The following is a 144,179-nucleotide window of genomic DNA, read 5'->3' on the forward strand; positions in this document are numbered from 1 at the left end:
ATTTTGGAACTTTTGATCTCCCTCCATTTCTTTTTTTTCCTTCTGGGGTCCCTAATACACACACTTTGACACTTACCTGATTCTCCACGTTTCTTTTCTATTTTCCATTCTTTATCCTTACCCTTTCCTTGCCTCCTGGGGAAACTACTCAACCTAACCTTCCAGCTCATATTTACTAGGTACCTTCATTATTTAAGCAATCCATTGAATTATTTATTCAATAATTACAGGATATTTTTGAAAAACTAACTTTTTTTCAGTTTTATTGAGGTATAATTGACAAATAAAATTGTAAGATACTTAAAAGTATACAACGTGATGACTTGATATATGTAAACATTGTGAAAGGACTTTCCCCGTTAAGTTAACACATCTATCATCTCACATATTTACTTTTGGTCAGGGTGAGAACATGTAAATTCTACCCCTCTCAGCAAATTTCAGTTATACAATACAGTGTTATCAACTCTAGTCACCAGTTACACATTAGATTCTCAGACATTATTCATCTTTTAAATGAAAGTTTGTACCCTTTTACTAACCTCTCCCTATTTCCCCCACCCTCGAGCCCCTGGCTACCATGATTCTACTTTCTGCTTCTATGAGTTTGACTTTTTTTTTTTTTAGATTCCACATGTAAGTGATACCATCAGTACTGTCTTTCTCTGTCAGGATTCATTCTAATTCTTTTACTTTTCTAGTAAGAACTGCTTATTCTCACTTCATGTTTCCAGTATCTTCTCTCAACTCTTCAAGCATATTTATTATTCTGGTTTTAAATTCTTTTCCTGTTTTCCATGAGTTCTGTTTTCTCTGGTATAGGTTGTTCAGTTTCTTGTTCCTCAAACTCACAGTTCTCAGTATTTGCCCTCTGAGCTCATCCTTGTTCCTTTGGGGTCATTAGCTGCCTTGATTAGCAAAACGCATCTGTGGAGGGGGCAGATGTCTATAACAACTTGTGCTGCTCTAGATGAATTGGTGTGTATGTTTGTTATGTGCATTCGTGGGAGAGGCACGGTACTGTGCTCAGTTGGTCTCCAAAGAACTTCTGAATAATCTTTTCTCGGAGGCAGTCACTCTGTATTATAAGTGGGTGCCCACAGGAGGATAAGAGCCGGGAGATGTATGTGTGGAGGGGGCCTCCTCAGGGACTGGTCAGACCAGATACACTCATTGCCATCTGCTCATAGCCATACCCCATCCAAGCTCTGCCTTGTAGTTACCCCACTGCTTATGAACTGTGTGCTGAAATCCTGCCTCTACAGCACCCAAAGGAGGGGCACATCTACCTAGGGCAGCACAAGGATGAGGAAAAGACAGAACTAAAACATTTTCCCCCAAACTGAGTCCCTACTTGTGACCCCAGGCCCTACCCACCTCTGGCCAGTTTCCCTGCCAGGAGATCAAGTCAATTTCTATCCACTCCAAGAATTTCTTTCCACAGCTAATTGCTGAGCGCAGCTCCAAAGTTCATCATCTCCTGTGGCATCTCTCCAGGGGAGAACGCTCAATTTGTGTTGCTTTGCTATCTTGCCCTGAACCAGAAGCCCTGTAGGCCTCCCAAGATCACCAAGTAAGTGATGGAGCTGGGATTCAAACCTTGATCTCTTTGACTCCAACACTTGTGATTTTAACCCCTATACTATGCTCAGGGTTTGCTGAAAGGTGATTGGGTCAAATTATCCATCCAACTAAAAAATTATTTCATTCCAAATCTTTCCCACTAAACAGAACCTGGGCTCCTTAGAGAAATGGCAAACTCCAAGTCTGAAGAAAGAAATGTACAAGAAAGGTATCAAAAGAACACTAGGGTTGTAACCAAAGGACTCAGAAACCACCTAGAAGAGACTCTCAGTGGCTACAGATGGACCAATTTTAGCATCAATAAGGATGATAAAAGCAATTAGTTATACATTTTCAACTTCATTGAAATCCATAAGTTCATAATGGTACAAAGGAAAAAAACTAATTAGTCATCATTGGAACCAAGTCATTTTTTTGAAAAATGATAAATGAAGGCATTGAAATAAATCGTTCATCTTGCCTTTCCTAAGAAATTACACCACTGGTAACCAAGCAGTAGATGAGGAGGGATTTTACATTATGGAAATATCCTAGATAACAAGTAAAAGGGATGATAAAATTAGAATATCACCATTTTGCAACCTCTGATAAAGTCATGGATCTAGGCAAGACCTTCAATGGTTGCTAACATCACAAAAAAAGAGATAATCAGACATCAGACTGTCACTATTTTGTTTTGAGAAAGACAACCTGTACCTGATCAGGCCTCTAGATAGATTCAGCTACCAATTTACAAAAAAAAAATACAAGTCAGAGGAATATGTTCAAACAGACCTCAGAGATCAGCATATGAACAATCGGCAAAATGCATGCTGTGGGAAAGTCTAGAAGGAAACATTTTTTTAAAAACAAATACATTTCAATGGCGGGGGGGGAAAAATAGGGGTAATCTATAGATTAAAAGAGACTTAAAAGACATATCAACTCTCACAACATGTGGCCTTATCTGTATCCAGAATCAAATAAACAAAATCTAAAACAAAAAAGCTATGCCATTTATGAGGACTTTTGAACACTGATTAGATATTAAGGAATTACTATGAAATACTTTAGATGTGATAACTGATATTGTTTTTATGTTAAAAATCCTTTTCTTTTAAATATATATATTTTTTATACTTGAAATGTTTTATCTGGGTTTTGCTTCCAAATAGGACAGGAGCCAGGAAATGGATGGGAGTACACATAAAGCAAGGATGGCAAGGAGTTTATGACAGCTGAAGCTGGCTGATGGATACATGGGAGTTCATTATTCTAATTGGTTAATTTTGTATAAGTGTGAAATAATAAAGTTAAAAGCCTAATAATAATAAAAAGTTTAAAAGGAAAAATATATTTTAAGAACAATATGTCCTCATTTCAAATAATATTGAAGTACATAATGAAAAGATGGGTTGCCTGTTCTCACTTCCCATTTTCATATTAACATTCTCTGGAGGTAATCACTTTAATTCTATACGGATACAGACAAAGGCTTTATGCTTTATTTTATAGATATATATGTTAAGTGCAAGAAAAAGCTGAAGTGAGGCATTAGCCACTACAAAATGCTGTCAGCCATCCTACATTTTGGGTGGGACATACACAAGTCTATTTTAAAGTCTGGAATTATATATACCAAACAATATAGAGGAGAAAACTACATTTTCATTTCTAGTAAATTTGAGATTTGAAGGTATCAGAATAAATTCAAAGGTACCTCCCTTTGGAGAAAACACAATACAAAAATTCCAAACTTAGGAAAAAAATTTGTTTTAGATTGGATAAGAAGGAATCTTCACTTAAAACAAGTAAACATAAGTATAGCTTAGGGCTTCTTTAGATTGTGAACTCCACTACTGATTTTGATTTTTAAATTTTATTAAATGTATACATAACTTCTCAAAGGCACACACATACACACACCCCATGATCCATGATCTGGATTTGAAGTCAGGAGAACTGAGTCTATAGGTAACCTGTGTGTAGGACACCAAAATAACTGGTCAATCCTGTCAATTCAGTTTTTAAAACTGTCTGTTTCAGCTAGAAATATTCTATTAAAATAGCTGACAAATTAATCACGGTAGACCTGTCCAGGAAAGAGGAGAAAAGAAAGGTTAGCAAGCATAAGAATATAAATAGAGACCAAGTATCATAACTACATGGACCTTATTTAAAAACAAAGAGAGAAACACTTAGCGTGTGCATTGGTCTTATTATCTCTTTTCTGACAAGAAGCAGAAAGATGGACTTGTAGGGCCCTTCTGCATGCCAGGTACCACCTACTCCCATCCATCTGCCAAGCCAGCTCCATATGTTCTCTAAAACCAGTGTAATCTCTTTGTGAGACTTTTTTTTCCAATTAAGGAGACCATCTTTTCTACCCAATTTTTCTGCAAACTCCTTATAAACACTTATATATTGTATTTGTGTAAAATTTAATCTATTTACTATAGATGGTATATAGATTAATATTGACTAATGTTAATTACTCTTTTCTGTGTACATAGTTCATATTAACATTAATTCAAAAGTGTTTAATAAGCCCTTACTGTTTGCTAAGTGTTCATAATACACAGTTGAATAAGACATGTTTTGGGGGGAACTTTTTAAACAATCTTCTATATTTAGACTAAAGCAGGTCTTTGTTGTCATCTTTTGATAACTTCCTATACTTAATACAGAATTATGAATGAATACAAGCTTTTTGATAAAGAGGAAAGGAGTTTTTTTTTTAAGGAATAGAACTTGAGAAAAATATTCAATAGCTACTTTCCTTGAAAGAACATTATTGCCACATTTTTCTGTATTCTTTAATTTTAAAAGGAATCATTCAAATTAAATGATCCTTGACATGAAACTTCAAAAAATGTTATGACATCATCAAATCATGAAAACAGCATGAAGATTTAGGAAAATAGTCCTTAGTAGGAGCACAAAAACACCCTTTCTGGCTAAACTAGCACTTAGCTGTAAGAACTGTAAATGAAGGATATAAAAGGAGTCTGACTTCAAAATTCCTAATGTTTGAAAATCATACAACGGAAGAAAACAATGTTAAAATAAGGAACGAAAAATTTTAGTCTAAATAATAGCTGTTCTGCAAAGTGAGTTACATCTTTATGTGTGTTTTATATCTGACTGAATACACGTTTTTATTGATTTGCAACCAGCAAAGCCATTGGTACCCATTTTAGTGTAGAAAGCAAGTACTCTAGAAGAAACATTTGAGAAAACTCCCGATATTTGTGGAGGAGTAGTCATTTCTTAACCAAATTCTGTAACCAAGAAAGTAAATATTAATACATGGTCATACAAAACTATCAATTTCCTCAAAAATGCACAGAAATAAGTGAGTTATAAAAAGTTGGCAGGACAGGGATGTGATTCATGTATGAGATCCTCCACTAGAGCTATTGATGGCCATGCCTGGGCCACTGGGCACAGGGTGCTGGCCTCACTCGATGACCCCTGCTGAGCTCACCGACGTCTTTGCAAGAGTTTGCAAGGGGAGAAAGTGACATTTTCACCCCTACTAAAATTGAGATCTCATCAGAGTAGTTCAGCAGTGCCTCACTTGGGAGAAAACCTAATATAAAAATTCCAAACTTACGAAATAAATATTTTGGGGGATTGTTTCTCATTCAAGGTAAATAGCCAAGGCTCTAACCATAGGCTCATTTATATTATGTGCACCAGTATTGATTATACGTCAGAATTCAATATTTACACAAATTAAACACACACACACGATGTAGTATTTGGACTTGAGGTCAGACAGGATATTATTACAAGTTGTAACAACTGGCCATGTGACTCTACAATTCACTTACAGGCCCTTGTTTCCCAAACTATACAGTAAGGAAAACTGGCCTAAAACCTCCTTTAACTCTAAAATTGCATTCTCTGATTTCTCTGAGATTTCTCTGATTCTCTGATTTCTCTAAGATAAATCTTCTACTACATCAGTGGCATAAGTTCATAGTTCCCTTATATGCCTCTTCCCCAAATTTCTTATTTTGAAAAGTGGTGGTTTTGGCTAATGCTCTAGGAACTACACAAGTAGTGGACTTCCTGTGGTTCCTATGGCTACTGTACATCTGGGTTTTTCTGGACATGTCAATAAAATATAAGTTTTTAATTCCCAAATACCAGTACAGAATTCTCCATAAGTACTGAGATTTTCTACAGGTAAAATAAAATAACGGTTGTCTTTTCTAAAAATCTCTGGAAAAGTAAGTTAATATGTAAAATTTTCTCAGTTTGTTGTGTTTCTCCAAATAGTCTCTTAAATTTCCAGGGGCTGCCCCGACTTGGGTATTAGTGGTGGAGAACAGTATAAAAAGGTATCAAATTAATGTATATGGAGAAATAGAAGACTACTGATTTTTAGTTCACAAATTTATTTATGCCTATAAACTTATGGCTTTAATTTTCTATTCCTACATAAACTATCATCATTTATTAACTCAACAACTATATCTTGAACTCTTACTACGTGCCAGGCTTTGTGCTGGACACTAGATACAAGTAGATAGAACCAGACAGGCTTTGGCCTCGTGAAAGTTACAGCTAGGGCAGGTATAAACGTTAAATAAATTGTTATACCAAATATATTCGTAATTACAAATTGTGCTAAATGTAATGAAGGGGGAAGAAAACAATATTCAGAGAGAGAGAGAATGACTCTCCTAACTTAGAATTTGGGATACCTGAATCTTCAAAACAACTTATCTTTTATGTAAGGTGTCTCCTATAGATCAGATGTGATCTCTGAGGCCAGGCTGAGTGTATTAGTCAGGGGTCTCCAGAGAAGCAAAACCAATAGAAGCTATATATATTATATATATGGAGAGAGAGAGAGAGAGATTTATCCTAGGATTGATTCACATGATTATGGAGGCCAGGAAGTCTCATGCTCTGCCAGTTGCAAGCTGGAGAACCAAGAAAGCTGGGGGTGTAGTTCAGTCCAAGTCCAAGGGCCCAGTAGTAGGGGAGCCAATGGCGTAAGTCCAGGTCAGATCTGAAGGCCTGAGAATCAGGAGTGCAGACATCCAAGGGCAGAGAAAATGGATGTCCCAGCTCAGGCAGAAGGAGCAAATCCCCCCTTCCTCTGCCCTTTTGTTCTTTTCATGCTCTCAGTGGTTTGGAAAATGCCCCCCCTCCCCGCCCCCCAATGGTGAGAGTGGAGTAACTTCTTTACTCAGTTTATTCATTTAAATGCTAATCTCTTCCAGAAACACCCTCACAGACACAGTCAGAAATAATGTTTTACCAGCTATCCAGGCATCCCTTAGCCCAGTCAAGTCAACATATAAAATTAACCTTCAAATACTATGAAGAAAAAGTGAAAAACAATATTAAGGGAGAGAGTAACCTAGAACTTGGGATATTTGAATCTTCAAAATAATTCATCTTTTTAAAAAAACTTTTATTTCATTTTATTTTTTATTTTTTGGCCACGTTGCACGGCTTGAGGGATCTTAGTTCCTGACCAGGGATCGAACCCCAGACGCACAGCAGTGAAAGTGCTGAGTCCTAACCATTGGACCATCAGGGAATTCCCTAAAACAATTCACCTTATATAAAAAGCAGATGTTATCTCTAAGGTCAGGTTGGGGGATGCAGAACATCCTTCCTTTCTTTACCCCTCTCTCTTCTCTTCCTTCTTCATCCCCAGGTTCCCAGAAACCAACTTCTTTCCTTCCTTCTCCTTCAGAAACAAACAAACAAAAATTTAGGCCCCCATGTACATTCAATTATGAAAACCAATACCTAGGAGATCCAGTAATCACCTGGGCTTAGCCATGATAGTGGTCACTATGATAAATGGTGAATGGTAAATGAGAATGCATTAATAAGCAAGCACACCAGACATCAGAACTCACAGAGCAAGGCCATGGTATCAAGCCCTATGTTCATTTTTCTGTCCTAGTTGTGCTTGGCTTCCTGGCAGTATTTCACTGAGTTGACTACTACCTCTTTCCTAAAACACAACACCTCTGGGCACACTCTTACTCTCCCCACCCGCACCCCCTTCGAAACTCTCTAGCCACTCTTTCTCTACCCTGTCTCATCTCCTTCTCTCCTTGATTAATCATGTTTATTCATGTGATTTCAAATGCCATTTGTAAGAGACGCCTCCCAAATTTATATCTAATGCTGAAATCTTTCTTCTGAACTCCAGTATCAAAACTAAACTCTTAATTCACATTCTTTAATCCTGTTCCTCTAGCAGTCTACCCCATTGGATATAGTAACATCACCATCCACCCAATTGTATGAGGCAGAAACATAGGAGCATCTGTGATGCCCTCACCTCCTACCTTCTTCATTGATTCCATCATATAACCTTGAATCAGCCCACATTTTCCCATCTCCTCTCCCAGCATACCGGGCCAGGCTATTACCATTACCCACCTGGACCACTATAGTAACCTTCTAAGTGTTTGTTGGTCTCCATTCTCTTCTCCACAGGCAGCCATCTTTATCCAGGTTAAAAACCTCCAATGACCTCCTACAATAGTTTGAAAAATAAGTTCAAGTATTTTACTAAGAGTCTTGTATGATCTGACCTCTGCAAACCTCTCCAACCTTATCTTGGGCCATGTCTCTTTTGCTCACTGTGGCTAAAACATCCTGATTTCTTTTTCACACCCTTATTTATCCCAAGCTATTTCCTATCTCGGGGCCTTTGGGTATGCTCTTCCCTCTGAAAGGAACATAATTAAACTCTACTTTTCATATAGTTGGTTTATTCATTAAGGGTCAGTTTACTATCACCTCCTGAGTTCTTTCCTGGTGACTCTCTGTATCAAGGTCCTCCAGAGAAACAGAACCAGTGAGAAAGATAGATAGATGGACAGACAGACAGATAGGTGGAGCTAGGTAAATAGACAGATATTTTATGGGGAGTGGGGCATGGGGTGGCAAATCTGAAATCTGTAGGTCAGCCCAGCAGGCTGGAAACTCCCAAGCAGAGGCTGGTACTGCAGTCATGGGGCAGAATTTCTTATCTTCCTCAGGGAAATCTCAGTTTTGCTCTTAAGGCCTTTCAACTGATTGGATGAGGCCCAGCCTCATTATGTAGGCTTATCTCCTTTATTTAAAGTCAACTGAAAAAATAAAAAATGAAGTCAACTTAATTGTAGATGTTAACCCCATCTGCAGAATACCTCTATAGCAACATCTAGATTAGTATTTGATTGAAAAACTTGATACTATAGCCTAGCCACGTTGACACATAAAGCTAACCAGCACACCCTGCTAGAAGTATTGGACTCTTTTTCATCTTTATTTTTATGCGGTTGGCATACACATTTTATTTCCTCACACCAGGTACCTTGATCAGAGCCTAGAATTTTTTCCTCGTTACTGTTCAAGCCTGGACTAAGGCACTCTTGATATGCAATAGAATTTCTGGGCTAGGGAATCTCTTCCACAAATTTCCCTTCATCCATATTTTTCCAGTCTAAAATTTTGCGGGTTAGAGATAATTTGTGTCATACACTGTCAAAATGTTAACTCTACAAGTGGTAGTAATAATTATCCTGTTATTGGAAATTCTAAGCCGGTCTTGGTAAAGAAAAGGAAAGGGGAAAGTTAAGTTTGTCTACAGCACAGTTTTGAGTAGGACTCACTCTGACTCTCACAGGAAACAACGTTCTCTGACCCTTTTTCCATCTAGCCCCTGTTGTTTACACCTGCTTGAATTTCCTCCTCTCTCTTTACAATGGTTTCCTACGACTCTGAACATTCTTTTTTGTACTTAAACCTGATTATTCTAGAATACTTAATGTCTGATGTTCCCCAGATTATCATCCAGATGTGTTATCTAGTATTTGTAAATCCTGAAATTTTCCTTGCAAGAAGATAGGGTTTTTTTTTCTTATAATGATTTATAACAGTGTATATACAATACATATTCTTATACAATAATAGGATGAGTACACATTGTAAAATGACAGAGGAAAATATTAGGGAGAGGCAGCGCCTCAATCACTTTCCAGTATAGGCAATAATTAATAATCATGTCCTATTGAAAACAATGCAAAATTCCCCCCTTCCTAAAGAATGGGAGAGAGAGTAAAAACACAGAAGTTCACTAACTGTAGTCAAATGACTTTAGCCATAATTATGCTAAGGTTCCCAAACTTGGCAAACTCTAGGGTATTGACAAATTGGAAACAGATCAGGACCAGAAATAATTTTCATATTAAAAAATCTCATCAATATTAAAGTGATACTCACCTGTAATCTTTGCACAATTAAGTGATGAAGAGGAGGCTGGCTGGGTTGTGAATCATGTAGGCCACTTACTTTGCCTTTTTCTCCTGATAATGATCTTCCACCCAACTGACAGCACCTTGGGGGAGGGGGAAGGCAGGAGTGGGGACAGGATATTATCTTCAACTTAGTCTACCTTGTAGAAGTACCAGTAGAAGGGAACAGAGGTTGAAATTAATGAGGTGGAAATGAGATGCTGAATTATCAGTGCATTTCAATGATCTCTGCTCACCCTTGCAGGTTGACTGCACTCAATTTCCTTTAGGTTTCCCTAGGTAGGGAAGTCTAAACTCATGAGAAAGAATTATTTCTCTCTCATGGAATCTCTATTCCCTGTATCCACCTTTATTACTTTTAAGGGAGATTTAAAAACTTGGGGAGACCTAAGTAGAAAAATATTTCTACTTTTTGTTTCATCTAAAAAGTCTTTTTATTTTATTTTTATTTTTAATTTTTGGCTGCGTTGGGTCTTCATTGCTGCATGCGGGCTTCTCATTGTGGTGGCTTCTCTTGTTGTGGAGCACTGGTTCTAGGCGCACAGGCTTCAGTAGTTGTGGCTCGCGGGCTCTAGAGCGTAGGCTCAGTAGTTGTGGCGCACAGGCTTAGTTGCTCCGCGGCATGTGGGATCTTCCTGGACCAGGGCTCGAACCCGTGTCCCCTGCATTGGCAGGCGGATTCTTAACCACTGCACCACCAGGGAAGTCCCTAAAAAGTCTTTAAGGGACTTCCCTGGCGGTCCAATGGTTAGGACACCGTGCTTCCACTGCAGGGGGCACGGGTTCGATCCCTGATGAGGAAAAAATGTCCAGCATGCTGTGCGGCATGGCCAAAAAAAAAAAAGTCTTTAAGACATTTTTGTAAATAGAGAGAGGGTTTTCTGTAGTATCTTTGGACCATATCTCTGAAAAGTCCCTCTAGGTTACTTCTCTGCATATGTTCCCAGAGTAGAGTAGAGGAATGTAAGTAGCATAATATACCCTCCACGTACTCACTTTTTCTTCAGTTCCTCTCCTCTTTGCTGGAGAAATAGCTTCCATTCTTTCAGAATGCTTTTAAATTCTAATGTCAGAGAACTTTTGCAAAAACCAAATATGGACTTGGGTTGATTGCAGTGGATTAAGCCGAAATAATATCATGCCTGGATGCAACAGCAGTGAAAAGTCAGTCATGTTCCACCTCCGTGGATATAGTAAACAATGATAAAAGTCAGGCAGGGAGATCATAAAGTTATTTCTTTTTTTAAGAAAAGAAAGAAAAGTGCAGCCAGGAAAGAAAGAGAAGGGCTTTTGTCCCTAGTTGACTAGCTAGCTCAAAGAATCTACCAGAAATAGTGAAAACTGCAGCAGCTTCATGAGGGCTTAGAGGAACGAGAGCACTCGTGGGTCGAAGTTCTTTATAGGTAAGGCTGTTCTGAGATGGACCTGGAAGGAGGTGAAAGATTGGGTTAAAGAGGTGGGGAGAGAGAATTCCAAGCAGAGTTTGAAAGGGGGCACAAAGGTCGGAATGAGCACAGTGGTAGCGGTTGGGGGGTGTTGAGGAAGGTTGTTTGTTTTACCCAAGGGAGGCGCTGCCTCAGAGCAATAGGACACCAGCCTCTTCTTCTCTGAAGGAGGGTCGGGGACACGCCTGAGCATGACTGCCTAGTGGCCTGCACTGCTTCTGTCTGGCAGAAAGCCTTCATTAAGAGCTTTTGAACTGCCAAGGAAATTAGTCCCCAATTCAGCTGAGTTAAAAATTCAGCTCTCCTCCACCCCACCACCAACCCTTCAAGATCCTGTCCTTTGGCCATAAGACCTTTAAAATTGCTGCAATAATGGGGCAGAGAAGAAAAGGTTAACGGTTTTCCCTAAGTAATTAATTTGGGCATGCTATTTGAATAATGAGTGTTCTAGTATACTCTTTATGTTTCACTAAAAATTCAAAGCAGACTCATAACTATTCCATACAAGGACAAGTTCTGGAATTCTCTCTCCCTCTGTATCTCTCTCTCCTTTTCTCTTTGTTACACACACACACACACACACACACACACACACACACTCACTGCCAGAGTTACAATCTCTCTCCCTCACTCAAAGTTTCCATAGGTTCTGACCTGGGGCCCACTTGCTAGCACTGCACTTGTTGGTGAAGGCAGTAGAGGAAATCTTGACGTTTGACTTTCAGCTCATAGTAAACATTGGACTGTGTATACATGTTGCATAGGAAAGCACAGAATTATACCATTTGAAAAAAAATCTGCCATTTCCCCCAGAAGAAAAAAAATCATGTTGCCCCAAGAATCTTGTATTGTTCTTCTCTTCTTTTTTTTCCCCTCTTAATTCCTGAAACCTACCAAGAAGATCCCAGAGAATGATTACAGTTTTCCAAGTTTGGTTCTTAGTTATTCTGAAACACTCCTCTTTGGGATCTACATGGGTGTGTGGATCTTTATTAGATGTGGCCTTTGCCCAGATGCCTAACTCAGTCTGTCCTCCTCCTGTTATCTTCAGGTGAAATCCAAGTCTCCAGGAGGAACTTAAAAACAACAACAACAACAAAAAAAAACACCTGGTCTGGCACCCAGAACCCTAAGGGCTGAAAGCCAGAGCGGATTCTCCTATAAGAATCAAACCATTCACCTTCTGGCCTTCAGGTTGGGTCTGCCAGCCAAGAGGGAGGGAACAGGAAGCTTGTCTCTGAGTCCAGGATTATGGAATGCAAACCCCCAAGCAGTTATTTGCTGTGGTTTTAAGCTTTGTCCTGGAAGGTAAGAACAATGTGAACTCTCTTCTAAGTAGCATTCTAGTCAATAAATACCAAACTAGCACCTGAAGTCTTTGAACCAACTCCAGTATGCACCCTTTACACACTATTTTAACACCATATTAGTTTTTAAAGCCAATCTAATATGGGTACTAGTGTACAGAGGGCCCAGATCGCCTGGCTCATTAGGTTGCTATTTAAGACTGAGGGAGATCAAATACCCTCCCTAAAAATCCTTAGTAGGCATTTCAATGCTTTATGTAAACCTCAGCCAGCTACTGGACATTTCTCATGGGTCACACTTGATTTATAGTTTACAGTTTTGTCTAGGGGTAGGGGGCAGTTTGAGAGAAAGGATCTGAGTTTATTGCAGCTATTACGCATGTGCATTTAGACCAAACACTTGCTGGCAATCCAATGTAATAGCTCATTTCCAAATCCTTTCTTGGAAAAAGAATTCAGATTACATAATCATGAAAAACAAACCTGTTGCCACTCAGCATGAACTAACATGTTACAGTATTTTATGGCTGAGGGTTATTAAGCCAGCACCCAGTTTCGTGCACCAAGGAGAACACTGGGAAAATGAAAATCTGCCAGTTTTGTTAAAGTTATGTCACTTAGTGGTAATGACATAGGCAGTTCACCTTTCTTGTTAGATCACATTACCTTGGGCCTTTGGATTGATTAAGTAGGTGCTCCTTTACTGCTGATTAGGGCCGTTTGATTGTTAGCAACCTAGAAGCCTATTAGAGCAATTCGTTAGATCAGCTCTTCTCAGTAGGAAGACCACCTTGGGTGTCCCTAGGCATCCTCAAGTTTCCCATCACATAAATTCTCCCCTGTGTAGCCTTCCCTGATGCTGCACCCAGGGTAACAGAACTAATGAGCTCTGATCTGGTGTAGCTGTTCACAAGGATACATTGCCTATTAAATTCAACCAAAGAATTCTGGTGTTCTGAGTTTTTAAATGTTTCAGTTCAGATGGGCTTGGAGATAAAAGACTCTAAACTAGATTTTAATCTATGCTTCCTAGCTTAAGAGCCATATACAGGCTCTGTCCTAACACTCCTGCTTGTGGTTCCCAAAGGAAATCTATTAATATCAGCTGTGGGGCTGGGTTGGTGGCCAGACATTAAAACGGGTTACCTTCTCATTTCAGACAAATAACTGAATAAAAAGGCTTTTCTGCCTCAAGCAAAAATTTGACCTAAATTTCTATTTTCAACAAAGAAGTGAAAAAAGAAAACAATCTGACTCGTCAAATTAGGCAACCACCAACTCATGGTATAACCTTTCCTATGATTAATATAACTTATAAATTTACTATGAGGTGTAAAAATCACCTTAGTTCCTCCAGCAGAAATCACAGGTGATTAGACGACACAGCCTATCCAGAACAGTAAGTACCAACAGTACCTTTTGAGTACTTACCATGTGGTCCAGTGCTAAGAGCTTCACACAGGTTATCTCACTTAATCCGCATAACAACACTATTAGGTGGATAATTTGCCCAACGTCTCACAGCTGGTAGGTGGTGCCCTGGGCGGTGATCTTCAGTTTGATACCTACAGCCCTGCACTGGGCTGCCTCCTGGTTACCAGGCGGGATAGGAATCTAGAAGGCAAGGAAAACACTCTTCAGTTGCTGTGGTCAACAGGTCACCTTTATATATTCTGAACACATATTCTGTCATCTTTGACTTTTCATGAAATAATACCTTTTCTCTTGGTAATTAAGAGTCACATGCAAATCTAAAAAGGGTTGGTTACCTGTTTTTAAATAATCAGGTATTCCTATTTTCTGGTTCTAGGACCCCAGAAGCAAAATCTCCTCAAAAGGAAAATATAAGGGGTACTTTTATACCTTTTATCTCTCAGGTATCTGGCTAGCTGATACCAGCCAAGAGAAGATAGCTAGGTTCCTTCGGTTGCTCTTCCTCCTTTAATTTCCAAGAGGCAAGGGAGACAGGAATAAAGGGTTGTCCTCAATGCATTTGTGGTTTGTTTGCACTTCAACTCATCCACTGAGCTCTTGGGCAGGGCAAAAAGGAAAATGGTTATTCCCCAACTTTTTCTCTCCCCTCCCCTCCTGAGGACTTTCTTTCACCACATAGCTGGGTGAGTACATCTGGATGAGTTTCCACCTTTCAGGGGCGCTTTGATCTATCATTCACAAGTTCTACATATATTCATTGAAACTTACTATGTGCCCACCATTGAACTAGGCATTAGGATTCAATGCTCAGCTTTTTTGGTGGATATGTGAGGAAATGGATTCCTGTAAAGTCAGGCAGTCCCCAGATGCTGTTCAAATATTGCATCTGCTCTCATAGGTGGGAGTAGTTTTAAGGTTGAGGGTGTGAAGAAGCAGAAGTCAGGGCTCCCCTGGGGAGAAAGGAGAAGGAAGTGAATCATCATACGATATCTGTCTTGGGTTTTTCTGGTTTGAGAAGTGAGAACTGGAATATAAGGGAGCCATAAAACTTGATGTCTACTTATTTTGGGATATAGCAAAGGTAAAGAGTACCTTTTCTGAAGTCATGGCTCAGGCCCAGTATTCATGATTTCCTTTCTTCACATGCGATCCCGGCCTCACCTAAACACACTGGAGTCTGAATTCACTTAATAGATGTAGGGAGACCATCAATTTTGGCTTGTCTGAGACTGTCACGGTTTTAGCATTGAAAGTCCCACGTCCCAGGAAACCGTTCTTCACTCCTGGGCATTTGTCACGTTGGTCATTCAACGGCTCCTTGAAATTTAACAAGCTAAGCCTACCACCTCAATATGTAGGATTATGTTTTGCTGAGAATCAAATGAGACAGTTTTAAAATGTTACATTCTCTGGTATTTTTTTCAATGTCCTATACCCTAAAATAAGAATAAAAGAAACTCCATCCAAATCCATTTAAAAATATTCTAGAACCAATATAGGGCATGAATGATTTAACTGCTTCTTAAATTTGGGCTTAAAATAGAGTGAGTATACAGTTTAGCTGACAAATATTTTTGAGAATAAAAGGGGTGACTAAAATTTTTTAGCATATTCATTTATTGACCAATAAATTGGTTTTTTATATTGTTGGATCTATAAAATAGTTTCATTAAAAACCATTTTCAAAAAAAATTCTCTCTTAAAAACGTATATAGGGGCTTCCCTGGTGGTGCAGTGGTTGAGAATCCGCCTGCCAATGCAGGGGACACGGGTTCGATCCCTGGTCCGGGAAGATCCCACATGACGCGGAGCAACTAAGCCCATGCACCACAACTACTGAGCCTGTACTCTAGAGCCCATGAGCCACAACTACTGAGCCTGTGTGTTGCAACTACTGAGCCCGTGTGCTGCAACTACTGAAGCCCCTGCGCCTAGAGTCCATGCTCCGCAACAAGAGAAGCCACCGCGACGAGAAGCCCACGCACTGCAACGAAGAGTATCCCCCACCCCCGCTCGCTGCAACTAGAGAAAGCCCGCGTGCAGCAACGAAGACCCAACACAGCCAAAAATAAATAAATAAAATAAATAAATTTTTAAGAAGAAAAAAGTATATAACAGGGACTTCTCTGGCAGTCCAGTGGTTAAAACGCCATGCTTCCGCTGCAGGGGACACGGGTTCGATCCCTGATCAGTTACTAACATCCCGCAGGCCACGCGGCGCGTCGAAAATACAAAACAAAACATATATACCATGAATATTAAAGCAAACTTTTGGAAACATTTATATTGTTTATCTGAATATTAAAAATAATATGAGCAGAATAGTTGTTGTTGGTTTATACTTATATACTTTCTTCATTTTCTTAGCTGTATCATTTGCTAATACTCTGTTACTGACATATTTCTGAAGAATATATTGTTTTCAATATGATCTTTTTTTTTTCATTAAATTGCCACAATCTTTTCCAATTGACTCTTCTCTGGAGCCCACAATATTTTCAACTGAGAAATTATTCTTCAGGTGGTGAGACTCATGGTAAGCTCAGAATAAATTCTGCTAAACGGAGGGATTCTCAATTCTATTTTTTTAAATTTTGAAATGCATAAATTTTTCAGCCAAGGTTTTTTTCACAGGTGCCTTATGTTTGCCTCCAGACAAAACTTGTCAGTAACTTGTCTCTATTTATACTTCTTTAAAATATTCTATGTAATTTAGATGCTTCAAAATTGTTAGCTTTTGCAGTTTCATTCGCTCTGAGACAAAGTATACATTTATGAAATGAAAACAGGGGCTCTGTCAAAAGATTATTCCACAAGTCTGAGTATTTCAAGGCACAATGGTTGAATTCAAAGATAAAACTTGTAAATTGATTATGCTCTCATTGTTTAATTTGTTCAATATTTTCCTTGCTTTTATAAGAAAAATTTCAATATCTCCTGCTTTCCACATTTTGTTTTTAAGAACTGCAATTCTCTAAAAGCTTCAAAGAACATTTCTGCTCTGTTTCTTATTTAGCAAGAAATTTATTGATAAGAGATAGACTGTATGTAGAACTTGTACTCATATGATCCTCACAAAACAAATAACTTTATCTTTAAAATTAAACTTCTTGGGATTTCCCTGGTGGCGCAGTGGTTAAGACTCCATGCCCCCAATGCTGGGGGGCCGGGTTCTATCCCTGGCCAGGGAAATAGATCCCACATGCATGTCGCAACTAAGAGTGCACATGCCACAACTAAGGAGGTGGCGAGTCACAACGAAGAAGCCCACCTACTGCAACTAAGACCTGGTGCAACCCAATAAATAAATAAATAAATATTTAAAATTAAACTTTTTAACGGAATTTACAATAGTATTCACCATAAGATCTGAAGAACTTTTTTTTACTTTGATTCCATGAATTTCATGAACAAATGAACAATTATTGGAATTAATTTTTTAATTTGAAATAATTGGTGACACAAAAAATGAGCCATTTAACTGTCTGCAGAGTTCTTCTATTAGTTAAACCAAACACATTAATACCTATTTCTTCATCATTCATACTTATCCAAGATAATCTTAAAATAACGTCTAAGATTTAAAGCAAATTCTGGGGTCTTTTTAATTTTTTTGTCTGCGTTGGGTCTCCGTTGCTGTGCGCGGGTTTTCTCTAGTGGCGGCGAGCGGGGGCTATTCTTCATTGTGGTGCGAGGGCTTCTCATTGCAGTGGCTTCTCTTGTCGCGGAGCACAGGCTCTAAGCACGCGGGCTTCAGTAGTTGTCGCACGCGGGCTCAGTAGTTGTGGCTCACCGGCTCTAGAGCGCAGGCTCAGTAGGTGTGGCGCACGGGCTTAGTTGCTCCGCGGCAGGTGGGATCTTCCCGGACCAGGGCTCGAACCCGTGTCCCCTGCATTGGCAGGCGGATTCTTAACCACTGCCCCACCAGGGAAGTCCCTGGGGTCTTTATAGCATATTTATGCCTTCTAGTTTTAGTTACTACAGGTCCCATGGTAGATGGTAAATGTTGGCAAACATTTTATGTATGTTGTACATTTATCATCAACTTTACTGAAAAATAAAAATTCTGTACTTAATTTTCACTAAACATGTGTTCTTGTTTTGTTTAGCTTTGTTTCTTGAGCTCATTGCTGCTGAGAGGGTTCATTGTAAAAGCTTTAAAAATTGTTACAGCAATAAAGTAAATACAGGTTTCCCCTGCTTTACAAAAGTAGAGTGTTCCTACGAAATCTTTCGTAGGAAGATAAACCCAGCTAAAGCACAGACGCTCACAGACACAGTTCAAAGCTATGGCGGCTTCATGCTGAGATGCTGAGTGTGGTCCCTGTGGAAGGAGCTTGGTGGTGCCTCACTCAACGCCCCAGCTATGCGCTGCCTCTCTATGGGCTTCTGCAAAACAAACACAAAATGCTATTTTTGCTTCTTGCCCCTTTTTTGTGAAAGCGAAAATCCTCTTCAGATTTGTTTCAGTTAGCGAAGAAAGGTACTAGAAGTGGCGTAAACCGAACTTTCGAAAAGCGGAGGATAGCTATAAATTGTTGTAGATTTACAACAATCTGGCTAGTATAAGCCAAAACCATTTCAGCAGGATGGCTCACACCTCTCTGTACAAGCTCCACTGCAGGCATGCTTCACTCCCACTTCCCACGTTTATTTCTCATGCACCGAATTTCTGATTTCCCACGTTTCCAAGTGATACCACCCACTGGGAGACTGGCAGCCTGCTTGGCTTCCTCATCTCGCAGGCCTCCCTCTGGACTAAGGCACAACGACTCATCCACCAGATGGCCACCAGGGGCAGAAGCAAACACTTCTCCCACATCACTGGGGACCAGACGTTAGTTGTCCCAAGCCACCTGTCCTTATGCAACCACACTTTATCAGCCAGCATCCTGTATGCTATCCTTAAAGTGGTGGAGTCAGTTACCAGTGTCAAGACGGGTTTTGAAAAAGTGAGGGGGCGGGTTATCACTCATGGTTCAGATATAACCCCTTGTTAAATGCTGGACTCTGCTTACTGCACATGCAGCTCACATGCTACTAAATAAGGCCATGGTAGAATATGGAAGTACAAAGTGATCTACCAAACCCAGCCTGGCTTATTTTAATACAATTATTTTTAATCATGTTTTCTTAAAAACAACGACAATTCTGGGACACATGTTAAACCAGAGGCCAGGACAATTGAAGTAAATCAGAAAGTATATTCATCTTATCTATTGACCACAGGGGTGCTTCATAAAATGGATTTCTGTACTCCACTCTAAACCTGTTAAATCAGAACAAGGTATAGCCTCAAATTTGCATTAAAAAAAGCTCTCCATGATATTCTTGTTTGTTTATTTTTAAATTTATTTATTTAATCTTTTATTTATTTTATTTTATTTTTTAATTGAAGTATAGTTGATTTACAACACTGTGTTAGTTTCAGGTGTACAGCGAAGTGATTCAGTTATACATACATATTATCTATTTTTTTTCAGATTCTTTCATAGGAATATTGAGTATAGTTCCCTGCATGATATTCTTAGGGACACTAAAGTTTTACTCCTGGTTTAGGGAATTCCTTCACCTTTTATTCCAAGGTGTCAAGCCCCCTTGTCAGAGAGGGCTGGAGAATCAAGCGCTTTACGCCATGGCTAATCTAACATCTGGATCAAAGCTATTATTGAAAATGAGCTAGAGACAAATTGAACTTAAATTCAGTCACGTGATAAAAATATTATGTCCTTGAGCAAACTTGTCTTGCAAGTTGAAAGATTTATTTTTGGCTATATCATCTCCTTTTTGGGAACTTTGACCTATACCAGCCACTTTCTTTTTTTGAGGTTCCGGTTTACAGCTAAGGAATAGAAAATATAATGAACATTGATTTTAATACTTTGGAAGAAATAAGCACTAGGTGAGCCTTTTTCCCCATAACAAATGCTACTAAAATTTTTAAAACATATAAATTATTTCATTTCATTCATAAAAATTACTATTGTAAGGGTTGTAAGAATGTGTTTTGAGTTTCTGTAAGGTGGCTGATACCAGAATGATGATGTTTTATCTGTTTACACTATTTTCTTAATTTGCATTTGGCGGGGGTGGGGTGTTGAGTCAGTAACTAGTTGTGTGAATTTTTAGAAATATCTTGATCTCACTGACTTCAACTACAAAATGATTTTAGTCTGGTGGATGGTCAATGCTCATTCTAGTTTCCTGAATTCGTCTTTTACACTTTTTTGAATGTTTGGAATTTCTTATCAGGTGCATGTGTTATTGTTTTATTATTTTGTTAATAAGAAAGATTTTATAAGCAGTAGGATTATGAACTATTATTTTTTCCTTTTATTTTCCTCTCCTTTAAACAAGCAAGTGTTATTTTAAAAAGAGAGTAAACAAGAACATTAGATACACTAAGGGAAGGTGGAGTGGGAGGTAGAAGGATAATGTAGTAAACCAGGATGTATGAGACAGCAGTAATGGTTAAAGACTTTCTAAGGCATAGTATAGGGGATCACCTAGTGGTGCGAACAGAAAAAGCTTTTCAAAAGCTTAAGATCCTTTTCCTTGTGCTTCAGTACATGTTACTGAGCAAGTGTCCATATGATTTGCAATCAATTTATTTAAAACATATGAAGATTTTGAACACATATTTTTTGTGATCAACTTTATTTAAATCATGCTAATATGTTGAATATTTAAATATTTACCCCGAAGCCTCTCTTTCCTAGAGGGATCAAAAATCCCCTAATATTAAGCTTTGAAAATTAATTCTTGTCCCAAAGAATGTGTTAATTCATGGTTCCATCGTCAAACAAAGTTTAGATATGCACAAACCAAGCATGAAAGCATGCCCCTTACCTATCAGAAACCCCTGGTCTAAAACCATCAACCCCAGGCAAATGCATTATGATTGCACTTCTAATTTCACAGATGAGGTAGCTGAGGTACTATCTACATAATAGAAGCTTTAAAACATTTGGGACCACGATGGAGTTTTCACTTGTTGAAAATAATAAATCATATACGTGTATGGCAACTTCTGTTTCGGTTGAGTTCTGCCAAAAGCAGAGACGATGATAAAGATTTGAATGGAAGTAGTTTATTTGGGTGATGATTCCAGGAAGGGAAGCAGGGAGAGTGAGACAGGGGAAGCGGAGAAGCCAAGAGAAGGGTGACAAATTGCAGTTGTATTACTGTAGATGCCAGTGGCTTGATTCTCCCAGCATCTACCAGGATTGCCCATGGGGAAGATGGAACCCTTGGATGTTTATCTGCTGCCTCCTGACCCCATTCATTGAGGATTGCTCCTGGATACAATGACTGTCCCCATGTTTCCAAGCTGTGCTGTGACCTGGCTGAGAAGCCTCCCTCAGCTTCAGAGAAAGCCCTAGAGCAGAGAAGTGGAGTGACCTATGGCTTGTTGAGGTAGAAAGAGTCTGAGCCCACAGAGAACTGTCTACCACAACTGTGGCTGAAATCAGAGCTGGGCCAAGGGGATGTCGTAAAGTACTTGCTATAGACCACGCCTTACACTAGTCAGATCCCTTTGTCCCCCTATTAAATTCGCTTTGTCATTGTGCCTTCAAAGCGGTGGCCACAATTTCTAGAAAGGACTTTGTGCAGGAGAAACAGTGGAAGAAGCTAATAGTGCCTGCTGGTCCCAAGGCCATGACTGAGATTCATCAACTTTCTCCTCTACCGCTTGTTCTAGATTACCTCATCCTTGGCCAGCATTGGCTGGTCTAATTTATTTGGCTGGTAGGGGATCCCAGAACTTCATCTGAGTGGTCAGGCCTTAGATTGCCTTGCCCTTGTCAGGCTGCGGTGGCTGCAATTGCTTGTTCACTATTATTATCAAATACACAAACACATAAGGGTACCCCAGTGAATCCCCTGAGTTCCAGACATATTCTTCCCTGTCCCCTTAACATAGTAACAATTCTAGCTTCTCATGATAATTAAGGTTGGGTAACCTCACCAGTATTGTGACTCCTTTCTTTGCCTGCTGTTCCACCCACATAAGGAAAACAAAGAGACCAGTTGTAGCTTCAGATTTTGTGGAACCCTTTTGTGTCACTGGGAGTAGTGTTTCCCACTCCCCACTTTACCCAGTAGAGCCCACACTAGAATGGGAAACACAAATGGGTTATTATGAGTGATAATGAGAAGGGCTAATCCTTGTTCCACTTTCTGGCATCTGGATCTGGATATTCGAGCTATGAGGGACACAGCTTGATATATTGGTTCAGTACAGATAGTGCGTTATGGAGGATAGTTCCCCAGTTCTATAGGATGTTGCCTTAGTTGAGCCGTTAATAGGCTATTCCAATATGGTATTTTTTTTTTAAAGATTTTTTTTGATGTGGACAATTTTAAAGTCTTTATTGAATTTGTTACAATATTGCCTCTGTTTTTATGTTTTGCTTTTTTGGCCACGAGGTGTGTGGGATTTTAGCTCCCCGACCAGGGATCGAACCTGTACCCCCTGCATTGGAAGGCGATGTCTTAACCACTGGACCGCCAGGGAAGTCCCTCCAATATGGTATTTGTATTAATTTCCTGAAGCTGATATAACAAAGTACCAACAACTGGGTGGCTTAGAACAACAGAAATTTATTGTTTCACGTTTCCAGATTCTAGAAGTTTGAGATGCTGTTGGCAGGACTGGTTCCTTCTGATGGCTGTGAGGGAGACTCTGTTCCATGCCTCTCTCCTAGTTTTTGGTCATTTAGCAGCCATCTTTGGTGTCCCTTGGCTCGTGGCAGCGTAACTCTATTCTTTACAGGGTGTTCTCTCTGTGTCTCTGTCTCTGTGTCCAAATATCTCCTTTTGATAAGGACATAGTCATATTGGATTAGGGCCCATCCTAATGACCTCAACTAACTTAACTGATTATATTTGAAACGACCCTGTTTCCGATTAAAGTCACATTCTGATGTACTGGGAGTTAAGACTTCAACATATGAATTTATTGGGGACACAATTCAACTCAAACAGTATTAGACCAGCGACTTCCAGAAAAAAGTAGGATATGGTAGAACCAGCAAATCCCATGGTCATGTACACATTTCTCAATAAAATAGGTCCCTTGGCGCAAGGCAATATTATGCAGGATTCTATGACTGTTATCAGGTATTCTATAAGCCCTTCATAGAGTATTTCTGGCAGAGGCACTGCAGAAAAAGAAGATAAACCCATATCAGGAGTAGGTATCAATTCCTTCAGACAGGAAGGGCTCCAATACAATTGACTTGCCATCAAGAAGCTGGTTGGTTGTTTTTACTTGGGATACTGAGGACACAGTGTCAGTCTGATGATGACAGGTTGATTACTCAGCAGAAATAGTGGCTAGACCAGCTTTTTTGAGAGGGAGCCCATGCTGTTGGGCCCATCTATAGCCACATCCTTGACACCATGGCTATTCTGATGATGGGACCATTGTGCACTCGGGCGACTGAGGGCATCCATTGGGCAATCCACCAGACCAATCATCCTGTCCATCTGGTTGTGTCTCCTCTGTGGTGGTTGCTCTCTAGAGGGCATTGACATAAGACCCAAAGACTCAAACTCTTTGTTCTCTTTTCTGTAAGGTCTACCCAAAACCCTCTTCTCTAAAACTCTATGTCTCTAATAATTTAATCCTGCTCCTTCAAGGCCCCTGACCTGTCAGCCAAATCATTTGCCCAGAGGTATATCCTGAACTTGGGCTACTTTTCTTCCACGTGAAGCAGACAATCAACTGTTCTGCTCACAGCTCTGCGCACTGGAATCCTCCCCTGTGGTGCTGTAGGGAGCAGCAATTTATTTTAAGGACACCCCAACATATTAAGCCAACCCATCTGTGAATGAGGATCAGGCATTTTCTCCTCTGTTGGCTTGTTTGGGGGAACCCACAATGAGACCATAGATGTGCATTGAGACAAAGCATTGGTGAAACAGAACAGGTGACTTGTGGCCACTTATTTATGTAAGTTATTTGTGGCTTGGGCTCCATCATAGAATGGCTTGCTGCTGCACCCACTAGAACCCCTGACTTAGTGGATCTGACAATACTCAGCTAGTGATGGACATACCTGATATTCCAAGGTCAGGTGCTCAGTCTTTTATAAAGCCAGTAGAACATCAGGAGCCTTTTTTCAAATGGTGAGTCATTCTCTACTGGAGGAAACATGGCTTTGCTCCAGGATGTTAGGGAGTCTGTGCAATGAATTTCTCCTTGAGGCTTGCCAGAGGCTTGGCCTTATTGGCCACAGTTATCTCTAGTATTATTAGGCTTGCAGATGATATGGCCAAATGCAGGGCCCTGCCTTGATTTTGCACTGTGGTGGCTCTCAGCTTTCTGCTGGGCCAATGCTTGAATATTTCTGGTAATATAAATCAAGTGAAACCCAAGTGTGTTGGCCATTTATCTGTCACCTAGGAATACAATCTCAATCAAAATTCCAGAAGGCTTTTAGAAAAATTAATATCCTTATTCTAAATGTTTTTGAAAGATAAAGGCCCTAGAATAGATGACACAATTTTAAAAAGATCATAATGTAAATCGAGGATTTACATTACCTGATTTCATGACTTACTATAAGGCCTACAGTAATCAAGACAGTGTAATACAGGTGTAAAGGTAGACATATAGATCAGTAGAACAGAATAGAGAGGTAGAAATATATCCATATTTGTATATTCAGCTAATTTTCAACAAAGTTGGTTTCAATAAAGAAAGGATAATCTTTTCAACAAACTGTGGTAGAATAACTGGATCTCTATATGGGAAAATGTAAATGTTAACCCTAACTTCACACCATACACAAAAATAAACTCAAAATGGATCATGAACTTAAATGTAAAAGCTCAAATTATATAATTTCCAGAAGAAAACAGAAGAGACAGTCTTTGCAAATTTGAGATAAGATATTTATCAAAAAAAAGCATGATGTATAAAGGAGAAAACTGAATAGGCTCCATCAAAATCAAATGTTTCTGCTTTTCGAAAGACATCATCAAGAAATTGAAAAGACAAGCAATGGACATATATCTGACAAAGGCTTTGTATCCAGAATATATGGGAAATCATACGAAGAAGACCAACTTAATTAAAAACATAGGCAAAATATTTTAATAGGTACTTCACAAGATATACAACTAGATAATAAGCATGTCAAAAGATGCTCAATGTCATTAGTCATCAGAGAAATGCAAATTAAATCCAGTGTGAAATACATGCACCAATTAGAATGACATAAAGACTGACTACCACATGTTGGTGAAGATGTGGATCAGAGATAGAACACTCATGCATTGTGGCAATGTGAAATATACAACCACTTTGGAAAAGACTGATAATGTTTCTTAAAAAGTTAAACATCCATGGTAACTAGACTTATTGTGGTGATCATTTTGAAATGTGTTGAAATATCGAATCACTACGTTGTGTAACAGGAACTGCTTCACAAAGATAGGATGTTGGAAATTGAAGCAGGCTTTTCAGTGCTTTTGTGGCAATCTCAGGATATTCCGCCTTGACTTTAATCCAGAATGTATGGAGATTTGAAGTTGTCTCAAACATATATTTTTTAAAATTTATTTATTTTATTTATTTTTATATTTGGCTGTGTTGGGTCTTCGTGCTGTACGCGGGCTTTCTTTAGTTGTGGTGAGTGGGGACTACACTTTGTTGTGGTGCACGGGCTTCACATTGCGGTGGCTTCTCTTGTTATGGAGCACGGGCTCTAGGCACACGGGCTTCAGTAGTTGTGGCTCGCGGGCTCTAGAGCACAGGCTCAGTAGTTGTGGTGCACAGGCTTAGTTGCTCCGAGGCATGTGGGATCTTCCCAGACCAGGGATTGAACCCGTGTCCCCTGCGTTGGCAGGCGGATTCTTAACCACCACGCCACCAGGGAAGCCCAGTCTCAAACATATTTTTAAGGCCACCGTCATTTGCGATCTCAAGCAGTTGATCCTCTTCTAGGCCGGACAAAGTCGATTCACCTGGCTTATTCACAAATGGGTCACGGATCCATTCCTTCCCAGTTCGGGGGTCTTTTGTGGTTGGGAAGTAATGCTCAAACTCTTTTGAAAGCTGAGATAGCTGATCATGCACCAGCTGGGAGAAAGAAGGCCCTGGCTCAGTCTCTTTCAAAATCTCTGCTAATGTTTGAAACATGTCAAAAATCCCAGTGTGCACTCATCGCCCCCAGAATTCCAGTTTGGCTTTGAATGCAGCCACTTTATCTGCCAACTTGAACACAGGTGTCGTTCTCCCCTGAAGTGACAGATTGAATTCTTTGAGCAGGAATATGTCACACAAGTAAGCAAGTTTTGCGACCCATTCTGTGCCACTGAAATGTGTTGCCAGTGGTGACTGTTTTTCTAAAAGAAATCTCTGGAGCGGCTCTCATAACTCAAAAACTCTGGCCAGTGATCTACCTTTAGAAAGCCATCTCACTTCTGTGTGTAAGAGAAGACGTGTGTGCTCTGCGTCCATCTCCTCACAGAGCTGCACGAACAGATGTGAGTTAAGGGCATGTACCTTAATACGTGATAATATTAATTGATAATAATATTAATAATTGTTAATTATCAACTTAATCACATCCTGCAAACGTTGTTAAGTTCAGGTGACATTTTTCGGCTAGCCAGCATTTCTCTATGGATGACACAGTCTGTAGACTCACATTCAGAAGCGACCTCTTCGACCCGAGTAGTGAAACCAGAAAGCTGTCCAGTCATGGCTGCTGCTCCGTCCATGCATATATTGACACAAAATGACCAATTCAGTTTTCCTGATATGTAATCATTCAAGGACTTGAATAGTTCTGCAGCTGTGGTGTTGGTTGGCAACAAAAGTGCGCATAACATATCCTCATGCACATCCTCCTGAAAAATATATCGTACAAAAACAAGCACTGTTGCCTTGTTGTCAACATCGGTAGACTTGTCAACCTGGATTGCGTACCACGGTGACTCATTAATCATCTCTAACAACTGTGCCTCAGTATCCTCTGCTATTTCATCAATTCCTCTAGTTATGGTGCTAGCCAAAAGAGGAACACGTACCGCCTTTTGAACTGCAGCCTCTCCTAAAAGTTCACAACAAATGTCCTTAGCAGCAGGCAGGATCAACTCTTCACCAATAGTAAAGGGCTTCTTAGCTTTAGCAATGCAGTTAGCCACTAAGAATGATGCTCTCAGTGCAGACACATTTGATGAAGTGGTGGCCTTCAATAATTGCTTCTGTTCTTCGTGTTCACATTTTTTTCTTTTGGAAAACTCCAAAGGCTTGTCTTTTAATGCAGGATGCTTGGTCTCCATGTGGCGAAGCAGTTTGGAAGGTTTCATGGCTTCATTGGATAGCCAGTCGCCACATATTATTCAAACTGGGCTTGGAGAATGCGAATCACCTGTTGCAATGAACCCGTAATTCAAGTAGGACTCTTGGTATTTTCATTTAAATGCAGCTTTCTTTTTGTTGGCAGTCTTAGAGTCTTCTGCTGTCTCCTCATTGGGTCTTTTCCCCTTTTCAAAGAAGCTCTCCAGTGATGTTCGTTTTTTACTCATTTTGGCTAGGGTTAGCTTGTGGGCTTACCAAAACTGTGACTGAGACAAGCGTGCAGTGCAAGAAAGAGGCGCAGATGGAAATGGTAAGTAAAATAATGGGCAGGCCATGCGTGGACTAAACTAAGTGTCGGATTCTGACTTAAAGCCTGCCAGCACGGTACCAGTCCGTGGCCCGCGGGTTGGGGACCCTGAGGTCTAGTGACAGAAAACAAATCAGTGGTTGCCTGTGTCAGGGAGGTTTTGGTGTAGATAACTGGGAAGGGGCACAAAGATACCTTTGGGCATGAAGAAATGTTTTTTTAATTTTGGTGTTGCTTAGAGAGGTGTATATAGTTTTCAAAATTCATCCCATTATACACCTAAAATAAGTGTACTTTATGTAGTGTATACCTCAATAAAGATTTTTTTTATAAGATCTAGATTTTCAGAATGGATAAAAACAAAATAAATTCCTATGTTGCTTACAAGAAAAGCATCTAAACTGTATAGGCATATAAGTGTTGCAAATAAGAAGATGGAAAAATATATTCCATCTAATACTAAAAACAATTGGTTCCAAATCAAACCGACCACCATCATCACCACCACCACCACCCAAACAGGGTTCTTTCCTCATGGAACTAACATTGTAGTGGGAGACACAATCTCACAGTTAGATAGATACATGGATAATTGTAAAGTGTTTTTTGTCTTCACATAGCTGAAACATTAATATGAAATAATGAAAAATAAACTGCTGCTTAAAATAATAGGTTATACTGTCTTCATTATTTAGAGATAGAGACAACTTTCACTAATAGAAAGTACTTTTATGGATTTTTTTATTTTGAGAAAAAATAATGGATCAAAAGGAGTATCACAAATTTAGTCAAGTCTAAAAAGGAAATGAAATGTGATAAGAGTTACGATGATCACTGGAGGGGAATGTAGATTGAGAAAGCATTTCTTTTTTTTAAATGTATTTATTTATTTTTGGCTGTGTTGGGTCTTCGTTTCTGTGCGAGGGCTTTCTCTAGTTGCTGCAAGCGGGGGCCACTCCCCATCGCGGTGCACGGGCCTCTCACTGTCGCGGCCTCTCTTGTTGCGGAGCACAGGCTCCAGACGCGCAGGCTCAGTAGTTGTGGCTCACGGGCCTAGTTGCTCCGCGGCATGTGGGATCTTTCCAGACCACGGCTCGAACACGTGTCCCCTGCATTGGCAGGCAGATTCTCAACCACTGTGCCACCAGGGAAGCCCGAGAAAGCATTTCTTTTTAAAGGGAAAGATTTGAGTAGTTTAAGTACTATGAGGAAGACCCAGGAAAGTAGGAGTAGTTAAAAATTCTTGTTTGCAAGTGCATAATTGAGAGTGAAGTTCCCGAGAAACAAGGGGCTCCAGAACACAGATTGTTTAGCCTTAGAAGGAGTCAGAAATATATTTCCTATGATTGTAAAAGAAAAATGGAGGGAAGAATGGGTTTAGGTCTTGGCAAATTTGTAGATTTGGGTGGCAGGAAGTAGAAGATGTTCCTGTCAGATGTCTTACATTTTCTGTATACTAGGAGATGAGGTCATTTTCTGAGAGCCTGAGAGGAGAAGGTGGCTAGAGGAGATAAGAGAAATTCTGAAATTGGAAGAAAGGGCTGGGGAGCAGCATTGAGGCCCCAGTTAGAACTTATACATTTAAAGGCTTCTATCTGCACAGTCCTGGGATTTTTCTCCCGCCTCATTTTACAGCAACAGTGCTCTTAGTTGGGGTATGGAGAGTTGCTTGCACACAGGTTTGGGGAGATTGAGAGAACGGGGGTAAGAGAGTTGAGGACACTAGCAAAAGAATATTCATGGATCGGAAGAATTAATATTGTTAAAATGACCATATTTCTCAAGGCAATTCACAGATTCAGTGCAATCCTATCAAAATACCAAGGGCTTTTTTCACAGAACTGGAACAAAGAATTTTAAAATTTGTATGGACACACAAAAGACACCAAATAGCCAAAATGATCTCGAGGAAGAAGAACAGAGCTGGAGGTATCATACTCCCTGACTTCAGATTATACTACAGTAATCAAACAGTATGGTACTCACACAAAAACAGACACATAGATCAATGGAACAGGATAGAAAGCCCAGAAATAAACCCACCCACTTATGGTCAATTAATCTATGACAAAGGAGGCAAGAATGTACAATAGAGAAAAGACAGTCTCTTCAATAGGTGGTGCCAGGAAAACTGGACAGCTACATGTAAAAGAATGAAACTAGAACATTCTCTAACACCATATACAAAAAATAAACTCAAAATGGATTAAAGACTTAAATGTAAGACCAGAAACATGAAACTCCTAGAAGAAAACAGGCAGAACACTCTTTGACGTGAATTGTAGCAATATATTTTTTTTGATCTGTCTCCTAAGACAAAGGAAACAGAAGCAAAAATAAACAAATGAGACCTAATTAAACTTAAAAGCTTTTACACAGCAAAGGAAACCAAAAACAAACAAACAAAACAACAACCTATGAATGGGAAATATTTGCAAATGATATGACCAAGAAGGGTAAATATCCAAAATACATAACTCAACATCAAAAAACAAACAACCCAATTAAAAATGGGCAGAAGACCTGAGTAGACATTTTTCCAAAGGAGACATACAGATGGGTAACAGGTACATGAAAAGATACTCAACATAGTTCATCATCAGAGCAATGCAAATCAAAACCACGATGAGATATTACTGCACATCTGCCAGAATGACTATCATCAAAAAGACCACAAATAACAAATGCTGGTGAGGATGTAGAGAAAAGGGAACCCTTGTACACTGTTGGTGGGAATGTAAATTGGTGCAGCCACTGTAGAAAAAACTAAAAATAGAAATACCATCTGATCCAACAATTCCACTCCTGGGTATATATCCAAAGAAAACAAAAACACCAGTTTGAAAAGATGCATAGAATAGATAAATAACAGATAGAGAACAGAGATAGAGAACAGAGATGGACAACAAGGTCCTACTGTTTAGCACAGGGAACTATATTCAATATCCTGTGATAAACCATAATGGAAAAGAATATGAAAAAGAATGTATATGTATAACTGAATCACTTTGCTGTACAGCAGAAATTAACACAACATTGTAAATCAACTATACTTCAATAATAAAAAAGAAAAAAAAGATACATGCATCCCGATGTTCATAGCAGCATTATTTACAATAGCCAAGATATAGAAGCAACCTAAGTGTCCATCCACAGATGAATGGATATAGAAGATATGAGACATATACCTATATATGTATACACACATACACACAATGGAATACTACTCAGCTATAAAAGAGAATGAAATTTTGCCATTTGTAACAACATGGATGGATTTTGGAGGGTACTATACTTAGTGAAATAAGTCAGACAGAGAAAGACAAATACTGTATGATATCACTTATATGTGGAAGCTAAAAAATAAAATAAAATAGTGAATATAACCAAAAAGGAAACAGACCCAGAGAAAAATTAGTGGTTACCAGTGGGAGAGGGAAGCGGGGAGGGATAAGATAGAGGTAGGGGATTTAGATGTACAAACCACTATGTATAATATAAATAAGCTACAAGGATATATAGTACAACACAGGGAATATAGCCAATACTTTATAATAACTATAAATGGAGTATAACCTTTAAAAATTGTGATGGGCCCTGCATCTTAGCTGGAGAGGAAAAGTTAGAAAGGCTCAAGAGTTCTGATTCATAGGTAGAAAGCAGAGATGGAGGATGAACGGTCCAGAGTGAGTGGACTGGCCCAGTGAGGGAGACGATTTTAAAAAAGAAGGGCAGGGAGCTGAAAATGGACTCTCCAAAAACATGTACATTGGGTTGGTTAGGTTTTACCCCCTTCTTCCCCTAAAAAAACAAAGCTGGGGAAAAATAGAGGCAGGAGAAGGGAATCATAAAATTGAAGTCACAGAAATATCACCGAAGTTGCTACAATAGTCTCCATCACATAATTCCCTTGTCCAAGAAGTGAATGTATTTCTTTATTATTTATTATAGAATAGTGTAGCACAAAGCTTGGCTATACAGGGGTCGCTAAGAGACATCTGCTTAGTAATGAATGAAAGAATATAACTGCAAGTTTCTCATTCAAACCTTGAGAATCCTCTATTACATGTCTTTCTAGTTCTGTTTTCCTTAGGCAGCTAATACATAGTTGAATAATTACCCTGGGAAGCAACATAGTTGGAATTGTTGTTGGCGTCAGAATTTGGTTCAAATCCCCAAACAGCCAGATACTAGACTGATAAGGAAGAGTGGATCATAAAATTCTCTTCCCTTACCTGCTCCCTCCTCTCTCCTTGGGGCTTCAAGGAGGCTGGAGAACAAGGCCTTTCTCCAGCTGGCAGTTTTACCTCCCAAGATAATTTTATTTTTAAGTTCTATGTGTAAAATTACTAGGGAGTTACTAAGGATGCAAAGATGAATTTAAAAAGATTTTACTCTACAGGAATTTCTGAGTCTGAAGGGGAGCCAGACATAAACATAGATATCTATATGTATAACTATATTTATCTACCCATCTATTATAAGACACGGCAAAAATCCTAAAAGTGAAGTATAAACCAAGCTCTAGGAAAGGCCTAGGAAATTATTATTTCTAAGGGGTGGGTGGGAATAGTGAAATTTTAAGAAGAAAGTGGCATTTGAATGGTGTACTGAAGGATGAGCAGAATTTCAGTGAAAGGTAAGGGGCTGCAGAACAGTCTAATGAAAGGTAAAGAGAGGGAGACAGAAAGATTGGAATCTATTGAGGAAGACAACAGCATCAGAGATACATTAACTTAACAATTCATTGTTTTGCTCCTGCCTTTAGAAGCTTATTTTTAGTTGAGAGAGATAAAACGGGTACATAAATACCCACAATACTAGTGAGCTTCATAGAAAAGGAGAGGTTGCATCCTGTTTCGACGATTCTTCTGGCTACAGTGTTCTCCCCTGGAATCCCAGCTAACACATGTTCAGAATCACCTCTTTAGAATATGATCAATAGAGAACAGCAGTTAAGAGTGAGATCCTGCATGCTCTAGATTCAATTTCAAATGACTTAGCTTCTGTGTGCTTCAGTTAACTTTTAAATAAAAATAAGAATATTTTCCTCAAAGAATTGTTAAGAATGACACGGGATGAAGAACACATGGCAGCACAGTACTTAGTATTTATGTCCTAAGTTATATATTTAATAAATAAGTAGATATGTGTGTGCAGTATTGAGTTTTCACCAGACAGCGCACTCCCGCGGGCTGTAGCCGATAGGCCTCACCCTCCTAATCAGTCGGCCCATTCCCTGGCTTTTGCGGAAAGAGCGGTTCATAACGCCTCCCAGCCTCAGCTACAGCACGTGGGCTCCGCCTCCCCACAACAACAAAAAACACTGCAGCACCAGCACCGGCCGCTCTGCTCTTGTGGCTTGATTTTTAAATCCATCCGAAAGGACCAATCAAAGGCGGCAGTCCGAGTGCGCGGAAGCGGATTGGCTGACAGCTGCTGACAATGACCAATAGGCTTTGAGATGAGTTTGGTCTGGGCCGGAAGCGAGCGAATCGAAAACGGGTGGCGGTAGCGGGCAGTTTGAATTGGAATCTGTGCTCCAGCCCGCGGCGGCTGTACTAGGACCCGACTCTCTGAAGGGTTGTTTTCCCTTCTCTGCCAGCAAGGTGAGCGTTCTGCTTGGGTCCCGGCTCTGGCGGTGGGAGTGAGGGAGCTGTTGGCCTTCTGCAGGGGGTTACTGGGCGGGGATGCCTGTGGGATCGCGCTCCTAGGCACTGAAGGTGCAGCGGGCCGCCGCCTCCTCCCTCCTGACGGAACTGGGGAATCGGCCCCGGGCCAAGTTCTTTGTGGTGTCGGCCCCCCTCTGCTCCTGGTAAAAGTGGGCTCGCACTAGTGTCCGGAGGCCCTGCTCGGTCACGGGCTCGCCCTTTGGAGGATCAATGTCCTCCTTTGTAAGGTAAAAGACTTGGGAGATCAGCAGGTATTTACTAGCAGCCTTCCGCGCCTATTTGAAATTTGGACATCGGTCCTTTGTTGCGTGGAGGAAATGCAAACTTTAGTTTTGAGGGATTTGATCCGGGCAGCGGGTTGGTGTGCCTATTGTTAGTTGCGAGAGCATTTCTCTCTCGCCTTCCACGTTTATTTGGCTGCGCCTGTGTTCCTGGCTCCGCTATGGGATGAGGACTCAGAAATAAATGACTTTGAGCCTGGTCTAGAGGAGCAGGCAGTTTTCATTCACAGGCTTCGCGGTGGCACTTTAGGCGGGAACTTGGGTTTCTTGGTGGAGATGGGGAATTCTGATAAAGGGAAAGCTCAAAACGGGCCTGCCGTGCCGGGGGTGGGCGGGTCACACGGTCACAAAAGAGCTTCCTCGGGCACTTTCTGGGGTTGAGTGATTCGGGCATGGAGAGTGTCCTCCCCACGGTTAAGACAGAAAGAGCATTTTCTGGAAAGAGCATAGTCCTTCAGATCCTTTTTGCAGGAACCTAGATATCCAGGGCTTTTCTTCATCACCCACCCCCGCCCCCCACTCCCATCACTTTGCCCCTCACATCTTTGAGGATTGCATTTTTTGTCCTTTTCTCCCAGTGGCTCCATAGAGATTGTTGAATTGTTGATGCCTTAATCTGTCAAAGTCCCCTCTAATGAAAATTAGCTTCGGTCTGGTGATTGCTTTAACCATTTATTTGTTGCTGTATCTTAGACTTTGGAAGTGGAAAAGCATTTAACTTGCCAGTCTTCCTTCTGTTCATTTCCATCATCTCTATCATCTTTTTAAATTGCTCCTTTTAATATTTTGTTCGCTATGGCGTATGGATGTCATGATTTCAGTGGCTGGCAGAATTGTTTAGGAGTTGTAGTTGTGTGCCTCTGAGGTATGATAAACCCACCCGTGAACCCCTGAATAAGCAAGCTAGTTTGGAATAGAAGGAGTAGCCTATTGGGGCAGTGTAAATTGTCCTTTGTTGGTGGAGCGGCATGAGACTCCTTTAAGTAGTTTTTGGGTAAATGGGAATGGAATTTAAGATGTTGTGTTCAAAGAACTAAAAGGGTGGGGTGGGAGGTGGGAATGGCAGAGAAAACAGCTCTCCAAGGCTTGATACTAAATTATGTGTTTTCCGAGACCCTTCCTTCTCTTTTAATATTTGGAAAAAAGTTTTATTATACTTAGTACTTTCATCAACTATTTATTAATTGTTCTGATAAAAAATTTCATTGATAAAGTCGACTGAAACAAAACGCTAAAATGATTGTGGACTTCATTTAGTAAAAAACGGATTCTCATCCTGTTGCTAAAATAACTGGAAAATGAATGCTTTTTCTTTAAGTTCTAAAAGCTAATCAATAAAGAATAATTGCCATACTTTTCTCCCAGCTGATTTAAATTTTCTAAGATATGTCTGAGAAAGAGGTAGGCCATTTCTGTCTTGGTGCCATAGGCATCAGTATACAAATGAAAAAGCATTTTCAGTGACTAATATAATAGCTAATATGTATGGAAAGCTTATCAGGAGATACTGTTCTAAAGCTTTAGGGAACCACCACCATTATTATTCCCATTTTACAAATGAGGAAACCAAGGCGCAGAGGTGTTAAATAACATGCCCAAGGTCACACATCTTGCAGGTTGCTGAGCAGGGATTTGAATCACTAAGGCTATATACCTGATTCCTGGTCAGGGTCTGTCTGGAGAATGACTTTACTGCATTTTGCAGTGACTCTAGTGCTAGTATGGCATTCACCCTTTGTTCATGCATGCATTGACTCAACAAATGATAACCACTTGGGAGGAAAAGGAGGTACCTGTGCCATAAGAGATTCTGATGGGGAGATATGACCAGATTATGATGGTTGTCCTCAGGGAAGGCTTCCTGGAGGAAGAGGGACAGAGTATGAGTGGGAATTAATGACATGAGAGAGGAAAGAAGAGCATTTGCAAAGTAACTTATCATGCATTTTATTTGTCCTGTAAGACCTATTTCACCAGAAACCTTATAGCAAAATATTCATGTCTTGTACAATGAAAACAAACTGAGTGGTAGAAAGCAGGTAGCCATATAAGAAGTCAAAAATGAGATATAAGAAAACCAGAAAGCAAGGGGAAGCCAAACAAGCATATTGTGTACTATTGACACTTCACAGTCAGTTATTGGTAGTCACCTTGCAGAGGGTGGAGAAGATGGATGTTATACTTTGTTATCTTTTGAAACATGAAGTTTTGAAACTTGATTCTTAGAGGTGGTTATGTAGATTAGTTAGTCTCTGAGACTGTAAGTTTCTTTTTACTATAGTAAGACCAACAGTCTGTTTATTCTTTTCAGTTTATTTATAAATGTTTGAATAATAAAGGAGAGCAAAATGAGCTGGGCTTTGGAAGAATGGAAGGAAGGCCTGCCTACAAGAGCTCTTCAGAAAATTCAAGAGCTTGAAGGACAGCTCGACAAACTGAAGAAAGAAAGGCAGCAAAGGCAGTTTCAACTTGAAACCCTGGAGGCTGCGTTGCAGAAGCAAAAACAGAAGGTATCACTGATATGCTGGTATTTAAAACTGTTCTCTCATTATTTGGATGAATGGTTTTGTCTTGGTCTTTTCAATTTAGAGAAAAATGATTTTGCTATCTTCAGGTGGTAATCCCCCCTCCTCTCCTTTATTGAGTCTTTTTTTTTTTTTTTTTTTTTTTTTTTTTGGCCACACCACGTGGCATGTGGGATCTTAGTTCATCCACCAGGGATGGGACCCCACCCCCTGCAGTGGAAGCTCAAGGGCTGAGTCTTAACGCTGGACCGCAGGGGAAGTCCCCTCCCCTACTGAGTCATTTTTATTTTAATTATCTCATTTTCTCCATTCTTTGTTTTCATTTCTGCTAACCTGCTAATGTGTAGGGCTGCTGAGTTCCATTTTCACTTCTGTTTAGGACCAAGAATTGGGCATTGCTTTTGCATTCTGCACCAACATGGCCGAAAGTCTCTGGCTCTGAATCTGGGATCAATATTAGAGCACTTTGCAGTCCAAATAGATATCGCTTTCTGAGAGTGAGCTTTTCACCTTGGTATTCCCACCTCTCTCCAGGACTAATAAATGGAAACTTAAATAGTACTTCTTTCATACCTTTGCATTAACCAACCCATAGTAATACAATTACAGCTCCTAAAATGTTTTTGCTAGTGGGAGAATTTTTCAGTTTCTTACAGTAACTGGTTTTAGCAGCTGAACTTGAAAATGAATAGCTAAGAGAGGGTTTATAAGATTTATTTTTGATTTTTTAATTCTCGAAAGCATATTAAAGCCTCTCTTTCTAGGATGGGTTTGTGTAGCCCTAACCAAAGACTGTAATACATGACTTTGCAAAACTTTTCTATCAATAGGCTTCAAAGTGAGATCATCTAAAATTTCGGTGTACATCGAGCACTGACTTCTGGATTTTTACAACCGTATCTCAGAAAATTAGTCATCAGTGTTAGATTAACAGATAATATTTGGTAAATTCATGAGTAAGAGACCTAGTTCCTTTTGAATAATCCGCATTAGGTTGAGAATGAAAAAACTGAGGGTGCAAACCTGAAAAGGGAGAACCAAAGCTTGATGGAAATATGTGAAAATCTGGAGAAGACGAAGCAGAAGATTTCTCATGAACTTCAAGTCAAGGAGTCACAAGTGAATTTCCAAGAAGGACAACTGAACTCAAGCAAAAAGCAAATAGAAAAACTGGAACAGGAACTTAAAAGGTAACTTTTTTGGGAATGGTATTTATTATAGATGTCTTTGTATATATTCATCAGATGCAGCTATCTTTTCCTTTTATGGTGTAATTATTACACATTGCAATTTTTTCTTTCCAGTGGAATGAACAATGATTTGAGGAAGATTAATTCTTTTCTTATATGCTTCAGTCCTATTGTTGCATGGCTCAGTACTATATAAATTCATTAAATGGTTGCTAGCTTATTCATTTACTTATTCAGTATATGTTTATTAAGCTGCTTCATGTGCCAGGCACTGTGTTTGTTACTAGGGTATGCAGTAATAAATATTCCAAAACTATCAACAGTGGTTACTGAAAAGATGGAGGGAAGTTAAAGCATGGCTTATATTGATGGCTTCTGTTTCCTCTGCGTGGAAAAGCTGTTGTAGAGAATGAGAGAACTAGGGAACTTCAAAAGGACTGAGGAGTGCTGAGGGCTCAGTTGAGATTGGAGGCCAGGAATTTATAGTGGGACCAATCTATAGCGTTTAATGAGGTTTGTTTTTTTTTTCCTTTCTTTAGCATATAAATGCTGAGAAGGTATACAGGAGGATCGATTTAGGGTTTTTGGGCAAGGGTGATGGGATAGAAGACTGGAATAATTGAGGATATTGGAAGAGAGTGATTGAAGTTGGGGGCCATGGAATCTCAGCTGGAGAGGAGGGAAGTGAAGTCTAGAAGACTTTCCTACTGAGATCCCCATCCGAGAGACCCATCTTCCATCTTAAGCATTACATAATCATTTCACCAATATCAATTCCATATTTAGGCAATAAAAAAATTGTTTATTACTACTTTTCCATTAAAAAAAATATCCCCCAAACAACTAGAGGCATTAATCAAAATAAATTTAATGGGACATGAGCACTGCTAGCTTATAAATGGAATCTTCTTGTTCTAGTAGTGGAATTTTGTCAAAATAACAAGGAGTGATAAACACGAAAAGCAAAAAAGACTTTAGCAAATTGCCCTATTGTTAATTCCATGAATATACACCCAGAAATTTTAAGAAAAAATTTTATTTTGGAATAACTTTAGACTTCCAGAAACAATTGTTAACATCTTACATAACCAGAGTACAATGACCAAATCAGAAATAAACATTAATTCAATACTATTAACTAAACTACAGACTTTATTGGAATTTCACTCATTTTTCCAGTAATGGCCTTTTTCTGTTCCAGGATCTGATCCAGGATTCCACATTGCATTTACTTGATGTTTTCTTACTTTTTTTTTTTTTTTAAATATTTATTTATTTATTTGGCTGTGCCGGGTCTTAGTTACTTTTTTTTCTAAGCTCTGATGGTTTCTTGTCTTTTGTGACCTTGATATTTTTAAAGAGCACTAGTCTCCTTTGTTGTAGAATAGTCCTCAATTTGGGTTCGACTGCTGTTTTTCAACAATGGCAGAATTGACATTTTGGACTGGATTATTCTTTGTTATGGAAGGCTGCCCTGTGCATTGCAGGGTACTTAGAATTCCTGGCCTCTACCCACTAGATGCCAGTAGCACCTACACCGTCTCCAAATTTTGACAGTCAAAAATGTTGCCAGGCATTGCCAAATGTCCTTTGGGAGGGCAAATTCATCCTGGATGGAGAATCACTGGGTCAGATTGAGGTTATGAATTTTTGGTAAGAATACCACGGAAGTAGTGACACACCTTTATAGTGACGTGTATAGTAGTGACATGCATCATATCAGAGTGTACATGATTTAATTTGACTTTTAAACCGATGGCTTGTTAGGGTGTTTATCTGGGTTTCTGCATTATAAAGTTACTATTTTTCCATTTGTAATTAATAAATATTTTGATGCCAGGAATTTTTTTTCCTGGCATAGCTGCAATAATCTTAATTCTACCTACAAAGGAAACATACTTTTGAAAGTTAAAACGTTTAAAAATTACAGTTTGCTCTCCATATCCATGAGTTCTGCATCCACAGATTCAACCAACCAAGGGTCAAAAATATTTGAAAAAAAATTCCAGAGAGTTCCAAAAGCAAAACTTAAGTTTGCTGTGTGCAGGCAACTATTTACATAGCATATACATTGTATTAGGTATTATAAGTAACCTAGAGATGATTTAAAGTATACAGGAGTATGTGCATAGGTTATATGTAAATACTACCTATGTGATTTTATATGAGAGTTGAGCATTTGCACAGTTTAGTATTCAAGGGGGTCCTAGAACCAATCTTCTGCAGGTACCAGGGACAACTATATGCTTGTCTTTTGGTGAAGCTGATAATTTAAGTGCACAGAAATCTTTTTCTAATTTTGTTTCCTATCCATGTGGGAAGGTGGCTATCTATAATTTGCAATGTTAGAATGATAAATAAATTTCTGTCTTGTTGAGTTCTTTGTTTTCCTAAACTCTATCCTGGTCTGTGTTGTTCATCACTGTATCCTAGCACCTGGCAATTGTAGGTCCTCAAATATTTGTTGAATGAATGAATGAAAGAGAGGCATTTGTTTTGGAAAGCAGGTGCTCGGGAAGTAGGAAGCTCACTTCAGTATGCTAGAATAATTATTTCTTTGAAAAGAACATTTTGGCTGCCAATGTTAGAAATATTGGTTTTAATAATTTAATTTAATTTAGACAGAAATGTTTGTATTTTTAACATTTGAGGAAAAGATGCTTTTGTATACATTTCCCTATTTCATTGAAAAGTGCCATTTGGTAGCAATGCCTGCAGATATAAAGTGTTCACGGTTGTACCTGACATGTAGCAACGGTTAAATGTTGGCATTAATATTATCATTATTATCAGTTGTTAGTTATTATCATCATCATCATGGGATTAGGATACCCTCACAGCACATTTAGTTTAAAAATATTTTTATTATCTATGATGTTGATAGATATAGATGTTTATAAAAGTTTACAAACTGTATAAACTTTAGACTATAAAAACTATTGAGTAAACTCTTCTATAGTATAAAAATTGTTAAGGGTATAAGACCTATAGATTACAATAACTATTGAGTATAGTTTTAATTAATTAATTTATTTAATTTTGGGGGCAATGTTGGGTCTTTGTTGCAGTGCACAGGCTTCTCATTGTTGTGGCTTCTCTTTTTGCAGAGCACGAGCTCTAGGCGCGCAGGCTTCAGTAGTTGTGGCACGCAGCTCAGTAGTTGTGGCTCGCAGGCTCTAGAGCGCAGGCTCAGTAGTTGTGGCGTACGGGCTTAGTTGCTCTGCAGCGTGTGTTATCTTCCCCGGCCAGGGCTCGAACCCGTGTACCCTGCATTGGCAGGAGGATTCTTAACCACTGTGCCACCAGTGAAGCCCTGAGTATACTTTTAAAATTTTCACTGGTAACCTTCAGGTACAGGGCAGGAACTTATTTTTTCCACCAATGGCCGCCGATTTCAGGTACATCTTGAACGAGTTAGGTTGAACATTTGAAATGTTGGTCAAAAACTGGTGAGTAATAGACACAGAACACAGACTGGTTGTTGTCAGAGACTGGGGGAAGATGGCACTGGGGAGAAATTCCTTAATGGTTAAAGAGCTTTACTGTGGAATGATAGAAATGGCTTGTAAGTAGACAGAGATGGTGGTTGTACAACACTGTGAGTGTAATTAATGCCACTGCATTGTTCACTTAATCTGGTTAATTTTATGTTACGTGAATGTCACCTCAACAAATTATTTTTTAAAACAAAACAAAAATGAACAAACAAAAACAAACAAAAACTGGTGAATATTAGCAATCTCATATAGTTAAATTAAACCTAGGAGAAAACAGCTTAATTTAGTGCTTTTTTTTTTTGTTTTGGTGGTGGTCGTTTGTGTTTTTTCTCTCCCTAGGAGACAGGAGATACAAAGGTTTATAAAAATAATAGGGTATACTTTCATTTAATATTTAAAATTAATAAATTTTTTTTTTTACTGAAAAGATGTGAATTTGAGAGGGCAAAGAAACATCAGTTTTGCAAAGTTCTTCAAAATTCGTCTCTGGAGTTACCAACCTTTTTACACCTTTGGAAGTCTATAGACCTGCAGTGTCCAATATGGTAGCCACTAGTTACTTGCGGCTGTTGAACACTTAAAATGTGGCTAGTGTCAATTGAGGTGTGCTGGAAGGACACAACGCAGTCCAAATTCTGAAGATTTAGTACAAAAACATGCAAAATATCTTACTAATGATTTTTGCAATGATTATAAGTTAAAATTACAATATGGAAAATATTGAGTTAAATATTAAGATTAAATTCATTTATTTCTTGTTACTTTTTTCATGCTAATAGAACATTTCTGTTGGAGGGCTCTTACCTGTTGTAAATTCGAACGTGACAGTTTGATCTGCTGAGTAGCCATTTTCAGCTCACACATTGCTTCTTCCTTCCTGGATTGAATTTGGAGCAGGCGGAGCTAGGGCACTGAGGCACTTTCTTCACTACTTTCTTCACTCCCTGCTTTGAGTAATGTGTCCTTGGCAAAGAGAATAGTGCACATCATTAGCCATTCTACTAGGACGTTCATTTTATTTCTGGTGTTCAGTTAAAGCCAGAGACATTGGAGACTTGCAAGAATTGAGTCCTCTCTTAGGTTTGTTTCTGAAGGGTGTTACAACGGAAATGGGAGGGATACTCTGTACACATATACAATACAGTCGGCCCTCGTATCCACAGGTTCTGCACCCACAGATATGGAGGGCTGAGTGTACGACTGCTGTTTCATATAAGGGACTTGAGCATCCCTGGATTTTGTTATCTGCAGGTGTCCTGGGACCAAAAACCCACAGATCCCAAGGATGACTGTATATAGCTCACTTTCTCCAGTTCTTTGGATCTGTTTCCTGCCAGTATCTTTTCTAGATGCATTACGTTAACTTGATTTTTAATATGTGTTTTAAAAATATCACAAAAGACATGATATATTATCAAATCTCTGTTTTTATAATGGCAATATTATAAGTAATGCCATCCGGTTTTATGATTTGAGCCCATGCTCCAATTTCCTCCTGTGTTTCTGAAATTCTGGGTTTTTTGTAGCACTGTGTCTTTCTTTGGCCTAGAATACAAAATAGATTGGAATGTGTCCTAACCCTCCCAACTCTTCTTTGCTCCTATGGTGGTTATTACAGAGCTTCATTATTGTCTTATCACATTGTAATTACTGGTTTATATTTCTGTTTTCCTAACTAGACTGAGTTCCTTTGAAGACAAAGGACTGTCTCATAAATTAGTTCTTATTAAATGTCTGTTGGATAAATGAAGTGGTAAGAATTCTTAGAGGGTTGGTTTTTTTGTAAGTTTATCGCTTTCTGAGAATGTATGGTGTTGGTATTCTACAGCTGTTGCTCTGATTTGCCATCCTCTCGGGTCCTTTTCTCACAGGTGTAAATCTGAACTTGAAAGAAGCCAACAAGCTGCACAGTCTGCAGATGTCTCTATGAGTCCATGCATTACACCACAAAAAATTTTTGCAACTCCACTCACACCAAGCCAGTATTATAGCGGTAAGGATTTTTTCCCTTCGTATAAATAGCTCTTTTATTGAGATTTTAATTCTGCCAAAGAAATGAATTCATTCAACTTTGAATTCAACTTCTAATTTTAGCATTAAAAAAAAAAAGCAGCCATTAGTTACATATACATTTGTGTATCTGTTGAACTATGTTGAGCCATCAGTAAGCCTTTAAACTTTTCACTTTATCCTTCTATGGTATTTTAAAACATAATTCAGTTTTGGAATATTTAAAATGCCTATGTTTCCATGTATTTTGATATTTGAGTAATTTGATCAGTATCGGTTGCCTTAACCGAAACGTTCTTTCTATCTGATGTACTAAGATACTCATTTCTGGACGATCTATCATAATGATTCTTTGCAAAATCAGTGATCAAAGTAAAACTGTATCTCAATGTCTGTGTTTAGGTTCCAAATATGAAGATCTAAAAGAAAAATATAATAAAGAAGTTGAAGAACGAAAAAGATTAGAGGCAGAGGTGAAAGCCTTGCAGGCAAAGGTAAATTAATTATGGGCCTTTTAATAGAGTATGCAGTTGAAGAAGTACTTTGATATAGGATACAACAAGGATAGAGAAAAATTTGCTTTACATAGGGCTGACACATTTTTCTTACACTGAGAAAATAAAGTTCCTGGCTCATTGGTTATGGTATTTTTAAATTTAAAAATAAGAGTAAGAGTAAGAGTAAGAGTGGAGTAAAATAGATTGGGGAGATGACTTTATCCCTAAATATTAAATGTTCACTGAATTCCATGGAAACTGTGGTAATGTAATTATTTCTCTGTTAAGATCTAATGATAAAGAACAAGTTTGAAGAGGGTGAGGCCAGAGTCATAACTGACACTCACTAGCTTTGGAACCTGGAGGCGATTGCTTCCTGTTCAGGCCTTCTGATGGAATGTGGTGATTGCTACCAGGGACGTGAGGTTTGGGGGTCATTATTAATGAACTGTTTATTTCAGGTGAGAATGTTATGAACGTAATCTCCCCAGTTCTTTTAAATAAGTTGCTGACAAGTGTTTTAAATTACATTTTGATAGGGGTAAAAAAAGCAGAAAGAGGTGGGTGAAAAGATTTGTTTAACATCAATAAAATAAACAAATGCACATTTTGGAAACCCCAGCTTTTAGTTTCAGGACTGACCCTGAAAATACCTGGTGTCTATAGAATATACCTTTCCCATTTCTGCACACATGATGTTATTTATTTTTTAAAAAATTCCAGTTTGGCACTAAATGGCACAATTCCACTAAACATATGAACTTGGTGAGATGGCACAACTTAGCAAACAGTTTAAGGCTGAATTTAGACGTAGATGCCTTAAATACTGAGGATCAAAAAAGTACCTATTAGAGTTTTAACAATTTTAATTCTTTTTACGCCTTTAACCCTTGTTTTGAGATCACCAGGGTTTTGATATGTACCAAAGGCGTTGCTTACAAGATGAATAAAATTAAACAATAATCCTCTGGTCTGACTTGGAAATATGTGCTTTGTTATCCAGTTCAGCCATTGGTATCAATTCTGGCCCGGACCTCTGTTCCCAGAGTTATTTTGTGGAGGACTATGGGTCTCCAGAAGCATTAAACCTTTCCCTGTGGCAAGAAAAGCCCTTGCTATAAAAAATTTAACTCAGCTTCTATAGCCACACCTTGATAGTTGTCAGAATGCAGGCAGAGAGAAGAACAAAAAGAAGAATTCAAAACAGCAGAAAATCCACAAATGTGTATTATATAATACAAAATACCTCATATGACATTTCTGGGGGGAGAGTGTTATGGTGGAACGTGAGATTCTTGAAAGAATTCTTTAGGTTAGTATTGAATTTTGAGTCTCTGTGTGCAAAGCTACAGGGGGAGGTGACCAAGGATGGGCAAAGGAAAATCAAATTTCAGAATTCAAAATGGCAGTGAGTACTCACATGTGTTTTTATGAAGTATATGAGGGATGCAGAATAAATACCAAAACTGAGCCCATTTAAAATAGATCGGGCCTCAGATGGTACTGGTTTCACCCTTCAGTGCTAAGTCTGACCGTTAGAACAGTTCCTCACTGGTTATTGGGGCTCAGTGGTTCCCTTGACTTGATGAATGTTCTTTCTTGGTACACAGTGGAAGTGTTACCTTCTTGGCATGGCTTTATGTTCTATTTGAAAATAAGTACATAGTCTTTTTTATTTTAATTGCAGTATCGCTGATTTACAATGTTGTATTAGTTTCAGGTGTATATAGCAAGGTGATTCAGTTACATATATATTATATATACATATATACTTTTTCATATTCTTTTCCATTATAATTTATTACAAGACATTGAATATAGTCCCCTGTGTGTAAGACCTTGTTGTTTATCTATATTATATGTAGTAGTTTGTATCTGCTAATCCCAAACTCCTCATTTACCTGCCCTCCCACCCCCACTGCTTTCCACTTTGGTAACCATAAGTTTGCTTTTTTATGTCTGCGAGTCTAGTACATAGTCTTAAATATTTTGACTTCTAAAGGGCTCTAAAGAGTTTCTGTTTTCACAGAAAGCGAGCCAGGCTATTCCCCAAAGCACCATGAATCACCGGGACATTGCCCGACATCAGGCTTCATCATCTGTGTTCTCATGGCAACAAGAAAAGACCCCAAGTCGTCTTTCATCCAATGCTCTAAAAACTCCAATTAGGAGAGATTTCTCTGCATCTAATTTTTCTGGGGAACAAGAAGTGACTCCGAGTAGATCAACTTTGCAAATAGGCAATAGAGATGCTAATAGCAGTTTCTGTGATAATTCTAGCAATTCTCATCTTTTGGATCAATTAAAAGCCCAGAATCAAGGTAACTTCTTGAGCTAAATTAAATTTTCCTGAGATAATTTCAGAAGTCCAGAAATTTCTAGACATTTTTAGCCCTAGAAAGTGCTAATGTGTTTTGTTAGACCCATCAGTGATCAACATCCCAGCCTGGTGATGTGAAATACTGTCTTTGGGATAATGAGAAAAGATATCACCATTTGGAAAGGTACCTTTATTTGTACTATAAAGCTGGTGCCATGAAGACTTGAAAAGTAGGGTGAGTGGCTTTGACTTTCCAGAGCGGGGCAAGTAGGTGAGTTACAGCTGACACTACCCACGGCTCTCCCCTGGCTCCTTTTGTGGCCCATGAAACAAGCCAGTTTTGGCCAGAGGTGTGGCATGTGTCTGTAGGACAGCTTTGCTGTGTGCTGCCAGGTTGTGTGTATGGGAGAAACCTGTAACCTTGGCTGCTGCACCACGCTGCTGCTGACAGCCAAGGGTGCCAGGTGGTGTTTTGGAATCTAGTCTGCAGACTATGATAATTTCCAGTGCTATGATAGATTGAAAATCACCATCTGTGTGCACTGGTGAGACCTGTCACATGGCCAGTGCCATTGGAACCAATATTGTGTATATGTGGGGGAAAAAAATGAAAAAAAAATTGTTGTTAATTTTGGCAATACTGGAGGTTCACACTGTCTTGCTGTTTACTGGAGGACAAGCTACTAGAGAATATGGGAGGGTGAATTTTTCACTGCTTAGCACTCATTTGCATTGATATGGTCACAAAAAAAATATTAGTTTGTGGGTGTATAAAACCAAGTGGTAATTTTAGTGCAGGGTGTTATATGTGGTACACTTTTTGCAGTCTCGATAAGATACAATTCACGATTTTAGAAAAACATTCCCCCCCCCAAGTTTCTCTGTGAAAACTTAAGAAAATTTGTTTCTCCTGCTTTCTGTAGGATTTTTGAATACAAATAACAATAAAGACTAAACATTGAAATTAAATCCAATTAAAGTAGCTTCTTTGTTTAATGTGAATTGATTTATGTTTGACTGACCAAAGATTTCAGAGCAGAGTAACGTTGGTACATTCTGAGTTTAGTTTGTAAATGTCCTCGTGAAAAATATATATTAATTGAAGTGTGGGTTTTGTTTGTTATTTAAGAGCTAAGGAGCAAGATGAGTGAGTTGGAACTACGTCTGCAAGGACATGAAAAAGAAATGAAAGGCCAAGTGAATAAACTTCAAGAACTCCAACTCCAAGTGGAGAAAGCAAAAGCGGAATTAAACGAAAAAGAGAAAGTTTTGAACAAAAGCAGGGATGAACTGGTGAGAACAACTGCACAGTATGACCAGGCATCAACCAAGGTACTCGACTTTTCATGAGTTATTGATAAATCTCCATTTTTTTCATATAATTCTTTGGAAAGAGTACTCTGCACTTAGACTTGTGAAATAAATATTAGTAGTGGACATTATTATATACTAGGCAGTATTGATGCAGTTGAACAGTAAGTTCTTTTAGAGTTGGGTAGATCTGGGGTCAAATCTGGACTGCACATTTTCCCAGCCAAGGGACCTGGGCAAGTCACTGATCTCTTTTATATCTCAGAGGGTGGTGAAGAATAAAGATTATTGTATGTACAGCGCCTGGCAGGTGCCTACTATATAAAAGAGGCACTTAAAGTCATGGAGCTTTAAAAGAGGTTTAGAACATACGATAGAATTGAATAGACCTACTCCTGGGATCCAGTGTATACACTCCTACCATTTAATCTAAGGCTCTAATTAAGGCCAAGCTTCGTAGCCTGTTATTTGGGGGTTGTTTTTGTTGTTGTTGTTGCTTTGCCCCCAACCTGCCTCTCTAGTCTTTTCTTCTCTTTTTTCTATGATTCATTCATTCACTGACTCATTTGACAAATATTTATTGACCGCCTACTGTATGTCAGCCACTGTTCTAGACCTGGGGCTGCAGCAGTGAGTAAATAGACAAAAAGAACGGCCCTTGTGGAGCTTCATCATAATGGGGCACGTAATGTAGATGTACCAGTCACGTAGATAGTGTGCTATATGGAGAAAAGTGTAGAGCAAAACGACTTATCTTCTAGGACCAACTGCAGTTATTTGGTGTTTCTTGAACCTAATCTTTGTCTGGGTCAGTGTTCTGCTCACATTTGCCTTTCTGCTTGGCATACCCGCCTCTTGGAATACTCTTGACATGCTCTGCATCCCGTGAGCTCCTTCTCTCATCTCTTAGTGCGGTGAGGTCTTTTCTCCTGGCTTCCATCCGCATTATGACCCTTTTATTGTCGTTATTTATGTTCTAGCTCTTGTAGTTCCCACACTTGGCTAATTGTCAGAATCACTGAGAACCTTGCAGAATTAATCTTCTTAGACTCACGTCTGAAGTGGGCCTATGGAATTTACCTTTAACAAAATCTCTAGATAAAAACCACTGTAGTAGGTAGACCTGTATCTTCTATTTGCTTCCTGGGAACAGGCTCTTTCTGTCTTTTTTTTTTTTTTTCCAAATTAATCTTTTTTATTTTAAGATAATTATAGATTCATGTAGTTGTATAAAATAACAGCTTGTTAATAGGATGGGTTACAACGATTGCTTCTCAGATATTTGAATGTCTTTCATCCTTGGAATAGACCATACTTGGTCACGGTGTATAATTCATTTTATATATTTCTGAATTTTATTTGCTAATAATTTGTTAAGGATTCTCGTGTCTATATTTGTGAGGGATGTTGGTCAGCTGTTTTCTCTTTTTGTACTGTCTTTGTCTGGTATTTGTATCAGAGGTAATACTAGCTTCATAAAATGCATTGGGAAGGATTCCCTTCTCTTCTCGGAAGAGATTGTGCAGAATTGGTGTTATTTCATCTTTATACATTTGGTAGAATTCTCTGTGAAACTATCTGGGCCTGGAGATTTCTTTTTTGGGAGATTTAAAATTATAAATTCAATTTTTAAAATAGTTACACAGCTATTAAAATTATTTATTTCACATTGGATGAGTTGGGTTAGTTTGTGATTTTAGAGGAAATTTGATCTAAATTGTCAAATTTGTGTATGTGGAGTTCATAGTATTTCCTTATTATTTTGATGTCTGTAGGTCAGGTTTATTCCCTGTTCATTTCTGATATTTGTGTCTTCTCTATTTTTCTCTTTGTCAGTGTTGCTAGGAATTTGTCAGTTTTGTTGCTTTTTTATTGATCTTACCAAAGAGTCAGCTCTTTAATTCATTGATTTTTCTCTATTTCCTGTTTTCAATTTCATTGATTTTTTTTTTTGTTTTTTCCTCTCTGTTATTTCCTTCTGCTTGCTTTGGGTTTATTTTGCTCTTCTTTTTCTAGGTTGTTGAGGTGGGGAGCTTAGCCTACTGACTTGAGACTTCTTCTTTTCTAATGCAGACATTTAATGCTACAAACTTCCCTCTCAGTACTGCTTTAACTGTGCTCTGCAAATTTTGATATATTGTATTTTTTTAAATAATTTTTTAAAAAATGTATTTATTTATTTTTGGCTGTGTTGGGTCTTTGTTGCTGTGCACGGGCTTTCTCTAGTTGCGGGGAGCGGGGGCTACTCTTCGTTGTGGTGCATGGGCTCCTCATTGTGGTGGCTTCTCTTGTTGCGGAGCACAGGCTCTAGGTGCATGGGCTTCAGTAGTTGTGGCATGCGGGCTCAGTAGTTGTGGCTCGTGGGTTCTAGAGCACAAGCTCAGTAGTTGTGGTGCATGGGCTTAGTTGCTCCATGGCATGTGGGATCTTCCCAGACCAGGGCTTGAACCCGTGTTTCCTGCATTGGCAGGAGGATTCTTAACCACTGCACCACCAGGGAAGTCCCTGATATATTGTATTTTAATTTTTATTCTTTAATGTACTAAAAAAAAATTTTTTTTTCTTGAAACTTCCTCTTTGGCTCATGGATTATTCAGAAATCCCTTGTTTAGTTTCCAAGGGTTTGGAGACTTTTCTCTTTTTGTTATTGATTTCTAGTTTGATTCCACTGTGTTCAGAGAATATACTTTATGATTTCAGGTCTTTTAAATTTGTGGGGGTTTGTTTTATGGCTTAGTATGTGGTCTATCTTGGTACATGTTTCACAGGCACTTGGTAAAAAATGTATATTCTGTTGTTGGATGGAATGTTCTAAAAGTGTCATTAGCTTCTGTTGGTTAATGTTCTTTGTTGAATTCCTCTGTATCTTTCCTGATTTCTTGTCTAGTTGCTCTAGCAGTTGTTGAGAGAGGGATATTGAAGTCTCCCATAATTGTTGATTTGTCTATTTCTCCTTTCAGTTCTATCAGTTTTTGCTTCACTTACTTTGCAGTTCTATAGTTTGGTCCATACACATTTAGTATTGCCATGTCTTCTTGGTGGATTGACCCTTATCATTATGCAATATCCCTCAGTGTCTCTGGTAATTTTTTTAATTCTGAAGTCTACTTTATCTGGTAGTAATATAGCCACTCTAGCTTTCCTTTGGTTTATGTTTCATGATGTATTTCTTTCTGTCTTTTTACTTTCAGCATATCTATGCTATTAAATTAAAAAGTATGACCTAACTGTAATTTACAAAATAGGCCTAATGTGAGTTTTGTGTGGACAGCATATAGTTGGGTCATATTTTTTAATCCACTCTTTTAAAACACTATTCCCTTTTAGAAACACTGTGTCTTTTAATTAGTGTATTTAGATCACTGATATTCAATGTAATTATTGATATGTCATGGCTTAAGTCTTCCATCTTATTTTTTGTTTTTTATTTCTTTCATTTTTCATTTCTCTGTTTCATTTTTCCTGCCTTCCTGTAGTTTACTTGAACATTTTTTAGAATTCCATTTTGAATTATCGACAGTGTTTCTGAGTGTATTTCTTGGTAGAGCTTTTATAATGATTGTTCTAGATAATGTATATATACATACAATTTATCACAGTTTATTGGTGTTGTCATTCTATCAACACTAATAAATTATCGAAAATTTACTTCTCTTTTTGTCCTTATACCCTCCCACATTTATAGTATAATTTTCTTCAGTGTTTTCTCTACATACATTTAGAACCACATCAGACAGTGTTATAATTTTTGCTTCACTTGTCAAACATAATTTAGAAAACTGAAGAAGAGATGGAAAGCCTATTGTATATATGTTTATTGTTCATTAACTTATTGTTCCTTCCTTCATGATTCCTTCCAAATTTCCTTCTTTCATTATTTCCTTTCTGTTTAGAGAACATCCTTTAACCATTCTTTTAGTGTAGTTACAAATCCTTTAAATTTTCTTTTGTCTGGGAATGTTTTGATTTCCTCTTCACTCTTGGAAGATATTTCTGCAGGGTATAGGATTCTAAAGGTTAACAGTTTTTTTCTTTCAGCACTGTCTTGTTTTTCCTTGGGCCCCAAAGTCTCTTGTTCATCTTCTTTCTTCTCTTTTTTCAGAGCTTTTTAATGTTTGTTTTAATGTAATGTGCAAGGTTTTGGATTATTCTTGGTGGGAGGTATAGGGAAATGTTCATCTCTTCCATCTACCTGGAAGTGGTAGTCCAGGTTCATTTTTAGAATTCTTCTAGTGCAGTGCTTTGCACAGAGAAATTCTTGATAAATATGGGTTAGATGTATGAACGAACACGACCTCCCTTGATCCATATATTTATTCTCTTTGTGCAGTCTGGGTTTGTAATTTGGTTTTCTAAGTTAGAAAGACTTGGATTCAAACCCTGGCTCTACTACATCCCAATTGTGTTGCTTTGGAGCTATTTAATTAACTTCTGAACTTCAGTGTCCTAATCAATAAAATGGTGTTAATAATAATGCCTTTGTCATAGGATTGCTGTAAAGTTTGTGATAATTTTTAAAAAATATTTATTTATTTTATTTATTTATTTTCCTTGTTTTTTCTGGCTGTATCGGGTGTTGGTTGCAGCACACGGGGTCTTTGTTGAGGCATGTGGGATCTTTTCGTTAACGGTGTGTGGTCTGCTCGGGTTTCTTTCTCGTTGTGGTGCACAGGCTTCTCTCTAGTTGTGGTGTGTGGGCTTTCTCTCTCTAGTTGTGGCGCGTGGGCTCTGTAGTTTGTGGCACGTGGGCTCTCTCTTTGAGGTACACAAGCTCAATAGTTGTGGCACATGGGCTTAGTTGCCCCATGGCATGTGGGATCTTAGTTCCCCGACCAGAGATTGAACCCGCATCCCCTGCATTGGAAGTCAGATTCTTTACCACTGGACCACCAGGGAAGTCCCTGTGATAACTTTTATAAAGGTTTTAGCATATAGTGCCTGGCACATGGTGAACTTATAATAATAGTTGTTATTATTATATCAATTAAGTTCCTTGTCAATTAAGCTCATTTTCAGTTGCATTTCTGCCAAGTCACGCCTTCTCATATAGGAAAATTATACTTATCCTTTTACATTTTGTCTTGTTGGTTTTGGTGTGACAAGGTCACCAAATCCTTGTACTGACTAGCATATTTGATGAAGTCTCTTCTTACCAGATCATGAATTAGAATTTTTGACTAGGACAGTGCGGAGAACATAGCTCTGGCTTTCTTTCTATTGGAGACTTCCCTCCAGGTTCTTAAGACTCATTCGTTCAATGCTTTTTGTATTCCATTTTTTTCCTGTAAACTACAAACCCACCTAACTGAAAATTCAGTCCACCTTTCTCCATCTTGTCTCTAAAGATAATACGACCTTGTCCAATATGTTGCTGAAATCAGATTATGCTTTGTTTATGCTATTCCCTGATGTACCATTAGAACTACCTATTAAATAAAATGGAGCTAATTTAGCCAAAATCAATACCATGTGCTTTAGTGAACATATGCTGTTTCTCGTATGCTTCTTTTCCAAGTATTTACAAACCATGTGGGATGCAAGGTTTGAACTCATGTAGAAACAGAGTGCTGGGGCTGGCAGCAAAGCTGGACTGCAGCACCTGTATTTTACAGCTAAAAACTCAGTGACCCAGAGCACTGAGTCTCCAGGGTCATATGCTGTATATTTTTAAAGGACTTGAGCTCTGGACCCTTTTTTAGAGTATCATGGAGCATTCATGACACCTAGTGGCCAGGTACTTGCACATGGATTGTGCATCATAAATATCAGCATAAAAATAATCTAAATAAAATATAAATTACTCTTAGAGTCTCTTTTTGATTGATTGATTCTGAGATCCTGTAGTGCAACATGTTGCAGTTTGAGGGAGTGCCAGCAGAGGGTGCCAAGGGTTCATTCATCTACTCTGCCATGCATTTTTTTTTTTTTTTTTCCCCTGAAAATTGTCAGAATTTTATTTTATTTTACTTTTTTATATTTATTTATTTATTTGGTTGCGATGGGTCTTAGTTGTGGCAGGTGGGCTCCTTAGTTGCGGCTCAGGGGCTCCTTAGTTGTGGCTTACCAGCTCCTTAGTTGCGGCACGCAGGCTCCTTAGTTGTGGCATGTGAACTCTTAGTTGCGGCATGCATGTGAGATCTAGTTCCCTGACCAGAGACTGAACCTGGGCGCCCTGCATTGGGAGTGCAGAGTCTTAACCACTGTGCCACTGGGGAAGTCCCTGTCAAAATTTTAGACCATCATTTAGGCAATGATTTTTGTCTGAGTTGTTTACTGCTATATCCCCAGTGCCTAGCATGGTGCTAGACATATTTGTTGAGTTCATATTTATTATTATTAGAAATAATTTCTTTCATACTTTTCCTTAGGGATTTAAAAATTCAAGAACAATAAGGTTAATGACAAAGGTGTCTTAATGTTCAAAGCAGTGGACTAATTTGAACTACTGCTCAATATTTTACTTTTTGAATTCAGTATTTTAAAGTTAGGATATTTGCAAAATCAGACCAGCTTTATCTTTTCATCTTTGGTTAGTTAATAGTTGGTATCTGGTCTTCCAGGGAAGTCTTATATAACGTTTTCTTTTCCTCTGAATTCTCTGTTAAATTTCTAATAGTTCTAATAGTTCTAAATGGGACTATAATGAGTCTCAGAGAAATACATTAGTGGAGAGATTTGCCAAATTGGGGCACATTTCTTTTGGAACAGGAATTCTCCCCCACTAATGTGAGTTGTTCATATTCTTTCCTGGGATGTTAGAGTTGCTTTGTAGGGCAGTTCAAGGATTTGAACACCACAGGGAAGCATCAGAGGAATGGGTTTTAACACTTGAAGATTTAATTTTAGAAGAGCATCCTAAATTTTGATGTAGTTCATGTTTTAAAAATTATTTTAGAGATAACTGGCTATGCATAAAAAAGAATGAAATAATGCCATTTGCAGCCACATAGATGGACCTAGAGCTTATCATACTAAGCGAAGTAAGTCAGACAGTGAAAGACAAATATCACCTGATATCACTTATATGTGGAATCTAAAAAATGATGCAAATGAACCTGCTTACAAAACAGAAACAGACTCACAGACATAGAAAACAAATTTATGGTTACTAAAGGGGAGAGTGGGAGGAGGGATAAATTGGGAATTTGGGATTAACAGATATACACTACTATATATAAAATAGGTAAATGGTAAGGACCTACTGTAAGGCACAGGGAACTATATTCAATATCTTGTAATAACCTATAATGGAAAAGAATCTGAAGAAGAACATATATGTATGTGTGTGTAACCGAATCACTTTGCTGTACACCTGAAGCTAACATAACATTGTAAATCAACTATACTTCAATTAAAAAAAAAGATAACTGGCTATGTAAAAAGGCAAATGGATGTTCTTCGTGTTGCCTCTGGCAGCTTGGTTAAAACCCATTGTGATATTCTTTGGAGTGCTGTGAACCTCCAGACATTTAAAATGGCATAGTGGGAGCATTGTGGAAAGGTGCATATTAATATTTAAGTTTCCCACAAAATCTGTTTTGCTTGAAAAACACTATCATATGAGGATAATGGGTACCCTCTGGTTATTTTATAGCCTCTAAATTACGCAGGTCAACATCACTGCATTTTAACCTCTCATTCCCGTGCAACAAAACATTCGGTGAATCATTATTCAGACATGCTGATTTCTTTCTTCATGGCACAAGTTATGAAGTATTTATTTAAATGGTCTAATGCTTTACATCCTTGCTAATATTTCCCAAATATAAATTTTATGTGTGCTAAAATAATTGTAGTGGTTTTGGTGTTTGACTAATTGTTTTAAACCCAACTTTTTATGAAATAAAAATGTCAAAACACTATGTTAAACTTGAACCAGATCATGGGACTAATGTTTTCTAAAATTCAAAATGTTTGCTTCTTTCCAAGAATAATTTTGTTTTGTATTGAATGTCTTAATCTGTTGTTAGTGTATTGCTTTGGAACAAAAACTGAAAAAATTGACTGAAGATTTGAGTTGTCAGCGTCAAAATGCAGAAAGTGCCAGATGTTCTCTGGAACAGAAAATCAAGGAAAAAGAAAAAGAGTTCCAAGAGGTAAGGTAAATGGATTCATGAGGAGTTTGTCCAGAAGGCTCTTGTCGGCATTTCCTCGTTTGATCATTTGAAAAGAGGAGTGTCTGTCATTATTTGGGATGTTCCACTAGAGGGGAAATGCTTTGTGCGCAAAAGGCACTATATTTTCCTTCACACTTTTCCATCTTTTAGTTTTTGACTGGAGAAGGGACTGAGAATGTTCTTTTTTATCCACATTTTCTGATTCGTTTGAAATTTGATGCCAAGTAGAAAAGGATTGTATTTCTTATTTCAAACACTCTGTGTTGTAAAGGAAATTGTATTACATTCACCAGGTGTTTTTAAAAGGCTGTGAGTTGGCAAATACATTAGGAAGGTAATTGATGGGGAGGGGAAAGAAGTTGGCAGACAAATTAGGGCTGAAGATGCCCTTGCATAAGGCTTGGTATCAGTTTCAGGTGAGTTAGCCTTGAAATGGGTCTATAGTCTTTCAATGAGAGTGACTGGAAATGTTAACCTGGTGTCCCTGTGTGATTATCCAAGTTAATTGGTGGCATCTCCTTCCTGTCATTCTCAGTGGTCGGTGGCATAAGTTATTTGACATTTTAAACTCCATTTTTGAGTATGTTGATTTCTCAGCCGAGCTGTGACCGGCTACAGCTCGGCTCTACTCTTTTGCCCCTGGATATTTCAGAACAGAGGTGATTCATTTAAGTTGGGGATGAGGCGGGAACAGGCCAGTTTCCATGTGTTCTCCTGGCGGACTCCTTCCTCTTCCGCTCAGAGACCCGGATCTGATGCCCGGGACCCGTGCTAAGGCTGCCTATATCAATCATCAGGTAGTCACAGACCGGCTCCCATCATCTTCTGCTCTTACAGAAGAGCATTGCCTGGAGGAAGAATGGGTCTCGCCCTAGGATCTCCCTCGTTAACCGGCATCAGTTTGATGCATTTGTCTTTTGCTTTTTAGGAGCTCTCCCGTCAACAGCGTTCCTTCCAAACCCTGGACCAAGAGTTCACTCAGATGAAAGCCAAGCTCACCCAGGAGCTACAGCAAGCCAAGAACGTGCACAACATCCTCCAGGCCGAACTGGATAAAGTAGGGTGCTAACTGATTTCTCCCTCCTCCGTAACCTCCCCACCACCCCCTTTTTAATACATGTCATTTCTATACCACAGTGGACATATGATACCTTTAAAGAAAGAAAAAAAAAAGCTCTATCCTCACTTTCCTTACTTATCAAAGTGGAGAGCAAACTGAACCTTTCTGGGTCTGGGTTTTCTTGTTTAGAGAAGGAGTACGGTGAGTGAGGATCTCAGATCTGAAGGTCTGTGGGCGTCTCTGACGTTCCAGTGGTTCTTGGTCATGCCACCAGGCGGGAGCTATCCCAAGTATTTATGCTTCCAAATAGTCAACGCACTGAAGATTATAATTTACTTATTTAACACTCACTGCACAAATGACCTCATCTGCTTTTATGGCTTTCTGTATCATCCATGTGCTGATGACACCCGTGTTTACATCTCCAGCCTGGATGTCTGGTCTGAACTTCAGACTTGTGGGTGTGCATCTGATATTTCCACTCACACATGTAATAGGCATCCCACACTTAAAACATGTTATTAATGGAACTCCAGCTTTTTTCAGACTTGTTCTTTGCTTAGTCTTCCTTGTCCCGGTAAATAGCAATTCCGTTCTTCACATCGCTCAGGCTTAAACCTCAATGTCATCTTCAATTCCTCTTTTCCTCTCAACACCTCAAAGTAATCCATTAAAACTCTGCTGGCTCTACCTTTATTTATTCACACACACACATATACACATGTGTGTGTACGTGTATTTGTGTATTTCTGTGCATATGTATATTTGCATGCATGTGTATATGTATGTATTATATGAATAGTATAAACTTTTTTGTGTGTTAGAACACAAAATCTATATAGAACAAATGTACAATAAATTACTATAAGGCACGCCTCTCTTGTGACCATTATGTATGTCAGAGGATAGAATCTTGTTGGCCACCCCAGAAACCCTTCATGTGCCACATATCTCCCTGCTAAGAATCAGCCTGACTTCTCTGTTTGTCTCTATGTTTTATACTGGATCTGACTGCTTTCACCATCTCCAGCTCTATATGTGGTCTAAGACACATCATCTCTCACCTGGGTTTCTGTACCAGTATCCTAACTGGTGTCCCTGCTTCCACCCTTCCTTCTCACAGAGTGTTTTCAATCAGCAGCCAGAGTGAGTCTTTTCAAGTGTAGGTCAGCTCATGTCACTCCTCTGCTCAGAAGTCTGCAGTTACTCCCCATTTCTCAGAGTAAGAGTCGGGTCCTTCCAAATGTGTGCAGGAGCCTAGGTGGCCTTCCCACCACCTCACCCGCTCACCCCATCTCCCACTCTCCCCTTGCTTACCTGTCCACGTGGCCTCCTTGCCATGGGGGGACACACCCAGCAAGTGGCAGCTTTGGGCTTTGCTCTTGGGGGTGCTCCGTCCCCAGACAGATCTGTAGGGTGTGAGCCTTCACTTTCTGAAGGCTTCTGCTCCAGTGTCACCTTATGAATGACATCTTCCCGTGGTCACTACATAGACCCCTGCCCTCAAGTACTTTCTGTTTCTTTACCTTGCTTTATTTCTCTCCGTAAGGTCTATCACCTGACGTATAATAGAGTTATTTGTTTATTTAAATATTATCTTCCGGGGCTTCCCTGGTGGTGCAGTGGTTAAGAATCCGCCTACCAATACAGGGGACACAGGTTTGAGCCCTGGTCCGAGGAAGATCTCACATGCCGCGGAGAAACTAAGCCCGTGCGCCACAACTACCGAGCCTGTGCTCTAGAGCCCACGTGCCACAACTACTGAGTCCGCGTGCTACAACTACTGAAGTCCGCACACCTAGAGCCCGTGCTCTGCAGCAAGAGAAGCCACCTCAATGAGAAGCCCACGCACTGCAATGAAGAGTAGCCCCTGCTCACCGCAACTAAAAAGAAAGCCTGCGCACAGCAACAAAGACCCAATGCAGCCAAAAATAAAAAAATTAATTAATTTAAACAAATATTATCTTCCTTCCATCACTCAGATCTTTGCATGAGGACAGGGTCTCGTCTGTTTAGTTTCCTGCTCTATCTGCAATGTGGGAGCACTAAATATCCAGAGCTTTATAGTGTCAGAAGAAGCAACGTGGTCATTCATTCTTTTCTTCTTATTTTTTTTTTTGGCCGCACCCTGAGGCTTGTGGAATTTTAGTTCCCCAACCAGGGATTGAATGTGGGCCCTCAGCAGTGAAAGCACAGAGTCCTAACTGCTGGACCGCCAGGGAATTCCCAATTCATTCTTTTCTTGACTTCACCCATTTTCCCTGAGAGGGTGACGCATTTTAGAGTTTTACGCTGAATATGTCAGGTATTCACCTGTTGTCAGAGTTATACTTATTTTCTTAGTGTTTATTTCTTTGTTTTCTAAAAGTGAGTGTTTACCAATTACGTTGTCTCATTATATGAAAAATACAGGTTAATTCCCAAATGCAAGATATAGCAGCGTAGGACATGTTGATTTCTAGTAGCAGAGGAGCTGGGGATGGGGGAATGCAGGTGAAATGTGGAGAGCCAACATTTATTGACATCTCTTACGTACAAGGGATTATCTGAAGTTCTAATAGAGTCATTCCTTTATCTATCCATCTGTCCAAGTTTGGAAAAAAGAAAAAAAATCTTCCTGTGCCAGGATAAATTGTTATGAACTATTTATTGGATGTCCTCCAAGACTTTTAAAAATATACATTTGCAAATGTATAATTTTTTTTTTTTTTTTGGTTTTAACTTTTGTTTAAAAGGGAACATTCTGTTGGTAGTGTCTGAGCCTTGTTTTTATCAGATGTTTTGTAGTTTATTTAGTCATTCCCCTACTGTTGGATATTTAGGTTCATGTAGCACCATTGGTAGTACCATTGGGCAGGTAAAGGTGTGTGTTGCTGGTGCTTCTGTAGGACAGCTTCCTACATGTGACATTGATGGCCTTGAGGGCATATGTGTTCTCACGTGTGATAGGTACTTCCAAATTGCCCTCCAGAAAAGTCGTAGCAGTTCACCTGACACCAGCTGTAAGAGGCCTGTTTCCTCCCATCCTCCTAATAGGAGATAGTCCAGGTTTTAAAAATTTTGCCAACTAAGGAGTGAAAAATGTTATCTTATCATTGTTTTAATTCACACTTTTAAAATATATTTATTTATTTATTTATTTGGCTGCCTCTGGTCTTTGTTGCGGCGTGAGGGCTCTTCGTTGTGGCACACGGGCTTCTCTCTAGTTGTGGAGTGCGGGTTTTCTCTTCTCTAGTTGTGGCGCGTGGGCTCCAGAGCACGTAGGCTCTGTGGTTTGTGGCACGTGGGCTCTAGTTGAGAGGCGCGAGCTCAGTAGTTGCGGCGCGTGGGCTTAGTTGCCCCGCAGCATGTGGGATCTTAGTTCCCTGACCTGGGATCGAACCCGCATCCTCTGCATTGTAAGGTGGATTCTTTACCACTGGACCACCAGGGAAGTCCCAATTCACACTTTCTTGATTACCACTGAGGTTATTTCTTTCAGAAGATGATTTGCCATTTGTATCTTTTGTATAACATTTCTGTTTCTGTCCTTTGCTCTTTTTTTAAATGGGCTTGCCTCTTTGTATGTTGAATCATAGATATGTTTTATGTGTTGTATTTTGGAAATATCGTTTTTACTCTGTTGTATGTATTGCAAATGTGTTCTCCCAGTTTGTTTTCTCAACTTTTGTTGTTTCTTATCTCATTTTTTTAAATTTAGTTTATTACTGTTTATTTTTTAAATTTAGTTTATTACTATTTAGTTGTTTTATTTTTTGTGGTTAACTGTTTTCCTTGTGGCTTCCTCCTCAAACCCAGCCTTTATCATCAACATATGCTGCTGCCAAGTAATGTCACAGGTTGACATGACAGTATTTTAAGTTCAACTTCTAGGGCCTTATTAAGCTGTGACGTATAGTGTGTCTCAACCAAAATAGATGGCATCGATTCTTATATTCCATGACCTTTTTATTCTTTAAGAATAAATAGTTATTTAAAAAGTAAAGAAAATAAAAATGAAGCTTTGCTTTGTTTTCTATTTGTAGGTCACATCTGTAAAGCACCAGCTAGAAAAAAAATTGGAAGAGTTTAAGGAAAAGTTCAGTAGAACTGAACAGACCTTACAGGCGAGTCAGACCAAGGAAAATGAGCTGAGGAGAAGCAGTGAGGTAAGTGAGGGATAGAGAAGAGTATTTGTCAACTTCTGTACAGGAGGAAGTGGGAGGGTTAAAGAATTTCTATACCATTTTCTAGTAGTTTATTATAGCTACATTTTTGTTTTTAATTTGCCAGAAGTATATATTACGAAGTGTTTTATATATAATCTATGACATAGAACATGTGTTTTTTTTTTCACTTTCTATTCTGATATAACTTACTAATATGCATCTAGCAATTATAGGAAAGCATGACTTATATTAAGACCATGTACTACTCTTTCGTTTTTTTTTAAGATTGTTTTAGACCACCTGTGAGGTGGAAGGATGGAAGAAAGCAAGGGATTTTCTAAATGGAAAGAAACAAAACTGGTGATGGGAGGTATAATTTAAATCCCTTTTCCAAGGGTTGGCTTTTGAGTCATCAAATATTAAAAACCTTGTGCAAAGTGATAGACTTAAATATAAAATTTTTTTACAGATAAATAGTTTCTAGATTTAATATTGTTATAAAAGCATCAAGTAACTGTAAATTGTATTACTCTGGCTTCAGCAGTCAACATTTACTTTCATGTTGAGTGTGCACAGGCATGGGAGATGGTGTCTTTGCTGGGTTTTTTTTTTTTTCTTTGGCCACGCCGCATGGTATACGGGATCTTAGTTCCCCCACCAGGGATCGAACCTGCGCCTCCTGCAGTGGAAGCGCAGAGTCTTAACCACTGGACCACCAGTGAATTCCCGTGATGGTGTCTTTGGAGAGTCATGGTAACGATGCAAAATGGTGGATGAGGTTTCCCAATGGCACAGATTACAAGGCATACCCTGATGTTGCTTCTACCGATAGGATTTTATCTGTACTTACTTACTTACGTTATTTACTTATTTATTTTTGGCTGTGTTGGGTCTTCGTTGCTGCGCACGGGTTTTCTCTAGTTGTGGTGAGCGGGGGCTACTCTTCATCGTGTTGCTCGGGCTTCTCATTGTGGTGGCTTCTCTTGTTGCGGAACATGGGCTCTAGGCACATGGGCTCAGTAGTTGTGGCTCGCGGGCTCTAGAGCACAGGCTCAGTAGTTGTGGCGCACGGGCTTAGCTGCTCTGCAGCATGTTGGATCTTCCCGGACCAGGGCTCGAACCCGTGTCCCCTGCATTGGCAGGCGGATTCTTAACCACTGCGCCACCAGGGAGGTCCCCGTACTTACTTTAATTTGCTTCTCTCTGAATATATTTAGTTGCTTGGAGTTTATTTTAAAGGGCTTAATTAAGAACCATTTAGGGACAGTTAATAGACTGAAACAATATGAATAGAGTCATAAATCTGCATTGTAATTTTATGAAAAAGCACAGCAGAACAGTAGAGGTTTCTTTTCCATCAAATGTCACAAGAAAGAATTTGTTTTCACTAATCTTCTAACTATTTTGCAATTACTTTTTAGATTGTACTTTTTTTTGTTTGTTTGTTTGTTTTTTAAGTTCTCTGTAAAGAAGTGATTTATCCAGGTGAGGCAAGTCTAAATATATTTATCCCCTCAGCTTCAAAGAGTGTATTATGGTTATAAAATCAGAACGTCTGTCAGTAGCAAAGAAGAGGTTGTTAAAGCAGCTATGGCCTCAGAGGGGTAATACTGCTGGAGAGAGGAGGTCACAGCCCCAGAAACCCGAGTGGAAGAAAACTTCATATCAGATGATGGTTTCATCAGCAAACGTTTTTAAATGAAAGCGTTTGTTTCAGCAAAACAAATGTTCGCCTTTTGGCCAGTGGGGACCAACCAACAGATGCTTCTGCTAACACTTCCATAGGCAGACTGGCACCAAACTCTTCCCTCTGTGAGCTTCCCTTTCAGCCAGGAACTCTCCCGCGACTCCACTGGCTGCCTGGTGGAAACATTTTGTAAAATCGATCGACTGGTTAAGAGGGTCCAAACACTTTGCAAACGGTTTGCTTGGCCAAGCCTCCATAGTGGGCTGGACATTTCTTGCAGGTGTTTCTGAAGACTCATGCATCCCTGCAGGGCCTGGTTTGTCACCTGTGGAGCTGTCCACCATGAACTCTAGCTAAATGCCCGTCATGTTGCACTTAATATTTCATTGATTTCTGTGTCCAGTGAGGGCAGTCATTGGAGGTGCGTAGCTCAGGGCCAGGGAATTCATTTAGTATTTGTCTTTAACGTACGTTTGTGTGTGTGTGCCTTCTTTTGAGGATGATATCAAGATTTCAAAGGGTTTAGCTGGCTCTTGCAGTTTGAATTGGGATTGGAATCAGAAAAGCAATTTACCCAGTTAGACTGGTGGTATAACTTCGAGGTAAAATTTTGGTGGCTTTAAAGTGAGCGAGATCTGAAATTGCATCACTTTTCTGCCACCTCCCTGCTGTGTGACCTTGGGACAATGATTACCATTTCTGAGTCTGACTTTCCTCATCTGCATATGGGGACTAATACTAACCCTCCATTTTCAGAGCTGCATTAATGATTAAATTAAATATTGTATGTCAAATGTTTAGACCCGTGCCCAGCCCATAAGGGCTCTTTGGTCTTCACAACTGTTGTAACTTTTTGATGCTACCACTGTTTGCTGTCACCCATAGGCACAGAAAGGATGGGCAAAGGAAAGGGCATTTGAGATTTTTCACATATAAAATTACAGCCTATTCTAGTCTTATCGCGCTGGGTGTCTTTCTGTATCTAATTATAAGTACAAACAAGTTTAGCAGGCTTATAGGTTTTGGATGCCGAAAAAATGAGACAGTTGTACTGAAATTTTCCTTGTCCATGTTAGCAAACTAATATGCTGCTCACAGTGAGAAATTATCAGTAGTGGAAATGTGATTTAATGGCCCAGTCAAGGGTAAAGTTAGCATTTAGTATCAAAGTGAACGGAAGGTTTAGATAAGCTGCTCATCCAGCATCCAGCGCCAACCCCACAGCATTGGGGTTAGGCAATCATATACCATCATTTGACAGCCTAGATGAGGGAACACTTGCTTGGGGACCTTCCCAAGCGTGGGGACCTGTATTACAACGGGGTCCCCCTAAGGGGCCTGGTCTGGCAGGCAAGAATGATGAGGTGGAAGGGGAAAAACACATCCTTTGCATCCATCCCTGGTTCACCATATAGACTTCGCCCAGCAGGGGACGTATTAAGCTTCATTCATGAATGGGATCACGAAATGCCACACAGTAACTGAAATTTGTTTTGTCTGGTCCTAGTAAATGATGCTTCCCTGGCTGCTCCTAAACTAAAGTTGATCTGGGTGGAATTGCTCGCTAAGCTCTAAGGCTGGCTTGTGGTTATAGGGTTTTTTGTTGTGTTTTTCCAGACTAGTGCCCAACTCTGCAAATCACATGAGGTTGCAAGAGATGCCTAGGAGAATATATCCTTGTATGCTTAACGCATCGTTGGCAATGAGCTACCCAGTCAAGTCTTAAGTGGCTGTAAGCTGTGCAGAAAACTAATTGCTGATGGGTGGCAGCCTACAGCTCCATTTTCAGGTGTTCATTTTCTAAATTCTGGCTTTTTAAAATTCTTGGGTTGGCCATAGCCATAGCATGATAAGCCTGCTGGGTCCCAGGATTGGCTGAACATTTCTTCATTTGAAACAAGTATTTATGGAACTACTGCCAGAATAGACAAAGACATGTTAATCTTTTCATTGAGCTTAGTATTCATTTAAATGTCTCCAGTTATACACAGAGATGGATAGAGATGAACAGACACATAAGCATAAGTTGCACCCTCCCTCCTGGGGTCCCTCCCCACCTCTTCTCCTCCTTTTCACCTTCCTTCCTCCTACTGGGATGCACCCAGCTTTGTATACAGTGTCTGGTCAGCTTTCTTGTCACGCCTCTAGATGTAGGTGCCATTTGACTTGATGATTTTTTTTAGGGTAAAAAATATAAGTTGCAAAATAAAAATGCTAAGTCAATTCAGATGGTTACATTCTAGTTACTCTCTTAAGTTGAGCTCATTTAGCTGATCTTAGCATTGATCACACACATCTAGCTGCTGTTAAATTTTAGGAGGAAACACTACTGATAATGCTCCATTACCCTTGTTAAAGTGCGTTCAGGTATTTTTCCTTTCACATCTGTGATCTCATTTGAGTGGTGATTATTTGGAGCCTGAAGAGCAAACAAGCGATTATAGATTCTCTAGTTGAATGATGCTAGTATAAGTCAGTAACATCATTGCACTTTAGTGATCATTCTTTGCAGAATTTCACAATGGCTGGTATGAACGTCAGTCTTGAGACGAGTTGGAGCGGGCTTTTAGTTCTGGTTGATCTCTTAATTTGATAGCTTGTCAGTTGAGCTCATGGAAAGGAGGCAGGATCAGGACAAAGGAGACAGAAATATAACTGTAACGGACTCTGTCTTATTTTGATGATGAAATGAACATATATACATGAATACAGCAGCTGCCAGCAAGTTTTCAAGTGCTTTCTACCAGCCAGATTCTCCCTCTTCTTGAATTTGGCTTTGCTATGTTGGTACCCATCTGCTGGTAGTAACCAGACTGATAATTGAAGGCAGGCTTCCAGCACTGAATTGCCAGGGCCATCTGTTTTCCAACAGTGCAGTAGAGTTTTGGAGGATGGGTCTTAATTGTTTCTTTAAGATTCAAAAATTTCCCCTACTTTTCAGCTTTTCAGAGGGATATTTTTTTAAGTGTGTGTGTGTGTGTGTGTGTGTGTGTGTGTGTGTGTGTGTGTTTTAAAGTCAGGCTTATGAATCCCACCGCCCCCACCAAGGATGGGAGTTGCTTGATTCTGTCAGTTTGTAATGATATATGCCAATTCCCAGTGGTCCAGAGGGTGGCAATATAATATAGGTTGAAATACTTATCAGCTGAGCTGTAATATCATTGAAGGTTGAACAGCAGGTTGAGGAATATGGATAGAGGATTTATAATATTTATTATGCAAGTCATGTGGTTAATAAGAAGCATTTTTATTTGGCATGCAAATATTGCTTCATTTTAAGACTCAGAAAAATAGACAGGTCTCCCTAGAAAATAGAATGGGGCTGCATATGTGTCTCTGCTACTCTATGGCACATCGATGCATGGGTCCTTCATTTAATCAGGTACCCAAAGGACCTGTTTTCACTGTGAAATCTCAGATTCCTCCACCTAGAATTAATTCTTCCATGCTCCAGCCCTCTGATTTCCCATAGCACACTTCATCTCTCTTGAGGATGTAGTGCACCTTGGTGTGTATTAAGTGATTGGTATTACATCTTCCCCCACTGGCGGGTACCTGGTCCTGGGGGCAGAGACTCTCTTAGTTTGCAGCTGCATCTTTCATAATGCCCATTCCAACATCTTTACATTGCAGACTTTCTTAATAAACATTTATTAAAGGTAATTTTACTCATAAAGACATTCCCATAACAGTGAACCTTAAGACGGTTTTACAACGAAACATCAAAATTTGTCACGTGAATTTTTTGGTTCGATAGCACCTCAGAACTTTGCAAAGATATATTTGGTCATTCAGGTGTGATGGGAACTTGGAGCATTTGTGTCTTTGGGGAGCTTGTAAATAGGGTTTTCCTTTATGAACGAACACTTTCACAACCATAGGGACATACAGAAAGTTCAAAAAATATATTTCTTGAAGTAAAAAGATTATCATCCGTTTTGGGTTTTGTGCTTTTGACTTCTATTTATAAAATCATTTTATTGAAGTAAAACTATGGAACTTCATTGCTCAAAGGGAAAGTGTGATTCCTCCCCTAGTGAGATCCACACACAGTCCCATTAGGGACCGTCACCAATGCAGAAGTCCTAAGCTGCTTGAGCATCTGCTTGGGTGATAACTAACTAAACCTGTGCTTTAGGAAATGAAGAGGGAAAACAGCCTCCTTAAGAGTCAGTCTGAGCAAAAGGCCAGAGAAGTCTGCCACCTGGAGGAAGAACTGAAGAAGGCCAAGCAGCGTTTGAGTCAGAGCCAGAACTTTGCAGAAGAAATGAGGGGTGAGTAAACGTAGCGTTTTTGAGTTCTTCTCTAGGCTAATGTTCCCACGAAGGAGGATGGATATCATTAGAAGCTTCTTTGAATTTTTCCATATCTTCTCCCAGAGAGATGCCTGCAGTTGATGTGGAAAAAGTTTTTGCTTTTCCACTTTTTCGTTTCCAGAGTGATAGTTGGACTTTTTTTTTTTTTTTTATTGGAACACACTGAGTCCCCAGATGCCTGGTTTTCAGCACTTTGAAACCAGAAGGGTAAATATTTTCCACACAAAAGTAAATTGTCGGGGCTGTCTCTCGCCCCAGAGTGCTATTTTGTGTCTCAAGTGTGTCTGTTAGTTACATCCAGACGGCGCATCTTCTTACCCATCACCATTTCCCTTATAATGGAAAATCCTATGTTAAATGCATGTTTTCCCAGCCCTTAGTGACCATTGTTTTGGGATGGCTTACTTGACTGAATGATTTTATTTCCTTACTCTCTGTATAGCCATAGAATGATGCTGTATACACCAAATGAATCCACCGTTTGTTTCACATTTATGTATATGTGCCTTGAGTCTTTACTTACATTTATGTTCTCCCCTGAGGTATTTGCACATCTTGGATTTCTTTTAACTTGACTTGTGGAATGGGTGTCACACTTCTCTGTGACTGTTTTCTTTTTAAATTCCAGTCTCCCTAAGACAGCTTTCAATTTTTCCATGGCAGGAGGTAGAAATGTCAATCTTCAGCTTTTTTGAAAGAAAACTATAGGGAAAGAAAGGGTTAGGGCGTTTTTCAGTGTTGGTCATCAGTATCATTGTTTGAGGTCCTCACACGCAAAGTGGATTGATATCCCCTGTGGTGCTGCCTCCACCAGCCTTCCACTCTCAGTATGTAGCCTGAGATTAGGGGGCTAAAAATAGGAATGATTTCTAGTTACATCTGAGTTTATAATACATGCTACCTTTTTCATCTACTATTGAGATTCTCAACTTTTATTCTTCCTCAACATACTTGGGAAGCCTTCCCATCATTGTTGAATGAAAGCAGTGTGGTTATTCTCAACTAGGAGGGGCCGGTGGGCAGAGGGGAGTTTTTAGGCAGAGGACAGGTGGTAATGGAGTTTGTGATGTCTTCCTGATGATTCTCATCTTCACAGGCACCACCCTCACTCTGAGGGGCTGGGATGTGGGGGGATATTGCTTCTCAGTGATAGTCACACGTAGGCCTCGAGAGTTACTGATATATAGTACCATATACTATTAATATATATATATGTTGAAGTATAGTTGATTTACATGTCAGTTTCAGGTGTACAGCACAGTGATTGTGTTTTTTATACACACACACACACACACACATATATATCCTTTTTCAGATTTTTTCCCCTTATAAGGTATTACAAAATATTGAGTATAATTCCCTGTAGCACTTTATACTCTAGTACTTATGCCTGATCCTATGGATTTTTTGGCTAAAATGGCAAAGAAGTTATTTACTTTTCTGAGAAATCCGGAATACTCCATAGTATTCCTGAGATATTTCCATTTTAGTGCTGCTCTTGTCACACTTTTCTCTCCTTGAATAAGTATTTCCAAAGGGCAAAAGTATGCATATACATAAACACATACAAGGAAAAAGAATAAAAGAAAGTTTCATGTGCTTAGGAAAATAATCCCTTGGTATTTTATACAACAACACTTTATTAAGCTGCTGAGAAAGAAGACAAACAAATGTACTGCCATCCTGAAAGGACCATTTTCTCATTGTCTTTATATAAGCTTAGATAATTATCAGGTGATCTACTTTCAAGGAGGTATGCAGGCAATAATGCCAGTTTTTACAGGACTTGAGAAGCTGTTAGTTTGTTTGGATTTTTTTTTTTTAGAGTTTAGAATTCTTGTAGAGTAAACATTTATTAAAACCATGACAACTTAAAAAAATTTCTTTTTTAATAGCTAAGAATACTTCTCAGGAAACCATGTTAAGAGAGCTTCAAGAAAAAATAAATCAGCAAGAGAATTCCTTGACTTTAGAGAAACTGAAGCTTGCCTTGGCTGATCTGGAAAAGCAGCGAGATTGTTCTCAAGACCTTTTGAAGAAAAGGGAACATCACATTGAACAACTGAATGAAAAGTTAAGCAAAACAGAGAGAGAGTCCGAAGCTTTATTGAGTGCTTTGGAATTAAAGAAGAAAGAATATGAAGAATTGAAAGAAGAGAAAACTCTGTTTTCTCGCTGGAAAAGTGAAAATGAACAACTTTTAAATCAGATGGAATCAGAAAAGGAAAGCTTGCAGAGTAAAATTAATCACTTGGAAACCTGTCTTAAGACACAACAAATAAAAAGTCACGAATACAATGAAAGGGTAAGAACATTGGAAATGGAAAGAGAAAATCTAAACGTCGAGATCAGGAACCTTCACAATGTGATAGACAGCAAGACTGCAGAGGCAGAGACACAGAAGCAAGCTTATGGAGAACTACAACAGAAAGCCGAGTTCTCAGATCAGAAACATGAGAAGGAAATAGAAAATATGTGTTTGAAAATTTCTCAGCTTACCGGGCAAGTTGAAGATCTAGAAGATAAGCTTCAGTTACTCTCAAGTGAAATAATGGACAAAGACCAGCGTTACCAAGTCTTGCATGCTGAATCTGAGAGCCTCAGGGATCTGCTAAAATCCAGAGATTCCTCTGTGGTGACAAATGAGTCTCATCAGAGAAGTCTTTTGGCATTTGAACAGCAGTCTGCAGTGAATAATTCCTTTGCAAATATAACTGAAGAACAAGAAAGTGTGCCTTCAGAAAGGAGCAAATGCCATTTAGAAACAGACCAAAGTCCAAAAAGCTCATCCATGTTACAAAACAGAGTCATTTCTCTTGAATTTTCATTAGAGTCTCAAAAGCAGATGAATTCAGATCTGCAAAAGCAGTGTGAAGAATTGGCGCAAATCAAAGGAGAAATTGAAGAAAATCTCATGAAAGCAGAACAGATGCATCAAAGTTTTGTGGCTGAAACAAGTCAACGAATTAGTAAGTTACAAGAAGACACTTCTGTTCATCAGAATGTTGTTGTTGAAACTTTATTTGCCTTGGAGAGCAAGGAAAGAGAGTTGCAACTTTTGAATGAAAAATTAGAAACTGAGCAGGCAGAGATTCAAGAATTAAAAAAGAGCAACGATTTACTTCAGGAATCTCTAAAGGAGCTACAACTTTTGTCTGAAACTCTGAGCTTAGAGAAAAAGGAAATGAGTTCCATCATTTCTCTTGATAAAAAGGACATTGAAGAGCTGACCCAAGAGAATGGGACTCTCAAGGAAATTAATGCAACCTTAACCCAAGAGAAGATGAACCTGCTCCAAAAAACTCAGAGTTTTTCAAACTGTATAGATGAAAGAGACAAAAGCATTTCAGAGCTATCTAACCAGTACAAACAAGAAAGACTTACTTTACTCCAAAGATGTGAAGAAACAGGAAATGCATTTCGGGATCTTAGTGAAAAATATAAAGCAGAGCAGGAAAAGAACTCTAAATTAGAATGCTTGCTGAATGAATGCACGAGTGTTTGTGAAGATAGAAAAAATGAACTGGGACAGCTAAAGGAAACATTTGCAAGGGAACACCAAGCATTTGTATCGCAATTAGCATTAGCTGAAGAAAGAAACCAGAGTTTAATACTAGAGTTGGAGACAGTGCAGCAAGCCCTGAGATCTGAGATTACAGATATCCAAAGCAATTCCGAGAGGGAGGCTGACGGTTTAAAGCAAGAAATCATGACTTTAAAGGAAGAACAAAGTAAGATGCAACAGGAAGTTAATGCCTTATTACAAGAGAAGGAGCACCTGATGGAATTAATGAAGACGAAACACGAGCATCAGCATCTAGAATTGGAGCCAGTTCAAGACTCTGTGAAAGTAGCAGAGAGGAAGATAAATACATGTCATGTTCAACTTCCGATGGATCTTGAAGTTAAAGATGCTTCTCTAGACACTTATAATGTGCAACTGGCACAAGTAGAAACTAAAGTGAGAAACATGGAATTAAAACTTCAGGAGAGTGAGAAGGAGGAGTACCTACAGCACGAATTACAAATTAGAGGAGAATTAGAAACTGGAGATGTGCAACAAGGCACTCAGTCACAAGATATTAGCGGCCTTGGAAACTTTGAAATAGATCCAGAGGAAAAATATATTTCGGTGCTTCACGAGTTGTCAACCAGTCAGCAGGACAATGCCCACCTGCAGTGCTCTCTACAGACGGCAATGAACAAGCTGGACGAGTTAGAGAAGATGTGTGAGGCGTTGCAGGTGGAAAAGCTTGAACTCATATCTGAGCTGAACGACTCAAGATCAGAATGTGTCACAGCAACTAGCAAAATGGCAGAAGAGGTAGGGAAACTAGTAAATGAATTTAAAATATTAAATGACGAAAATGGACTTCTCCAAGGTGAGTTAGTGAAAGAAACGCCAGAAAGTGAATTTGGTGAACAGCAAGATGAGCAGACGTCTGTGTCCTTAAATCCTTTGGATGACAGTAATTCCTATGAGCACTTGACAGTGTCAAACAAAGAAGTTCACATGCACTTTGCTGAATTACAGGAGAAATTCTCATCTTTACAGAGTGAACACAAAATTTTACATGATCAGCACTGTCAGATGAGCTCTAAGATGTCAGAGCTACAGTCCTACATCGACACATTAAAGGCTGAAAATTCAGTCTTGTCCACGAGTCTGAGAAACTCTCAAGGCGACTTGGTAAAGGAGGTGATGCCAGAACCCAGGGAGAAGCATTTACTGTCCTTGTCACTCTCTGGTGTGACTGACAGCCCTGGTAATGCAATAGAATCCTCTTTTTACAAAGATCTTTTAGAGCATATGGGAGAAACATCCCTTTTGAATACTTTAGACAGGACTGTTTTGGCAAACCAGTCCAGTGTAGAGGAGGTCTCTTGCAGTAGTCTGGAGGAGGAGAATCTGACTGAGAAAGAAATCCCCTCTGCCCCGGTGAGGAGCATTGAAGAACTTGAGACTGTCTGTCAGATGTACCTGCAGTCCTTCAAGAAGCTAGAAGAGAAAATTGAAAGTCAAGGGATTACAAAAAATAAGGAAATCGAAGAACTCGAACGGTTACTAAGTTCTTCAAGGGAAGAGCTTGACTGTCTCAGGAAGCAGTATTTGTCAGAAAATGAACAGTGGCAGCAGAAGCTGACAAGTGTGACAGCAGAGATGGAGTCCAAGTTGGCGGCAGAAAAGAAACACACGGAACACCTTACACTTGAGCTCGAAGTAGCGCGACTCCAGCTTCAAGGTCTGGACTTAAGCTCTCGGTCTCTGCTTGGCACCGACATAGAAGATGTAAGTATGTGCGATTGACGTGCTATTTCTCTAATCGAGTGCCTAGTAGGCACGTAATCAATGTTTGTTAAATTGACATCGACATTAAATCTAAACTCAAATATTTTTAGGGTTCAAGGACATAAGAACAAAATATAACAAAGTTTTGAAAAAATAAACCAGAACTTTAGGAAAGTGAGACAACTTTATTTGGGGAGTACATTTCTATCATGATTATCTTTAAACACTATTATATTGGACATTACTAAAGATGTTTTTTAAAGACTCCTAGAGAAAATCATGTTACAGAGTCAGAGCATGTTCTTCAGGACGTCTGTGTGTTTTCACTCTTTGTGAGTTAATAAAGCACATTAAATATCAAATTGGAACTTAGGAATGGTAAGGTGATATGAATTTTAACCTCTCTTGCCCTTTTCAGACTGTTTTTAACATTACAGTTATAGTCATGAACCTAAATATTGGAGTTTATTATGTATTTCTAATAATTTTCTGACAATTTGCTTGGATACAAATTTGGATATCAAATCTATGATTTGATATCAGTCATTCAAAGAGACATTTCTTTCTTTATAGAATATGAAATTGTTCAGTTACTTATAACTTTCTCTTTTCTAGTCTACCAGCTAAACTAATAATGGCGTACAGACAATGAGTCTCACTTAATTCCCTCCCCCTACCTCTGTAAGGTAGGGAGGGCAGGTGAGAGGTGACAGCGGTTGTAGTCAAAGTAGCAGATCCCTGTTTTACAGAGAAGAGAAAGTGAGGTTCAAACATGTGATTTATCCAAGAATATAGTAAGTGCTGGATCTGTGATTAAGTCCTTGGGCTGGAAATCTGGTCATGAAACCCTACTGCCTTCTCTTGTCGAAGAATATCATAAATGCTGAAGATGGAAGCCGACCATTTTATGTGGAATTTGTTGGCCTCTTATTTGATAATCCCAAAGAAAATTTCATATTTAGGTTACCTAGCATATTGCTAGCAAGGGAAAAATTTTGAAATGTAACTACATCACAATTTAGATGATCACGTAACTGACCCTGAAAGGTTTGTCTTCATGATAAATACCCAGTACCTTGCCCATAGAGAACACTTACTGAATGTTTGTTTAATTGTGTTGAATATTTGGACGGAGAGAGGTGAATTTGGTGGGAAGAATGCCCTTTGAAGAGATGTGTTTAGCAGAAGCAAGTAGCCAGTTTCTCAAAAATAATACTATAATTCAGCCGATTTATTCTATTTTGATTCTTCTTGAAAAATAAAGTGCCTTCTCATTATATCTTACAACTACAGGCCATTCGGGGTGGAAACGATAGCTGTGACATAAGAGAATCAGAAGAATATACTTCAGAAACTAAAGAGAGGACACCAAAGCATGAGATTCATCAGATTTGTGAAAAAGATGTTCAGCAGGACCTCAGTCTAGAGATGGAGAAAATAACTAAGACGAGTGCAATCAAACTTATAGGAGAATGGTCCAGGGAGCAGTCCCCAGAAACCAGTCATGGGACCCCAGTGGAAGACACAACCCAGGGCTGTTCAGAATGCATTTCTGAATTGTCACTTTCCGGTCCTGATGCTTCGGTACCTATGGATTTTCTGGAGAATCAGGTAACCATTCAGAATCTCCAACTGCAGGTAAAAGAGACATCAAATGAGAATGTGAGATTACTTCATGGCATAAAGGAACGTGACCAAAAAGTTGAAAGCTTGCTAAATGAAATCAAGGCATTAGACTCAAAACTCAATTTACAGGAAGTACAACTAACTACCAAGATTGAAGCATGTATAGAATTGGAAAAAATAGTTGAGGAACTTAAGAAAGAAAAATCAGATTTCAGTGAAAAATTGGAATCCTTTTCTCGTGATAACCAGAGAGTAGAAAGTTCGGGAGGCCTCACTTCTAACTTAGAAATGGGCACAGATAAATTGTCACATGAAGGTATTGAAGATGAGGTAGCCAAGGTGACCGACAACTGGAGAGAGAGATGTCTCAGTGTGGAAAATGAGCTGCAGAGGATGAAAGCTGAGAGAGGTAGCACAGAGCATCAGGCCCTCTCTGCGGAAGCCAACTTAGAGGTAGTTCAAACAGAGAAGCTGTTTTTAGAAAAAGACAATGAAAATAAGCAGGAATTTATAACCTGTCTTGAGGAAGAACTCTTGGTGGTCACAAGTGAGAGAGACCAGCTTCGTGGAGAATTAGATACTTTGTCAAAAGAAAATCAAGAGCTGGATCAGATGTCTGAAAAGATGAAGGAGAAAATACGAGAGCTCGAATCTCATCAAGATGAGTGTCTGCATCTCCAAGAGCAGCTGCAGAGTTTGGAAAAGGACTCTCAGGCACTGTCTTTGGTAAGAAGTGAGCTGGAAAACCAAATCAGACAACTGAATAAAGAGACAGAATCACTCGTAAGGGAATCCGAGAGCCTGCAGACGAAACTGAGTGAATTGGAGCATGAAAAGCTGACCGTCGCCAAGGCCTTGGAGGCTGCACTGATGGAGAAAGGTGAGGTCGCGGTGAGGCTGAGCTCAACGCAGGAGGAAGTGCACCAGCTGAGAAAAGGCATTGAGAAACTTAGGGTCCGCATCGAGGCCGATGAAAAGAAGCAGCTCCACGTCTCAGAGAAACTGAAAGAAAGCGAGCGTAGGAACGACTCGCTTCAGGATAAAGTTGAGACCCTGGAAAGGGAATTGCATATGGCAGAAGAAAACCAAGAGCTGGTGATTCTTGATGCTGAGAATTCCAAGGCAGAGGTGGAGACCCTAAAAACACAAATAGAATTGATGACGGAAAGCCTGAAAGCTTTAGATTTAGACCTTGTCACCATACGGTCCGAAAAAGAAAATCTGGTGAAACAACTACAAGACAAACAAGGTCAGGTGTCTGAATTACACACGTTACTCTCTTCATTGAAAAATGTATTAGAAGAAAAGGAGCGAGAGAAAATACAGATGAAAGAAGAATCTAAAGCTGTGGTGGAGATACTGCAAACACAATTGAAAGAGCTAAGTGAGGAAGTAGCAGCCTTGTGTGATGAGCAGGAGACCTGGAAGGTGGAAGAACAGAGTCTGGACTCCCCAGTGCAGGAAGTACATCAGCTGAGAAATAACATTGGAAAGCTGAAAGTCCACCTAGATACTAATGAAAGGAAGCAGCTCCATATCTTAGAAAAACTGAAGGAAAGTGAGCATCAGGCAGCTTTGCTTAAGGATACAGTTGAGAACCTTGAAAGAGAACTAGAGGTATCAGGAAAAAACCAAGAGCATGTGATTCTTGAGGCTGAGAAGTCCAAAGCAGAGGTAGAGACCCTGAAAGCAAAAATAGAGGAGATGGCCCAAAATCTGAGAGCTTTGGAGTTAGATCTTGTCAATACAAGGTCAGAAAAAGAAGATCTGACAAAAGAATTACAAAAAGAGCAAGGTCGAGTGTCTGAATTAGAAACATTAAACTCTTCATTTGAAAATCTACTGCAAGAAAAAGAGCAAGAAAAAGAACAGATGAAAGAAGAATCTAAAGCTGTGGTGGAGATACTGCAAACACAACTGAAAGAGCTAAGTGAGGAAGTAGCAGCCTTGTGTGATGACCAGGAGACCTGGAAGGTGGAAGAACAGAGCCTGAGTAGTCAGGTAGATTCCCTTGAACATGAGAAGGCTCAACTGCTACAGGGTCTTGATGAGGCCAAAAGTAATTACATGCTTTTGCAGTCTTCTGTGAATGGCCTCATTCAAGAAGTAGAAGATGGCAAACAGAAACTAGAGAAAAAGGATGAAGAAATCAGGATACTAAAAAATCATGTTCAGGACCAAGAGCAGCTGGTCTCTAAACTGTCCCAGATGGAAGGAGAACAGCAACTTTGGGAGGAGCAAAGAACAAAACTGGAAAATCTGATGGTGGAATTGGAGCAGAAGACCCAAGTGCTGCAATCCAAAAATGACACTTTGCAGGACGCCTTAGAAGCTCTGCAGAATTCTTCCAAGGATCTGGAGAAAGCGCTTGAATTGACAAAAATGGAAAAAATGTCCTTTGTTGAAAAAGTAAGTGGCTTTATCTCTACATTTGAATGTGTTGTCATGCGGGAGGGTCAACCACTGTGTGAATTCTGTTTCCTTCTGGACAATGTTTGCAGTATTGGGCCAAACTTTGTAAAGGCTTTAAATTTTGGGGTCTTGAACTGTGGGGACATTGAGTTGGCTCCAGCAGTGGTGGCCCTTTGCTTTGGCACACACTTCCATGGGGCACTTCTATGGATTGGCATGGTTTTCACTGTGGCACCTGGACAGGGCAGAAGCTTTTGGATTGTGTGTGGTTCCTTTCTCACAGTACATCAGAATAGTAGCCCCCATACCCATACTCAGTTGAGAACCACTGCTGTAGAGAGTATAACAGATATCAGTTAGAATCAGTAGGGATCCCCTTTGCTGCTGCCCTGCCTTTTTTTGCCTTTAGGAGAAAGAACTATTAAAGATACTGATACGATTGTAACCAATAGAACCCTCATGGCTCCCAGGGCATGTCCTGGGGATTTTTATGCTTTCAGCCCCTCTTTTGTACCTTCTCTTCGGGCAGTCTCCTGTTCTGTTAGCTGATGTTTAAAGGGAAAATCTGCCATCTGGAAGCTCAATTATTAAAGAAAAATTAAGTTTTTGCCCTATACTTACTGACCTAGGAAAGTGATTCCTTCAAATTAAGTTTTTACTGGACAAATATTAAGAGACTGTCCAGAAAATACAATCAGTCATACCTCTCTATTTTCCAAGAATTTCAAGTTTTTGTATGGCAGTTATGGGTGGAGACAATTAGACAAACTATACCAGGCTGTTTCAGTCTGATATAGGGATGAATGTAAATAATACTGCTTTAACTGGTTTTAACGAATCATAGTCATGTTTCTTGCATTTTAGCATGGTATTGGAGAATTAGTAAGAGATCCAAGAGCTGATAGATTAAGTCACTGCCTCGTACAATATTCTCTGATATTTAAGTTTAATTCAAATCATTACTTCTATGAAGGATTTTAAGACTTGGTAATATTATCTTTCTTTGTCATTCCTTTCCTTATTGTTGTCTTTTATTAAATCTTGCAGAGAAGAAAAGGTAAGCTTACCAGTAGGTTTTGAGAACATTAGTTGAGTGGATTAGTAAAGGGAGGATTAGCTGGGTTTTATTTTATTATTGGAAGCTAAAGCGAATGTCGTGAATATGCTGTATAAGAGTGATTAATTTGATCAAACAGACAACCATAAGCAGATCCTAACGAAGACGAAATTTCAGGTAAACACAATGACTGTGAAGGAAACTGAGCTGCAGAAGGAAATGCATGCGATGGTACAGAAAACGACGGAGCTGAAAGAAGAATTTAGTAGGGAGAAAAACAGGCTAACTGAAGATTTAAAATTAGTGTCGGAAGAAATAAAGAGCAGAAAAGTAAGTTTCTCTGTGACAGATTCATTACACTCCTCTGATAATTCTTGTGCACTCTCTCCTTGTTTGTTTTTGTAAGACCTTCTGTACTGTACCAAACTTTTTTTTTAGCTTTTGAAAAGAGTAACCCAAGCTTATGTCATGATCAGACCTGCAGTAATTTTCGCCATCCAGCACTGTCATGAGCCCGGAAAGAGTCAGGCAAGGCCCCTGAACACATGGAAATACCTGTCACGGAGCCCAAGTAGTTCTTTCATAGAAGACGACCCTTGTAACTACATTAACACATACCAGAAATGGATTTCATGCCACTTTCAGTAGGCTGTTGTCCTAGCCTGCCACAGATTACAAGCCAGAACGTTGCTAGAGACAAATGCATTGATCTTGCAAAGAACTAACAAAGTAACAGAAAGAAAGTCATAGTAAGATGCAAAGTTGGAGCAGTCTTGGGGTGCTATTTTAGGGCAGGTTGTGGCAGAACTATAGCATTTGGGCTGCTGCCACCACTGCTGGTTCCCTAATAGACATTGCTGATTCATGTGCTTTCTCCTGAATCTCTTAACACCAAGTCTTAGGTAGCAGCTACCATGCGTGCAAATGGTAAACACTCCTATATTCATGTAGTCCTTGTGCAACTTCATCCCTAAGTAATTCTCAGAAAAGGACAGCAAAATATAATTGTGATTATGACCCAGAGTAATCAAAAAAAGTTGAAACGATATTTGTAATGGCCTGTATAAGGAGTTGGGGAAGTTAGTGCTTTTCTTTAAATGTGGTATTTAATCTAATGAAAATTGAAAAGTTTTGGCATTTAATCTCAGCAACTGGCTCATGGAATTTTCTGGCAATGCTGTGTGGAAGGAGTTCCTATGGATAATATTTGAGTCCTGCGTCTGCTAAAATCTCCTTTGGTACTGAGCAGCTTGGGAGTATCCCAAGTATATTGTTATTTGTCTTTCATTTATAGGCTCTACTAAAAAGGAGAGCTATGTGTTCAGCCTCAAGGCCATACATATGAGTGTGTTAGTCTGCAATGGCTTTATTCATTCTATAAACACGGCTAAGGTCAGAGGATAGAATGGTGAGCGATAGCTGTCCTGTGGTTCTTCCTGCACTCATAGAACTTACCATTTTGACATATAATAAATCATTAAATAGGAAATATATCAAATAATCATAAACTGTTAAGTGCTATAAAGGAAGCAAGATTCTTCACTGCAGAATATTTGGGAAGTGGAGTGTGGGGTAAGGAGGAACCTAATTTAGATGGGGTGGTCAGAGAATGTCACGTGCAAGGCAAGGAGTCAGCCATGTGAAGAACAGGGCAGACAAAGGAGCCTTCTAGGTCTAGAAAGCAGTGTGATAGCATCTCTGAAATTAGAAAGATCTTTGTACATTTTAGAAATGGAAAGGAAGCCATTGTGCCTTGAGTCAGATGGAAAATAATAGGAAAGAAGGTTGGAGCAGTAGAAAGGCATGGTAGAGAACTGGAGTAGAATCTAAAGTGACACCAAATACATGAGGCTGGAGATTGAAGGGAACGTTTAGGGTGGATACATGAATTTGGCTAGTTCAGAATATAGGCAGTGTTTAAAAATTATGGGAATGGTAGAAAATATAGATGGAGAAGAGAAGATGGCTCAGGGCCTAGCCCAGATACCCTCCAGCACGTAGGGTGAGATGGAGGAGGAAGAGCCAGCAGAGAAACTGAGAAGACAAGATGAGGCAAACCAGGAGAGTGTCATGTTCTAGAAGCCACACATGCAGGCTCTCTCAAGACCGAAGGAGTGGTCAGCGGCAGCAGATTCTACTTGGAGGTCGAATGAGATGAGGGCTGAAGAATGCTCCTCGGGTTTGCAACATGGAGCTTAACGACGCCGTGAAAAGCCATTTCAGGAGGAGCTGGGATGAAAGCAGGTTGGAGTGGGTTGAGGAGTGAATGGTTGATGAGGAAGTGGACACAGCATGTATATAAACACGTATAGAAACAGCTGTTTGGGGTCAGGCACGGAGAAGCCAGATACCTCTAGGGCTGCAGTGTTGATAGTCCTGCACAGTGAAGGGAGAGAAGGGCAGAAGAGTGGGGGGCATTGGGAAGGAAATTCTTAAACTGATAGAAGATGGAACCTAAGCTGGCCAAAGAAGAAAACGTAAGTCTGGAGGGGCTTGAGTGTGAAGGTGGTGGTGATACTGCTGATGAAGTCAAGAAATTACTGCACTAGAAGTACTTAAATAAGTGAGCCTGGGAGCCTAGGAGGGTTTGGTCCAGAGTGTTTCAGTAGCGAAGTCGAGGTTTCAGAGATTCTATGTTCCCCGTGGATGTAACCTTGGGCTGGAGCAAAGGAAATTGCCACTGGAGGTGAAATCGCCATTTAAAGTGAATACAGTCATCCCTTGGTATCCACGGGGCATTGGTTCCAGGCCCTCCACAGATTCCAAAATCCGCAGATGCTCAAGTCCCTTATATAAAATGGCATAGTGTTTGCATATAACCTGCACACCACCTCCTGTATACTTTAAGTCATCTCTGCATTACTTAAAATACCTAATACTACCTAAATAGTTGTAAATACAATGTTAATGCTGTGTAAAAAGTTGCTGGTACACAGCAAATTCAAGTTTGGCTTTTTGGAAATTTCTGGAATTTGTGTTTTGGAATATTTTTGTTCTGTAGTTGGTTGAATCAGTGAATGTGAAATCTGGGGAAACAGAGTGTCGACTGTACATTGCTAAGGATTATAGCACTAATTCTATATAGATTGTCTTGCCTGTACACTATGACAGGCAAGACAGTACTCAGTACTCAGTATTTTCTAGATATTGATATATATAACCAGTACTCAGTATTCAATATTTTCTAGATGTTGATACATATATATCCAGGTTCTTAATTATCTTCCCATGAATTTATTATTTTTCTCATTAGGGTCAACTGAAGGAGCTCATGCTAGAAAATAGTGAACTGAAGAAGAGTTTGGATTGTGTACACAAAGACCAGATAGAAAAGCAAGGGAAGATGAGAGAAGAAATAGCTGAATATCAGCTACGGCTTCAGGAAGCTGAAAAGAAACACCAGACTTTGCTTCTGGATATAAACAAACAGGTAAAAATGTGTGGTCTGGTGACTGGGGGAACTGGAGAGAGTGTGTTGACCATGGTGATGACGCATTTTTTCCAAGAAGGTCAGTGTTCTGCATTATTATTATGACATATAATCCTGTGAACATCCCATCCTATTAAGTTCCCTATCTTTCCCCCAGTTACTTGCACATGTCTTATTTTATGACTTGATTTTTTTAAAAATACATTTCCGTCTTGGAGTAGAATAGTAAGGGAGTTGCAAAGACCATTTGAAATGGTCCCCGGAACAGCAGTTTTCTTTTTTGTTTGTTTTCCTTACAATATTTGCACCTGAGCCTCCTGGCTAAAGTAACATTTTTCTGCCCTAGTATGAAATGGAAATCCAGACATATCGAGAGAAATTGACTTCTAAGGAAGAATGTCTCAGCTCACAGAAGGTGGAGATAGACCTCTTAAAGTCCAGTAAAGAAGAACTCAATAATTCTTTGAAAGTGACCACTGAGATTTTAGAAGAATTGAAGAAAACCAAGGTATGTTCACTTATCATTACTTCATGACTTAGAATGGTTCATACATCTAACAGTGGTTTTAACAGTATGAAATTAAGTGCTTTCATTTTAATTTTCATGAAAAAAGTTTTTTATAATCATAAATAATATCATTCATCAGTTGTCTGCTGAGGTTTTTTTAAAAATTAGAGGATAGCCTGCAGTTCCATAGCTTGAATAAACTTCATTCATTGCCCAGTGAATCCTCTCAAAGTAGAGGATGTCAGAGACTTCTTGAGATGGATATGAAGATCAAGCCAATAACAGATCAGGGCAGGCCCCTCCAGGTGTGGATAAGAATAATTTGGTGGTGAAAGTCTTGCATGACTGGTCTTCAGGTTCACTGCTGTCACCAAACCCACTTTACCATGGCTTATGGGGAGATCAAGGTGAGCCAAGCACTTGGTCAGGTACACGTATGTGTATGTTCTCCTTTTCTTTTCCATGCAAGGAACATAAAACTTTTTTCTTTATAAAAAAAAAGGAGGTGAGCCCTAATCTCAGTACTGTTAGACGGTAGAAGATGCTACAGTAATTCTACCTGGAGAGGGAGGCTGTTTTGATACCCACAAAATTCTTTTCATAAAACGAATACCATCCAGAATGTAAAATATGAACCTGGAAAATAAATATTTTTCCGTAAAGGTCAGAAAGCTAGGCATAGATTTCTTATGTTTACAGCTCTTATACAATTATCAAGGTGAAGGAAATATACCAATAAAATACAAACTAAGTGCAAAATAACATTAATGATCAATAATGTTCTGTTGCTACAAAATGAGAGATGTTAGGTTTAATAACAAGACAGAAGTAGCTTCAGGTCTACGTTTTAATTTACTTACTTTCTCCTTTTTTTTAATCTTCGACAGTTGTACTGTGGGGAATGTCTATTTATATATATGCCGTGTACAAAATGGTACATTGTTAGTTGAGTCTATATAAATCTTATATAATTTTAATGAAGTAGAAGTTGATAAGCATTGTTTTATTTATTTATTTATTTATTTATTTATTTATTTATTTTGGCTGCGCTGGGTCTTAGTTATGGCACGTGGGATCTTCATTGCAGCATGCAAGATCTTTAGTTGCGGCATGCGGGCTTCTTAGTTGCGGCATGCATGTGGAATCTAGTTCCCTGACCAGGGATCGAACCCAGGCCCCCTGCATTGGGAGCGTGGAGGGCTACCCACTGGACCACCAGGGAAGTCCCAGCATTGCTGAAATTGAATTAAATCTATCTCTAATCCAATTACTGTTGGAATCAGAAATAGAAAGTTCTGAAAGTGCAGATTTACTGCAACATTGCTAATAAATTATTTCAAGGTGAAATGTTCAAAGAATGAAATCTACTTGTAACATGAATGCGATGCTCAGGTTCTTCTTTTTTTTTTTTTTAATAGTTTGGTCTGCCTTTATATGTTCATGATCTCTTATCAGAAACTCTTATAGCTAGATTGTTTTACAATTCTGCATTTCTTAGATATTGCATAATGCAATGCATATGCCACTTATTACATAATGTCCCATCAGAATCTTGGGGTAATACTTCATAATCAAATTCATATTTCTACAGCAAAATGTATGAATATTTTTACAAGGTGGGATAAATAAAGGAATAAATTCCTTCATATCTGTTCAAGTCAAGTTTTGCCTAGAAATCATTTTCAGAGGTTTTTTTTTGATTTTGCAATTGTGCTTAAGGAACTGTGAACATGTGCTACTGAGAAGTGCTTGATGACATAATTCTGCCACCATTCTATTCACTTTTTGTTTGAGCTGCTATAGAATTTAAATTTGTATTGTAAACCATAATATCATTTGGCCTTAAATTTGTGTGGTGAGCCGTAGTATCACTTGGTGTGACTAAACAAATGCCATCTTAGGTATTGAAATTGTGCAACAGTACAGATCACAAAAGGGAACAATTCTGTCATCTGGAGTGTTTGGCCTACCAAGAATATGTGCATGGACCCTTGGCCCCTACCTCCCGGTGTGATTCCTATTGGATAAACACAGACATAGTGGGCTACTTAATAGGGCATTATATTAAGAACTATGACTGATGCTTGCTGATACTAAGAAAGGGAGTGACAAAACCACAGTGTCTACTGGGGGGACTTAGGACACTGAGCAGAGAAGATGAATTGTTTTGAAGATAATAGTTCTTAAATTTACAGCATATGATTCTTAATTATATCTTATTATTTTTCCATATGTGTATGAAAAGCAATTCAAGGTTTTAAGTGGAATTACTTCTGTTTTGTAGATGGAAAATCTAAAATATGCAGATAAGTTGAAGAAGGAAAACGATCGTGCCCAGGGGAAAATAAAGTTGTTGATCAAATCCTGTAAACAGCTGGAAGAAGAAAAGGAGATGTTGCAGAAAGAGGTGTCTCATCTTGAAGCTGCACAAGAGAAACAGAAAGCAGGTGGGTGTTAACTGGGTAAATCAGTGAGCCCAAACTGTCTTCCACTAGTGAATCATACACGTATGGTGTGTCTGCATGGGAAGTGTCGTTAGTGCCCTGTTCTATGACTGCATGCTGATTTTCAGCAGTTAGCCATTTTCCAATTTCAGAATTTTGTGCTTAGCTTGGGGTCATTAATAGGATTCAGAATGAAGCCTGCATTTTAAAAATAGAATTATTGCATCTTCTGTTCTATAAAACATACAAAGAACTGGTAGCCCTTTCTGCCAACGAGCCTTTCCAAGAAGAGTTTTTCATGTGGCTGTCCATGATGTAGTTCTAATGTAAAGGAAGACTGGCATCTGAGCTGGCATTGGTAATTTATAAACAGCTGATTCTGGTTGTCCTTGGCCCATCCTGGTGGGTCAACTAAATGGAAGGGTTGGGGGCTATATTTTTGGGTGTGGAGGTGAAATAAAAAAGAAATGACAACTCTTCCTGTCACTTTTCTCCACGTATGCCCCCAGAGTGGAATGCTTTTTCTGTGTGGATAGATGATGGCAAGCATAGTATAAGTGGCTCTTCTGGACCATACATAAATTGGCACGGGTGGGAGGTCACCAGTCTTGCCTGCTGAGAAGAGTACTCAGAATGGATCAGGGCTCCAGGGAGTTTCTCTAATGGAATCAGTGCCAACCAGGCAGCTATAAGTTACTGAGACCTCTTCCCTTATAGTATCCCTCAAGCCCTTGTCCATCAGATCCTCCATTGCCTCCAAATGGTTTTCAGAACTTCTTTGGCCTTGTCTTGTCACTGGCCCCTTCCTATCTCCCAAAGCCATTACAGCAGTGACTTTATATTCTCTGTCGACTTTTACTGTTCATTCCCTTACAATAGAAAGGATGGACAGGGGAAAATCGGGGATGTAATAAATTAATTCATTTGATGTCATATGATAACTACAAGAAGGTTTGATGGATTGGCTGAAGTATGAGTTTGAGATTTTGGTGGGTTATGTTTAAGCTATCCCAATAAGTATGTAACTCACTAGAATATGTATGTTGATATGATCCCTCCCAAACAAGAACTATAAGAACATATACAGATAGATCTTCCGCCACTCTTCCCCCAAAAAAAAAAAATCAAGAAGCAAGTCTAAGGTTATCTGCTTGCTGATTGACGCCCAGTGTTAATCAGAGATGCGTCAAGTTACAAATGATGTGTCACTTTATTTTTGACAGGTACTGTTGTGGATGTTAATGTTGATGAATTAATGACCGAGATGAAAGAACTGAAAGAAACCCTTGAAGAAAAAACCAAGGAGGCAGACGAATACCTGGATAAATACTGTTCCCTGCTTATAAGCCATGAGAAATTAGAGAAAGCCAAAGAGATGTTAGAAACACAGGTTGCCCGTCTGAGTTCACAACGATGTAAAGTTAATCTTCGAAGTTCTCCTTCCCTGAATTCAGTTGTTCCAGCACCATCCCCAGTCCCTTCTGCTACTGAAAAGAAGTTATCATCTGGCCAAAATAAAGCTTCAGGCAAGAGGCAGAGGTCCGGTGGGATTCAGGAGGATGGGGGAGAAACCACACCTTCTACACCAGAGAAATTTTCTAAAAAAAGCAGGAAAGCGGTCAAAAGTGGTATTCACCCTGCAGAGGACGCAGAAGACGCTGAGCCTGAGCCAGAGGGACTTCCAGAAGTTGTAAAGAAAGGTACTCATAATTCAAAAAGTATTTGTGTTCTTTTGAAAGTGCTCATAAAAATTCACATACAAAAAGACAGAAGCATTTATTTTTTAGGTTATTGCGTAACAGTACTCATTGACCTTCAGAAGCAATAGTCCACTGTTAAACTGGTTAGGTATATACTTTCTTTTCTGTCATGAGAGAATGGCTAAGATCTAATTACTCATGTCACAGTACCAAAAGTACTAGGAGATTTGAAAAATGGCTGTCACAAACCTGTTTAGAAATTGGTATTTCTGTGTTGAAAAATCCCCAAATCAAAGACACCCTTCGAGCTTTCCCACCTTTAGTCATGTGTGACCCAGGTAGTGGGTGAGCTAGAGGATGGGCCTGATGATGCTGGACCCCTGGCTGAAGCCACTTACCACTTTTTTTTTTAAAACCCACCGGTCCTCCAAGTGCAGACCAGAGATTGGGGGCCAGTCTAGGAACGTTTGTTACACTGCTCCAAGATCAAAACAATGTATAGAAATCAAGAGTAAGAGTTTGAAATTTTCATAGCCCTTTGCTATTGTTGCAACATTCAAGCACATAATCAGTTTTCTATTAGATTCATTCTTATTGTACTATACAAAAGTATCATTCCACAGCAGATGGGAAATTACTTCCCACCCCTCCCCCACAAAATATCAAAACCGATTTTTTGCCATAGATAATTTGAGAAGCACTGTTCTGAGTAACTCTAGCCCTTAGGAAATCTAACCCCTAAATATTTAGCTATCTCTTTCTCGTTTCTGTTTTTTATTTGTAGTTAAAGGGTTAAAAACAAAGCAAAAACGCATGCTGCTGTAGTTACTGTAGTTACTTTAATGCTGTGTGTGACATGCTTTCTTTAAGTATCCTTGGCATTGCCCTTCTCCTCTCGGTCATCACAGGTCCTGTCAGTTCCCTCTGTGGAAGGAGATGAGGAGTGCAGAGCAAGGTCAAATCTTTCCTCCCACCTAGTTTTTCTACCTGAGCGTAGTTACCTCAAGTAGCTGTTACCATTTCACATTTTCCCCCTTTCAACAAGAGCAGACCTTTTCTTTTATCTCTTTCCTTTCCATTTCACCCATTTTTTCCCCCTCTAATCCAAATCTTACAGGAAGGCCTGCTGGTGTGTTCTTCTTAGAAAAGTGCGAGTTAAGACATCCACATAAAAGGAGCAGGAAGAATTTTTTCTGTTTAATGTTATTTTCCCCATGTGGTTTCTTATGTTTCTAATAAGAAAAAAACCTGTTAGTGATTTATTCAATTTGATGACTCCAGGGTAACTATGAATAAAGTGTGTCCATTGTCCACTGTGGCTAGGAGAAAGTGTTTTCGGAGTCACCCTTATCCTTGCTCAAACTTCACCTAGTGAATAGTACTCCCACCGTAGGTAGAATTGGAGCCAGCAGTGTTGACAGTCAGCTTTTTGCCTTTAGGGTTTGCCGACATCCCAACAGGAAAGAGTAGCCCATACATCCTGCGGAGAACAACCATGGTGACAAGGACCAGCCCCCGCCTTGCTGCGCAGAAGTTAGCACCATCCCCCCTAAGTCTCGACAAAGAAAATCTCACTGAGACCTCCAAATCAACAGCTGGTGGCAGCAGATCACAAAAGGTAAACTACAGTGAACATGTATCTACCGTTTGAAATCCAGGAAATGACAGCATTATCTGGGCGAGGGTTTGACACTGCGCCCTCTGACTCAGGAACTCTTCAAAGTCTGACCTTCTCCCTGGGGTATAAAGAAGTCAGTAGTGAGGAAAGTAGTGAGCATATGCGAGGATAAACATCACATTACCCTGCCGCACAATCTTGTCCTTGACCCAGCGGCCACTTATAAATCGTTTGACGGGAATTGGCGTTGTTAGATCAGAACTCAAAGGGTCCGTAAGAAAGTTTCGGGCAGTACCATTGAAGGGTTTGGCACGGGTACTGGTCATTGCTTGCTTCACAGTTTTCCCTCTCACCCATCTGCCCCCCAGCTGCTGACTCTTTGTGTTTTATTATTCCTTTACTTTCCTACAAAAAGCACATATTTCAGTAGATGTCTGGAGAAAGTAGCTCTGTTTATATGGATGTCTCTATTTTGATTGTTGAGGGTAGGGAGGGCTGGGATCTTAGGGACCTCTCTGCACCTTGCAAACAGCCCAGTCACGTTATTTAAAGCATAGAGGATATTTGCTTCACAGATCTTTGTCCCATTACAATAATCCATACCAGCATCTACCACTTATGTATGCAAAGAATATGTATTTTATGGAACTCAAGTTTTATTTTCTTATTTTATTGTACTCTCCTAGTAAGTAGTATTATAAAAGGAGGAAGAAAGTAAGACTTACAAAGATTGAACCTGCCCAGACTTAACACCGACTCTCTCTCTCAGCTCCAGTCTTGCTCTTTTCCCATTGTTTCTCAAACTAGGGATTGCAGGAATCTTGTTGGAAGTTTCTAGAATGGCTCACAGATTTTTTTTTTTTTTTAATGTTGTGATTTTATTTTGATTGCTTACTTGTCAGAGTTTAAGTATTCAATATGATTACCTTGAACCAGCCAACAAAGCTTTGAAAGTGTAGTAATCCTATTTGTGTAATGTAGTAATTCTTAAGTGGGCAGGCATGCTCCTCAGTAGGATTTTAGACACCAAATACAAAGACACTGGTGATTAGTTATATCAAAGCAAGAACATATATGCACATTTGCTATGTTGATGTATAAGGGCTTTAAGGATTAAGGAATTTATGCCTACTATTAAGTTTGTTCATAACTTATATTATAATAAAAATTTGATTAACTCAGGAGTGAGGAAGAAGGGTCTGAGGTTTTCTTTCACTCATTAAAATGGGCCCATTCATGCCTTGTATTAGAAATATTCTACTATTTTGTGCAAATTTCTTCCCCATCCCCACCCCTCCACCCACCTTTCTCTCTCTCTTTTTTTTTTTTTCTCACTCACTCACTCACATTTGGATTTCACTTTTGGATGCTGGTAGCAATCGAACACTGAAGAGTACGCTGGAGTAGGTCCTGACTTTCCAAGGGACCATAAGAACAGCTTCTTTTCCATAAAGCAACTAGCACCTTTAAAGAGTGAAAGCTTCCAGGTTTGACTAAAGCTATTAACCACAAGCTAATTCCTGAAATGAAGTATTTGGCTCTTTTAGAACAGGAAATCATGACACATAGGTAGTACCCTGTACCTCCTGCTATTTCACGGCAGCTCACTTCACTGTAATTACTTGCCTAAATATCTGCCTTCTGAGTCCCAGTATGACTTCTGTGATGTTCCTGGTTATGTTTACAGTTTACCTGTGTCCTCGTGTCTAATAGAGATATTTGTTGAATGAATGGAGCTGTGAATGTCCTGAAGTGATTGCAATAATAGATGTTTAAAGGTGTGTTAGGAAATCACCTCACGAAATCATCATATGGGTCATTTTTCCCTTCTTTCATGAGGAATTGATGTTAAAGCAGTTTCCATGTGGAGTTTAGACTTACTATCTAAGAAAGAGAGCTTTGCACGCTAGGGGGCCTGCTCTCCACGCTGCTGTCGCATCTGCTGAGGACAGAACGATAACCATGGCTGCCTGCAGATTTGTGTGCTTGCCTTAGCTACAGGCTGCAGTAGGCACCAGCGGTTATGAATTGCTAAGCAATTTTGTGCACTTGTGCACATGAATGGAGGGTGGTTCCTCTTGAAAGAAGGTTATAGGGGACTTCATGATTAGATGCAAGCCTTTGAAACCCGGCCTATTGATTTTTTTTTTAATATATATAAATTTATTTATTTTATTTATTTATTTTTGGCTGTGTTGGGTCTTCGTTGCTGCGCGCGGGCTTTCTCTAGTTGCGGCGAGCAGGGGCTACTCTTCGTTGCGGTGCGCAGTCTTCTCATTGCGGTGGCTTCTCTTGCTGTGGAGCACAGGCTTTAGTAGTTGCGGCACGCGGGCTCAGTAGTTGTGGCTCATGGGCTCTAGAGCAGAGGCTCAGTAGTTGTGGTGCACGGGCTTCGTTCCTCCGCGGTGTGTGGGATCTTCCTGGACCAGGGATCGAACCCGTGCCCCCTGTGTTGGCAGGCGGATTCTCAACCACTGTGCCACCAGAGAAGCCCCAGCCTATTGATTTTTAATTTAATTCAGCATTTTCTGAATCACCTTATAAAATGCTTGCCTCATCTGTTGAGCATATTTCATCATTCAGTTTGAAAAAAGAGAGAGCAAGGTGTCATTTCCTAAAGCAGTTGTTTAGAAACTTGGGATTATGAGCCTTCGCCTGAAGTCACTGGCTGAGTGTTGAGAGATTTCCTAGATCGTTTAACGGAACCTTTAGTGACATCTGACAAGTTCAAAGGGGAACATGGGTAAAATGCAGGTTAGGTGAGGATTGTTCTCTGTTATGTCTCTGGGATGAATAAGCCCAGAGCTCCCAGTTTGCTGGGAACAAGGGAGTCGTGATTGTGTGTAGACTTGATCTGAATCTGGGGTTGGTAGTCAGCTCCAGAGAAACATCCACTAATTGTAGAAGATGATGGTGAGGTCGTCACCACAGAGTCGGTCAGCAGTTTCGTGGGGTCTTAGCCATTATTCCTACTAATGAGGTTCATTTCCAATGAGCCATTTGCATACCTGCCCTCTCCCCACTGTGGCTGCAGACACAGTCTGTAAGACAGTTAGGGCATGGGTGCACTTAATAGCTTAAGTACCTGGTAAGTCTGACCTCACCTAGTTATGGATAGGTCTGAGGCTAACTAACCAACCTGAGGATCAAATCCAGAGTGTAAACTCTGATCACCGGCTACAGTTTCCTCATTCAGAATCAAAGAAATTGAGTCTAGAGGGGGAGGCCAAAGGGTGGACTTTGGCTATTTAACTGGGTTTCAGGAATTGAGTAGCTTAAATTCTCTTTCCCCAGCATGATCTCTCCACCCCCCACTCCCCCATCCCCCTGCTTTTAATGGTGAATCTAAAGGTTTGATTCTCCTGCATCTGTTGGGTTCAAGGGAAGTCTGTTTTTGTATCACTTTCTACTTTTAAAAAAAAGAGAGAAAAGAAAAGAAAGAGGAGCGCCAGTAAAACTCTGGTTTTTTTTTTCCTTCAACTTTCCATGGACAGTAATTTTCCATTAAGTCCTGAGCCTTCAAGGCTGCTCCTTTTAAATGTCCTGCACATCATCTGAGGCAGAGGCAAGCTTTCCAGGGATCTGATCTGTCGGCCAGATTTACTATGTTTTCTGTAATGAAGAGTATTTAGCTGCCTTTTAAGACCACGTACTTCCTATGGAAAGAATATAAACGGGGAAATAATTTCCATTCTTTCTTCTTACTGCTTCAGAAGGAGGTCACTGGCAATCCGTTGCGCAGGGAGTGATGTGTCCCGTAGCCGCTTCTCAGACTTGGTACTGAGCACGTTTCACCCTTGTTAAGAGTCCTTCCTCTTTTTCTTTTACAAATCTTCCTACCTGAATTGTCTGCTCTTGCCTTTCGCTTTGGTTAAGTGACGTTTTTCTGTGCTTCCTCTGTCTTGCTCCTCTTTCTCTTTCCCGACCCCATATCTTTTTTCGCTACCATGGAAACCTCAAAAAAATCTCGACTTTACCACTACCCTGCCCTTTCATCTACTTCTTTTTTTTTTTTAATTTTTTTTAATTTATTTATTTTTGGCTGTGTTGGGTCTTCGTTTCTGTGCGAGGGCTTTCTCTAGTTGTGGCAAGCCGGGGCCACTCTTCATCGCGGTGCGCGGGCCTCTCACTATCGCGGCCTCTCTTGTTGCGGAGCACAGGCTCCAGACGCGCAGGCTCAGTAGTTGTGGCTCACGGGCCTAGTTGCTCCGCGGCATGTGGGATCTTCCCAGACCAGGGCTCGAACCCGTGTTCCCTGTATTGGCAAGCAGATTCTCAACCACTGCGCCACCAGGGAAGCCCTCATCTACTTCTTAAAGTCTCACATTTTTGAGATTCCCTCTTTCTCTTAAAAGGCAGGACATCAGAAAGGGAATTTACTTTTTTCTGGACTTGATTATTAGATAGCTGCCCTTCTGCCATAAACCAAATATGGGAATAAAACAACAATGTAAGGGGAATGATTAAAATGCTGGTATGTGAGGAGGAGGCTCTAGGTCTTTTAAATGTTGTAAATAAAGCTTCCACTCTATGAAGGTGATATTACTCATCTGGAATACGTTCATTTGAATGACAGCAGGGGCTCAGATAAGATAAATGGAAGCTGCTTTGGGTTCTTATTTAGGCAAATATTGAATGTTTGCCAGGTAGGCATATTCTGGGCACTATGGACGCAAAGGTAAAGAGGACATAGTCTTTGCCCTCAAAGAGTGTACCTTCTGACCTGAGAATGTCACACTGGCCTTGGGAGTGAGTTTGCGGCCGTCAGGTGTCAAGGGAAGCTTGCAAGGCGGCTGGTCAGAGGTTGTGTCCGACCCTTTTCTCTAGCTTCTCTGTTAGATGGGGGCCTGTTTTCAGGGAAGAAGAAAGAGTAAAACTGTGTATAACTCCTAGAAGAAGAATTTAACTTCAAACTTGGTGATCTAAGTGCTTGATTTTTCACGTTGTAGAAATGTGAACGTGATTTAAACCTCTAACAACGACGCTTGTGTTGCAGGTCAAAGTTACTCAACAGAGCCCAGTGGATTCAGGCACTGCCCTCCGAGAACCCACCACCAGATCTCTCTCCATCAGTAACCTTCCTGAGAGAAGTTCGGCTGACAGCCCCAGGGAGGGCCTGAGGGCCAGGCAAGTCCGGCTGGCTCCCAGCCCAGAAGCTGGCCCCGAGTCCAAGGGCAGTGAGAACTGTAGGGTCCAGTAGAAGGGCCCTTGTGTGTCAGCACCCCTGGAAGGTGGCTGTAGTTGAATAGAAGGCAGTGCGTCTGTGGGGTTTTTCTTTATTCAGGGAGCACATTATCAGAGGGAAGAAAACAATTCCTTATAAATCTAAATATGTTGGACTCTTTAGATCTCCCCCTGTATAACAGTTAGAAAAGTTTGGAAGCACTGATTACCTCTTCATTGATATTCCTCTTCTGTAATGTATAATAGTCCTGTATAAAGCTTTTTGGTAATGTTAACACAAATGGCAAGCACTGTATAACAACTCCTGTTTCTATGCGGATTTTTACACTGAAAAAATGCAAAACATTTTTTACTTGCAACAAACAGCTCCCAGGAAAATGTAAACTTGCTTTATGGTATTTCCTTTCTATAGTGTTAAGCATGAAATAATTTTAGATCAAGAATTTCTTTGAGTTGAGTAAAACAAAAGAAAACAATGTTATATGTTTTCAAGGAAAACATGCACACAAATACATATGTGGGTGTGTCCCTTCTCTTTCAATGTGTTTTCTAAATCTTGGCTTATATAACCTGTACATATTTGTGTGTGGGGTAGTGGGAGTTGTGTGTTGATTTCCAATTACCCTGGCTGCAGACTCCTCAGAAGTGTAGCATATCGAGTTTTCTGTCATTGTGCTGTTTCTGTTGAAGACCAATTTGTTGCAGTATTTTGGTATGCATTCTGATAAATGGTGATCTTCTATTAAAATACGGCATTTTTTTCTATTAAAAAATTCACCTTTGTTTTCTGTATAAATGATTCCTAAATATAAATATACTATGAACATTGGTACCATTTCTTGCTAACTTCACCAGCCTCTTATAAAAGTAAAAATGTTTTAACAAACGATACTACTATATTTAGTGAACGTATTCAGTTATATTAAAAGATGTGATTTGGAATACGGGTCATGAAGACTATGTAGGCATATAATACGTCCAGCCAGCGCTTAGCACATTTTGTGTGCCCATTAAATCCCATCAGCAAGGATACAAGTATGTGGTATTTTCCAGCTCATTTACGGATGACAGGGCTTTGAAAATATGCAGGCATTATGAGCCATATCAGTTCCAAAAACTTTGGAACAAGTCCTTGTGTCCTTGAATCAGGGTAAAGATGTTTTCCAGGACATGAGCTAGTAAAAGATAATTTGCTCTTGACTTTCAGTTCAGATTGATGTGTAAACCTTGACAAATACTATCATTTATCTTTTAAAATTGTCCTTTGCCAGATGGCCTCTATTGTTGGATAATGCTTCAATAATATTAAGCTACTTAGCATTCATCCACTGAAAGTGGTATCCTGACTTTCCTCCTGTTTTTTCTGTTGCTCGAGGTTGTGGTCTGGTGCAATATCCTTATCATAAATCATCCCAAGGCTGCCATGTGCTCAAGGGCATGGCCCAGAGTAGACATTGCTGGGATCAGGCCATCAGCTATATTGGCTGTCTCCAGTTTTTGGAAGATTCCACTCAGTAGGCCTGGCTGGGTGGTTTGGTGGGTCCTTGAAAGCATCTTCACCTTTTCCTAGGTGAACTGTCGTTGCTGTTCCTTGTTATAGGACGTACTCAGCATGCCTTCCATTTTCATAATTGTGGAGAATTGTTCACAGTCTTATAAATGTACAGCCAGGACATTAAATATTCTTTTCCTTGAGCTAATAATACTTATTACACTAGGAGCTGAGCTGCATATAGGATGAAAACTAAATACACTACAGTCCCAACTCTGAAGTACCTAATAAGCCAGGTGAGTCACAAATAAGATCCCAGCTGACAAATCATATGGGGAAATAACCAAGTCCAGAGATCTAGGGATTTGATTCTCATCTGTACAATGAGGGGCTTGGTTGAGATGATTTTTCCCTCTTGAATATTCTGTAGGAACTGAGATGGCCCTTTGTGTTATTGGGAGTTATCAGGAGTCCAAAGGGGACTATGCTCTCCCTCCCACTTCTACTCACATAAGCTGCCTTCCCTTTAGAGGAAGGGGCTTTATGCTAAGAGAACACTGACTAGAGAGAACACTGAGGGAATAGAACTTGGGTAGCTTCAGAAGAACCAGGCTGTTCGTTCTAATTAGAAAAACCTGAGGACCTGAAACTAGCATCCTACCTCCAGGTAGAGCTATGTATCTAATGGCACTATTCACTTGAGCTATGGCTCAGCTACTTAAAACAGTGTGGAAAATTATAGTCATTTCACATGTTTGCTCAAACCTTACACCTTTGTGAGGTAGACATTAGGATCTCCATTTCATAGGCTAAGATTAAGTAAGAGACACGGAGCTTCTGACTCATGTCTCGAGAGAGCTTGTTAATAATAACAATGTGCCTCACAACAAGCTTGCAAAATGGGGATTATCCTTATTGGATAAAAGATGATGTAGGCTCAGAGAGTTGAAGTATTTCAACCATGGTGTTCGTGAACATAGAGCCCACTCTCTTTCTTGTTTATATTGTGCCTCTCTAGGAGCAGTCTGTTCCAGAATAATTCGGATAGCACAAATGTTCCTGTGATAGAAGTAGCTTTTCCTCTCTGTGCAATGGAGATGTCCTTCAGTCTAGGATGATGGCATCTGACTTGTGTTACCTTCTATTGAATTTTCAAAACCATAAAATGAGACAAACTATATATTTCAACTTCTAAAAACTGTAACTACTAACTCAGTGCATAAGCACTATTTATTTAAATAAAAGCAAATCTTTTTAAAGAGTCTGTTGTGGAAAACTTGAAACATCTAAACATTTGTAAGGCTTTGAATATGCAAGTTTAGTATAATGTAGACATTAAAAGTCAGGTGTCAGAATGCCTGGGCTCCCCAAGTGACCTGGGGCCAAGTTTGACCTTCACTATGCCCCAGTTTCTTCTGGTAGAATTGGGAATAATAATAATACTCCTGACGTTGTCATGATAATTAAATTAATCGGTTACAATTTAACTACACATAGGATTTTGCACTCAAAATGTTGGTTATTCTGTATACAGATAATTAGATAATTTTTAAAATTTCAGTTTATAATTATTAGATAAATCTGTTCATCCAACACTACGCATTAATTTCAGATGAAGTTCTGTCTTACAAAATTCTCACCATTCTCAAAACCACTAATGCTTATTTTGCAAATGAGTTTAATCACTGTAGATTTGCTCATATCATTCAATTACTGATCTTGCAAATGTACTGTCCGCTGGTTTTGGTTTTTCTTTGGTTGGCTCATTAAAAATACCCAAGGAAAGGGGGACTTCCCTGGTGGCACAGTGGTTAAGAATCGCCTGCCTATGCAGGGGACACGGGTTCGAGCCCTGGTCCAGAAAGATCCCACATGCCGCGGAACAACTAAGCCCACGTGCCACAACTACGGAAGCCTGCGCACTTAGAGCCCGTGCTCCACAACAAGAGAAGCCACCACAATGAGAAGCCTGCGAACCGCAATGAACAGTAGCCCCCACTCGCCGCAACTAGAGAAAGCCCACGTGCAGCAACGAAGACCCAACACAGCCATAAATAAATAAATAAATAAATAAATTTATTTATTTAAAAAAAAATACCCAAGGAAAACAATTGCTGCAATTTTAATTACAAATGAGTTGTGTTGCTGAAGTTCATATAAACTGACCATTTGGAACTCAAAATACATTTCTTTATAGAAACAACATTGCAAATTGTGCCTAATTCAAGCTTAGAAAGTTAATTGAGTTCACACATAATATATTAAAAATGGGAATTACTTTTGTTTCAACTATCAGAACCTCCACTTATAGCATTGTTTTACTGGAAAAATATATTTTAAGCACTGAGTTACGAGAAACTCATTTTTCTACCCTTCAACCATTTTTCTAGTGTGTTCCACCCTTCCCATCCTGTGGTGTTGGACAGGAATTTTCTAGTGGTTTCTGGAGAGTAATAGGTGCGCAGATTCCTGTCTGCCACATTTCTAGCAGCAGCCTGTCCCGGTATGAAAGGGAAAGGGACGGCTTTTAAGTTGGTTCTGATGCTGCAGGCAAGTCTGTCCTGTGTAATGCTGATGTATTTATGTGTGTAAATGTAAGTGGTATGTTCTATTGATGTTTTAGAAAATCACGAGGAAACACGCATATCCCCGAAGTTCATACGTTTTTGTTGACTTGCAGATTGAATTCCAGCACAAAAATCCCACCAGCCCTCATCCCCTCAAAGTAAAGAATGTGGGAGGTGAATAAGGTAACTGTTCTTTGTTGTTCCTCTCCTCTAGGATGCCTTGAGGATGATCACAGGGTAATGTTTACATGCATAAAAATACCAGATTTGTCAAGCTGAATCCTTGCAGTTTCAAATGCTTTATCTTATTTGATATTTAATAATCTTGTGAAGTGGGTCCTATTTTGCCACTCAAGAAGACACCCAAAAAGGTTATTAAGTTTGTGGCAAAACAAAACTGAGGTTCTAGACTTGATCTCCCATCCAAAGCTCCTCATATATTACCTTACGCCCCCCGGTAGAGAGGAAAGAGGCCAAGAAGCCTGATAAGTTCTTTTTAGGTTCCTATTCTGAACCCAGTGGGGGGAGTTTCCTTTATTTTAGGGCTTAGGACAACTCCGCACCTAAGGAAAATGTGCTTTGTTTAACCCTTAGTTAGAGATGGTTTCCAGCAAAAGTTACACTGTTGTAATCATAGGGAATTTCACTTCTTCCCGCTTCGAATTTTTCCCCAATGCTGCTTCCTTCCCCAAGGAGGCAGGAAAATGGCAGCTTTCCACAGTTACAGACTTTTTAGGGAAACATTGAGATATTTCTCAGTTTTAAATGTGAGCCGATCCTCTGGGTGTTGAAATCACAGCTGTGTTATCTAACAGAATGTGTGCTGGCTGAGAGCCCACTCCTTCCTTCTAGACCTTGGGCAGTCCACATGAGGGTGTTACTTGTCCTGGATGCCATCTGCCTGTTGTTTTAATGGTCATCTTCTTGGACGTGGGCCAGCAGAGGGTCATGAGGGTGCCCTGTGTCAGCCCACAATGCTTTGTCTCCCCTACGCTATTTATGGTCAGCCCATAGCTTATGCCTTCACAGCAGGCTGGTGGTCACTTTCCTCCAAATCATAGCCATGTGGGGAAGGAAAGAAGTGCTACTGCTGATTTGTAAACAGGTGACTATTTTCCTTTGAAAACAGCCACGACTTGGAGCAGGTAAGTGAGCTACATCTTGGCTCTGCCCAGTTAGGTTCTTTCAGAGGTTTGGGTATTCAGCTTATGAGACAAGTTGAAATACCAGACGTTCATGGACTTGCATATAACAGATTTTAATGGCAGAGCTAATGAATGGAAGATACCCATCATTCCTAGAAGTTAAAACAAGTTCTCACTGAGAAGATTTACTGCACATTCCACTTACCAATCTGCTGTTATAAAAACCAGAAGCCCAAATTAGCATCCTAAATCTCATTCCAACATGTATAACAAAATTAGAATTTTTAGAATTTTTTCCTCCATGAGGTTGTCATAAACTCATTGAAGAAGAGAATATATTGGTTTGCAAAGAGTCTCACACTGATCTTCCAAATGTGGCATGCGTTGTAGTCAATGAAGAATTATTTTTTAAACCAAATTCAGCCAGTTAAAAATAAAATTATCCCCAGACAGAAAAGATGGTTGATTGCCTACTCAACTGTCACTGCCACTTTCTTTCCTGCCAACAGAACTCGCTTTTGTTCAGATGCTGGGCAGCATTTGCTCAGGAAATGTGGCCCCGCCCATAGGGAAGGAATGAAATTAGCATAAGCCAATTCTGGTCATTCCATTCCCTTTTGTCAGTGATTGGTTATGATGACCACTCTGCAGTAACCAATTCTGAGACCAGAAATAAAACATTTCCAAAACACAGATGCCAGGTCTGGAAGGTGGGTCATTGATAACTACGTTAAGCCTCTGAACCAACCTTGGGTTTCTTGTCAAAAATAAGCTATTATTTTTTAAAGCAACTTCCAGTAGGAAATTCTGTTACTTCACCTACAAGCTTCCTGATATAATTGCAAAGCCTGTTTTCTGATTTTTTTGTTAGTCCATCTCTACGCTCTTTATCCTTTCTTTGAGTCTGGCCTGCTACCTGAGCAAGAGAGCTCTTTGAAACCCATATGCTTAACAATCTTACTTTCTCCAGGTCTGTCATGAAAAGCAATTCTGCTTGGATTGGCACAGGGCACCTGTCTGAAACCTAAATTACACAGGGGAGGACGTGAAGAAAGTACATAATTTCCTAATGCCTATTAATGCCCACCTTGAAAGTCATTCATTATTCTGCCTATTGTGATTTTTCTTAACATCAGGTAATTAAAATAGCTGCAAGTCCAAAAATAAAATGACTTTTGGGGCATCCATAACTTCTATTATAATAATATGGTTTAATTATCTAGGTTTTCTTTATCATTTTGAAGATGAAGAAATTGAGATCCTGAATAAGAAATAGTTTTCTCTGCATCCCACACTTTGTCCTAAAATCTACATTCCAGCTACTCAGAATGATGCTTTTAAAAAATAGAGCATGTGGCCAATGTGAATAATATTTTCACTTTTTTTTTTTTTTTTCTAGAAATGATCATTCACAGCACTGGAAGGAATAGCAAGTTTGAAGCACATCAAGAAAATCGGATCTTGAGTTCTACGAGGGTCAAATATCCCTTCATTCAGTCCCAGCCTTAAAGACCAGGGGATTTCACTAGGAAAACCCAGTAGGGAAGCCATGATTAGGGTGCCAGCTGCAGAGAGATATACGTGTGTACGTGTTAATGGAATAGTTATGGGGACAGACACACAGAGCATGAACACTCAGTGTTTCTGGTGACAGGCTCACAGAAGCGCTCTACTTTCCTCACCAGGCTTTTCCCCCAAGCCAACACCCACACTCGAGCTGCTTCTGTGTGCTCTAGGACTTCTCTCTTAGTAGCTCTCAAACATGGCTGTGGGTACCTTTTACACAATTAGGGCTTTACATTTAAAAAAAATCCTCAGATAGAACCTGTCAGAATTTTAAGACCTTCTCCTTCTCCCATACTCCTTCCCTTCATATGTACAAACTACAACCTTGTTTGATTCAATTTATGAAAACCAGAACAAAATCAGAGTATGAATATCATACTTTCCAAATAATTCCCAAGCATTCCCTCTAAATGACAGTGGATGGGAGCCCTACCATATTGCTTTGGGGACAATTATCCTCTTGACAGAAAGACTGAGTTTTAGAGAGAAATTTAATAGTGAGGTTTGTTAGAGGGTCACACCCACCGAAGATCAAGTAGGAGGAATACAGATGAAGAATCTGCAGTGGTCACTGCAAAAGCAAAACATCTTTTAAGTCAATGTAATAGTAAAAGAGAATTTCGAGAATAGAAGGAAATACCGTCTATAAACTCACCCTAACCCAAAAATTATTTTTATCAGAAATAATAGAGATTTTGAGAAGACATTTCTTCCTCATGTAACTTTTCATGACACATCAACAGAGAAGGGTTATTAACCACACTCATCCTAGTTAGATAGCTATCCATTAAGGTTTCCTCTCAAGTCTGTGTTTATTGTTATATATTTTTTAAGTTCAAAAAGATAAACACTTAAAAAAAAGTCTCTTGTTTTCTGGTTTCATACATTAAGTGTTCACTTTAACTGGTTTCTAGTCTCCAAAATAATTTTTTAAATGATTGAGGTAAATGAGCCCTGGGGCTTAAGATTGGTTGGCTTAGATACCATAATCATCTCACAGTAATTGATAATACATTATTGATGGTGATGATCAGGAAATGCTGAGAGATGGACAGTGAGGGAAGAGAAAAAAGATGGGAAGGAGGAACATTGAGCAGCTGGGAAGAGATATGGGTGGGAAAGGAATGAAGGTTGGGGATCAGAACAACCCAGAGAACATTAGATGTTTTACAGTCACATTTCAAGCACTGGAAGTTCGATTGTCTTGTGAGGACTGCTAATTCCAGGTCTGGGCAGACCTTGGAACTCCATCTCACAGCTATTGCCTGCCAACGTCCTTATTTTACAACCACGAACTCATGGAAGCCACTCCAATGCTCTATCTGTTGTTTAAACATCTCCTCCCCACCCCACCCCCCACTATTATTCAGGCATAGTCAAAAAGCCTCTGCTTATTTAAAGCTTATTTATAGAACTAAAATCAGGTTATTTCAACTCCAACTCTGATATAACTAATAGTTTTAGCTTCCGCCACCACATTTCTGACAAGCGATGCTATCCTACATTGACTTGGACTGGTTTGTGTTCCTCTACCCTAGTCCTACTTAATCTTTTAAAAGAAGTTCCTCTATTACCCTCTATTACCACCTGCTGGGAGTGAGGTCATGACCTCATTTGGTTAGCAGTTCCATCACAATGCTACATATGCTATATTTTTAACGTATATTCCTATTTCCTCATCTGAATTCCAGGACTCTTTGGGGACAGTAGAATGTCCTATATACATTTTTATACTCCCAGTTCAAGCACAGGGTCCAGCCTGTAAATACTTATTGATGATTATTGCTTGGATGACAGTTGCCTTCTCTTTTTTATCAGGACAGAGAAGGGTGAGAAACTGACAGAGATGTACTGATTTCTCAGCCTTAACCCTGGCTGGTATTGAAAGCCATCTTCTCCCACTTGTTTTTGATAAAACTAGACCAAATCCTTCTTAATAAGTAATCAAATCTTTGCTGACATCTGTTTCAACTGATGGATCGGGTGAGCATCTTACTGAAAGTTCTGATGTGGTTAATCTCTGTCCCAGAATCCACAGAACTATTCCCATTATCTAGGAGAATGGTACACGACAAACACTTTCTTCCCACTAGTTTGTTAACTATTTACCTCCAGTAGAGCTAATTTCAATCTTTGAGAGAAATCAAGATGGTATATAGTTCAAGGATCTAATCACAGAAAGGTCAAGAAATTGAAGCCTGGAAGGTTTGTACCTGCTTTATCCTTTTTCTTTTAACGAGATGACCTTATATCACTTTGCAGGTATAGTAGAACCTAATGTATCCATTCCTTATCAATTTGGAATTTGTGAAAATGTCTTATATGCTCTAGATTGCTATTTGTCTGCATTATCTGGGGAGAACAGGCTTTCCAAATGGGTTCAATTTACAATGCTCCCAACACTCATCAGCCTCATTGCCCGCCCTTAGAGAACCAGCACCTGCAAGGCCCTTCCTCCAGGTATTTTTATTTTAATAATTTTCACCTCTTCCCTTTGTTCCTTTGGTCTTAGGAATGGTTACTGCTGATTGCACTTGCAACCTCTGTAAATCCTTTGCATTCTTTGGTTTGCTTTTTCAGTTCTGTAATATCTAGTTAACAATTCTTTGTTAAATTCACTCTGTTTAAATAGCTGGTATCACTTCTACATCTTGGTTGGACCGTGACTGATATAGAGCACACGTATTCTCTTGTGTATTTGGAGGTAATAGAAATATTTTAAATTCTTTAATGTATGTTTTTTACCTTTTAAAATTTCCACCAAATGTGTCCGAATTAGTAACATGTTCTAGAAATCATATTTTTTCTTCTACAATAATCTGTTTACCAGGCTTGATGCTAATACTTTAAGACAAAAAAAAAAAAAAAAAATCCACAGATCTCCATTTCCAGCAAGTGAGAGTTGATATTGTTCTGTTTCCCTGTCCCCCCGCACCCCAGAAAGAGGGGATGACTTGGAACAGGAGTATCCAAGTCAGCCCCACTCTTGTGACACCTTCCAAATCACAGGAGGGGGCAACACAGGAGACTATAGTCATCATCTCCCCCAGGAAGCAGTGATCCTGGGTCTTTCTTGCTCTTGGCAGGGGAGGAGAAGCCCCAGTGGGAGCAGCAGAACTGATTTAAATATTCCTTTCAACATTGCTCAGCATGAGCACAAATGGGTTTTAGGGACAGAGAGACTTTGGCTTGAAGTTGGCTATTCTGAGGTCAGAGGAAAGTTTCTCCCTTGAGAACTTCTGTGCTCAGAGCAGTGATCATGTGCCATTACTCATTTGATAGTTACTTTTGCTTCTCTATCAGGTTTTTTTTTTTAGTCATTACGGAATGGTATCTTTTGCAGGGCAGAAGTTTTTAACTTCAGCGAAGTCTCATTTAACAATTTTTTCTTTCATGGGTGTTTTGGTGTTGTGTCTAAAAACTTATCATCAAATCCAAAGGCACATAGATTTTCTCCTGTGCTTTCTTCTAGAAGTTTTATAGTGTTATGTTTTACCTTTAAGTCTATGATCATTTTGAGTTAATTTTTGTGAAAGGTAACAGGTGTCTAGCTTTTGGGTTTTTTCCCCATATGAACATCCATTGTTCCAGCACCATTTGTTGAAAAGACTATCTCTTCTATATTGAATTACCTTTGCTCCTTTTTCAAGGATCAGTTGACTGTATTCATGTGGGTCTAATTCTGAGCTTGCTATTCTGATCCAGGTTCATTCAAGTTTCAGATAATGTTTATTAAGCAATTAACAAATAAAATTAAGAGAATTCTGCTTAGGTACAAAGGGAAAAGACAAAGCCACTGCTTCCAGCAGCTCTCAGTCCTGATAAAGTAATCATTCACAGTAGAGTTTAGTAAAGAATACAGTGGAAGTACTAAGAGTTCCCAGAACACAAACATATAAGGCATCCAACCATTTCTTCCCACCTCTGTCATGACTGTTTCCATTTGGGCCCAAGGCACTACTATTTTTCACCTGGATTTTTTAAGTTGCCTTCTAACTAGATTCTCTGATACTGGTCTTGCCTTTCCTTTAAAAGAAAGTGGAATTATGTCATTGCTCTGCTCACAGTCTCCAGTGGACTCCCTTCTACCTTAGAGTAAAAGTCAACGTCCTCTCCATGGCCTTCATGAGCGGGATCCCATCATGTTCCTGCCCTCATCTCCTCTTCTCACCCTCTTGTTCTGTTCTGGCCTCTCTGGCCTCCTTGCTATTCTGTTAAAGTGCCAGGTGCTCTTGTTTTAGGACTGGCATTTGCTATGCTCTCTGCCAGGGAAAATCTTGCCAGATATCCATACGTGCCCCTCCCCCAATTCTTTTAGATCTTGATACAATCTATGCTATCAGTATCTATTACCTGCTCAGTATCTTAGCTCTTCTTTTTCAAAAAAGTTATCCGTCTCTCCCCAGTAAGTTCCATGAGGTTATGGAATTTTATCTCTCCTTCTCTCCCTTCCTTCTCCTCTTCCTCTTTTTTCCCCTGTGGTGCCTAGAATAATGCCTGGAATATAGTATGAACTCATAAAATATTTAATGGAATGGAGGAATAAAAGCATGAAAAAAAATAGGGACACTGGGGGTAATCCCAGTAAACTATCAGCTTCTCAAGGAAAGAGGAGCTTATAAAAGCCATCATTGATTCTCAGTGCCTAAGCATGAAACAAATGCTGAATAAATGAATGAATGAAGAACAATATACTCAAGTAACCACTTACAGTTGGGAACACTGAGGCACAAAACTTTAGATTTCTTACCCCTGTAGTGGCAGACATGGCCTGTGAGACTACAGGGATATTTTTTTCTTTTCATTGCAACATTTTAAGACTATAATCTCTAAATAAGATGAACTAATTGAGTCAAGGGAATTAATTAGATGCCAGGAGAAGGCTTCATGGGTTAGAATGTTTCTCAGTAGGACTTTGAAGGAAGGGAGCCTCAATTAAAAGGTAAGAAAAAAAGAGTTCTTCTCCCTTCCAAATTCCATATCTTGGCTGAGAAGCTTGCCAGTGTAGGAGTGTGCACCAGAAGGTCCTGACAGCAGTCTTGACAAGTGGCCATTGTGACCTCTGCTTGCCAATTAACAGAGGCTAAGAGGGTAGGGGCTGAATGGATTTAACATCCCAGCAAGCCCTTCTTCTATTTGCATAAAAAAGCAAATACTGGTAGATTAGGAACCTGAGGTACCTAAGACGTGGAAGCAATTTTCTCAGACGTGGGCACTTCTCAGGGAGCACCAGAGATTACCTGTAGAAAAGTTACCCTTCTCGGGGTCCTTTTCAGAGGATCTCTCTTGGCCCAAGCTGGAGATGCCCAGCCCAGCCCAGCTCTTCCAGGAAAAAGTGGAAAAAGGGTGAGATGTAGCTGACTCTGCTCTCAGAGCTCTCCAGTGTGTACGGTGGGTGGGAAATGTCGGCCTCGGTACCTCACTCAGTTCAATTCAAAAGCAAGTGGCTGTGGAACTGCTATAATAATATCACTGAAGCTCTCACTGGTGCTTGTGCAGGTAAACGGGCATGGCTGTGTCTGGTCTCTCCGTCAAATGGCATTTATAACTTTTCTTTGTGTTAACTTTTTGGCTGAAAACATATGCCATCAGAGAACAAATAATACTGACTTTCAAGATTTATATAACGAATTCCATATGCCTTTGACAATTCTATCACATTTTTAGGCAGTTACAAAAGACACTGTTTTCTTATAGGATGTCAGGATAGTAACTTGGATAGTTGATGGGTGTCTTGTGAAGTATATAAAAGATTAGAAAGCCAAAAACTAACTTCAAATGTTTTTACCAAAACTGGTCAAGGAAAAAATGAGGAGAGATATTCTTTATCATGATACCTCAGAGTAAAAAATGCTGCTCTGTGGTTAACAAAAACCTTTTTAAAAGTTTATTGTCTATTAGTAAACCATTACTGTCTTAAACATGTTCTGAATTTTCTCTTTAAATTTGCCATGCTTATCATTATTCAGTATACTTGATTAAAAGTACATCTTTGGAATTTCAGAAGCTTGATGAAATGGATTCATCACTCAATAAAGTACAACTAAGAAAGAATGGAACATTTTTTAAATTGAATTTTTGTTTTGTAATTTTATACTTTTATACATGTTACAAGAGAAAAAAAGTTTTCTCCTTAGGAGAAGCGTCATGACACCAAATCTCCTCATCCAATATTTCCACTCAAAGGACCACTGAGTAAGTCAACTTCTCTTTAAGACCTAAAGGGATGGAAAGAGTGACTTGATTTTTCACTGTGCGCGGTCTGACTGACAACACTGAATTTTTCTGTGCATATGGATACATTTTCTTGTACTTACAAAGAGGGGGGAAAAAAAAGCTTGGAACTCTTTCTATTCCCTCTGAGGGTTCTTCTCTTTCTTCTCCTCCTCCATTTGGCTGAAGGAGCAAAGATGAATGTGAATGGTTATTAAATAATCACTTGTTACAAGTAACTGATTAGAATTTGGACTATGTCAACAGTGGTTGCTTGCCAGCCTCTTGGCAAAGCGCTAATCACGTTAGGTTTTGGGTAATCAATTTATTCTAATACAAACCATATTGGATGATTGAGATTTTATCCCTTTTTATTTCCTTTAAGCCGCTTTCTGAACCAAATGCTTATTATTTTGAAATGCAGCCAAATTCTGGCCACCACAGGAGTCCAGTGTTAAGATGGAGCTCCTAGTACTTCAGATATTTTCTTGGCTTATGCAGAAACACTTAGAAAATTGGACCGAAAAGTTATGTTTCTGATTTTCTCTCTTAGCTGCTGATTATTCGAGTTTCATTAGGATAGTGACAGTAACTTTTTAATCTATGGAATATTTTTCTGTAATAAAAGCTTCCTCTTCTTGTTTTATTTTGTCTAAATTTTAGGTAAACAAAGAGTACCCAAACATTTAGTATTCGAATCCAGTAATAAGCAGCAACCATGGGGTGGGTGGAGCCCCAGAGAAAGGAATAAAGGCAGAGTTTTCTGGGAAGATATCATGGAAATTGACAACGAGCAATGCAGAGGATTAGAAGAGTGATCAGGCTGAGAGGCTGAGCATAGAAGTTATTTAGGGCTTTCCATGGGAATGAGGCTATTAAAAAAGTCATGTTCTAAAGGTTACATAAGGATGTCAACAAGCTGAATATATTAAGATATATTCGGCAGCAGAAAGACAGGAACTTCAAATGAGCACCTGTTGATGAGATGGAGAGGTGACTCAGGTTTGAGAGAGGTGGCAAATGAATGTCTGCAGGGGGTAGGCAGGTGACCTACATGTAGGGATGCTATTAATAGCGTTTCCCTGATACGGTACCAACATTTACCAATCAGAACAGACGCTGGCCACAGAGGTGGAGCAGGGTGCAGTAGGTTCCTTGTGACAGCTGGCCTTTCTCCTTTATTTCCTGGATCTTGGGGAGATCTGAAGGATCCTCAGGGAGTGGGGATGGGACAGCTGCAGAGGCAGGGATACGTTTAGAAGGCACAGGATAGTGCTGATTTACCAGTATATTTAATAGTCTAACAACTCATTGGGCTAAACTGTACTGGTGGATTATCAGCCCTTCCCACATGGGTAAAGTGGACTCCATGAAGCTACAATAGAGAGTGGTACAGACTGTGCTAAGCCTGAGCAGGGATGCCACTCTTAGCTGCAGTCCAATGGATTCTGTGTTCATTGGAAATCTCCTTTTTAAAAACTATTCTTTAACCCTGTGTGGGTGAAATAAAACACACCTGCAGTGCGATCATATGTCATCCTTTGTCATCATATGAAACTTTATACTCAGGTGTCTATCTTAATAGCTGATGCATTATAACACCAATGTCTCAGGTAAGAAACCTCAGTTGTTTCTGACCTATTCATTCATTTCTCCATTTTCTTCATTTATTTACTCAATACTACTAGAGATTATCTTTGTTCTTCATGTTTTATCACTTCCTAATATCTTTCTTAAGCTATCCATCTCCATCTCTCAACTAACTTCTCAGAATAGTATCTGAGCCTGTCTTTCCGACACTTTGACATCATACAGTAATTCCAAAATTCATTTGCTTTTTTGTTTATTTAATATTTATTGGACAACTTCCATGTACCAGGGACTCTACTAGGTGTTGATATAAGACTCATAAGATAGTCTCTTCTTACTGCCCTCAAGGAGCTTACTATCTAACTCAACTCAACTATCCACTGATGAAGTATTATCAAATTCTGGTTGACATCATCTTACTCAATCCTTGGAGATGCTGATTGAATGGTCTTCTCTCTTTTTTGTTTTTCACCTCCCTCTCCTCATGCTAACATAGTGATTTCCTCAGCATCTCACCTCAGGTCCTTGTTCTTGTTCTGTGTTTCAAAGTCCTTATTGAGCTACCTTGGCAAACCTCATCTCTCCAGTACCTTCATATCTATCTCCCTTCCCTTTGTGGTTTTTGGACTTGCTTGCTCAATGCAAATCCTCCTCCTCCTCCTCCTCCTCAGCCCTCCCAGCATGCACAGGTCTCCAGCTTCACCAGGAACGTTTTCCCCAGCCCAGTTCCTGAAGGCCTGTGGCTTTCTCTGAGCTGCTGCCTGGATCAAATTTCATCTGGGGGAGATTTGTGCCCTTTGCTCTTGGCTGGTACCTAACAAGTTTCCTAAAGGATCAGGTATAAGATGAAATACCACATCCAGTAGTGGAAGGATGCTGCTTAAAAAAAAGAGTAGTAGGGCTTCCCTGGTGGCACAGTGGTTGAGAATCTGCCTACCAACGCAGGGGACACGGGTTCGAGCCCTGGTCTGGGAAGATCCCACATGCCGCGGAGCAACTAGGCCCGTGAGCCACAAGTACTGAGCCTGCGCGTCTGGAGCCTGTGCTCCACAACAAGAGAGGCTGCGATAGTGAGAGGCCCGCGCACCGCAATGAAGAGTGGCCCCCACTTGCCGCAACTGGAGAAAGCCCTCGCACAGAAAACAAAGACCCAACACAGCTAAAATTAAATAAATAAAAATAAATAATTAAAAAAAAAAAAAAGAGTAGTAGACACATCAGACTGACTTAGCAGAGGGAATTGAGGAGAAAGACAAAAGGAGAGAAGGGCAAGTACACTTTTTCTATGTTTTAAAGGAAAGGCCTTCCTTATGTAAACTTCCTGGAAGCTGTGAATAGTGGTGAGTTCTGAGAGCAGCACTGTGCAGGCCAGACCACAGAGCTGGTCTGGTTCGAAGGCTGGGGAAATGATGCCTTGGGTTCCATTCAAAGTCACTTTCTCCTCAGTCTACTGCCAAACTTGCACACAGCCAAACAGAGAAGACACTAAGGAAGGTTAAACATGAGCAGATGAGGCTTCTCAATAACTCCTGCTCATAGTCATGTGGTCAATACTGTTTATGTGGAAATGGGAGACTGCCAGGACCTCTGACCTGTTCCTGTTGTCCTTTAAGGATTAGAATGAAAGAGGGGGCTTGTTAGCATTCAGGGATCCGCTTACTTCCATACAAGGAAATTATTGCTTTACTGAATGTTTTGTGTTCAACTGTGTCCCCCTGGAAAAGATATGTTGAAGTCCTAACCCCAGAGGCCTCAGAATGTGACCATACTTAGAAACAGGGTCTTTACAGAGGTTATCAAGTTAGAATGAGGTCATTAGGGTGGGCTCTATCCCTATGACTAGTATCCTTATAAAAAGGAGAAATTAGGACATAGAGACAGACACAGAAGGAAAATGATGTGAAGATACACAAGGCTAAGTATGCATATACAAGCCAAGGAATATCAAGGATTGCTGGCAAACAACAGCAGCCAGAAGAGGCTAGAAAGGATTATCCCCTAGAGCTGTAAGAGACAGCATGGCCCTGCCAACATCTTGATATTGGACTTCTTGCCTCCAAAACTGTGAGACGATACATTCCCTTTGTGTCAAGTCATCCAGTTTTTGGTGCAACTAATACTCCTTCTTACTTTGTCAGCAGTCCCACATCAGGTCTGCCTATGGCTTACCACAGGCCATATAATAAAAGATAGGTTTCTTCTGCTTAGAGTATGGAAAGAACCACTGTGTTTTGCAGACACATTTGCACACAGAGGCAGTATTTGTCTATAAGCTAGTAATATATAACACCTCCTCTGTTATTCTATAGCAGCACTGTCCAATAATATAGTTACCACCAGTTATATGTGATTCTTTAAAACTCAAATTTAATTTAAAGTAATTAAAATTATTAAATTAAAAATTTAGTTCAAAGAAAGAAAGAAATGAAAAAGGAAAAAGAAGTCAATACAGTTAACTTAACCCTGAAAATGTACTTTGATAAATCTGAAGGGATGCTATCACCTTGAAATATTTTAGAGGTGGGAGTATGAATTTCAACACTCACTGTACTGACAGTGGACCAGGATGCTGGCAAATTGAGAGCTGGGTTGATGGAACTCTAAATAAATCAGCCTCTGCTGTCTAAACTATAGTCCCAGTACAAAATCTAACCAAGTCTGGGCAATAATTTAGGAACATTTAAAGTCATTAGGATCATTAGATCGGACTCGAGCAAAGCAAAATAAACAACTCTCCAAGCCTGATTTGGAACTAGTTCTTCTACTGCCTTCTAAGTCAAAGTGAAATCCTCTGAGTTTAAGTATATTACAAATGTTTTTCTTTGTTGGGCTATGTTTATTCTCACTTCTCTGTTTTTTCAGTGTTCGTTCCATTGTTTTCTGTACCCTAATTACTCACTGTGTTAGAGCCATAGGACTGTTAAATACTGAATTGTCTGGTTCCGGCCTGCAGTCCGGAACTCAACTAATCAGACTATCTATACTTCTGTGTTCTAGGTCCATCCTTCATGGGAACATAATCATCCTAGGACTATACCTAGCAGTTTGACATTGCACCATGATTTCTCTTGCCCCCTCGTTTTTCATAATAGCATTTTTACATTCTTTCCAAACCTTTGGGTCAGGGTGCCATTTAGTCTGCTCCTGTGATCTCTAGTTTGAATTTTCTTTGTCTGGGCTATGGGGAGGGAGACTAAATTTCCCTTTTTATTGTGGTTAGAGGGTTCACCAAGGAACAATGGCAGGAATGTATTCAATAGCTCTGAGTTCTAAAATCATAGATAACTAAATAATACTTTACAGACAGAGGGGACTCTAAAAATATTCTTAACTGACTGGTTGGCTTAAAGAAATTAACACTTTTCTATAAAAAATAATTTTGTCTGTATTTAAGAGACATGTGGTACTCTAAATTTGAAATAAATTGCTGGAGAAGGACTTCACCCTAACTCTTAGGGGAGAAAAGTCACTATATTTGGCTTTATTGATAACAGTGATTTTGACATTTATTTCTTTTCTTCCACCAGAAAAATGTCATGCCAGTTATTTTGCCAAGAGCTACAGAGCGAACGGGGCTCTGATGAAGGCTTATCAGGATGGTATGATCAAGAGGCTCTCCTGGTCAAGCAGGCTGAGTTTCAGCTGGTGCCCTGTGTGCTCCTTGGGAAGAGAATTGGGCCAGTGAGCTGCTTACCTTTCCAGGGCCAGCCATATGATTATGTGATTGACAGATTACTATGTCAACTAAGAGGAAAGATGAATAGGTGAAACAAGAGAGGGAAGTTTAACAGGAGAGCATTTTCTATGTTGAGAGTAGAGAGGTTCTATCACATTTTCAAGCCACCCCTGACCCTAGGCAGTGTGCCCTTCTCCTAAGTATGGAAGATACATGGTGTTTCTCATTTTAAGAAATTCAACAAACAAAAATCTAGAAAAAGAGACCCAGAACATCTTTAGAAAAATAGCAATTATTGAAAAAGACCTTCCAAATTACCAAATAATATCTATGCAGGATTTCTTTGAATAATGAGATTTGGCAGAAATCTCTGTTCTGGCTTTATGCAAATTCATTATTATTATTATTTTTTCTTTTCTACCTGGGTTTTGGACACTTCACTCATGCTGGTTTACAATGGGCTGCTTTTTCTCTTATACTGTGACCCTTATTACAAGTTATAGACAATTCTTGGTTTCTACTCCCAAATTTGGAGCTCCAGCCCACACCTCTTTCTGGGACTTCAGATCTATGTACCCAATCATCTAGGCAGCTTTTCACTTGATAGTCCCATGGACAGCTCAGACTTAACAGTGCCCAAGACTGTCTTTTAACCCCAAATCTATTCTACCAGTAGTCTTCCCTGTGTCAGGTTTGGGTAATTCCAAAATTCCATCTGCTAAGGCCAAAAACCTTGGAATCAACCAAAACTTTCCTTCTCCCCCACTCCCCCCTTCCCCACATTTCACATCTACCAGTCAGGATTTCTCTCTGGAAATATCTCCAGAATCTGACCACCTCTCACCTCTCCCACTGCTGCCGTTAGCCACCATGATCTCCCACTTTGATTACTGCAGTGGCCTCCTAGCAGCTCTCTCTTCCCATTTATAGTTTCTTGACCCAGTGGCCAAAGTGTAGGAGCCATTGCAGGGTTTTGACCAGAGGAGTGACAAGATCTGACTTTTGCTTTAAGTCTCCTTTCTCAAGTATTGCTCACTCAATAAGACTTAACAATAAACACTCAGTTCAAAATTACAAGCTACCCTTCCCTCAGCATTCTTAATGCCCTTAGCTCAATCAAATTATACATAGCATTAACCACTTCTAACATAATATATAATTTACCTATTTATCACATTTACTGTTGTCTCTCATCATACCTCCCCTCTCCCACCCCAATAGAATGTAGATATTTGCTCTGTTCACTGATATTTCCAAGTACGGAATCATACCTGGCACATTGAAAACATTCCTCATACTTGCTGAATGATTAAACACAATTTTCTTTGTAATCCAGCCAGGGGTCTTCAACCCTGTGTAGTGAAGTCTACATGTTTTGCCCTCCTCCTAGATAAAGTCTTAACCAGGTCTGTAGCTTTTCTAGTTAAGAGTTGGATAATGAAAAGGCTGTGGGACACTTCCTGTCACAGGGACAGTTTTATTTCAATGCTTTAAATGACCCAGTTCCGTGAAACGCTAAGATTCAGACTCTTAGTCGTGTTTAAAGTGTTTCCCGTCCCCAGTTTCTGAATCCTGCACTGGGGAGGGGAGCATGGATGCTTCTGTTCCGTATCCTCACCTTTTCTGAACCCTGCTCACTAGTCCAGGCTGCTGACTCCTTCTGAATTGGGAGGAAGGCATTAAAGAAAACACACAGTATCCAGAGATGGATATTTTTACGATCTGTCCTAGGTGTTCATGAGGCTTGGCAAATGTAAACCTAGATCTTTCCCTTGGGATACATCTTGTGGGTTTCTAGGAAACTCCTCTGGTGGGAATCTTCGATAATGACCAGTCCTGTGATGTGGGATGTGGTTGGCCACTTAACAGCACAAACTCTCAGACCTGGAGCATTGGGCCTTCCACCCCACAGGACTCTCTGTGGTAAACCTCTTGAGAGCAAGGTCTTTTGGAAGATGGCTCCAGTCTGGCTCCCACGAGACCCATATATGTTTGAAGAGAATCTCTCCTACATCTTTGCCTGTGTGAAGTGCAGTTTGTTTCCAGTGCTGTCACTTCCTCTGAATGTTTCTCGTTAGCATGACTTTAGATATTTCAGCTGAGTCAGACAGCAGTGCATTGAGTAGTCTCCTGGTATATCCCCACTAGATCTCAAAGCATGGGGGTAAAAGATCCATCTTCTTCCTTTTTGTGGAAGAGAGAGGGCGAGGGAGTGGATGCAGAGCAAAATGACAGCTTCTCCAGAGAAATTCTTGCTCTCAACCTTTTCAACTCCAATCCTGTTGGAGCCTCAAGATGGGTGATAGATTAGGGATTGACAAAGGGATGGCTGGGTACCCTCTTTGCAATTCCTGTGGGGATGTCTGGGATCTATTAGTTTGCTGTCAGCCTATGGAGAGAACAAACAGATAGAACAAGCCATAGTTTAGCATGTTCTTACAGTTTTAAAATAATAAAGAAATGAGTTGGTGGTGTCCCTCCTTCAGTTTTGCCCCCGCAGCCTGCTTTCTGGGCTTGGAGCATTCATGAGCCTGGCTCCTCTTCCATTTCAGGTCTCGGCTTAGATGTAGCTTCCCACAGAGGCCTGCTTGGCCTGCCCAGCCTAAGATGGGCCCCTGTTATGCTCTCTTAGCTCCTGCTTCATTTCCTTCATATATTTATTACAGTTTGTAATCATACATGTATTGACAGGATTCATTTCTGTCTCTCCACACCAGACTAATTGGGAGGTCAGTCTGCTTGGTTCATAGTAGCCTCCTTGGAGCCCAGGACAGAACTGAGCATACAGCTCCTGCTCAGAAATGTTAGGGGACCCTCAGTGCTGCCTGGTGTGAATGTGGCTCTGCCACTTACTAGTCGTGGGCTCTCAGGAAAGTTCTTTTCCTTAGCTGTAAAGTTGGGACAACAATAGTACCAATTATTAGGTGATATTTAAATATTTATAGTGTTTAGAAAAGGGACTGGAAGATACTTTAAAAGTGTTTGCTGTGATTATTAACTCCATAAAGGCGATGCATTATCTAAGTGGTTAAGTTAAATGTTTTTAGGGAACATTCAGTTAAGAAAGGGGAATCGTTCCACTGCAATCCAGAGAGAACCCACCAGTGTAACGTGGTTCAGGGAATGCGAAGGCCCTAATGCCCTGGTGCTGAGAGGTGCTCCCTAGTCCCTGCATCACATAGATCTGGGGAGAGAACATTCAAAATAGTGGTCTAGCTTAGCGGTTCAAGCACAGGCTGTGGAAGCAGACAGATCAGTATCAGATCTTGCTTCTTCCACTTATAAACTCTGTGATATTGAGGAGTTATGCAATTTCTCCAAGGCTTGATTTCTCTTTATTTAAAATGGGTATCATAATACCAACCTCACAGGGCCGTTGTGAGGATTACATGATGTTAGATATGTGATATTATTTGGCTATCATAAATGCCCAAAAAGGCAGCCATTATTAATATTGTTGCTAGTAACAGTAACTATAGCCATAGAAAAACAGTGGGCAAGGACTCTGCACTTTAGAAGTAAACTTTTAGAAATTGCACATAAGACAGTATTTTTTGCAATCAGTGTTGTGACTAGCACGTAACTGTTGGATGTAATCCCATTATGAGGAAATAAATACCTCCCCCCCCAAAAAATCTCAGTATTAGATTAATAAAAAATATTTCTATTCCCTGCTTATTTCAAGTAGCACTCACTGCAAGTAGTTCCTAGTAGATAACACAAATCAGATTGCAAACGTGAGGAGTGGTTTGAATCTCAATAATCTCTGGATTTACTTGCACGTGAAGCATCTCCCTGTGAAGGGCACTTTGAACTCTGAGTTCTGACAGCACCATCAAAATCAAAGGTGCTGGTGTTATTTCAGCCAAACTCAACTTCTGGAATACTCTCTCCTTACACAAATAAATCTCTCAGTTTTAAATCTGCAAAACATTAACATAAGATTCTCAGCGTTTGGTTTACTGGAAATGATATTTGGATTACTTAAGAAATGCAGATTTCTTGTTAGTTCTATGATAACTGGATGAAAAAGCTAGATTTTTATTTAGAATTTCTTCCATTGATACATTTCTTTGTTTAAATTGTGTACCCATTCATTTTAGCAGGGGGCAAATGAAGTTGAATAAAGACATTCTACCTACAAGATTAACTCTCTATTCAGAATAGTCTGGGAACTCTGTGCCCTGGGGAGAGTAGCACTCAGCAACTCCCCATTATAATCAGTCTTCATGATTAAACATTTTGAGGACATTCTCTGGGTCCATTTTTTAACGACAGTTATTCTCTTTGACTATGTATACTTGATGTGATGTCATTTTTTGTTTTCTCAGGGAAGCTAAATAATTAAGCTAGAATTTAGATTTTTTTGTTAGTGCTTATGGAAATTGAAGTACATAATATATTTAGCAGGACTCCAAATCTGCAGTCACTAGTTTGCTCATGACAATCACATGTTTCTGCTGCTCAGCAGAAGCCTGGGGTTATTGTGCTTTCTTTGATCTCCCCAGGATGCACTTCTGAACTGTGGGCTGTAGAGTGTCAGGAAACTATCCCAACTGTCAGGGAGTCCCGTGGCTTCAGGCAGGGCAAGCCCTTGGGTTGCCTCTTCATCCTGGGTCCATTTCCTGTGTGACCCTTTCTCTCTTTCCACATTTGGTCACTGGGAGTAGATTCAGGGAGCCAGAACTCGGGAAATGGAGGAATGTGGTAGAGAAAAGGGGCCTTTCTTTCCATATCTCAGTACCGTGAAATGCCTGGTCAAGGTGTTTGAGAAGAAAGCTCAGCTGCTCAGTTACTCTCCTCTCCTGATGAGCCTTTCCTAGTAAACCTTCCCCCCTTCACCAAAAATTTTCTTCTGTTGCAGAGCCACGGTCTGTAGCACCTGGATGTTGTAAACTGGCAGAAAGCGAATGGACCCAAGGGTGACCAGGCTGAATTATCAATATATATTGCCCTGTGCTATACAGTAGGTCCTCGTTTATCTATTTTATATATAGTAGTGTGTATCTGTTAATCCCAAATTCCCAATTATCTCTCCCCGCTTTCCCCTTTGGTAATCATATGTTTGTTTTCTATGTCTGTGAGTCTATTTCTGTTTTATAAAAAGTTCATTTGTATAATTTTTTAAGGTTCCACATATAAGTGATACCATATGCTATTCATCTTTCTCTGTCTGACTTCACTTAATATGATAATCTCTAGGTCCATCCATGTTGCTGCAAATGACATTATTTCATTCTTTTTTAAGGCTGAGTAATATTCCATTGTACATATATATCTTTATCTTTATACATGTACGTCTTTATCCATTCATCTGTCAATGGACATTTAGGTTGCTTCCATCGGTTGGTTATTGTAAATAGTACTGCAATGATCATTGGGGTGCATGTATCTTTTTTAATTAGATTTTTCATCTCTTCTGGATATATGCCCAGGAGTGGGATTGCTGGATCATATGGTAGTTCTATTTTTAGCTTTTTAAGGAACCTCTATAATGTTCTCCATAGTGGCTGCACCACTTTACATTCCAACAGTGTAGGACGGTTCCTTTTTCTCCACACCCTCTCCAGCATTTATTATTTGTAGACTTTTTGATGATGGCCATTCCGACTGGTGTAAGGTGATACCCCATTGTAGTTTTGATTTGCATTTCTCTAATAATTAGTGATGTGGAGCATCTTTTCATGTGCTTGTTGGCCATTTGTATGTTTTCTTTGGAGAAATGTCTATTTAGGTCTTCTGCCCAGTTTTTGACAGGGTTGTTTGTCTTTTTGATATTGAGCTGTATGAGCTGTTTGTGTATTTTAGAGATTAATCCCCTGTCGATCATGTCATTTGCAAATATTTTCTCCCATTCTGTAGGTTGTCTTTTCATTTTGTTTATGGTTTCCTTTGCTGTGTCCCTGTAAATTTTAGAATAACTTCTATGTCTACAAAAATATTGTTGGGATTTTGGTAGAAATTGCTTTAAATCCGTAGGTCAATTTGAAGGGGAATTGACATCTTTGAGTCTTCTAATCCATGAACACAGTGTGTCTTTCATTTACTTAGTTCTTTGATTTCATTCATCAGCGTTTTGTAGTTTTCAAAGCCTGTTTTCTTAGATTTACACCTATGTATTTAATTTTCTTGGAGTGACAGTAAATGGTATTACATTTTAATTTTAGTGTCTCTGGATTCATTACTGGTGTATAGAAACATAATCAATTTTTGTATGTTTATCTTGTATCCTGTGACCTGGTTAAATTAACTTATTTCTAGTTTTGTTTTGTTTGTTTGCTTGTTTTGTAGATCCCCTGGGGTTTACTATGTAGAAAGCTGTGTCATTTGCAAAAAGGGAGAGTTTTACCTCTTACTTTCTGTTATACACACTTTTAATTTCCTTTTCTTGTCTTATTGCGCTGGCTAGAACTCCCAAGTGCTATGTTGAAAAGAATGGTGACAGCAGACATTCTTGCCTTGTTCCCAGTCTTAGGGGAAATATTCAATCTTTTACTGTTAAGTATAATGTTAACAATAGGTTTCTTTAGAGATGCTCTTGTCAAGTTAGGGAAGTTTCCCTCTAGTCCTATTTTTGATAATTTCTATCATAAATGAGTGTTGCATTTTGTCAAATGCTTGTTCTGTATCAAATGATATAATTATTGATTTTTCTTCTTAGCCTATTAATATGGTAGATTGCATTGATTGATTTTTGAATATTGAATCTGCCTTGTATCCCTAGAATTAATTTCATTTGGCCATGTTTTATAATTCTTTTTATATATTGCTGAATCTTATTTGATAATGTTTTGTTAAAGATTTTTGTATCTGTATTCATGAGGGATATTGGTCTGTAGTTTTCCTTTCTTTGCACTGTCCTCTGGTTTTGTTATTGGGGTAATACTAGCTTCATAAAATGAATTGAGAAGCATTCTTTCCTCTTCTATCATCTAGAAGACCTTAGGGAGAATTGGTGTTAACTTTTACTTTATACACTTGATAGGATTCTCCAGCGAAACAATGTGGGCCTAGAGATTTCTTTTTGTGGAGTTTTTAAGTTACAAATTCAATTTCCTTAATAATTACAGGGCTATTAACATAGTCTGTTTCATACTGAGTGAGTTGTGCTAGCTAGTGAGTTTTGAGGAATTATTTCATTTCATCTAAATTGTCAGATTTAGGTGTGGAGAATTGTCCATAGTATTCCCCTATTATCTTTTTGATGTCTGCACAGCCTGCAGTGATATCTCCTGCTTTATTTATGATTAGTAATTTGTGTTTTCTTTCTTTTTCTCTTTGTCTATTTTATTAGAGGACTGTCAATTTTATTGATCTTCTCAAAGAATCAGCTCTTTGGTTAACTGATTTTCTCTATTGTTTTTGTAATTTCAATTTTATTGATTTCTCCTCTTATCTTTATTATGTTCTTTTTTCTCCTTGCTTTGAAGTTATTTTGCTCTTTTCCTAGGTTGTTGAGGTCAAGGCTTAGATGATTGATTTGAAGCTTTTCCTTTTTTCTAATTGATGATTTAGTGCTATAAATTTCTCTCTCAGTGCTGCTTTAGCTGTGACCCACCAATTTGATACATTGTATTTTTCTTTTCATTCAGTTCAATGTACTTTTTGATTTCCCTTAGGATTTCCTTTTTGACCTATGGATTATTTATAAGTGTTTAATTTCCAAGTGTTTAGAGATTTTACTCTTATCTTTTATTGATTTCTAGTTTGATTCCACTGTGGTCAGAGAACACACCCTGTATGATTTTAATTCTTTAAGGGTTGAGTCTATCTTGGTTTCATGGGAGGTTGAAAAGAATGTATATTCTATTGTTGGGTGGAATAAAAATGTCATTAGATCCTGTTCATTGATTGTATTATTGAGTTCTTCTGTATCCTTTCTGACTTTCTGTCTAGTTGTTCTATCAATTGTTGAGAGAGGGGTGTTGAAATCTCCAACAATAATTGTTGGTTTGTCTATTTTCCTTTCAGTTCTATCAGTTTTTGCTTCACATATTTTGCAGTTTTGTAGTTTGTCACATACACATTTAAGACTGCTATGTCTTCTTGGTAACTTGACCCTTTTATCAATATATAACGTCTCTCAGTGTCCCTGGTAATTTTCTTCATTCTAAAGTATATTTTATATGATATTAATATAGCAATTCCTGCCCTTATTTGATTTATGTTTTTCTGTCCTTTTACTTTCAACCAGTCAATATACATTATATTTGAGGTTTCTTTTAGATGACATTGAGTTGGGTCTTTTTTTTTCTCATCAAAGATTTAGTTTATTGTTACAAAATTTAAAGTTTTGGCAGCTTCAATTAAACCTTCCTATAGACCATAATATTTTATTTATTTATTTATTAAAAAATTTTAATTTTATATTGGAGTATCGTTGATTAACAATGTTGTGTTAGTTTCGAATGTAAAGCAAAGCAATTCAGTTATACATATATAAGTATCTATTCTTTTTCAAATTCTTCTCCCATTTAGGTTATTACAGAATATTGAGCAGATTTCCCTGTGCTATACAGTAGGTACTTGTTGGTTATCTATTTTAAATAAAGCAGTGTGTACCTGTCAAGCCCAAACTCCCAATCTATCCCTCCCCCCACCCATCCTGCCTGGTAACAATAAGTTCGTTCTCTAAGTCTGTGAGTCTGTTAATCTGCTCAGCCAGTCTATTTAAGTATGTTTAGACCATTTATGTTTAATATAATTATTGATATTTTAGGGTTTAATTCTGCCATTTTTTTCCTGTTTGTTCTTTACATTTTTCATTCCTGTGTTTTCTTTTTCCTGACTTCCTGTGGTTTACTTGAACATTTTCTAGAATTCCATTTTGACTTATTTGTAGCATTTTTGAGTGTATCTTTTCATAGACCTTTTTTAGTGGTTGCTCTAGGTATTGCATTGTATATACATAACTTACTTCATTGACTGGTGTCATCATTTTACTAGTTTGAGTGAAATATGAGAACTTGTTCCCTTTTATGTCCTTTTATCCTCCTCATTTGTCATATAATTGCCTTAAATATTTCTTCTTTTACAGCACGGGTCCCCAATTCCCGGGCCACGGCCTGTTAGGAACCGGGCTGCACAGCAGGAGGTGAGCTGCTGGTGAGCAGGTGAAGCTTCATCTGCCACTCCCCATCACTCCCCATCGCTCGCGTTACTGCCTGAACCATTCCCCCCCACTCACATTACCACCTGAACCAACCTGCGCCCCTTGGGTCCATGGAAAAACTGTCTTCCATGAAACCAGTCCCTGGTGCCAAAAAGCTTGGGGACTGCCATATTACAGGTAGTACCACATAAGACAATGTTATAATTTTTGCTTCAATTGTTAACCAAATTTTAAAAATTGAAGAAGAGAAGGAAAGCCTACTGTATTTACTCATATTTTTACTTATTGTGCTCTTTCCTCCTTTATGACCTACCAAGGTTTCTTCTTGTATAGTTTCCTTTTTGCTTAAGGATTGCCTTTAGCCATTCTTTTAGGGTACTTCTGCTGATGACAAATTATCTTAGTGTCCCTTTGTCTGAGAATGTCTTGGTTTTCCCTTCATTCTTGAAGAATATTTCATTGAGTATGGGATCTTGGTGATAGGGTTTTTTTTTTCAGCACCTAAAAAATATTGTGCAACTTCCTTCTGTTCTTCATGGTTTCTGATAAGAAATCAGATCTCATTCTAATTGTTTTTCTTCTATAGATAGGTATTGTTTTCTTTGGCTGCTCTTGAGATATTTTCTCTGTCTTTTGTTTTAAGAATTTTAATAATGATGTATTTTGGTGTGAATTTTGGGGGGGATTTATCTTGTTTGAGTTTCATTCAGATTCTTGATTCTGTCAGTTTATGTCTCTTGCCAAATAAGAAGTTTTCAGCTATTATTTTTTTTGCATACTTTTCAGCCTCATCCTCTTTTTACTCTCCATCTAGGACTACAAGGACATGGATATTGGATATTTTGTTATAATCTTACAAATCCCTCAAGCACCGTTCATTGTTTAGCCTATTTTCTCTCTTTTTTTTTCAGATTGAGTAATTTATATTGTTCTGTCTTCCAAGTCACTGTATTCTTTCTGTCTTCTCTATTCTGCTGTTGATTTTATTTATTGAATTAAAAAATTTAATGAAGTATAGTTGATTTACAATCTTGTGTTAATTTCTGCTGTACAGCAAAGTGATTCAGTTATACATATATATACATTCATTTTCATATTCTTTTCCATTATTGTTTAATCTCAGGATATTGAATATAGTTCCCTGTGCTGTACAGTAGTACCTTGTTGTTTATCCAGCTGAACTTTTTATTTTGGTTATTTGTATCCTTCAGTTCTAAAATTTCCACAGAGTTCTTCTTTATATCATCTTTATATTCCATTGATGAGATGTTCTATTTATTTGCTGAGTTTTTCTTTTTTCATTTGTTTCAAGCGTGTTTATAATTGCTTATTGTAGCATCTTTATCATGGCTGTTTTAAAATTTTTTTCAGATACTTTTAACCTCTCTGTCATCTTGGTGATGACATCTGTTGATTTTCTTTTTCTTATTCAGTTTGAGATATTCCTCAAGTGATTTTCAATTGAAACTTAGACATTTTTGTATTATGTTATGAGACTCTGGATCTTATTTAAGTGTTCTGTTTTCACTGGTTTTGCCTGATGCCATTCTGGTAGGGAAAGGAGAAGTTTGCCTTGTTACTGCCAGTTGGAAGTGAAAGTCCAGTTTTCCCACTCAGCCTCCATTGACATGTGAGAGAGCTGTCTCCTCATTACTGTTGGGTGAGAATGAAAGTTCCTGCTCTCCACATGGTCTCCATTGACACCATGGTGTGGTGGTCTTATTAACACTGGGTGATAGTGAAAGTCCTGGGTCTCTACTGGACCTCCTTTATGCCACCCCAGTGGAGAAATGTTTGGGTGCCTTGTTACAGCCTTGCTAAGGTGGAATTCTGGGCTCCCCCTTTGCCCTTTGCTGGCATGGGTAGGAGTGGGGTTATAGTGTTTCTGTGTTGTTTGGTAGAGTAGAATGGTTATTATCGAAAATGTTTCTCTATTGCTAGGCTTTCCCCTCTCCTGATTCTTTGACTAGAGAGAGCAGACTTCTGTTGAGACTTCTTTGGTCTGTGCCTATTGCCATTTCTGAGTTGGTAGCTTCTTCAGCTCAAAGTCTGGTATATCTGAGGCAAAAAGAAAACCCACAGAACTCATCAATGGGTTGCTCCTTGGGTCCCAAGGTCCTTAGCCAATCTGCCATATTCTCTCCATCTTTCAGAGTTTTCTTATATTTGTTTTATATATAATATAAATATATGTTTAAACATGTTCATATTTATATAGCTTATATAAATATATATTCATATTTATATATGTTTGTTTTATATGTAATGTCCAGGGTTTTTAGTTTTTCTTGGTGAGAGAAATAAGGAAAAGTACATCCATTCCATCTGTCCAGATGTGGAAGCATTCCTCATTGATTTTTAGGATTTCTTCTAATATCCAAATATTTACACTTTTCCTCTTACTTGTATTGCAAGTATTTTCTCTCAGATGTAACTTTTCTTTTAATTTTGCTTTTGAAGTCTTTGACCATTTCGTTCATAGGAATTTTTAAGGAGACTCTTTTTTGTTTTTTTTTAAATGGGTGAGAGAAAAGTAGACAATTAAAATAGAAAGAAATATGACTGGCTAACAACTGGTATATAAAATTTGATATCAATGAGTTCAATCTGAAGAAAAATGATGGAATTATAGGGATGCTACAAATGTTAAGGTTCAAAATGTAAAAGCCCCGATGAAAAAAATTTAGTGAAGTATCAGTCAATCCATGGTTTCCTGTGCTAATAAGGAACTTTAAAATTATATGCAATTCTGGAAATTTTTTCATCCTACTGTGACATCTCTAATTGTTAAAAAAAATTTATAAATCAAATTTTACAAGGAATATCATGGAGATGTTAGAGATTCTTTTAAAACTAGAGATGTACAAAATCTGTTTTATTATATTTTTGCTATTTTTGTGCAATTCACAAAAGAGACACAAAATTAAAACACCAAAAGTACTTAGATAAGAATTCCTTTTTTAGGTGTAGAATTCTTAGTACTCTAAGTAAGATAAGTAGTCTCTGTGAGAGCTAAATGGTCTTTTTAGGGTATAATAGAACCATACTGTAATTTACTAAATGCATCAAATTACTAGGCCCCATTAAAGAAAGAAATATTATCTAAATATAAGTTTCCTTTTAAGATAATGGCTTACTTTTCCTGTTTCCCAAGATGCCTTCAGCTGCTTATGTGCTTTTAATATGTAGTATTAATTTTGCAACACAATGCTCTTGAGAATTCGTAGCATATCTAGTTTCCCCAGAAAAGTATTTTAGAGGATTACGTTGTTTGGTTTTGTGTTACTGGCCTCACATAATCACATATACTGTATTATTTGACTGGATGAAAATAACCGTGGAAGGTTTGGGAAATTTTATGGATGGTAATGCAGATATCTATTTCACCATTGTATCTGCAGTTGGCATTCAATTTCTCCAAGGAAAGGGGACATAGGCACTGGATTAATCTCTAAACCTAATTTCAGCATTGTTCATAATAAAAAGTTACTCAAACTATAAACTGTCAGGAAGATTACCTTGATTCATGTTTGCATCTACCTGTCTATTTTCTGAGACAGTTGTTAGTGCAACATGAAAGATGGGTAGGACTAATAAAGACAAGCAGATGACTGGATTAGCCACAGTTGGCTGGAAAGTTTTCATCTCAAGTTATAGAATCTGAAATACCAATCAAATATCTTTATGTCATGATGTAGGTATAAAATAAAAGGAATGATAATTACTGAATTGTGGAAAAGTGGTGATATAACTGAAAAGGAACATTTCTTAAACAAACAGTATGTCTCACTGTACTGGAATATGGTATTTGAATAGAGAGTTTTAGTTTGGAATCATATGGCCATTTTTATTGGTAAAATATTAACAATTTCATATGGCTCAATCAACACAAATTGCCTAATGTGACCATATATATTAGGCAAAACATTTTAGAATAGCAAAATCCTAGATTGTGATGGGTGAGTAGGGGTGAGGTTGGGGAAAGTAGGTGTAGTGTGTTGGATCACATGATACAGGAAACAAAAATTCAACTCTTCTGAACCACAGGAGAGCAAGTTTTAAAATGCTGAACTTTACTTCTAGGCCAACTATCAAACCTTCACCTCCACTCCACCCTCACCAGCAACTCTGTGCAGATGTGTTCAGAGGTGTGAGAGTCAATCAGCCCAGAGGAATAAGAACCAGTCATTCCTAGCATGACAGGGATCTACAAATGGTGCTGAAACAGCATGAAAACATAGCATGGAAAACAGAAAAAGTAATCATGGAAAGATACAGAACTACAATAAAAGGAGTAGTGCATCGTATCTATTCCTATTCTGGTGTATGACTGTTTATATTTATTTGGCACTTTAATAATTCCCAGAAAGCTCTGATTTTTTTTTTTTTTCATAGACAGATCTGTGTGCTGTACTTACTGTATCACTTGAGAACTGGTTTGGATTTATGAACTAACATAGATCAGTGAGGGACAAAACCACAGTTCTCTATTTGAAATGTAGCTGGGTTTCTAGAATTAGCTGTTCTAGTTGCTGGCACAAGCAGCCCATGTAAGTTTTAAAAATTATATAACCTTCTGGATCTAAATTTCTGTTAGTTGTTTTTTGCCAAATATGATATCTTTGGTGTATTATTAAGAAGAAGTGCATCACGGACTACAAAGTGCTCCTGAATATGGAGCACTGACTATACACAATAGAGAGATGAAAGGAACAGTAGCACAAAACACAGTCATTTGTTTCTTTTACTGTGTGCAGTTAATTGTCTCTGTGCATGTTCACTCTAGTTAAAGAGGGAATGCATGAAAGACATGAAACCAGATAGAATTTTGGAGTTATTCTCAAGGAGCTTCCCTTGTTCACTAGGGAACATACATGGAGAGCAACTACTGCACATGGTAAATAAAATAAAACTTTAACGTACAGTTATAAATCCCAAAGAAATGTGTCACAATGTCCAGTAGAAAGGGGTTGAATTTATACCTTTGGCTGTCTCTGAGTGACTCTAAAATAATGCCTGGAGCTGACTTTTAAGAGAACACCCAGATAGCAACAACTAATTGAAAATCAACACTCACATGGAAGAGAAGGTATTAAAAAGGAAAACAATTCTGAAGTAAGTCTGGGGTGGGGGAGAAGCATGGATCATTACAGGCACTCATTTCTTTCTACAAAGTTCCTTTCTGTCAAAAAGATTAACCGATTTAAAAGATTTCAACTTATTTTTCCTTAAGAGACTATTCACTGCCTACCGTATGTCACTCAAATTAAAATTTAAACAACCACTGAAAAGATCAGTTCTATACTAATTGAGACCTCGCAAAGAATCCAAGATTATTTTTTGCATTTAGTGCACTTTCAAAGTATGTCGATTGTGATTTCATTTTCATACACCACACACATTTCATTACCACAAACCTATCATGTAAAATAATGCAAAACCAAACATCAGGATGCTGACATTGTCTATGTATAAAAAGATAATACTAGAAAAAAAGTTATGGCAAATCTTCAAAAAAGTAGTCAGCCTGATTCCACCACAATTTGAATAACTTTAAAACCACATCACATGCATTTCAGAGAGGTCCTCTGCTACTGATTTGGTTATTGGAAAATGGTTAAATGCACATGAATATTATTAGGAAATCTTGAGGAAGCTACCACTACTAAGATTCAAATACATTATTATAATTATTTTAGATAAAAACAAATTGGTTGCAAATACATTTCTTTGAGAGCAGATTTCTGATTTATTTCTTAGAGGTTTCAACCATGTTGTCAAAATAAGTGGAAACATTCATCATCCTACTGAACATATTTTCCTAATCATTCCTCTCCATAGGCAAACGCAAACTCAGTAAAACAAAGAAAGACAGCTTCTTCCCCACTGCCTGACATGGGCATCCAACTCTACTGGCCAGATAGCAGTTATGCAAATTGCAGTACATATGATGCAGATTGAATGAATGAAGTGGTTGTTTGCAAAATCAGCTTGGCAAACTGCAGTGTACTAACCATGGTGTGGGATTTCAGCCTCTCAATATTTTCCCATATATAATATTCATCTTCAAATATCAAGACAGGGCTGATGAAATATTCTCAGTAGCCAGTAAGATTTCAAAAAGATTTTCTGCTTTTTTAATGTTTTCAACTAATCTCTGCCCATCTCTTTCTTGACAAATAACCTTGGTTTCAATTTTATAGATAAAATTGAGCTCTGTATCACTTACATGTCTTAGTTTTCCTCCTTGCCACCTCTAAAATCCCTATGTATAGATACTAGACCTTTGTGCACTTCTTTTCTAGGTAAAAATTGTCCATTGTCCTTGCTAAGTCCAAACTGATATCTGAGCTAATGATTCCATTTTGTGTGTCCTCCCACTTGATTACACTGTGTGTAATCCCCAGTCTCTTTCAGGTCTTCACTTTTGCCTTCTCTGCTTGTTCCACCTCCTCTGCCTCTAAACATGTCAAATTTTCTGTTACAACATATCTTTCCTTGATCCTGCCACCATCTCAAGTTGTAAGTATCTTATGATATTGAGCATCTTTTCATGTGCCTGCTGACCATCTGTATGTCTTTGGAAAAATATCTACTCAGGTGTTCTGCCCATTTTTAATTGGGTTGTTTGTTTTTCTGATATTGAGTTGTATGGATATTATCCCCTTACTGATCATATAATTTGCAAATATTTTCTTCCGTTCAGTAGGTTGCTTTTTCATTTTGTCGATGGCTTCCTTTGCTGTACAAAAGCTTTTAAGTTTAGTTAAGCCCCACTTACTTATTTTTGCTTTTGTTTCCTTTGCCTTAGGAGACAGATCCAGAATAATATTTTCATTATTTATGTCAAAACGTGTTCTATGTTTTCTTCTAGGAGTTTTATAGTTTCCGGTCTTACATTTAAGTCTTTAATCCATTTTGAGGTTTTCTTTTTTTTTTTTTTTGGCTGCGTTGGGTCTTCGTTGCTGTGCGTGGGCTTTCTCTAGTTGCAGGGAGCGGGGGCTACTCTTCGTTGCGGCGCATGGGCTTCGCATTGCGGTGGCTTCTCTTGTTGCGGGGCACAGGCTCTAGGCATGCAGGCTTCAGTAGTTGCAGCACACGGGCTCAGAGTAGTTGCGGCATGCAGGCTCTAGAGCGCAGGCTCAGTAGTTGTGGTGCATGGGCTTAGTTTCTCTGCGGCATGTGGGATCTTCCCGGACCAGGGAGCGAACCTGTGTCCCCTGCATTGGCAGGCGAATTCTCAACCACCGCACCACCAGGGAAGTCCCTGAGTTTATTTTTCTATATGTGTGAGAAAATGTTCTAATTTCATTCTTTTACATGTAGCTGTCCAGTTTTCCCAGCACCACTTATTGAAGAGACTGTCTTTTCTCCAATGTATATTCTTGCCGCCTTTGCTGTAGGTTAATTGACCTTAGGTGTGTGGGTTTATTTCTGCACTCTCTATTCTGTTCCATTGATCTATGTGTCTGTTTTTGTGCCAGTACCATGTTGTTTTCATGACTGTAGCTATGTAGTATAGTCTGAAGTCAGGGACTGTGATAACTCCAGCTTTGTTCTTTTTTTAAAAAATTTATTTATTTTTGGCTGTGTTGAGTCTTCGTTGTTGCGCATGGACTTTCTCTAGTTGCAGCGAGTGGGGGCTACTCTTTGTTGCGGTGCGTGGGCTTCTTACTGCAGTGGCTTCTCTTGTTGCGGAGCATGGGCTCTAGGTGTGCGGGCTTCAGTGGTTGCAGTACACAAGCTCAGTAGTTTTGGCTCGCAGGCTCTAGAGCACAGGCTCAGTAGTTGTGGTGCATGGGCTTAGTTGTTCCACGGCATGTGGGATCTTCCTGGACCAGGGAGTGAACCTGTGTCCCCTGCATTGGCAGGCAGATTCTTAACCACTGTGCCACCAGGGAAGTCCCTCCAGCTTTGTTCTTTTTCTCTAAGGATTGTTTTGGCTATTTGGGGTCTTTTATGGTTCCATATAAATTTTAGAATTTTTTGCTCTAGTTCTGCAAAAAAATGTCATGGGTATTTTGATAGGGATTGCATTAAATCTGTAGATTTCTATGGTTTGTATGGACATTTTAACAATATTAATTCTTCCAATTCACGAACAAAGGATATCTTTCCATTTCTTTGTATCATCTTCAATTGCCTTCATCTATGTTTTATAGTTTTCAGAGTATAGGTTCTACATCTCCTTGGTTAAGTTTATTCCTAAGTATTTTATTCTTTTTGATGCAATTTTAAATGGGATTGTTTTCTGGCTTTTCTTTCTGATTGTTCAATATTAGTGTATAGAAAAGCCATAGATTACTGTATATTAACCTTGTTTCTGCAACTTTACTGAATTTATTTATTAGTTCTAAGAGTTTTCTGATGGAGATGTTAAGGTCTTCTATATATAGTATCATGTCATCTGCAAACAGTGATAGTTTTACTTCTTCCCTTCCAATTTGAATGCTTTTTATTTCTTTTTCTTATCTGATTGCTGTGGCTAGGACTCCCAATATTATATTAAATAGAAGTGGTGAGAGTGGGCATCGTTTTCTTGTTCCTGAATTTAGAGGAAGAGCTTTCAGCTTTTCAATATTGAGTATAAGGTTAGCTGTGGTTTTGTCATAAATGGCCTTTATTATGTTAAGGTATGTTCCCTCCATAAAAATTTAATGAGAGATTTTGTCATGAATGGATGTTGAATTTTATCAATTGCTTTTTTCTGCATCTATTGAGATGATCATGTAATTTTCCCCCTTCATTTTGTTAATGTGGTGTATCAGTTGATTGACTTGCTGATATTGAACCATTCTTGCATGACTGGAATAAATGCCACTACATCATACTGTACAATCCTTTTTATATATTGTTGAATTCAGTTTGCTAATATTTTGTTAAGGATTTTTACATCTATATTCATCAGAGATGTTGATTTGTAAATTTTTTGTAATGGCTTTGGTTTCAACATCAGGGTAATTGTGGCCTCATAGAATAAATTTGGGAGTGTTCCCTCCTCTTCAGTATTTTGGAATAATTTAAGAAGGATAGGTATTAGCTCTTCTTTATATGTTTGGTAAAATTCCTCTGTGAAGCTGTCTGGTTCTGACTTTTGTTTGCTGGGAGTGTTTTGATAAGTTATGAGTGATAAGTTTATTATTAGTGATAAGTCTGTTCAGATTGTCTATTTCTTCCTGATTTGGTCTTGAAAGATTGTATGTTTCTAGAAATTTATGCATTTCTTCTAGGTTGTGCAATTTGTTGGCATATAACTGTTTGTAATATTCTCTTATGATTGTTTGTATCTCTGGGATACTGGTTGTAATATCTCTTCCTTCATTTTTAAAAAATTTTATTTATTTGGATCCTCTCTCTCTCTTTTTTTTTCTTAACGAGCATGGCTAAATGCTTATCAATTTTGTTTATCTTTCAAAAAACCAGCTCTTGGTTTCACTGATCTTTTCTATTTTTCTTTTTTGTCTCTATTTAATTTATTTCCTCTCTGATTTTATTATTTCCTTCTTTCTGCTTTGCACTTTGTTTGTTCTTCTTTTTCTAATTCCTTTAGATGGTAGATAGGTTGTTTATTTGATATTTTTCTTATTTCTTAAAGTAGACTTCGAACTGCTTTTGCTTTATCCCACAGATTTTGGAAAGTTGTATTTTTACTTTCATTTGTCTTGAGATTTTTCCTGATTTCCCCTTTGATTTCTTCATTAACCATTGGTTTTTAAATAGCATGTTGTTTAGTCTCCATTTGTTTTTGTTTTTCCCACTTTTCATCCTGTGGTTGATTTCTAGTTTCATACTGTTGTGTTTGGAAAACATGCTTGATATAATTTTTTATATCAAGGGAGTGAGGTGATATCTCATTGTAGTTTTGATTTGCATTTCTGTAAGAATTACTGATGTTGAGAATCTTTCCATGTGCCTTTAGGCCATTTTTATGTCTTCTTTGGAGAAATGTCTATTTAGATCTTCTGCCCATTTTTTTGAGGGTTTTTTTTTTTTTTGATATTGAGCTGTATGAGCTGTTTGTATATTTTGGAGATTAATCCCTTTTCATTGCATTGTTTGCAAATTTTATCCCATTCTGTAGGTTGTCTTTTTGTTTTGTTTATAGTTTCCTTTGCTGTGCAAAAGCTTTTAACTTTAATTAGAGCCCATTTGTTTACTTTTGTTTCCGTTTCTACTACTCTAGGAGACGGATCCAAAAAGATATTGCTGTGATTCATGTCAAAGTGTGTTCTATGTTTTCCTGTAGGATTTTTATAGTATCTGGTAGGTCTTTAATCCATTTTGAGTTTATTTTTGTATATGGTGTTAGAGAATGTTCTTCATATGATCCAGCAATTCCACTCCTGGGCATATATCTGGAGAAAACTATAATAATTCAAAAAGATACATGCACCCTAGTGTTCACTGCAGCACTATTTACAATAGTTAAGACATGGAAGCAACCTAAATGTCCATTGACAGATGAATGGGCAGAAGAATGGAATATTACTCAGCCATAAAAAAGAATGAAATAATTCCATCTGCAGCAACATGGATGGACCTGAGATTATCATACTAAGTAAGCCAGACAGAGAAAGAAAAATATCATATGATAATCGTTTATATGTGGAATGTAAAAAAATGATGTAAATGAACTTATTTACAAAACAGAAATAGACCCACAGACATAGAAAGCAAACTTATGGTTACCAGAGGGGAAAGGGGGGGAGGGATAAATTAGGAGTTTTGGACTAACATATACACACTATTATATATAAAATAGATAACCAACAAAGGCCTACTGTATAGCACAGGGAACTATAGTCAATATTTTGTAATAACCTATAATTGAAAAGAATCTGAAAAAGAATATATATGTGTGATATATATAACTGAATCACTTTGTTGTACACTTAAAACTAATGCAACATTGTAAATCAACTATACTTTAATTTTTTAAAAATGGTGGTCCTGTGACACTGTTCTACTAATGAAATGTAAGTTGGAGTCTGTTGTAGGGAGGGTTCCTGTGAAAGATTTTGCTTTCGTGAAAAAAGAGGTGGATGCACAGCCTTTCCCCTTTCAGTCTGTCTTAAATGTGGGTACAATGCCTGAAGCCTCAGCAGCCCTCTTGCACCCATGAGGGAAAATACAAGAGTGTTGCAGAGACAGTCTCCCTGATATTATTGCATCCCTGAAACAAATACAAGCATCCATCTACCAACAGATTTGTGAGAAAAATCAACTCCTAATTGTTATAAGTGGGGTTTTTCTGGTATATGTAGCTGAACAAAAGCTAACTGATATGCAGCTTATTTTCCACTGTATTTCTTAATTTGATACTGCTGGCATAGGAGAACACAATTTGTATAGATTGATATTGCTGAATTTTTATTAGTTCTATTAAACAATTAGTTGGTGTGTTACATTGATTTGCTTGATATTTCTTTGTAAAAGATGAAACCATATGCAAATAATGCTAAACTGTGTCATTTCTCCCAGTCCTTATAAGAACTCTTTTTTTCTTGTTTTAGTGTGCTGGCCAAGATTCTGGAGTACCAATGGTCATTCATTCTACAAATATTTATTGAGCTTGTGTTTTATGCCAGATGCTGTACTAGCCACTGTGGCAATCAAAACTCCTCTACTATACTAAGGACGTTCCTGTCTAGTTTCTTATCTTAAAAATTCATCTAAAGTTTCTTTTTAACCATGATATTTACTGAGGTTTTTGGTAAATAGTCTTTATAAGGTCAAGGGAGTTCTATTCTATTACTAATTTCTGATGATTAGAAATTAATTTTTAAAATTGTATCAGAAACTTTTCTGGATTGATTGTGATGATCATGTGAATTTTCTTCCATAATTTATTAATGTGGTGAATCACATGGATTTTTCTGAGATTTAACTATCTGTGTTCTTGCACTGAACTTCATTTGATTATGATGTATTACTGTATTTTAAAACAAACCATTGTATTCAGTTAATATTTTACTTAGTATGTATTTGCATCTACATTCTTAAGTGAAATAGTCCTATATTCTTAATTTCTTCTTGTTTTTATATTTCAATTTTGGAATCAAGATTATTTTAATCTCACAAGATAAAGTGGACTACTTTACTTATTGTTTTTTGAAACAGCTTTTTTCCCTGTAGTAGGTCATCTGTTACTTTAATGTTGGGTGGAATTCACTTGTACAATCTTCTGGATCTGTTCAAGTTTTCTATTTCTTCTAATTTGGGCATTTTATGTTTTTTCCAAAATTATGTCTATTTCTTCTAGATTATCAATGTATACTTTTTCATGTTATCTTTTTATTATTTTAAAGTATCTTTTGACATTTTGATATATAGTGTCATTTTCCCCTTTCATTATGTATCTTATTTAACTCCTTTTTTTCCCCATCTAGTTTTCAGAACTTTTTCCATCTTATTAAACCTTTCAAAGAATCTAATTTTTGTGTAGTTTAACATGTCTTAATTCTTTTGTTTTCTAATTCATTGATCCCTTATAGCTGTCAGTTTCTTCCTTCTTGTTCTTTTGGGCTTATTCCGTTGCTCTACCGTCTCAAGTTGGACATGTAGCTTATTTATTTAAAATTTTTCTTATTTAAACTATAAAATGTCTTTGAGTACTACTTTAGTGGTGTCCCACAGATACTGACATGCAGTGTTTTCATTGTTACTCAGTTCTTAGCATTTAAAAATTTCCCTTATAATTTCTTCTTTAACCCAGTTATTATTTCTTAGAATATCTTTCTGTTTCCAGACAGGCCAGCTGTCTTACTTTTGTACTGTCACTTCTGGACCAGTCTGTAAGCTCCTTGAGGGAGACACTGTGTGATTTTCCTCACTGTCTTTCCTTACAATATGCAACACAGATATTTTTTACTCCCGTAAGTGCTTAATGCACTTCTATGAAAAAAGTGGTAATCTACAGGAGAAAATTACTAAATTGACGTTTACATAGCATTTTGTCACTGCTGGTTATAATGATTGCTTTTCTTTTTGCCAGACTGTAAAGAATTGTCCTCTCAGGAGAGGCATACCCTAAAAATAGCCCAGCTGAAGAGATCTATTGAACAAACAAAAAGCTTAAGAACTGCAAATAGATGACTATATTCTTACTTTCGATGCAGCTATATGTTGACTTTAGTCATTGAGCAACTTTCCTCCTCCTTTCGTTATGGTAGATGCCGGCCATAAAGCTGCGAAGGGTGGAAAACTTAATGATACAGATCTGATTCTAGCTCTGTATTTATTTGTTTGCTTAACCCAATGAAGCTAAATGACTTAGAAGGAACTATAGATGTTACCATTTCTTATTTTTACATCTCATGGCTTCATATGTATGGCTACTTCACTGTCTGCTGAAGATATTTGAAACTCCTCTCTCTCCACCTCAAATAGATTGTGGGGTTTATTACTTTGCTAGAAATGATGAACTAAGAGTCATTATTTCTGGGTAACTGAAAGGCATAAATATGTATAAATTCCCATTTTAAATTTTAGTTAATTAAAAAAAACCCAGAGACTAAGATATGAACAAACAAGTACATCTTAAGTCACTTACTGGCTTACTGGCACAGTGCATTCATAAATAGTTCAATATAACAGTCTCTCCACTTCTGCTTTTATGCTGTTTATAATCCTGATCCTAACTCTTATTTATGGATGACAGCCTAAAGACTGTGACCCAGAATGAACAGCTGTTCTTCTGTCTCTACTGGTCACACTAAAGAAGTCAATATGGAAACTGCCATCTCTTCTCCTCCACTCCCTCACCCTCTTATCATTACTGTTCAAAAGCTTCTGGATGCATTCATGCACATCGCATGGGCAATGATAACTGTAGAAAAGATGACCTTAATTTTGAATGCAGATCAAAGTTCCTTGGAGGAAAGAAGAATGCCTTTGTTTCATATAGGGAGATTGATCAGCAAAGAGACACATCCTTGGACACATATTTGAGAAAGCCTCACCTAGTCCAAGTCAGAGAACCCTCCCTCCCACAATATTTATATGTAGCTTTATATTTAGCCATTTGTAAAAACATGTTCGTGCTTTATATTCATTTCTTTGGGTATGAAATATGTTTCCAGACATGAAAGCTCAGTTTGTATTATTGTACATATGTAGAACAACAGCCCAGTGTACAATATCTTGACTTGTAGCTGTTGTCCAAAGGACCAATGAGGTTGTAGTTTAGGGATCATGTGCATCGGAATATCTGTGTTTATTTCTTTTTTACAGGGGCATGCCTTATCACAAACAATTTGCTTTTTGTCCCATGAACATTTTCAGTTCATTCATTCATTCAACAGAGGATGCCCATGTTCTCCCTTGTATTTCTACCAGAGAAAAGTGCTACTCCTTTCCCACTGGGTGGGGGACTAGCAGAGTGAACGCTTCAGTTTTTTTCTTTTCACCTAATTAGATGGACTAACCAATTTTACTGGTTAGTGCTATTGCCTGACAATGGGGAATCTCTCTCGTGGGAAATGCCTGTGGCCTGTGTTCATGCAGGATGGTCCTACATGACTATTCTCCACAACATAGGACCCTTGTGAGGGGCTTTTTAAGGGATGAAGGACAGAGAAGGGAAAGTCTGACATTTTCCATTTTCTCCGGTTGCAAATGCTTTGCAGTCTCAACTGTTTTCAAGAACTCCCAGTGTGGCCTCAGGTTCCAATTACATTACCCAACCCAGCTTTTCAGTCTTTTAAAAAAGTTATTAGATCATCACTAACAAAATTGATTTTTAGATCTCTATACATCTCCCAGCATCCATTCTCTACTGGGAAAGACTTGGATGGGAGGAACGGTGTGTGTTTGACACTCCAAATCTCTAATATTATGAGATATAAAACATGTAAGTCTGCAGCCCTCAAGTAGCTTATAATGTAGTTGAGGAGGCCAGGAACGAGCATATAAAGTTCCATTAAAAATTTAAAGTATCAACTTACTGATGCAGACAGGGATTCATAAAAGACAGGAATCACTGAGTGTTGGGGTACTCAGAGTGAGATTTATAAAGCAGGAGGTAGAACTCTGGAAGCAAGGTGGTTTCAAATAAATAGAGAAGCATACCAGAAGACAGAACTTGAGCCAACAGAGAAATTACAAAGGGAAGATTTTGGGACAAATATAAGGAAGCTCTTTCCAATATGGAAGACACATATTAATTTAAGATTATTGGTTCTAGGAAAGGACCAGTTAAAGTTTACCACTTTGAACAAAAACATAGTAAACAGAAAAAAAAGTTTGAGATTTTAAATTGAAGCGAAAATTTTGAAAATAAATTGATTTCATCTTAGAGTTAACAAGATGCTTTAAAATGCTTTTAAATGCACATATGTATTTTAGAGTAAAAATAAATCAAATGATTTTTAATAAAATACTTCTGATTACATTATATGATTGTATGATTTGGTAATCTTCACAACAAATTTGACTTTTGCAACCTGATCAAAAAAATTTAATCCTTTTTTGATTATTTTCTTCTTTTCTTTTTCTTTTCCAAATTAGGATGGTCAGTGTACAGCACTGAGTTAATGATCATCCTGTTTATTATATAGTTTAATCACTGGCCTTTGGATTCATTTATTTAATAATATAATTGGTACCCTTCAATCCACGATCCAATTCAAGAACTATGGTGCAACTTTCATATTTATGCTCCTCTCTATTTCCTCCATCTACTTCTTCCCTTCCTGTTGTCACTATCTTGAATTTTGCGCTTATCATTCCTTTGCCTTATTTTTTTAGTTTTAATACCAAATATGCTTCAATATTTTTAGTTTAATTTGCTTAAAGGTTTCATATTATATGTAGTCTTTTAGAACTTGCTTACTTCTCTAAATAAAATATTACAAAGATTTAGCCATATTACTGGATGCAGATTTAATTCATTAATTTTCATTGCTGTAAATTATTCCACTGTATGACTATACCATAATTTATCTATCTGCTCTTCAGTCAATGTATGTTTAATTGTTTCCAGTTTGGCTATTATTATCTCATGCTGCTGCAAAAATTCTTTTTGTTCACATGCACAAGATTGTCTATAGTTAAGAGTATATGTCTAAGAATGGAATTGCTAGTTTGAAGGGTATGCATATCTTCAATTCTATGAGATGATGCTGAAATTTTTTCCAAAGTGATTATACCAATTTATACTACCACCACTAATGTATAAGAGAACCTATTAATCCACATGGGCTACAAAACTTGGTGTTGTCAGGCCTCTTCATTTTTAGAAATCTATAGTTATAAAATGGTCTTGATTTGCATTTCCCTGATTTCTCATGAAGCTGAGCTTTTCATATGTTTTGGTCATATGTGATTCCTCTGAAATGACTATTTATGGTTTTCTAGTCTCTGAGCCTCAGTATTTTTTTTCCCTTTCATCTGCAAATTCAGATAATAATACATATCTAGTAGAATTTAACCATATACTCTATGCAAAGCATCTGGTCAGTGTCTGTCACATAGTAGATCTTTAATAGAAATAGGTTTTTTCCCTTCTTTTCTTCTGTTCTGAGATTATCTTCTAGTCTTCTCACACATTTCTGGATCCTTCCTTCTTTCCCTCCCACCTTTACTCCTTTCTTCCTTCCTTCCTTTTTTTCATTCCAACCTCGGAGTCCTTCTCTTATATTCCAGCCCAGCGTCTGAGGCTCTGTAACCTACATGGGCCATCCAAGGAACCAAAAGGTGCTTACTGCCTTTTTGGACTTCCAAGAAACCTATCTGAATGGACCACTGCTTCCCCCACCCCTACCACCCCCACTTATTTGGAAGTATGGTCTTCAACCATACTTTGTTGAAGTTTATGCTCAGAGACTTCTGTTTCCTTTCGGATGCTGTGCCTATTCCTCAGGTCGACTCTTCTTTGTCATATCAGCTGTGCGATGCATTTCCCCAAGGCCTCTTATTTCAGTCCCATCCTGTGGGACTTTGGTGTTTTGTGAACACCAAAGTTACCTAAGTCTGGGCTTTGCCAACTTTATTGTGCATGTGAATCACCTGCAGTTTTCTTAAATGCAGGTTCTCATTCAATACATCTGGATGGGCTCTAAGAATCTGCACGTCTTAACAAACTCTCAGGTGACGCTGATGCTGCTGGTCTGTGGACCACACTTTGAGGGGCAAAGGTTTAGTTAATTTCTGATTTTAATAATCTGTGAGTAGTAAACATTCACATTCTATTCCTGAGAACACTTTGCTATCTTTTCTCTGTATCCTCTCTGGTTTATTATTAATTCATTCATTTACTTAGTGAATGATTTTTGAGTACTCACAATGTGGCTGGCATTAACCTAGTGAAAGAGACACATCAGTGAACAAAACAGAAAACCCCCTGTCCTTAAGGGACTATCATAGTTTAAGTGTAACTTCTAAATAAAAGCAAATAACATGTATCTTTTATACTACATTTCTTCTGTTCCTCATTTCAGGAAGTGATACTTTAAACTGTTTTTACATGGCAAAGACAAATAGCATTATTCTTTGTTACCCTTGACTCTATATGGTGGTCTCTATTTAATGCTATTTTAAATTTTATTGGATTTAAAAATACTCAAATATTTACAATATTACTTTATTTAGAATGAACAATCTTTTAAAGTTACTAATAGAATAAACCATGAAGAAAAAGTGTGCTAAAACTTTTGCAAAATAAAGGTTTTTTTAATAAAGAAAAATTCTATTTCTACATCTCTTCAAGTTTTTTTTCAGATTGATTTCCCCTCATTTATTATCTTGCTTTTTTCTCCACAGGAAGTAATTCTCAATAAACCTTAAAATTCAGGATGTCTTGGTGTGTATTTCTCTCCATAACACACTTCAAGGCAAAGCTTTTGAAGTGGAGCAAACTTCAAAGTTGGACCCGAAGCTTTTGAAGTGGAGCTACCCTCAGAACGATTTTCAAAACAAGTTATATGCTCATCCTCCCTTGTGCTTCACACATGACAGAGAAGGAATCTGTAGTGACAAATAGCACCTCTACCAAGCCCTAAAGTATTTAAACCAATAAGCACAGTGTCCAAATGGTTTAACTTAAGATTTTGGAGGCAGAAGTAAAAAATAAGTTTAAAAGTATAAAAGGAAGCTTGGAGGGTCTCTTTACTATCTGCAAACACAGTGGATTAAAACAATTGTTTAATTTTCAAGCTTGGTTGGAAGATGTAAGAATGACTGTGAGGTGACTACAAAAATGCAAATTTCAGATCTTTAAATTAACCCATCTCATCAAGCCCAAGCTTATCTATTCTCTTTTTTCTTTATTTTGGAAGTTCAAACTCATAGGGAAGCTTTGGCACCTAAGGATTCAGCTTTCATTTTTTTTAATTAAAAAAAATTTTTATTGAAATATAGTTGATTTACAATGTTGTGTTAAAGGTGTACAGCAAAGTGATTCAGTTATATGTATATATATATATGAACTCAGTTATATATATATAAAAGAATATACATATTCTTTCTTTACATTCTCTTGCATTATAGGTTATTACAAGATATTGAGTATATGGTAGGTCCTGTTGGTTATCTATTTTATATGTAGTGTGTAAATTTTAATCCCAAACTCCTAATTAATCCCCCTCTCTTCCCCTTTGGTAACCATAAGTTTGTGTTCTATGACTATGAGTCTATTTCTGTTTTGTAAATAAGCTTATTTGTATCATTTTTTTAGATTCCACATATAAGTGATATGATATTTGTCTTTGTCTGACTTACTTCACTCAGTATGACAATCACTAGGTCCATCCATGTTGCTGCAAATGGCATTATTTTGTTCTTTTTTATGGCTGAGTAATATTCCATTGTATATATGTACCACATTTTCTTTATCCATTTATCCATTGATGGACATTTAGGTTACTTCCATGTCCTGGCTATTGTAAGTAGTGCTGCAATGAACATTGGTGTGCACATAACTTTTCAAATTATGGTTTTCTCTGGATATATGCCCAGGAGTAGGATTGCTGGATCATATGGTAGCTCTATTTTTAGTTTTTTAAGGAACCTCCATACTGTTCTCCATAGTGGCTGCACCAGTTTACATTCCCAACAACAGTGTAGAGGGTTCCCTTTTCTCCACACCTTCTCTAGCATTTATTGTTTGTAGACTTTTTGATGATGGCCATTCTGACCATTGTAGTCTTCATTTGCATTTCTCTAATAGTTAGTGATGTTGATCATCTTTTCATGTGCTTTTTGGCCATCTGTATGTCTTCTTTGCAGAAATGTCTATTTAGATCTTCTGTCCATTTTTTGACTGGGTTGTTTGTTTTTTTGATATTGAATTGCATGAGCAGTTTGTATATTTTGGAGATTAATCCCTTGCTAGTCACTTCATTGGCAAATATTTTCTCCCATTCTGTGGGTTGTCTTTTCATTTTATTTATGATTTCCTTTGCTGTGCAAAAGCTTTTAAGTTTAATTAGGTCCCATTTGTTTATTTTTGCTTTTATTTCCTTTACTCCAGGAGGTGGATCAAAAAAGATCTTGCTGTGATTTATGTCAGAGAGTGTTCTGCCTATATTTTCCTCTAAGAGTTTTATAGTGTCTGGCCTTACATTTAGGTCTTTAATCCATTTTGAGTTTATTTTTGTGTATGGTGTTTGGGAGTGTTCTAATTTCATTCTTTTACATGTAGCTGTCCAGTTTTCACAACACCATTTATTGAAGAGACTGTCTTTTCTCCATTATATATTCTTGCCTCCTTTGTCATAGATTAGGTGACCATAGGGGCATGGGTTTATCTCTGGACTTTCTACCCTGTTCCATTGATTTATATTTCTGTTTTTGTGCCAGTACCATACTGTCTTGATTACTGTAGCTTTGTAGTATTGTCTGAAGTCAGGGAGCCTGATTCCTTCAGCTCCATTTTTCTTTCTCCAGATTGCTTTGTCTATTTGTGGTCTTTTGTGTTTCCATACAAATTGTAAAATTTTTTGTTCTAGTTCTGTGAAAAATGCCATTGGTAATTTGATAGGGATTGCATTGAATCTGTAGATTGCCTTGGGTAGTATAGTCATATTCACAATATTGATTCTTCCTATCCAAGAACATGGTATATCTTTCCATCTGTTTGTGTCATCTTTGATTTCTTTTGTCACTGTCTTATAGTTTTTGGAGTACAGGTCTTTTGCCTCCTTAGGTAGGTTTATTCCTCAGTGTTTTATTCTTTGTGATGCAATGGTAAATGGGATTGTTTCCTTAATTTCTTCTTCTGATCTTTTGTTGTTAGTGTATACACATGCAGCAGATTTCTGTGCACTAATTTTCTATCCTGCTACTTTACCAAATTCATTGATGAGCTATAGTAGTTTTCCGGCAGCATCTTTAAATACATTTTCTATGCATAGTATCACGTCATCTGCAAAGAGTGACAGTTTTACTTCTTTTTTTCCAAGTTGGGTTCCTTTTATTTCTTTTTCTTCTCTGATTGCTGTGGCTAGCACTTCCAAAACAATGTTGAATAAAAGTGGTGTGAGCAGACATCCTTGTCTTGTTCCTGATCTTAGAGGAAATGCTTTCAGCTTTTCACATCTGAGTATGATGTTAGCTGTGGGTTTGTCATATATGACCTTTATTATGTTGAGGTAGGTTCCTGCTATGCCTACTTTCTGGAGAGTTTTTATCATAAATAGATGTTAAATTTTACCAAAAGCTTTTTCTGCACCTATTGAGATGATCATATGTTTTTATTCTTCAATTTGTTAATGTGATGTATCACACTGATTGACTTGCAGACGTTGAAAAATCCTTGCATCTCTGGGATAAATCCCACTTGATCATGGTGTATAATCCTTTCAACGTATTGTTGGATTTGGTTTGCTAGTATTTTGTTGAGGATTTTTGCGTTTATGTTCATTAGTGATATTGGCCTGTAATTTTTTCTTTCTTTTTTTTTTTGTGGTATCTTTATATGGTTTTGGTATCAGGGTGATGGCAGCCTCATGGAATGAGTTTGGAAGTTCTCCTTCTCCTGCAATTTTTTTGGTAATAGTTTGAGAAGGATAGGTGTTAACTCTTCTCTAAATGTTTGATATAATTCTCCTGTGAAGCCATCTGGTCCTGGACTTTTTGTTTGTTGGGAGTTTCTAGAACACAGATCCAATTTCAGTACTCATAGTTGGTCTGTTCATATTTTCTATTTCTTCCTGGTTCAGTCTTGGGAGATTGTATCTTTCTAAGAATGTTTCTATTTCTTCTAGGTTGTCCATTTTTTTGGCATATAGTTGCTTGTAGTAGTCTCTTATGGCCCTTTGTATTTCTGTGGTGTCAGTTGTAACTTCTTTTTTATTTCTAATTTTATTGATTTGGGTCTTTTCCCTTTTTTTTTTCCTTGATGAGTCTGGCTAAAGGTTTATCAATTTTGATTATCTTCTCAAAGAACCAGCTTTTAGTTTCATTGATCTTTTCTATTGTTTTCTTCATCTCTAATTCATTTATTTCTTCTCTGATCTCTATGATTTCTTTCCTTCTATTACCTTTGGGTTTTGTTTGTTCTTCATTCTCTAGTTCCTTTAGGTGTAACGTTAGGTTGTTTATTTGAGATTTTCTTATTTCCTGAGGTAAGATTGCATTGCTATAAACTTCCCTTTTAGAACTGCTTTTGCTGTGTCCCATAGGTTTTGGATCTTCATATTTTGGTTTTCATTTGTTTCTAGGTTTTTTTTTCTTCATTTTTTTGATTTCTTCAGTAATCCATTGGTTGTTTACTTAGCATATTGTTTAGCTTCCATGTGTTTGTGTTTTTTGCAGTTTTCCCTTGTAGTTGATTTCTAATCTCATAATGTTGTAGTTGGAAATGATGCTTGATATGATTTCCATTTTTTAAAATTTACCAAGGCTTCCTTTGTGGTTCAACACTTGATTTATTCTGGAGAATGGTCCATGTACACTTGAGAAGGAATGTGTATTCTGCTGCTTTCAGGTGGAATGCTCTCTAAACGTCAATTAAGTCCTTCTGGTCTAATGTGTCATTTAAGGACTGTGTTTACTTATTGATTTTCTGTTTGGATGATCTGTCCATTGATGTAAGTGGGGTGTTAAAGTCCCCCACTATTACTGTGCCAGTGTTGATTTCTTCTTTTATGTCAGTTAACATTTGCCTTATATATTGAGGTGCTCCTATGTTGGGTGCATATATATTTAAATTGTTATATCTTCTCTTGGATGGATCCCTTGGTCATTATGTAGTTCCCTTCTTTGTCTCTTGTAACAGTCTTTGTTTTAAAGTCTATCTGTCTGATATGAGTATTGCTACTCCAACTTTCTTTTGATTTCCGTTTGCATGGAATACCTTTTTCCATCCACTCACTCTCAGTCTTATGTGTCTCTAGATCTGAAGTGGGTCACTTGTAGACAGCATATATATGGTTCTTGTTTTTGTACCCATTCAGCCAGTGTATGTCCTTTGGTTGGAGCATTTAATCCATTTCTACTTAAGGTAATTATTGATATGTATGTTCTTATTGCCATCTTGTTAATTGTTTTGGATTTGTTTTTGTAGGTTTTCCTTTCTTCTTTTGTTCTCTTCTCTTGTGATTTGTGATTTGATGACTTTCTTTAGTGTTGTGTTTGGATTCCTTTTTCTTTTTTGTGTATATATCTATTACAGATTTTTGGTTTGCAGTTACCATGAGATTTGGATATAGCAGTGTGTGTGTGTACATATATATATGTATACACACTGTATATATATATGTGTGTGTGTATATATATATACACACACACATATACACACACATACATGATTGTTTTAAGTTGCTGATCTCTTAATTTCAAATGCATTTCAAATATCCTGCATTTGTACTCTCCTCCTCTCACGATTACTGGTTTAGATATCATATTTGTGTGTGGATTATTTCTTACCTTTACTGTATGTTTGCTTTACCAGTGAGCTTTCCCATGTTGTAATTCTTTTTTCTAGTTGTGGCTTTTTCTTTCTGCCTAGAGCAGTTCCTTTAGCATTTGTTGTAAAGCCTATTTAGTGATGCTGAATTCTTTTACCTTTTGCTTGTATCTAAAGCTTTTGATTTCTCTGTTGAATCTGAATAAGAGCCTTGCTGGGTAGAGTATTCTTGGTTGTAGGTTTTTCCCTTTCATCACTTTAAATATATCATGCCACTCCCTTCTGGCCTGCAGAGTTTCTGCTGAAAAATCAGCTGATAACCTTATGGGGATTCCCTGGTATGTTATTTGTTACTTTTCCCTCATTGCTTTTAATATTTTTTCTTTATCTTTAATTTTTGTCAGTTTGAGTAGTATGTTCCTCAGCATGTTCCTCCTTGGGTTAATCCTGTATGGGACTCTGAGCTTCCTGGACTTGGGTAACTGTTTTCTTTCTCATGTTATGGAAGTTTTCAGATATTATGTCTTCAAATATTTTCTCAGGCTCTTTCCTTCTCTCTTCTCTTTCTGGGACCCCTATAATGTGAATATTGGTGTGTTTGACTTTGTCCCAGTGGTCTCTAAAACTGTCCTTGTTTCTTTTCATTCCTTTTTCTTTCTTCTGTTCTGCAGCAGTGATTTCCACCACTCTGTCTTCTAGCTCACTTACCTGTTCTTCTGCCTCATTTATTCTGCAGTTGATTCCTTCTAGTGTATTTTTTCATTTCATTTATTGTATTCTTCAACTCTGCTTGGATGTTCTTTATATTTTCTAACTCTTTGTTAAAAACTTCTTGTAACTTCTCACCCCGTGCATCCATTCTTTTCACGAGTTCTTGGGTTATCTTTACGATCATTACTCTGAACTCTTTCTCAGGTCGATTGCCTATCTCCACATCACTTAGTTCTTCTTCTGGGGTTTTATATTGTTCCTTTGTCTGGAACATGTTCCCCTGATGTCTCATTTTGTCTAAATTTCTATTTCTGCTTTTTTTTTTTTTTTAAAGAAATTCACGTTCTTTTATTTATTTATTTATTTATTTATGACTGTGTTGGGTCCTCGTTTCTCCGCGAGGGCTTTCTCCAATTGTGGCAAGTGGGGACCACTCCTCATCATGGTGCACGGGCCTCTCACCATCGCGGCCCCTCTTGTTGTGGAGCACAGGCTCCAGACGCACAGGCTCAGTAGTTGTGGCTCACGGGCCCAGTTGCTCCGTGGCATGTGGGATCTTCCCAGACCAGGGCTTGAACCCGTGTCCCCTGCATTGGCAGGCAGATTCTCAACCACTGTGCCACCAGGGAAGCCCTATTTCTGCTTTTATGTATGTGGAAAGTTAATTATGTTTCTTGACATTGGAGAAGTGGCCCTCTGTAGGCGGTGTCCTATGTGTCCCAGCAGTACACTCCTCTTCTGTCACCCAAGGGCCAGGGACCAGCTGGTCACAGAGTAGGTTCTGACCTGTGTTTGTGGACTCAGTTACACAGGCTGTGGGATTTTAGTTTTCTTGCTCTTGGTGTCTGTCCCCTGGTGGGTGAGGCTGGCTTAGAGGCTTATGCAAGCTTCCTAGTGGGAGGGGCTGGTGCCTGCCCATTGGTGGGTGGAGCTGGATCTTGGCCTTCTTGTGGGCAGGGCTGTGTCTAGGGGTATGTCTGGAGGTACTGTGGGCTCAGGAAGTCTTTAGGCAGCCTGTCTGATGATGGGAGGGACTGTGTTCCATCTTGTTTGTTGTTTAGCCTGCTGTGTCCCAGCACTGGGGCCTACAGGCTCTTGGGTGGGCCATGTCTTGGTGCTAATGACCCAGACTTATCTATTCTTAATATGTCTCTGAAATGCAGTCAAATGCCCTTTGAAGTATAATAGAATAATGAAAAGAGATTATCAGAAAAATAAAATAAAAACACCATATCTAGTTCCCTTAAGAAAAAAAGCAAAAATATTGACAGGATAATTGATTGCAACACAATAGTAACAAAAGGTACAAATTGTAACTGTGCACAGTTTCCCTTGTTTTCTGGATAAAGTTGTAACTTTTTAGAGCTTTCTAAACTCTAAATATTTACATTAATCAATTACATGTCAGGCTGTAAAAAGCCTAAAACTCAATGTCTTTTAATTTCTGATTTATTGTCTCCAACTAGGGCTAAAAAATTCAATACAAATAGAAAAGCATAAATATTTTAATATTAAATTGTGATAAAAAGATACATTTATGAGACATGAGCATGTATGTTATTTTCATCTGAGCATTACCTGGGAGCAGAATTTTTATATTTTCTCTTATGGTCACATTTTTGGTTTCAATCCTCTCATCTTTCATTTCTAAAAACTACAGTGAAGAAAATATATTTTATTAAAATAATTTGAATTCCTCTAG

At 38.6% G+C, this 144,179-nt stretch overlaps 1 protein-coding gene and 1 pseudogene across 2 annotated transcripts in view; one reads left to right on the forward strand and one right to left on the reverse strand.

Moving 5' to 3' along the window:
* Positions 1-33,119: 33,119 nt before the first annotated feature.
* CENPF (centromere protein F) lies at positions 33,120-100,106 on the forward strand. The gene is made up of 20 exons (XM_082471426.1): positions 33,120-33,268; positions 35,924-36,122; positions 37,131-37,327; positions 42,696-42,817; positions 43,237-43,328; positions 45,361-45,652; positions 46,781-46,983; positions 54,933-55,058; positions 56,008-56,136; positions 60,165-60,287; positions 66,113-66,248; positions 68,186-71,580; positions 72,874-75,615; positions 76,853-77,005; positions 79,929-80,105; positions 80,452-80,613; positions 82,898-83,060; positions 84,281-84,757; positions 86,197-86,375; positions 91,372-100,106. Exons 2-20 carry the CDS (start codon positions 35,961-35,963, stop codon positions 91,573-91,575), a joined length of 9,234 nt encoding a protein of 3,077 aa, XP_082327552.1. The 5' UTR covers positions 33,120-33,268; positions 35,924-35,960; the 3' UTR covers positions 91,576-100,106.
* Positions 100,107-143,116: 43,010 nt separating this feature from the next.
* LOC309649278 (solute carrier family 52, riboflavin transporter, member 2 pseudogene) overlaps positions 143,117-144,179 on the reverse strand; it is an 8,012-nt pseudogene continuing 6,949 nt past the window's right edge. The window contains exon 2 of the transcript in view: positions 143,117-144,179. This exon is cut by the window's right edge and continues 6,531 nt beyond it. The product of the transcript in view is annotated as a solute carrier family 52, riboflavin transporter, member 2 pseudogene (transcript).

Source organism: Balaenoptera physalus (genome assembly GCF_965194825.1).
Source record: "Balaenoptera physalus genome assembly, chromosome: 1".
NCBI classification, from domain to species: domain Eukaryota; kingdom Metazoa; phylum Chordata; class Mammalia; order Artiodactyla; family Balaenopteridae; genus Balaenoptera; species Balaenoptera physalus.

Bases quoted from the DNA above. Each gene is read 5' to 3' on its own strand.
- CENPF (XM_082471426.1), top strand. From the start codon at position 35,961: ATGAGCTGGGCTTTGGAAGAATGGAAGGAAGGCCTGCCTACAAGAGCT. The intron at 36,123-37,130 runs GTATCACTGATA...AATCCGCATTAG, and splicing joins TGCAGAAGCAAAAACAGAAG to GTTGAGAATGAAAAAACTGA. The intron at 60,288-66,112 runs GTAAGTGAGGGA...CCTGTGCTTTAG, and splicing joins AGCTGAGGAGAAGCAGTGAG to GAAATGAAGAGGGAAAACAG.